Source organism: Rattus norvegicus, chromosome 1 (genome assembly GCF_021556685.1).
Source record: "Rattus norvegicus strain SHRSP/BbbUtx chromosome 1, alternate assembly SHRSP_T2T, whole genome shotgun sequence".
NCBI lineage: Eukaryota > Metazoa > Chordata > Mammalia > Rodentia > Muridae > Rattus > Rattus norvegicus.
The window spans coordinates 13,743,438-13,887,616 of record NC_141534.1 but is presented as its reverse complement, the minus strand read 5'-3'; the positions used below and the strand labels follow the sequence as shown (position 1 = coordinate 13,887,616).

General features: G+C 41.4%; 1 protein-coding gene and 1 long non-coding RNA gene across 4 annotated transcripts; both read left to right on the top strand.

Annotated features, from left to right (window-relative positions):
• The first annotated feature begins 25,024 nt into the window (after positions 1-25,024).
• On the top strand, positions 25,025-32,062 carry LOC148006845 (uncharacterized). Of its 3 annotated transcripts, none has more exons than XR_015649026.1 (4): positions 25,025-25,062; positions 27,542-28,217; positions 28,353-28,451; positions 30,172-32,062. It is a non-coding gene; the product is annotated as an uncharacterized LOC148006845 (long non-coding RNA). The 3 variants fall into 3 exon arrangements; XR_015649025.1 differs by lacking the exon at positions 25,025-25,062 and adding an exon at positions 26,137-26,213; XR_015649024.1 differs by lacking the exon at positions 25,025-25,062 and adding an exon at positions 26,204-26,356.
• A 44,267-nt stretch (positions 32,063-76,329) lies between these two features.
• Heca (HECA ribonucleoprotein granule regulator) lies at positions 76,330-126,198 on the top strand. Its single transcript, NM_001107514.3, is given in 4 exon segments — positions 76,330-76,856; positions 112,757-113,797; positions 120,117-120,271; positions 122,901-126,198. Coding segments are annotated over 4 exon segments (1,632 nt in total). The 5' UTR covers positions 76,330-76,585; the 3' UTR covers positions 123,066-126,198.
• The last annotated feature ends 17,981 nt before the right edge of the window (positions 126,199-144,179 follow it).

The following is a 144,179-nucleotide window of genomic DNA, read 5'->3' as shown; positions in this document are numbered from 1 at the left end:
AATTGTACCACTTACATCTAGATTTCCCTAGTGTCTAGAATATGCCCATGGCTCTAGACAACACTGTGGGAAAAGCGCCTGAGCTGACAAATTATTAAAGCATGATAATCTGGGTTATTGGGTTTAGTAGCATGGTCCTCTGTGTCTAGAGAAAGCCAAGAGAAACATACCATCTTTAATTTATCTATAGGTTTCCTTTTCCTTTAAAAAAATCAGTTATAAATAACTCTTAAGAGAAAATCAGTTTCTCAGGAGGCTTTGCTGGTGAGAAATAAAACACAAAAACAACAACAGCAGCAACAACAACAACAACAACAACAACAACAAAACAAGCCTGTTTTTCTGGAAGATGAGTCAGTGTGAAAACCCCATCTCCTGCAGGCTCTCTTGCTGGTAGCCTCAACAAAATTTCTTTTAAAAATTCTGTTTTTCTACATGTCCCCTTTGAGTTACCGTTTATTTACATACTTTCCTCGAGATGGAATGGAAATCCACTTAGCTATGTAAAGGGGTTGTAACTCTCAGGGTTGACATGGGACATTTAGGAAGACAGAGGATCTCATGAAATTCATGAAAGAACCATGGCCCAGAAGCTTGAGATGAAGACTCCCTACCAGAGGTTATCTGAATGGCTTTTGTAGCGCCCCCATTTTGTAGCTTTTCAATACCTAAGGACTCTGGTGATCTGATTCTGTCAGTCCGGATGCAGCCCAAGCACGTGGGTGTCCTTTTATGGCACTGGGGCTGCCATGTTGGTACCTCCTTGCCATTTTCATCTTTTCTCTAACTCAGTTGTAAAAGTAGGAGCTCTTTTTGTATGTCTGCTCTTGCTCCAAATAATGATTCGGAGATTTTTATATTTATTAAAAGCTTTGGGCACTACAGCTGGGCAAATTCTGAACTAGTCTAACCAGACAATGCTGGCTTAGCTTACTTCCCAGCCACGTGACCCATTACCTGCTATCCTAGTCTCTCCCGGCACCTCCTTTTTCATCCATGTCTCAACAGCAACTCCTCTGGTCCCCACCCGAGACCCTCTCCCTCTCTCTCCACAGAAGTCCTCGTCTTTTGCTCTCCTGCCCAGCTCTAGGCTGTTCAGTTCTTTTTTAACCAACCAGAAGGTGATGGAGAAACATGTTTTACAAAATACTGAGTCATACCAAAGTCTGGAGTGCAACCAGATCTCCGGGTACAGAAATTAGCTTTGAATACACAGTGCACAAAAACACCCTCCGACAGTCAGCTTAGTCCTTGCCGATGATTACTGTTTCCTGTGGTGTTGGTCTCTACATCTGAGCTCAAATGCCTGAGAAAAGTATTGGGTAACAGTACAGTGTTGCCATTAGATGGGAACGGTAATTTCTAACGTTCCTGCTGTACAGTGGGCGACAGTAATTAACGATCACATTAAGTACTTGAAAATAATGAGAAGAGAGGATTTTTTTTTTAAAAAATGTTTTCACCACAAAGAAATGAGAAGTGGCTGAAGTACTAATCATCTTGATTTAATAATTACACAATGCGTGTATTAAAGTATCGCAGTGTACCGTATAAATGTGCGGTGTGATCATTTGTTCATTAGAGTCAAACCAAAACGGATGCTCAGTAGAAGTCCAAGAGGCTCGGTTTGTTCATAACTGACAACTTTATCTGCCAAGCCACTTGTGGGTCAGGGCCAGCCAAAGCTTGGGCCAGTTGGCTACCCTTGTTCTAATTAGTTATGGCTGTAGCTGTGGTGAGGTTAGGCATGTAGTTCAGAGTGTGGTTAGGGATACTAGAGATCTAAAGTTTCTACACAGGGTCTCAGTGCTGAGATATTCAAAAGGCCTGTAGATTGGGCAAGGCAAAGTGACCGTATTCTAATAGGCCTTTCTTATAAAATCTTTGTGATGTTAGATAGTAACTTGACTTTAAGGACATGGTCACTCCTGTTAAGGAAAAAAAAAAAGCTCCCAGTGGCTGCTATATTTTTCTGTATCTAAGATTAAGACACTATACAACATATAGAATATAAAATTTCAATGCCTAGATTCAGCAGAGATTTCAAATGGGTTTACATCTTAGTCACAAATAATTATTTTAAATTTTTATTTATTTATTATATGTATGTGAGTACGCTGTCATCAGACACACCAGAAGAGGGCATCGGATCTCAATACAGATGGTTGTGAGCCACCATGTGGTTGCTGGGAATTGAACTCAGGACCTTGGCAAGAACAATCAGTGCTCATAACCATTGAGCCATCTCTCCAGCCCCATAAAGAATTTTTGTCTTAAAGATAAAAAGTGTATAAAAGTCATCTATTTCTTCAGTATGTAGAAAAATGCAGGGTACGCGTAGTTTCCTAGATCCCTTAAAGTGTCCATTCACTGTAGTGTGGTTCCTTATGGGTGCTCTCAGCCTACAGGTCAGGAACAAATTTGTGGTGTAATAGCACATTCCTGGAGTGGCAGATGTGGGGAAGCCTGCATTTGGGTCTGAGGGCTTGCTCAGTGGCCTTACTTCTTGGAGGTGTTCCAGCATATCTTCTATTTGAACCTGGGTGGGTCTACTGGCTAGCTTTATACCAACATGACAAAGCTAAAGTCATCTAAACGAAGGGAACCTCAGTTGAGAGAATGCCTCCATAAGACCTGACTGCAAGGCATCTTAATTAGTGATCGGTGGGAGAAATGCTCATCCCACTGTGTGGTAGGCTGGTGGTCCTGGGCTCTATCAGAAAGCAGGCTGGGCAAATCATGAGGAGCAAACCAGTAAGTAACACCCCTCTATGGCCTCTGCATCAGCTCCTGCCTCTCTCGAGTTCCTGTCTTGACTTCCTTTGAGGATGAACAGTGCTGCAGAAGTGTAAGCCAAAGAAACCCTTTCCTCCCCTGTTTGCTTTTCAGACATGGTGTTTCACTGCGGTAATAGAAGCCATAACTAAGACAGCAGGCTTAAACTACTCCAAAAGAAAAGGCTAGAATGTCCAGTGATTTTTGAGGCTAATTCATAAATGGCCATGGAGTAGCAACGAGGCACGATGAATGGAACGTGGGAAGGGAGGGAGATCTATGGGGATGGTTTGTTTCAGAGATCATGTCATTGAAAGGCTTTCTCCCTTTCTCCTCTTTTGTTTCTCCTTTGCTTGCTTTTTGTCTGAGACAGGGTTTCACCCTATATCCCACTCTGGCCTCACAGCTGCAGTGAGCCTCTCGTCCTGTCCTCTTCAGTTTTGCGATTACGGGCATGATCCACCATGCCCAGCTTCTCTCTTTTCTTCTCATCTCCTGCAATGTCAGTTTCATTTATTTCTGAATATGGTTTTCTTTCTGGATATATATATATATATGTATATATATATGTGTGTGTGTGTGTGTGTGTGTGTGTGTGTGTGTGTGTGTGTGTTGCCAACAACATTTAGGGTAATATGACTGTAGAAAGAATCTCTTACAAGTATCGCCTGTCAATAAAAAGTTTATGGCCAATGAGTTGAGGCAGGAAACAGGAGGTGGGACATCCAGGAGGGACAGAGAATTGCCAGTCAGACTCGGAGGAAGTAGCAGGCCAGGAATGTGGAGGAGATGGACTTTAACCAGCAGCTGAATTCAGGCTAGAATAAAGGGAAGCTTTGCCTCAGGAACTCCGAGGAGATGGATGTAAGAAGACAAGGAGAGGAAACCAGCCACATAGCTGAACCCAGGTTAGAACAAAAGGGATAATAGGAGTGACTCAGAGAACAAGCCGGAGCTTATGACCTAGGCATTTATTAATTAATAATTAGTCTCAGAGTTGTCATTCTGGAGCAGGGGCTGGGAGGAAGAACTTGGTTTGTTTGTTTATTTATTTATTTATTTATTTATTTATTTTTTACATATGACTCCTTGCATAGAAATGAAGGAGAGAAAAAAAAGAAGAGGGAGATGAATGGAGAGAGAGGGAGAGAACTATGTATATGATTATGTTGTAAGGCTCGAAGTGAATCTTAACTACCGGGAGACCTCCCTAGTGAGACATAAGGACCGAGTTAGATGCAAACCCAAGAGGTTTATTTTTCCAGCATGTCGGGGTTGACCGTCAATCACCTCTCATGTCGAGTGACCCCAAATAGCTATAACAAACAGTTTTTATACTTTCTAGGGGTACAGGGTACAGGTTACATTAGCAAGGTTACAGTTTAAACTTACTGGCTAAACGTATTGACCTTTGAATCTATTGGCTAGCAAGCATATGATGTGAATTTGAACTCTGTCTGGGACCAGAGGGTCAGGTGACTGTCAATATATTCTGTGGTTTTTCAGGAATGTCCCTACTCCTCCTGAGAACTGTGGGCGGAGAATGAATTTGGCCTAGCCTTGACCCGAGGCGGGAAGCTGGTACTTGGCCTAATCTTGACCTGAGGTGGTGGGTGTAAGGCTGGCAAAAGCCCCCAGGGTCCTTCAATGTGTGTTCATGTATGTGTGGGTACACATGAGTGTAAGTATAAAGGCTAGAAGTCAACATCAGGTGTAGTCCTAATTTGCTGCCTACCTTCTATTTTGAGATAGGGTCTCTCTTGGCACCTGAAACTTCACCAACTGGGGCAAGCTCTAAGGATCCACCCACCTGTCTTCATTTCTTTAGTTTTGGGATTGCAAACATGCTCTGTTGCCAAGGGCCAGCCTCAGTTTGGAGAGGCATTCTGGGAAATAGGTGTCTGGGAGCTGAGAAAAGAAAGACTCAAAGTCCAATTGGGAGTCCAAGCCGACGGCCTGTGTCTGCTTTATACTTTTCCAGTCTGCTTCTGTGTTCCGTGTTCTCTCTGGTGAGCTCTCTGTGTATATTCTGCTTGTTGCTCACTTGCTATTCTGAGAGTTTTCTGTGTCCATGCCATGCTTGCTTGTGTCACTTCTCCAAGCAGTTTTTATCTCTTATTACCCTAAAAAATTCTCTGGCTATCCCATCTCCTGCAGAACCCAGGTCCAGTCTTTTATTTTACATATCAATCCAGTCATTTACTCCAGGTTTCCTTTTGCTTATCTTATCAATCAGTATTCTGTGACCCCCAGCCCTTTGATTCTTGGGAAACAGCAAGCATACATTTTTTTAACATAGCAAAATAACTCAAAGATCTGTCTGCCTCTCTTATGCACAGATGATAGGCTATTTGGGTGGGACCCTGACCTGAAATTTCCATTTTTCACCAGACCACAGGGTAACTTTGCTCTGTCCTAGGCTGATCCTGAACTCAAGAACCTGTTTGCTTTTGTAGGCATAAACAAAAAACTCAGCTGGGTGAGATCTCCTGCGATCACCACTCCCTAAATTGTCCTCAGTAATGTTCTGACAAGTTGGCTCACAGGGTAGCTGCTTTTGTTCCTTTAGATTAGGGAGGCCCCTCATATAACTCATATTGCATCCTTATTTTTTGCATAGTTGAGAAATTATATATTTTCAAACTCATGTATTTAGAGCTCTTTCCCAGCACTTACCATTTTGCTGAGACATAGCCACACCCTCGATTCCTGGATTTGTGCTGTTTCTCATTATCATGGAGTTGTTAACGTTAACAGGGAGGACCCTCCTTGGAAGGAAAGAGTCCTTCGCTGCTAGTACTGGTTCCAGAAAATATATCCACTATTACACAAACAAGCCTTATGCCACCCCCAGCAGCCATTTTTTTGTGTGTGTGGTGCTGAGGAGATGAACCCAGGTCCTCACTGTTTGTGTGGCAAACACTTTTAACCAACTCAGACACTTCTCTGAACCCTTGAGTTTTAGTATAGGGTAATCAGATAGCATGTACGTTTTCACTGCGAGAATCTTGAGTAGTAAAAATGTCCCTCTCCCATGCTTCCCTGAAGCCATTTGATTTCTCCAGGAAAGAATTCAGCCATTGTTGACTTTATCTCACAGGCACTTAGATTCTGGAAGCAATTACCGAAACGACTGGAGCAGGAGACTTTCCTCTTTTGTGTTTGACTCTGCTCATCACACTTGTCTGGTGTGCTTTGAGTTCTCCAGTAAGGAACTACTTCCTCTCCAGGTTCTCAGAGACCTTGGTTGCCGGTGTGTAGTACAGAGGAGGAGTCCTTACCTAGACTCGTCCTCAGCGCTGTGGACAGATGACTAACCAACTCTTCTTAGTTCCATCAATACCCTTTTGCTGTCTTAGAGAAATGGCCGTGTCTGGCTGAGCCCCTCCCAGGCCTTGTAATTAGAGGTGAACTCCAGCTTGCTGGTGTTCTTATGTGCAGGTCTGCAGGGGCAAGCATTCTCAGCTGCCGTTTCTCTGCTCTGCTCGCCTGTCTCCGCCAGGTGATTCATATCGCTCCTCTGCTATTAGTGTCTCCTTTCACACTCTTTGTGCTTGTGAATTCCTGACTTTGTTGACTGCAGTTGAGAATGGGTTCAAGAATAAGAATATTTTAAAGTTGATTGTTTCACCATATTTGACTGGGAACCCTCCCACTGTCTCTAATATATATATTGATATATTGTATTATATAATATATACACATACACAATATACATATGCAAATACAAATATGCAAATATATACATATTATATGTGTACATATTATGTATATATATGTATTGTGTATTTATATATTGCTATATTTGGGGTTTTTTTTCCTCTAAGACTCTCAAATTGCAAACGCAGGACATCCAGAGCTCACGTTCATCTCCACTGTGCCATCACCTATGGTGGAGAGGCCTGTTGATTGATGCCTCAGCATATTTGAAACCTGTAATCTTTTCAAAGCCAGGTTTGCTTGACTTGTGTTATCTCTCACCAGCCTCCAGGCAGAGATAAGGATCAGGGAAGATGAACACCAGGAAAAGCCCAGAAAGGTCTGGGCTCTGAGGAATATGGGACTCAGGCCCAGGGAAAACACAGTCTAGGGTCGTAATTGATTTCACTTGGGTTCTGAAGAAACTGAAGTGTGAGAAGCAAAAGAGAAAGAGCTGCATGCCTGCAGTCAAGGATAGATCTTGCAAAATAAAAATAACACAGCCCAGGAAACAATGTGGGGGCTGGTAACAGATTTATTGGTACAACTTTATCTAATTGCTCGGCAATTTAGTGACAATTATGTGCCATCTGAAATAGGTACCAAATTAACTTTTTAAATGCACTGTTTGATTAGAATGGCAAACAGTTCATACATGTACTCAATATTTGTTTGTTGATATTCTAATCAGAGGAAAGAAGCTTACTAATAGCTTCCTACAAGAAGAGAAAAGGGCAATCTATGAAGCATCCACAATAAAGGTAAGGTGCTTTGGATATGGGCTCAACCACAAATCTACAGTGACTACAGTAGCACCAGCAGCATATTAGTAGAGGCTTAATAACTGTTGGATAGATGGATGGATGGATGAATGGATGGATGGATGGATGGATGGATGGGGGATGAATGGATGGATGGATGGGGGATGAATGGGGGATGGGTGGATGGATGGGGGATAGGTGGATGGATGGGGGATGAATGGATGGATGGGTTGATAGTTTCATGTCTGGACTTTCAGATTATGTTATATATTTAGAAAGCAAAACAAGCCTTGACAATGTCATTCTGAAAGTGGAATATTACGGATGAAGCTAGTGCCATCTAGTCCCAGGTGGTATGTAATCAGGGTCCCCTCTCTCCCTCACCCTACGGGAAGTGTGTTACAGGAGAGAGGACAGTAGGTATTTCCAGAGGGCTCTACTATGGTCCAGTCCTGTCTGAAGTTTGCTATTGAGTAGAATGTTCCCATGTACTTGGAGAACAAGAACAATGAAGGCAGGTTTGGATGAAGGTGAAGTTTGGAGAGGGCATTGAGAGGCAGGTAATGACAAAGAACTAGAAAGTAGGATACAGAATGGGAGTAGAAAAGTAGGGTGGAGGCAGAGAGAGCAGTCAAGTGGGAGGAAGGCAGCAGATGACCCTACAAAACAATTTGTCTGACTGTTCTGGACCTATATAATGGTTTTCAAAATGGAGGTCCATGAATATTTTCTCTTTGAGATCCAATATGGATGTAAGAAGCAAGGTGTCGAGCCCACTGGGTGAGAATGAGACCACTTTCATAAGTTTTGAGCCACGTTTGAAGCAAGCTTGGTTAGGTACCTGCTAGGATGATGGACACTGACCAGGTCCATCCCCGGGAGTCCGGGAGAAGGGCTGCGAATTACGTTAGTGCTTATAAAAGCAAACTCAGAAGGCTATGCACTTCCACCGTCCTTCAACTGGGGGCAAGCATACACCCTGAAGTATTTCCTACACCAGTGCCTCCCACCTACCTCTTGTGCAGTTGGGGCAACCAACCTTGTTTACAAAAGTGAAAACATGTGACTTGCTGTCCTTTGTGAACAGTAGCCCCCAGCATTCCAGGAGCTTATCTGTTCTTGGGCAAGTGGGGCTTGTAGGTTAGAGGCATTTTTTTTTAATATATATAGATCTCTTAGGCACAGTGATTAAAACCTGAAACATAACTTTAGCCTTCGCAGTGTTTATTATTTTTGAGTGTGTATGTGAATGGTAGGGTGTGTGTATAATATATACTTATACACATACATAGGCTTGGTACACACTTCATTACATATGCTTGCAAACACCAGAGGAGGATATTGGGTATCCAGCTTCATTGCTCTCTACCCTATTCCTTGGCACAGGGTCTCTCACTGAGCCTAGAACTTTCTTGCTTGCTCGTATTTCGTCCTTCCTTCCTTCCTTCCTCCCTCCCTCCCTCCCTCCCTCCCTCCCTCCCTCCCTCCCTCCCTCTCTCTCTCTCTCTCTCTCTCTCTCTCTCTCTCTCTCTTTCTTTCTTTCTTTCTTTCTTTCTTTCTTTCTTTCTTTCACTAGACTGGCAGCCAGCAAGTCTCAGAGATCCATCTGTCTCTGCCCCCAAGCCTTTTGCACTTGCTGCTAGATATTTGAATACAATTCTTCACCTGCAAGCACTCTTATTCACTGAAGTCAGATATTTCATCACTGATTTCCATTTACACAGGGAGGGCTAAGAGGTGCTTTACTAGTGACCTACTCAGAAAGCTGAGCGTTGCCAACTATAAACTGAATTCAACAATTACAGTTGATGAAAAGCCCAGTTCATCTGACAAGTGATTCTTAACGTAATGTTTGTACGTTGTAGGCTGGCATTATGTAGCACGTGCTGATGCTTGAATTCCCACACATGTTTTTAAGGAATTCTGTCAATGGAATCAGTGTCTTTATGAATGGTCTATGACTTTCAGTTGCTATGATTCTAGTTATTTAAAAATTGTACGTTTAGCTTCATTAATCAAAGTTTGTTGATTGTGTATTTAGTATATTTGCAAGTGTGACACACACACTTGCAGCAGTGGCATGTGTGATCTGTAGTCTGATCAAATTAAACTTTTACAAATAATTCAGTCTATCACTACACAATTGGCATAAAATATATAGTGTTTAGTCGAGGTGATATATACCTATTAATCACAGTGCTCTGAAGGTTGTAAAAGGAGGATTACCAGGATTGCCAGTTCTAGGCAAGCTTAGGCTAGATCGTAAATTCTAGATCAGCCTAAACTACAGGGCAAAACAGTCTCAAAAACCTCAACCAACTAACCAACCAACCAAGCAACCATCCAACCAACTAACCAACCAACCAAGTAACCATCCAACCAACTAACCAACCAACCGAGTAACCATCCAACCAACTAACCAACCAACCGAGTAACCATCCAACCAACTAACCAACCAACCGAGTAACCATCCAACTAAGGAGCTATAGTTTATCACTTAATTTTTCTCCTACTGGAAAATAAAATCTGGAAGTACTTGGTATGTGGTGTGTGTGTGTGTGTGTGTGTGTGTGTAGGGCAGGCATTTTCCATATTTACATGGGCAATGATCCAAAAAGTTTGAGTTACAATATTCAAGCAATGGGCTGGTGACATTAAGGAAAATGTCCTGGAGAGCCAAAATTTACTTAAATTATTATGTTACGGCAAGAATAGTAACTTCTGTTTTAGAATCAAATACTTGAAAGCAGAGAGAGGTATTGCGAAAGGGGAAGAGCTGGTTACACATGCTGACAGACCCAGGCGGTGGTGGTAGTGGCGGTGGTGGTGATGGTGGGGTGTGAGAGGGCCAGGACACAAACAATGAGGCGATAAGCCAGTGGCTTGGGAGGTACACATTTCTATCACTCCAGTTTTCTCAGAGGTTGTCAGGGTATCTAGCTAGATGGAAAAGCTGACATAATCCATACAATTCAGAGAGGTTGACCCTGAGGGAATATTAATCTAAATTCCTAGACCTTGAATGAGGCAAAGGCATAGGTAGCCCAAGATCATTTACATTCCTGGTCTGACTGTTCCCTGTTGGGCTAGAAGTCTTTAGGGCGCCCCCATCCCAAATCTAAAGGGACAGCAATAGAAGAGATAGACAAGTGAATGAAAGTCTAAGGCTGGGAGTTGTTTCCCAATGTGTTGGGTGCTTTGATGTGCTAGTTTTGTTTTCTTTGTTTTGTTTTTAATGAAAATGTATAGAGGAGAAAGGAAAAAAGGAGATACTAAAAAAGGATTTCACCCTCCACCTCCCACCCCAACAACCTCCTACCCTGGATCTTTAGATTTTGCTGAAATCCAGTATGATTCAAATCTTAAGTTTTGGGCTAGACTCTAGGTTGATTTCCAGCATAATAAGACAGATTCTGAAAGACAGGAGAAGAGCTGTTAATGGGTTCCCCTCTTTCTTTCTTTTATAAGTTAAATTCCAAATATCTAAGCATTGGCCATAGGGATTTCTACCCTCTACCAAAGTGGACAACATTGCCAAGTTTGTGTCCTGGGGGAGGTGCAGCTCATTAAAAAGTGAGTGAATGGGCTGGAGAGATGGCTCAGCAGGTTAGAGCTCTGGCTGTGCTCTCGCAGAGGTCCTGAGTTCAAATCCCAGCAACCACATGGTGGCTCACAACCATTTGTAATGGGTTCTGTTGCCCTATGCTGGTGTGTCTGAAGACAGCTACAGTGTACTCATATACATAAAATAATTTTTTTTTTGGTTCTTTTTTTCGGAGCTGGGGACTGAACCCAGTGCCTTGCGCTTCCTAGGTAAGCGCTCTACCACTGAGCTAAATCCCCAGCCCCAAAATAAATATTTTTAAAAAGGGAGTGAACACAGTAGTTTTTCCAACTTCAGCTGAGACTGGAGGATTCTCATCTCTGTTATTACAGATTTTCAATTACGCTTGCTTTGTCTTCCCTGGAGCAGAGGTCATTGCATCTGTATTTTTAAACATCTAAAGTAAAGAAAAACAACAAGTGGAGATATTCCTTCCCTATTATTTATAGAGTCACAAATACCAAAAGAACAGGGATTTCTTTAAAGCATTGTTACACTTGATCTTAGCCAAAAGGCCAAGAAGCGATCTTTAAAGCATTGTTAAGCAGGCGCCACATTTGCTTTTCTTTCATCGGTGCAACCTCGCTCTAGAGAGGTTGGGAAAGGTTCCTGGCACACTTCTTTCACTAACATGCTCACAGTCCATCTGTGAGGAAGAACTCAGAGAGCCACACTGTGGGTCACACACAGATAACCCTGGAATCAGCCAGGTTCTCTCCCAGGACTCTCGTGTTCTTTCCTGAAGGGTCTGAGCTCTCTCTCTCTCCTACAGGAGCCCAGGAAGAGTCAATCTGCTTTAGGAAGATAAAGCAGGTGAATGCGAAGCAGTCCTGACTGCTGCGTGTATCACAACTTTGTCCGTTCAGGAACCACCCGAGAGTCTTGCTAAAATGCAGACTCTGGAGTGAACCACAAGACAGAGCAGGTGTAATAAACCTATGGGTGATGTCACTATGGTTGGTCCCCAGACCAACCCTACAGATGCACTAGCCTACTTTCCCTTTCCCATGGTCCCAAATCATGAGTAGAGAAAGAATAGCAGCCTGTCTTCTCTTTCCCCAATCCCATGACCAGCACAGCTGTATCTTTGTCATGAGTAAGAAAGTAGATGCAAGTAGTTGGTGTAATAAAAGTTATATTTTCATGTGTTCTGTGCATCTAGGGTAATTCAAGCATTTGGGTTAATATCCACTTATCAATGAGTGCATACCATGTGTGTTTTTCTGTGATTGGGTTACCAAAATGCAGATGCTTCACTCCTTCTTTAAAAGGGGAACAAGAATACCCTTGGGAGGGAGTAGGGAGGCAAAGTTTAAAACAGAGGCAGAAGGAACACCTATTCAGAGCCTGCCTCACATGTGGCCCATACATATACAGCCACCAAACTAGATAAGATGGATGAAGTAAAGAAGTGCAGGCAGACAGGAACTGGATGTAGATCTCTCCTGAGAGACACAGCCAGAATACAGCAAATACAGAGGTGAATGCCAGCAGCAAACCACTGAACTGAGAACGGGACCCCCGTTGAAGGAATCAGAGAAAGGACTGGAAGAGCTTGAAGGGGCTCGAGACCCCATATGTACAACAATGCCAAGCAACCAGAGCTTCCAGGGACTAAGCCACTACCTAAAGACTATACATGGACTGACCCTGGACTCTGACCTCATAGGTAGCAATGAATATCCTAGTAGGAGCACCAGTGGAAGGGGAAGCTCTGGGTCCTGCCAAGACTGAACCCCCAGTGAATGAGATTGTTGTGGGGAGGGTGGTAATGGGGGGAGGATGGGGAGGGGAACACACACAGAGAAGGGGAGGGGGCTGGGGGATGTTGGCCTGGAAACTGGGAAAGGGAATAACAATTGAAATGTAAATAAGAAATACCCAATTTAATAAAGATGGAGGAAAAACGTTATATTTTTATTACACTGAGGTTAATCACACAAAAATCTCACTCTACGTTCCTAACTATGGCTCCAAGTCTGTCTCCCTGAGGTTGCTCTCATGTGTGCTATATCTAAGCTGGAGGTCAGGTCCTTCTCACAGTAGTCTCCTGTTTAGGGGACAGTCTGTGAGGAGACTCTCCAGTCACAGAGCAGGTTGAGGTGGTGCCTTTGTGGAGTTCTAGCCATGTGTCTGGTTATCCCGAGTGAACGATATCACTAGGTTCTGCCTATCCAGTGCAACATTGGGCCTACGAGGGTTCCTGACTAAAAGGCATTTTTTCCCCTTTGTTATGCTCATCGCAATTCTCTACAGCTTGTGAGCTAACTCACGTTCCTGGCCATTACAATCTCCATGGAGCCTAGGATGGGGTATGTTTTGGAGGATGCTAAGGACTGAAAGTAGAGCCTTTTATATATTTTGTAGGTGCTCTGCTTCTGAGCTACACCCCAAGCCCCACAAGAGTTACTCTTAATTTAGGAATTTTGCTAAAGTAGTTCACTTTAAAAGAATGACAATACATTTATCTTAAATATTGATTTTTTTCTAGAATGTACATTTCAAACTCCATAGATTCTCCCATCGGCATAAGCATGTGTAGGCACACATTTGCATACAACCACCCACACACCGTATCTACTCTGCGTCGCAAGACAAGACATAAACTGTTTTGTGAGCCAGGTATAGTGGGACCTGTGATCCCAACTCTCAGGAGGCGGATCCCGGAGTCTGAGGATAGCATGGGTAACATTGCGAGATCTCATCTGGAGAATTTTCTTTTTCCATGGCTGCAGAATGTTTCCTCACAGCCCTTCCCTGTGAATATCACCCCTCTAAGTCGCCACCGTGCTGCTACCTGCCACCCGCATTTTAGTTTTGCCTCTTACAATTCCTATAAGCAGAATTTTACATCACAGGTTCCTTTCCGTATCCCCCGTTTGCCTGAGATGGTAATCTACGTTGTTATGTACATCGGCAGTAATCTGTTCTTTTTTTTATTAGCATGTATAATTCCATTCTAATAATATTCTGCAATTTATTTATGCATTTTATGACTTATCCAATGTTAGGATGCTTGCAATTTAACAATTGTTACTAAAACGTGCTTGTGGGTGCTGTGTGGTGAGTATTTATTTACTCAGAAGTACATTGCTGGATCCTATGGTAGGAGTGTTTACCCTTGGACTAGGTTTTTATAAAGGAACTTCTATTGCAGACTTTTGATATGCTGGTTATTTTTCCTGATACGTGTTAAAATTAAAACAAAAACTTCTTTACCATGTTATGCCCTAAGCAATTTCATGTACTACTTCAGGAGTAATCAGAATATACAGAAAAGACGTGAGCTTTGGAGTGGGACTGACTTAATGCTAGTTTGAGATCGCTGAGTCTCAGATTAATGAACTGAAATTTTATGTTAACAACGTATCTTACCTGTGTATGTATCTTACAGAGATAGAGGCTGAGGGAAAGAAACTGGATTCCAGCGTGCACGCTGTACAATTTCTTTGCACCTGGACTCTCAGGCTTGCAGTTGCCTTTCCGAAAATGAAATGAGTCTACCGGCTACACCTCCTTAAACACACTCGGTCTTGGAACACTGGACTAGCTAGAGTCGGGAGAGTCTTCTGGGATGCTGGAAATATGTATGTACACGTATAATATACAGGTTATGTGCCATATCACGATGTCTCTATCAAGAAGGACTGCATGTACAACCTCATTCATGTAAGATGATGCTGTCTAGTTGGGGATCTAGCTCAGTGGTAGAGCGCTTGCTTAGCAAGTGGAAAGCCCTGGGTTTGGTCCTCAGTTCTGTCCGGAAAAAAAAAAAAAAAAGAAAAAGAAAAAGAAAAAAAAAGATGATGCTGTCTAATAATATCATAGCTTAGTTTGTATATCTGTGATGTTCACATGATGAAATCATGTTAATGACATGTTTCTTAGATATCCTCCTTGCTAAGCAGGACATGACTACATGTACATTCACACACATACACTTGTGCAGGTGTAAATTACAGCATGATGCTTGGGGATAATTTTTTAGGGTGTTAATCGTGTTTCTTGATTCAGGCGCTAAACTACACAAATGTGCCTGGGTTGTAAAATTTCGTCATGCTATATGTACATGATAGATTGTGAGAGCTTCTGGGGCTGCTTCTAGAAACTTGGCAGGAATTTGACATTGAGCCAGGACAAGGAAGTAGGCTTCAGGCAGGAATCTGATTTTGGGCTAGAGCAAAGAAGTAGGCTTCAGACAAGAGTTTGACTTTGGGCTAGGACAGGGAAGAAGGCTCAGGTACCTTGGTCATCCTGATAAGCCCTTAGAAACAGTGAACATGGGACTTTGTTTGTTGTCTTGCTTGTTCTTTAACCTTACTTGCATGTAATTAAAATGGTAAAAAAGCAGACTAGGAAAAAAAAAAAAACTGCCTCAGCCTCAGAACTGACTGGGGTCATGCTACAATGTTACCTTATTGTCTTTTTCTTTTCAAATCTCGCTCCCTTCCTGGAGAACCCATTGACTGACTGAGCTGGCTTGAGGTTGGGCTCCAGTAAGCAGGATACAGTGAAGGACACTGTGGGAATTGGAATCGTGTGCAAAGGAAAGTAAAGAAGATTTGAATCTGCGGTGAATAAACCTTGTAAAAAGGGACAAGGTAATGGTCGAGTGCTTTTTGTGTATGTTTTTAAGAGTTATGCTAAAATGTAGAGAAGCGAAGATACTTCTCATAGATACTTTTAGTCTTTGGGCCCTGACTAGACATGAGAGGGAATGAGTTTAAGAAAAGCAGTCGTCCTCCACTCTCCTGGGACGGTGGAAAAAGAACGTCAGCTGTTCCATAGATCTCTTAGGGACAGGAGGAGGTCGGGAGATGTCCTGCCTCCTCTCTGGCTACCACTGGGGAAATGCTTAGTTCTGGTTCTGGGTCCCTTAGGTAGGATATCTGGGTCCCTTTGGTGGCTCATTTAGTTCTCTTCCTTTTCTGTCTATTGTCTGTCCTCGGTGCACCAATCCGTCCATGTCTGTAAGTTTATGCCTGCGTTTTCGTTTGATTGCTTGAATGTTGTTCTGTGTTTCATGTCCAAAAGAAAAAAATGGTCAAAACTTTATCTGCTAGTCGTTCACCCCTTGATTTAGTTTTAACGCATTAAAAAAAAAAAAAAAAAAAAAAAAAAGAAGCAGTCTCAGTTGGCGTTTGGAGCCCTGCACCTGTCTCAATTGGCGTTTGGAGCCCTGCATCTGTAGCATGGAGTCCAGCACAGCGGGAGAGGCCCTGCCAGAGGCGAATTGTCAGCTTCTATGGTAAGGGAGTGGATGGCTGTTTTTCCTAGAAACATTTCAGTGACTGTGTTTATTGGGTTAAGCAGGTCACAAGGTGCTCCTCTCTTGAAATTACAGCCAGAAAAAGTAAGAATTTTTGTCTGGTTTAAATAATGAAATGCGTGGCCACTTTATTTTTGTCTCTGGCTTAAAAATGTATAAATATGCTTTGCATGTTTTGGTTATAGATTATTGGATTATAGATATTGTGTATGATTAAAAATTTTTTTTAACACTGGTAACAGAAAGTTGGCTTAAAGCTGGTAACTCAGGGTTGGAGTCATCCCGAACAACACGTGGCATGAGCCAGCCCAGGGGAACAGGTCTCTAAAGACATCTCTAAATTGGGATAATATTTAATGTAATTCTTATCCTAGAAACCAGACTTATAAAGAAGGATAGGACAGTGAGGTATTGGGAGGCTGCGCCATCTTGCATTCGTGTGCAGGAACTGGCAGCCTTTTGTAACATGGGAGTGATACCCTTGGCGCAGATTTTGGAGAGACCGGGTTGTTTGTTGGAGGTTGGGTTTTGCCTTTCAAACTTGTGGTTGTGCTCTGGTGTTGCAAGGGAAACGTGAAGACTGTGGTTGAAGGACCAGTGTTCCATTGGCTACATTTCACAGTGTGGTCACAGGCTCAGGATTCTAACTTACACGTATTTCTCATCAGGAGGAGGGGTTGGGCAGGTGGAGACTGTTACATTGTTTGCGAAGGGTTGGTGAAGCTAGGGAACTTGGGGGGGCATTGCAGCCTGGCTTGCCTACTCCAGCTGCCCTCCTAGGAAATGCATATAGAACTATTATGGATTTGGAGTATTGTTTTTGCGCTGTTCCTTTGCACGCCGCTGACTGTGGGAGATTTGCATTTAGTGAGCTGGCTTGTAGTTTTAAGGAACCCGTGAAGCGATGTCATTAGAAGGTTTTGCCTCAAGGAATGGATAGTAGCCCTACTTCATGTCAAAAAAAAAAATGTTGCTGTTTAAATACAAGAGGTTAGGACTTTGAATCCTTCTGTGCATTACACATTATATGGATGGTATTTTATTAGCTGACCCCTCTGAAGGAGTTTTCCTACAAGCCTTTGCTCTTATACAACAAGCTTTAAAATCTTGGGGATCAGTTGTTGCTCCAGAAAAGATTCAAAGGCAATATATTTTTCAATATGTGGGACATCAGTTATATCATAAACAAATTGCGGCACAGAGAATTCAAAGCAAACCCTGAAAATGGCCAGCTCCCTGTAGAAGGGTAGTGTTAATGCTAGCAAATGAGAGGAGAGAGCAGAGGAGAGGAGAGGAGAGGAGGGGAGGGGAGGGGAGGGGAGGGGAGGGGAGGGGAGGGGAGGGGAGGGGAGGGGAGGGGAGGGGAGGAGTCTGAGACTGCCAGAACCAAACCTCTAATCCCTGCCTTCTTGTGTCTCCTCTCAAGTTGCTTTTGGAAAGCAAAGAAACAAATGTTGATTGTTCTACAGAGTCCTACATATCTGTTACACGTAGGCAGTTTGACAAAGAAAGGTTGGTGATGCAGGGAGGGGAGCGAATATGTTAGTCCCTCATTTAGATATAGATGATGTTTCTTACCCCACCCCCTCTTCTTTTTTTTTTTCTACCCCCAAATATATACAAAAAAAAAGAAAAGAAAAGAAAAGAAAAGATAGTTTATTTTTAATGATTTTCAAAAGTTGTTAGGAGGTGTTAATTGGCTAAGACCTCATCTTAAGCTTACCACAGAACTTAAACCTCTGTTTGATATTCTCTAGGGGAATGCAAGTCCTAATTCCCCTTGACAATTAGCTGGTGAGGGATGAGTAGCTTTGCAGAAAGTAGAGGAAGCTACTAGCCAACAACAGATACACTCTATAGAGTATGACCAATTGTTGGCTGTTTGTGTTCTTGCTATCTCTCATGTACCCACAGTATTCCTTTGGCCAAAGGGACCATTAATGTGGATTAATCTTTCTTCCTCTCCAAGTAAAGTTTTAACACCCTATTATGAAGCTGTTGCTGTGTTAATACAGAATTATAGGATAGAATCCTGAAAGTATTTTGGGAAAGAACCTGACAAAATAAATATTTATTCCTTATTCCAAGCAGCAACTAAATTGGTTATTGCAGAATACTGATATTTGGCCTATTGTGTGTGCAAACTTTTCAGGCAAAATTGATAATCATTATCCAAAAGACATGTTGTTACAATTTGCCTTTATGCATGCTTTCCTGTAAATTTACATACACGCCTATAGGGAACATGCTTGCTGTATTTACAGATGGCTCATCTAATGGGAAGGCAGCATATGCAATTGGATCACATGTTCATTCTCTTGAGTTTCCCCCTGCCTCTGCATAAATGATTGAACTAGGTGCTGTAGCTGCTGTGTTTGAAATGCTGAAAAATCAAGCTTTTAATTTGTATTCTGATAGGCAATATATAGCTCATGGCTTAGAGTTGCTTGAAACTGTTCCTTTTTTTAGATTCCGCTAATTCTCAAAATTTGCAATTATTTATGCAAGTACAACTCAACTTAAGAGAATGTACTGTTCCTTATTCTATAGAACATTTAAGAGCTCATGCTGGATTGCCTGGACTCATTAGTGAGGGCAATGCCACAGTAGATTTGTATTCTGGGCAGATTATAGGCCTTACACAGGAACAAATTAGCACCCTACGACTAGGCATATTTATGTCTACGTGAAATGGTAGGATCCACTTAGTGACATATGGCATGACCCCGATCAGGTATTTAATATGGGGAAGACAGCATGTTTGTGTTTTATTCCCCCTCAGGATGCTGCAGAAGCATGGTGGCTTCCAGAATGATTGGTGTGACATCCTGATGTGACAAAGAATGATGCTGACCATGAGCTTGCTGAGTGCCCTGACAATGGCGACAGGGAAGCTGTATTGGATGTATGTTCCTCACTTACCTTTGCTTGCCTATATCCCAGACTGGATAAGCTACCTTGCCTCAAGCTTCTTGTTGTGGTAAAAATAAAAAAAGGCAGCAGAATGGTTCCCGTGTGTACCCTGGTCTTGCTCCCTTGCTAGTTCTGGCTCCAGTGGGCCGCTGGAACTATGGCTAATTCATCTCAGATTAGTATCTTTCCCATTGCTACCCGAAAACTCTCTGGTTCCAGCCGCCCGGTAAAATCAAGACCCAACAAACTGCAACCCAAAAATCAGATTTACATGTTAAATTCTCAATCCATAATACATGCACACAACAATCTTACAACCAATTGATAAGGATACAAACCGCCCACCTAGATAAGATATAATTTGCCCACCTAGATGCACAAAATCCTGTGCACGTCCATCCCTTAAGAATAGTCATAACAACCTGTAATATGTGTCTAGAGGAATCTTAACATCCGCTGCCATGTTCTATCAGCTCCCGCCTCCTTGCTCTCGCCTCCTCTGCCTCTCTAAAACTTTTCTCCTGCTCGTCCTTCCTTCTCGTCCAATGACAGGCCTTGTTCTATCCTGTACCTGCCTTCATCTGTATAATGACATCGACCTACACTTTTAGGCCTTGTGGGACAGAGAACATGGAGACTGAGAAAACTGCCTTAGAAAATTAATCAAATAGAGAAGTTGTTATAATGTTTCCTTTAATGTGACCAGTTATTCTGACTCAATCATGGACTGGTCTAGAAATCAATCCAATATCGGAAATAACAGTCTTCACTTGGAAGGCTGGTTCTGGACATTTTCAGAGACATTTTTGGAAGTTAGCTGCAGTTCTTTATGAAGAGCTGTTAGCAATAGACAAAGTTGGGACAGGATCTGGCCTTGGAACAAGTGTTAGAGCATGTATTAAGGCTCCTAATCTTTTATTAATTGGCTGTGTGAAAATTACTTTTGTTTCTTCTACAGTATTTATCGTAAGTTGTATTGATTGTACACTTTCTAATTGTGTTAGTGCGTTGAAACCTGGCATGTCTGTTATGGTGGTCTATCAACCAGCTTTTGCTTTATTGCCTGTGAGTATTATAGGACTTTGGTATTCTAAAAAAAGCTTCAAGTACTGGAAGAATTGAGTCAGGCTTTACACAGGGCTTGTTTATTGCTGGCATAGCAGCTTTAATTACATTAGTAGCTAGCATTAATAGTAATAACTTCTGCAATTGCTTTGACACAAGAAGTTAAGACAGCTACTTTAGTAACTAATTTCTAAGTATTCAAGAAGATTTAGACAGGCATTTGGAACAATGGATTGATGTTCTTTATGATACAATTCAAGTTACTGGAGAGGAGGTTCAGGGTTTAAGAGTAGGAAGCTATCTTGCGTGTCATGCTAATTACCAGTGGATTTGTGTTACTTCTAAAGTTTACAATGACAGTCACTATAATTGGGAGAAAGTTCAAAGATGCTTGCAGGGTATTTGGCACAATCCTAACACCCCTCTGGATGTTTCAACTTTGCATACCGAGATTATGAATTTAAAGAACGCTACTCTTCTGAGCTTTGATGCTGCAAATATTGATGATGAAATTATTCATGGCCTGAGGTCAGTATTCCTATCTTGGTCAAGCTTCAAAAATGGCATATACAGATAGCTTGATCATGCTGGCCCTTCGTGTTTTGAGAATACTTTTATTCCTTCCCATTGTGATAAAGCTTGCCTTTAACAACATCAACATGTTGGCGGCCAGAATACATGGCTTGAACCCCAGACAGAGTTATTAATTTAACAGGCTGGCAACCAATGATGGGTAAGATTCTGCACAAAGCCTTACCAACCTAAGACAGAAGTGCATTGCTTTTGATAATGCATAGTCCATGATGGGCAATTAAGGCATCCTAAGATTGACGCAGTCTGGTTTATGAAGTAAAAAAGGGTGAGATGTGGAGAGATTTTAGGGCTGCTTCTAGCAACTTGTCAGGAATTTGACATTGGTCCAGGACAAGGAAGTAAGCTCAGGCAGGAATCTGATTTTGGGCTAGAACAAGGAAGTAGGCTTCAGACAAGAGTTTGACTTTGGGCTAGGACAGAGAAGTAGGCTCAGATAGCTTGGTCATCCTGATAAGTCCTTAGGAACAGTGATCACAGGACTTTATTGCCGTGCTTGTTCCTTGACTATTTGTGTTTTATTGTCTTGCTTGTTCCTTAGCCTAGAATTGCCCTTATTACTTGCATGTAATTAAAATGGTATAAAATTAGATTGGGAAAAAAAATAAACCCACCTCGGCACCTCAGAACTGGCTGGGGTCATGCTATAGTGTTGTGTAATTGTCTTTTTCTTTTTAATCCTTGTTCCCTCCTTGGGGAACCTGTAGACTGACTGAGCTGACTCCGTCAATAGATGAACTAGAAATGTGTGCTTTTGTAAAAATGTATATGGTAATGAGCATAATGCCTGCTTCCAGGTTTGTTTCTTGAAGTATAAAAAGGGTTACTAATGTAACAATTTCTTGTGGTGGACACAACGTCTATGTAACTCTTCCTAAGGGCCCAGTGACAAGCTAAAGCTGGATTCCACCATCCTGGGGATCCAGTGAGTATTGAGCTGTCTCCTAGGTTAGGGGTTACTGGCAGGAGAGTGGGTGACCCCACTTTCTAGCAACTGCATTGGAAAGTCTTCATCCCGCATAGGTGATAGCTTCCTATAGCCACACAGACTGAGCTTGTCAGTTAAGCTTTCCTGTCTATCTATGGAAGAAGCTAGCCTCTCCAGAGAACACCAGGAAGCAACATGGAACATGCAATTAGGGCAGAATTACATACAAATGGTTGGGAGTCTCATCCTTTGGAAGGAACATCAACAGTCTACAGGCCTGCTCTTGATGGCCTCCTGGGGGTTAGGCACAGCTGATCTGATGGAGGTGGCCTCTACTTTGCTCAGAGGAATGTGGTCTACAGTAGTTGTTGAGTCCTCTTTCTCTGAGACACAGTCCATGGTAGACTTAGAACTTGTAATATGAAATTTAGCTACACTATGAAGCCTTGGCTCCATCATGTTCGCATTTTATCAGAGGAGAGCCTTACAGTAAAGACACAGTGCTTCAGAGCAGAACTAATGAGTAGCTGGGAGATACTGCTGACTGGGAGAGGAGTACTTTCCAGACTTGTACATACCTTATTTGTGTTTGTGTTGCACGAGTGTGTGTTTTGCACACGTGTGTGTACAGTGTATACAAGACCAGAGGACATTGGTATCCTGCTTTGCCCTTCTCTGTCTTGTTCCCTTGAGACAGTCTGTTACTGAACCTGGATAGGCTGGTGACCACCAAGCCCCAGCAATCTTTCTGTCTCTTCCTGTCCACAGAGCCAGGAATATAAATGCACAAGGGATTTGAATTCAACCCTAATGCTTGTAAAGCAAGTGCTCTTCCCCGCTGACCCACGCCCTCCATTATATCTTCATTTAAATAAACCAAACACGCAGACCAGAAATTCAGGCAGAATTCTAACAAGTCTTAAGACAAAATTTCTTCCTCATTTCTCACTCTTAAGCCCTTCAATGACTGGATGAGAACCACACACATTATGAAAGGTAATTTTCTTTACTTAAAACTGAATGAGTGTGAGTCACACCGAAACACCTTCATAGCTGCCTCTAAACTAACGTTTACGCTATAGCATAATCAAGTTGAGCATAAATTAGACATCATATCATCTAAAACTAGATTTATGCTTGGCTAAAAGGGCACTGATTACATATTCACTGAAAGCCCATTAATCTTTAAAAGGTGTTTTTATTCTGTTTCAAGTGATGTATGATCTTGGGGTTTCGTGTCACATAGGGCACAGACAGTGCTACTAATGTTGGCTGAAGATTCTCAGTTGTAACAAGAGATTAGATATCTATGTCGTATCAGGAGAGTCAGCTAGATAAGCCTTTGGGGAGTCTCCAAAATCTCATTAAATCATATCCCAAAGAAAAATCTCTCCTATGAAAATACCAGATGAGGTGGTTTACTTCAACCAGTGAGGGCTTGAATGTTGTTGTTATTGAAGTTCGTGATGTGTTTCCAACAAATAATGTTATAAATGGCGGGTGTCCAGAAACCCTTGCTATTATCCGTGTTTGCACCTTTTACTGGTTTAACCATTTGTATCATGTTGAACTATTTCATAAGATGATTTCATAAGTAACCTCTTGATTGCCCCTTCTACTTTCCTATGCCTCCCAGAATCCTAGAGCTGAGTGAGCAGGTCTTTTTTGTTATGGGTAAGTGGCCATGAATGAAAACTAACTGGAAGATGTACCCTTAGATTACGATCGATTTACTGAAGTACTTCATTTTGATCCATGTTTAAACTACAATATTTTAAAACCGTGTTTAATGATAGTGTTAACGTTGAGATATTTCCTTTCAAAATATAAGAGTATGTTACTCCTTTGTGTATTGTGTTGGGTGTCCCTGGGCAGGAGACACCCTTCTTTACCTCTTCCTCTCTCTGACTTACTTTGTCTTTATCATCCTCAGTCTGCCCCCAGCGTTGTTTCCTCTTCAGAGCTGCCTGGCCTGGGGTTCTATCTCAGTACCTTCCTTGGGATCTATTCCTGTTTTCCCTGTCAAGGTTTGTCTATTATGCCAACACCTTCAGTTCTTGCCCATTGTCTTCTGTCCAGAATAAGGCCGTAGCCATGTTCAATGATATCTTGGCCTCATCTATTACTACCGTCATCGTCCTTCTCCCTCTGGGCCCCAACTGCCAGACTTCACTTCGCTGTGGGGAAAAGGGTCCTCTGAAAGAGTCCCTTCAACGCCTGTATTTAAAGGTTCCCGAGGTGCTTGCCACTTCCTCAGTAAAATTCTGAGTTCTTTAATTTCCAATCGAGTTTTGTCTCCTCTCAGCCTCTAAGTGGCAGGCAGGACCCAATCCGTATGGTCTAGCTTGAGTCACCAGAGTCTATGCTAGCACAATCTGCCAGAGTTCTAGGACCTCTGCTGCACCCCTCACCACCTCACATGCTTCCTCTGTGTGCGCTTCATTTCGTCTTTATGGTTTCTGAAGCAATTCAGATTCGTAGTTTACTTCCTAAAACAAAGATAAAAATTGAAGTGGCAAAACTTAAAAAAAAAAAAATTTCTAGGCCAGCAGTGGTGATGACTGCCTTCAATCCCAGCACTAGAGAAGCAGAGGCAGGTGGATCTCTGTAAATTTGAGGCCAGCATGATTTATGGAGAATGTTCCAAGACAGTCATGGTTGAGAGAAACCCTTTCTTGAAAACAACAACCAACCAACCAACCAACCAACCAACCAACCAACCAACCAAACAAACAAATGAAAGATATCTAGAGTTTCTTAAAATATAAACTGACCAGAGATCTGGTAATGGTACTTCGTTTCTTCCTTCTTCCTGTTTCCACTTTTTATTTCCCTCCTTCTCTTCCTTTGCTTTCCCTTCCCATTCCTTGCCTCTCCTTGTCCTACCCCACCTCTTTCTCCCCTCTCTCTCCTTTCCTCGTTTTCTCCGTTTCCTGCCTCCTTCCTGTCATCCCGGGCTTCAGGTCTGTCTCACCGGCAAGGCAGAGAGAGCAGGTCTTCTCAGCCTCCCTACTCCTAGAAGAAGTGAAGCTGGGCTGGGCCAGTATGGTGCTGGCTGGAAGATGGGGTGGAGGGGACAAAAACCACCCCCTCCTATTCTATCATCCCCCCTCACTCTTCCAGATCTCCTCTCTTCACAGAGATGGTTAACTGGGAGGAATATTTGGCATGAGCACTGTTCTCTCTTTTCTCCTTCTTGCTCCTTCCAGCTTCCTAGAGCAGTTCACTGTAGTTCTTCCTCCCACTGTTTTCCTGCCTTCCAGTCACCTCACCTTTCTTGTTCCCAGAGAGGGCCTCGCAGGGATTGAAAGCAGGGGCAGTGCTAATGGGGAGCATGCGCTGTAGATGGCGCTGGATGGCAGGGGGTTAGTAAAGTTACACCTGACTGAAGGGGAAGTCCTTTCTGACCCAACCTAACCAGACGCGGGTTCGCGCTGTTTGTGCTGAGAGTGTGAAGGTAAATGCTTTCAGTTTCTTTCCACCCCATTCCGGGTACAGCGTACATTTTCACAGGTACATTCTGATTAAGTAATCTACGTGCTAGTTAAAAGGAAATTCCCAACCAAATTAAGGAAGGAGATTCTCAAGATTAGTCCTCTTTAAATTAGTTCACATGCCAGGGTTTTTAGAAATTAAACAAAGAACCTTAAAACAGATCCTCGGGTATCGCACCTTCTTAATAAGGTCGTGTTCTACCATGTCCAAACAGCTTTCCTGAGCTCAGTGCCAGATAGAGCACTCCCTTTTCTTAGTGGGGCTTCCTCTTTTCCACCTGACCTGGGGAGCCCAACCCACCTTTACCTGAGCAATGTCACATAATCCCTGGTGAAATTACGGTTTCCACTTCCTGGAATACCTCTCCAAGCAAAGGTAATCCTAGCCTCAGCCAATGACACCTCGAGCTAGGAAGAACCTTTCTCAATCTCCAAGGTTCATATATACATAGTCCTGGGTCACCCTGAATAAAGTAAACGCAGAAGCTAAGGTCACCTTTGAGAACTGTTTCATCTTAGATCGTCTGAGAAGGTCTTTGGTCTTCGTCTAAAAGAGGCAGCTTTAACACTGAGACCCTTGGAGAGCCCCGCCTCCCTGCACTCACTCCCAACGGACTCGCTGAGCCCACCCATTCTGAACCCCTTGTAATCCTTCCATCCTGGTGTCTGGACACCCTGAGAGGGAGGAAATGGAGGAACCACAGCTGGACCCCGACACACATACCACGCTGAGGCTGGCAAGGTAGCTCAGCAGGTAAAGGTGCTCGTCCCAAAAGCGGGCAACCAGAGTTAGATCCCAGGACCCATGTGGTGGGTGGATGGAGAGAACGGACTCCTGAAGGCTGTCATCTGACCTTCATGTGTGAGCTGCAGGATGTATACACGTACACACATGCACACACACACATATCAAAAGCAAAAGTTGGGAGAGGACACTGTTCTACGGTGGGGCACTTATGTAACACACTCAAAACACTGGGTCTCTCTAGCGCTGAGGAGAGGGAGGAGTTAAATACAAAGGAAGCCACATCCCTGACATATCCTAAGGCCGTTCACAGGCCACATACCCCAAAACTCAAGACATCCTGCTTTCCCTCCAATACAATCTCTATCCGTGAGTAAAACGTGAAGGAGACGGTCTGTGTCCTTGTCAGAATGATTTTAAAAAATTAAACCGAAAGGGTTGAAGGCAAACCGGCTTTAACAAGTCAGCTTCCGTTGAAGAGTTTTCATTTGCAAGAACCAATCAAGAAAAAGGTCAAACTGTTTCCTTCATTTATAAACAGTGTGGTGATGTTGTGAACCAGGTTCCAACTGTTTTGGTTTGAGGTTTCCTATTTTGCAGGCTATCTCTCTCTCTCTCTCTCTCTCTCTCTCTCTCTCTCTCTCTCTCTAGATTAAATTTGTACAATTTTAAATTGTGATGTGGTTTTATTTTGGGGGTCAACAAAGCTACAGAATCCACTCGTAATTGTATCAACTATGAAACTACAGTTTGGGTTACAATTAATATATATGGTGTGATGTAAACTGATAAAATTAATTCATTCATTCATAATGTTCACGTGTTACACGGTTTATATCAAGAATAAAGTGTAATGTGAAATTCAGGTAGTTAAAGGTTTGCCTTCTCCTGTAAGGTGGAAGACGGACTTTTCAGAAAGTGGATGTCAGATGTGGATATTCTATAAATATGCTGGCTGCTTGCCAGGCAGACCGGTGTGTACGGGATTTGGGGACTGAGAAACGAGTTTCCTTAGAGAGTGTTAGGAACCCCAGAGTATACAAGTTTGATGATTACTGCTACTGAGAACCAGTTAACTTCCTAACCACGAAGGAAGAAGAAACAGTGACAGTTCTGAGGAGACATACTGCAGCTTTTTACCGAGATATGTATGCACATGTGCATGAAGAATGATCTTTCTATATCCAGGCACATCCATTTTAACAGCTACTTCTTGGAAACAAAAATGTTCAAGTCCACTCACTAGCTACTTTTGCTTATGTGTTTAGTTGAAGGAGGGGGAGGATCAGGATAGCCTGCAAGGATTAGAATCTGGAAACTGGCTGCGACAGCCACAGTTGCATTCCCACGTCTCGGGGGTTAAGGCAGGAGAAGAGCGAGATACAGGTAAGTTCAGGCTACATAACAAGACCCTGCATCCAAAACAAATAAAATAAAACGTGAACAAACAGCAAAGCTGGGCCAGGTGGCGCAGGCCTGTAATCCCAGGTACCGGGAAGACACATGTCTTGTATGTTTTATTATATTTTAAAAGATACAATGTACTTGCACTTGCATGCATTTTTTCCCCTTTTAAAAAATTGAAAACAGATTTTTTTCATGCAATGTATTATGATCTTGTTTCTTTTTTCCCAACTTCTCCCAGATCCTCCCCACCCACTTAAATTCATGTCCTTTCTTTCTCTCTCTCTCATTAGGAAACATACAGACAACAACAACAACAACAACAACAACAATAGAATAGGACAAAACAACCAAGCAACGGGAAAAAAGGAGCCACAAAAAGTGCAAGCAATATTTAAAGACACAGACACACATCTTTGCATACACAGGAATTCCATAAAAGCACAAAATCAGAAAACATAGTCTATAAGCAAAAGACCTGTAAGGTTAAAAGAAATGCCCAGTATAACTTTAGTTTTTTTCAAACCTTATTTTAAGTGATAGTTCTTAAATGTTTTAACCTTCCTTCAAGCCCACCACTCAGCAGAGGTAGTGGGGGAAAAAAGGATACCATGGAAGTGGACCTGTTTAGAAATGATTCTTTGGAGCAAATCCTATCTGTGTTGTCAGGAAATTAGCAGTGTAGTTCACAGGTCAGCAGCAGCAGCTCAGTCTACTCGCAAACACTTTATGGCTACACCAGCCGTCCAGTTTGGAAGAGTCAGGATAGCAAACGTGAATCAGCGGCGGTGGCATTACCTAGCAAAGAGACAGCCAGGCCTCAGCCTTGGCATAAGTCAGAAGGCAGGATCAGGAAGAACACCAGGAGTTCTCAGCTGTGCCTCTCTCAGGGAAGACCATCAAAGGTTCAAGACCAACAAGCATTACACAGCCAGCTTTATAAACAAGCCAAGCTCAAACTTCATCACGGTCTGTCGAGTCCTCTTTATACTCCCTCCAAACATCACCTGTCCTCCACAGGTCTTTCTTAGTATGTGTCTTGCTTCAGCACTTGTCTTGCCTTAGCATGTGTGTCTCAGCTGACACCACTCTGCCCCTCACTAGAGTCCCTGGGAGTGGCAAGGAGGTGCAGCACATTACCGGAAGCTTCTCGGTGTGTTTCTCTCTACGGAGTCCTGACAAGAGCAGCTCAACTACGTTAAGGTAAGGCAGACCAATACATGCATGCCATTAGTGATGAACCCTTTATCATGTGTCCTTTCATGCGCTTGCTTTCTCTTGTGTCTGTTTCGTGAAAGATTTCTTCATGAGTCTGCCTTATCCTGTCACCGGTGCCCTCATTGGGAAAATACTCGTTCATATGTTTGCCCCAGGAAAACATCATCCAACACAAATGACTTTCCAAAGAACCGCTAAGTTTCCATTTCAGCACTACGAGACAAAAGACCTCCAAGAGTACCATTGGGTTTGTTTGTGTTGACCATCTACTGCTGGGCATGGGGTCTGCCCTTAAGTCTGGTTTGTACACCCAGTGAGAATTCATTGGAGAAACGAGTTTTCCTTTGTGAGGGGTTGTCAATTAGAGATGACATCTGGATTAGGAGATGGGCTTGTGTCTACTTCCCCGTCTCAGTTCTGGGAACCTGTTTGGCTTAGACCTGTGGAGGTCCTATGCCACAGCGTCTGTGAGTTCATAGGTGCATCAGTCCTGTTACGTCCAGAAGGCTTCCATCTCCTCTTCTCCTGGGTTCCCTGAGCCCCAAGAGAGAGGGATTGATAAAGACATCCCATTTATGACCAAGGGTTGTAAGGGCTTTCACTCTTTGAATATCATACAGTTGGAGGTATCTAATATTTGTTCCCATCTACTTCAGGAGGAATCTTCCTTCTCGGATGGTGGCTGAACAAGACAGTGATCGATTATATATCAGAATTTTTTGTTAGGACTCATTTTATTGCTTTATTTCTCCAGCAGATCAGAGATATTGCTTTTACCCTAGGTCCGTGGCTTGTGTTGTCTTGGATTATAGGTCACCTGAACAGTATCATGCATGGATTCCATCTCATGGGGTGGGCCTTCAAGCCAACCAGAGAGTGATTGGTTATTCCCTCAACTTTTGCACCGCCATTGTAGCGGCATATCCTGCAGGCGGGGCACCACCGTGTTGATGATTTTGTAGCTGGGCTGGTATTTACTTTTCTCCTCTGGTAGAATGCAGAGTCCCCTCCAGTACTGTGAACACAAGTCAGTAGCGGGGAAAGCTCTGGGTAGGTCACTTGATTCCTCTGTGTTCAGTGAGTCGCGTGGTTGTTATAGTTAGCAACAGTACATGGCCATCAGTTTGTGGAGAGCAACCTATAGCACTGACAATATCCTGTGTTGTTTGGGGGTTTCCATGGGACTCCTAGGGCTGACAACTCAATTAGTTGTAACCCCTTCCCGGCACTGGAGGTTCCATTTGGTGGTAAGAGATGGCTAGTTGGGCTTTATCTCCCTCATTATTTGGTGGTTTTATTTAGACTTCTTACATATATGTATATAGTTTAAGAAGCTTTTACTGTTGTAGGTTTACACGTGACCCCTCAAATGACCTTTAGTGGTAGCCGTCCTTTTCTGTAATCTCTCCTTTAACTCCTTCTTCCCTCCTCCCCTGCTTTAACCCTCCTGTAACTGTCCTCTTCACCCCACTCACCCATAACAATATAGTATATATCCCCTTCCTCAAGAGGTTCCCCTCATCCCTTATTGTATACCTAGCCTCTATGTTTATATGTATGGTAGCGTGCTTATAGAACACCTAACTGCTTAACACTAACATCCACATATAAGGTAATATATACCATATTTGTCTTGTTCGGGGTGATTTTCTTTTCTAGTTCTATTCATTAACCTGTGAATTTCTGTATATTTTTTTATTAACAGCTGAACAGTATTCCATTGTGCAAATGCGGCATGTCTATTCACCCACGGATGGACGTCTAGGCTGCTTTGAATTTCTGACTGTTATGCACAGAGCAGTGCTGAACATGGATGAACAAGTGTCTCTGCGGAAGGATCTAGAGTCCTTTGGGTAGATGCTTACGAGTTAGTATAGCTGGATTTTAAGGTAGATCTAGTCTCATATTCCTGAGCAACTGCCACATGGATTTTCATAATGGCTGTACAAGTTTGCACTCCCATCAGCAATGAATTAATGGTCCTCTTACTCCACATCCTTGCTGGCATGAGCTGTCATTTTGTTTTATTGATCTTGTCCATTCTGACTGGTGCAAGATGACATTTCAGAGTAGTTTTGATTTGCATTTCCCTGATGACTAAAGCTGTTGAACATTTCTTTAAGTGCTTCTCAGCCATTCGTGTATGTTTTGGAAACTCCTCTTTTTTTTTTTTTTTTTTTGTCAATTGGACATAGAGGTGTTTTTTTCCCCCATACAATATGTTTTGATTATGGTTTTCCCCTTTCTCAACTCCTCCAAGATTCTTCCCACTTCCCCTCCCACCTTATTCTACCCCCTTTTGTTTCTCATTTAAAACAAACAAGCAGGCATCTAAGGAATAGTAAAATAAATTAAGATAAAACAGAAGCAAGCAGCCCAGATGTGGAGTCGCTTCCCTTTCTGTAGTCTGACACTTTATCCACATGAAGATATCCCTTGCCATATAAAAGCTTTTCAGTTTCAGGAGGTCCCATTTATTTCATATTGATTTTAGTGGCTGTGCTATCAGTGTTCTCTAGTCTTTTCCTAGTCCAATGAGTTCAAGGTTATGTCTTACTTTCTCTCCTATCAGGTTTAGTCTATCTGTTTTTGTGTTGATTCTTTCAATACATTTGGAGCTGAATTTGTTTGGGGTGATAAGTATGGCTATATTCAGATGCATCTACATGCAGCCATCTGCTTGACCAGCATCATTTTTTTGAAGATGCTATACTTTTTCCAGAAAAAAAAATGAGAGGTGTGGAGTGTGAACTCATGTCTTGTCTTCAATTTGATTCCATTGATGTGTATTGTGATATGTTTGGTTCCATAATCACGTCTTGTTTTGTGCCAATACTGTTTCTGTTTTGTTACTCTGTCTAGTACAATTTGAGATCAGGTATGTTTTTTTAATTATTATTATCCAGCAGGATTTTATTATCCAGCATTTCTTTTATTATTCAGGATTGGTTTAACAATCCTGGGCTTTTTTGTGTTTCCATCTGAAGCAGAAAATTGTCCTTTCGAGATCTGTAGAGAAGTGTGTTGGAACGTTGATGGGAATTGTACTGAATCTGTAGATTACTTTTGGTAGGATGGCCAGTTTCACTGTATTAATCCTACCAATCCATGAGCATGGGGGATCTTTCCATCGGCTACTCCTTCGACTTTGTCGTTTTGTTTTCCAAGACATGGTCTATCTGCGTAGCACTGGCTGTTCTGGAACAAAGCTGGCCTCAGATTCACAGAGACCCACCTGCCCCTGACTTCTGAGTGCCAAATTAAAGGCAAGCACCACGATACTCACGTTTAATTCCTTTCTTTAATGTCTTAACGTTTTTATTATAGAAGTATTTTACTTGCTTGGTTAGAGATATCCCAAATATATTTTATTTATTTCGAGGATATTGTGAAAGTTATTGTTTTCCTGACTCCTTTCCTGGCCTGTTTGTTAATCACATACTAGAAGGCTACTGAGTTTGCTGAGTGGACTTTGTATCCAACCACGTTGTTGAGTGTATTTATTAGATTGAAATTTCTTGGTAGAACTTCTAGGAACAGTTACATGTAAAGTCATATCATATAGAATAAAGATACTTTGAGTTCTTTCTTTCTTTTTTTTTTTTGGTTCTTTTTTTCGGAGCTGAGGACCGAACCCAGGGTCCCCAGCTAGGCAAGCACTCTACCACTGAGCTAAATCTCCAACCCCTCCTATCTTTATCCCCTTAGAATTCAGTTGTCTTATTGTTCTAGCTAAGACTTCAAGGAATATATTGAATAGGTATGGAGAGAATGGGCAACATTTTCTTGTTTCTGACTTTAGTGGAATTGCCTTGAATCTCTTTCCATTTAATTTGATGTTGGCTGTGGGTTTGCTTTGAATTGCCTTTGTGTGTTGAAGTTTGTTCCTTTTATGCTTAGTCTCTCTGGGACTTTTATCAGGAAGGAGTGTTGGGTTTCATCAACAGTTTTTTTTTAATGCACCTAATGAGATGATTTTTGGCAGTGTATAGGAGTTTTTAAGCTGTGTAGATTGTGTCTCTGAACTAAACAGTGGTTTGGTTCGTGACGAATGGTTATTTATAGAAAAAGAAAGGCTTTCTACAGGTGGGTGATAAGGTGAATCTAGTTTTATACTCTGGTGTAAGGAATGCAGGCTGAGTAGCAGGGCTCAGTGGAAAGACAGTGAACTCAGGAGTTGTGTTGAGGGTGATTAGGTCATTCAGCTGAAGCTCAAGAAGCAAGGCTGGTGACTTCAGTCCTGCTCATCACAGTGTGTGTGTCTCTCAATTAAGGGTCTAAGCAAGTTAGTTACTTGTTTCATAGGAGCAGTGACCTTCAAACCAGACTATATCTGCAGGTGTAGGAGCACGTTATAAGGGCCACATTTTGTTGGAATCAATTCCTCAGCTTTCAAATCCCATACATAATGGTTCACCCAACACTCTGCCAGCATGCTCATAAAGGTCCCTCATTTCGACATCTAGTTTCTAAGTCTGTCTCCGATTTAAAGGTGACTCAGCCAGAATTTCGAGCTACAATATATAATTATCAATTTGATTTTTAAAAACAGTCGTGTTTTCTATTATTATTTATTATGGAAATGGGAAAACTAATTATATAGTACTTCTTGACTTTGGTTCTTCCAGATATCTGTCTCACAGGATGTGCTTCATATTTTATATTTCAATGTTTTTTCAAAATATTCCTTAAAATGCACGTGAATTTATTTACTTGAATCAGAAATTAAAGGAAGAGGTTTTTTTTTTGTTTGTTTGTTTTTTTCCAAGAAGGCAAGCCTGCTATGACTGCCTTTGCGACTTATGTGAGATGACAAACATTTATGGATTCAGTGAGTTGAATTTGTTGCCTAATCCCATTGATTAAAAAAAAAAAACACTGAAAACAATGTGATAATAAAATGTGTTAGGAATGGGCTAGGTGTGGTGACATACATGTGCGATCCCATCGTTAAGATTCTAAGACAGTAGGACATTAGTCCCAGGCCAACATGAACTACCTAGTAAGACATTTTACACACACACACACACACACACACACACACACACACACACACACACACACACACATACGCAGTGAGACAGAAAAACTGTGAAGAATTTGAGGCCAGCCTTTACCACACAGTGAATTCCAGGCCGGCCATGACTATGCAGAGACTGGTCTTACCTCCTCCAGTCGAAACATCTAATTAGTAGTCAACTGACAAATCTTATGTAGTTTCTTAGAAAAAGTCATAATAGTGGATAAGAAGATTCTCTTGGGAGTCAGATAGCTTCCCATTCTTTTCTTTCAACAAAGCGGAAGACGTGCCTAATAAAATTGTCATTTGATACAATATGAAAATAGTGTTGTGGCCAACCAGTAGGTGATTTATGATACAAAATTTAGAAGGAACTCAAGGAATTCTGTGACTTTCTTTTAGCAAAACTTTCTCTATACCTTTATACTTATTTCATACAAATATTTCTTAGTCTGTATGTTATAAAATTAAAAAATAGGGGGAAATTAAGTCAAACTTCTTCTGATAAGTAGCATTCATGGGTTTTTGTTTGAACTAATTTTGAGAATGAAGTATTATTCCTCTCGTTGATAACTGCACTTTCCATGAAAATTCTATTTGTATTTAATATCATTCAGAAGTGTTAGCGGAAGGATATTAGAGAGTACTGGGGGATGAATATATCATGGCACTTTGTATATATGTATGAAGCTACATAAAATTTTAAAAACTTAAAAGGTGTTAGCAGTACTGACCTTTAGACCAACAGTGTACTTGAAATGACTGGAAACACTAGCAATTAGGGCATTAAAAATTCATTAGAAATATATAATTGTGTTGGGTATACTCCATTTAAATGACTGCTCAGATATTACACTTCTTAACCATTCAAACATAGAAAGCTAAATTTGAACATACTAGCATCGTGACATTCACATTGAATTAGCAAGGGGGAAAGTAAAATGTCTGACTTATAAAAATAATTTTTGGTCAGGTCTTTAAAACACAGACATTTACAGTCACCAAACTTCTAAGATTATGTAGGTACCATAAGCTAGTTAAACAAACACATAAATGATGCCAGTCTTAATAGATGGATCTTAATAGGTGTGGGAAATGTATGCCAAATACAAGTATCTTTAACTTACAATAAGCGCAGTTCTATGAAGTCGCGGGGTAGAGAGTAGGTTGAAGATTGCTACCATACCTCACTGTCGTTCATGGAAGCTGGTACCTTCATAATCCTGGGCGCCAGGCCCACAGTCAGCTGGGCATAGTCCACACACGGTGCTTCTGTGCCCAGCTCATGCAGAGGTGGGGTGAGTGCCAGGCTCCCCGCTTTCCTAGCAGGGGAGCGGAATTGTTAATAGGCTTCCTGGGGTATGTGAATATTTATGTGGTCTGATTCAGAGGCTCCATACAGAACACAGAAAGGAAAACCACTCTTCTATCCGACTCAGAAACACCTGAGATTAGGCCCATGGATGTGCGCAGTTGAACAGCTCTAAGGCTGAACTCAAAGGAACTGATCGTTAGCGACATCAGATTAGACAGATGGCTTTCAAAAAGTTAGTAAATCCATCTGGAAGGAATGTCTCTTACGTGGAAATTAGCGATGATCCTGGTGCATACCTGTCTTAGGGTTTTACGGCTGTGAGCAGACACCATGACCAAAGCAACTCTTAGAAGGACAACATTTAATTGGGACTGGCTTACAGGTTCAGAAGTTCAGTCATTATCATCAAGGTGGGAACATGGCAGCATCCAGGCAGGCAAGGTGCAGGAGGAGCTGAGTTCTACATCTTCATCTGAAGGCTGCCAGTGGAAGATTGACTTTCAAGTAGCTAAGATGAGGGTCTTATGCCCACACCTACAGTGAAACACCTACTTCAACAAGGCCACATCTCCTGATATAGTGCCACACCCTGGGCCAAGCATATACAAACTATTACAATACCTCACATCATATAAAATGCCCACGAAAATCTTGGGCATAAGGAAAGTGTTAAACACAAGTAATTCACCATCTGTTCCTGTGGCTTCAGAGAGGGGAACAATGGATATCTACAGAGTGAGAGAAGGTAGATGCAAGTAAAGATACCACAGAAATGCAAGGGTCCAAGCTAGGGAAGATATCGAGTATAGCGTTTGAACCCATGTGAAAACGCCAGGTGTGGTGGCACACGACTGTGGAGAACTGGAGACACGAGGATCTATGGAGCCCATTAGCCAGCCAATCTAGCTTTGTTGCTGATCTCCAGGCCAATGAGAGATCTCGTCTCAAAACAATGGATGGCTATCCCGAGGGTGACACCCAAGGTTATTGTTTGGCATTTGTCTGCTTGCAGGCACACACACACACACACACACACACACACACACACACACACACACACACACATACACACACCTAAAAACACACATTAAAACAGAAAAGAAATGCAGAGTTCCAGGGATTGTAATGGTTACAAATGGGAATTACGTGTCTACTTTTATTGTAGTTAGATTTTGCCCTCAGCTTCCTGGTCATGAGCTTTTAATTTGTTTATGTATTATCGTAACAAACACAAGTATTAGAGTTCAAGGAAAGCTTTTTGTAGCAAAGCCATCCATCGAGGTATACAACAAGTCAACTAAGGTAGCAATATAGTTCTGTTCAGGATCAGTCAAAGCCAGTGACTGTCATCTCTTTCCCAAAGCTCCTACCCGACACACAGCAAAGAGGGAAACAGCATACGTACATTCATTGTGGAGGTTACCACTCTGGAAAGACAGAATCACTTCTAGTCACATGTATCCCGTGGGCTAAAAGCTAGTAACGTAGCATTAATTGTGAGGGTGTTGAGAAATACATCTGATACTTTGGCAGCCATATGCTCCAGATAGCGTGGGAGTTCAAATTCTGTCATTAAAGAAAATAGTGGATTTTAGCGGACTAAAGTTAGACTCTGTTAAAACCCTCCCCTCTGGGTTTCTGAATATAGTCACCCCCTTTCCTACAAATCCCTCCCATTTACTTCTTCCCTGAAGGATACAGTTCAAGCACATTACGTGTTACTATGGTCAGTTCAAAGTCCAGCACTTCTATGTGATGCACAATGCTCCTTATCAGCAGGATTGTGAATCATTCGCATTGTCGGGCCATCCGTGAAAAGTATTATGGTCTGCGTCCCATGCTCAAAATAACTACAGCAAAAATAGGGTCACCTCAATACCCTGCTTTGTTACAAAGAGGACTGAAATGTGTGGCAGTCATAAGATAATGTGAATTAATTTCTTCCAGGCAGAAGCAGTGAAATCCTGGGTTCTGATGATGGAGAAACCAAGGTCACAGTTAGACCTGGATCTGCTCTCTGGAAGGAACCTTGCTGTTTGCCTCTCTCTTTGGCTCCTGCCTTTGCTTTTGGGATCTATTAGCTTCAGAGTTTGCATCTGAGGTGGGTCCTGGAGAGTGTCCTGCCTGAGGAAGACATTTTACACAGATGGTTTGAAAACCCAACTTGCTTCAGGAATCTAAGAACAATATGGGTTTCACACTCTGATCAGCTCTCTCCCTGAGATGCTTTCCTGTACAGTGTTGTAGTCATCTAGAAGATGAACTCAAGCAAGACTCTTGCTCTTTCAAATGCCCTTAACTTCTAGGAAGCTCTGAACAGATTCAGGGACATTGCGACAGGAAAGAAATCATCAAAAGTATTGGCAGAGGCATGGCCTCTAGCTCATTTCTGCTCTCTCTTTCAGGTGACATTGTGTGCGCACGGCAGATGAGCTCACAGGGAGAATCCCAGCTGTCAAGCGGACTTGGCAAAGTCATTGTTAGAGTTCCAAGCAGTAGAAGGATGGGTTTGTGTGTTGAGTTCGCCAGTTCAGAATGCCCACCACAAGGTGTACAGCAGAGCATATCACTTAGATTAGAAAGCCCACTATCTTGAGTGCTGGGCTGTTTTAAAATCCCAGCCTGGGATTTCTACCCTACCTTTGACCATTTAATTCCTGGATAACACACACACACACACACACACACACACACACACACACACACACACACACCCTTTATATTTACAATAAGCCTTAAACAGCACGAGAGCTGGGCAGATACTGTCCCTCTATGATATTAGTTACTTTTCCTATAGTTAACCCCGAATTATTACTTACTGTTTACTAGGTTTCATCTGGGCTGCTCTTAACTCTAGTTGGCCAGCCTTCAGGGCCATGTTTTTATGGCTCACCTAACCCATGACGGTTTGATTTCCTTCTCCATCTTTTCCTCCTTGTGCTTCTCCTCAGACCCCAAGCCCAAGCAACCTAAAGCCCACCCCTGTCTCTTCTGCCCAAGTATTGCCCATTGGCATTTTTATTTACCAGCCAGAAATAACTTGGGGACAGGGTTACCACATCTGCAGGCAGACTCTAAGTCTTGGGGTCCCACACTTAGCATTACAATAGACAGCAAACCAAACCTCCACACTGGGAATGGCTCTGTCTCTAACATCTTTGTATCATAGGCATGAGGACTTGAGTTCATTTCTCAGAACCCATATTAGAACAAAACCAAACCACTGGATGGATGGTTCTTGTCATCTCAGCACTAGGTAGGCAGAGACAGGCAGACCCTGGAGCTTGTTGGCCAGTCAGCCTAGTCTATTTGGAAAACTCCAGGCTGAAGAGAGGCTGCATTTAAAAAAAACGAAGTGAGGGTTAGGGCTCTTGCTGTAGTAGAGCTCTTGTTGGCATGCGTGACTCTAGGTTCAATTCTCAGCACTGCAAAGGCAAAAACAAAATAAAAAACAATACCAAAAAAGTGCAAGGTGGCTGTCTCATGAGGAATGATATAAGTTGTCTTCTGATACACACACACATGCGCAACACACACACACACACACACACACACACACAAGAAAGTTTTGCTATTTTAGTGATACTGATTACTGATTTAGCAGATCTTGGTGTGCTGTATTAGCACACCAAGTCCTATATACCAGTGTGTGTGTGTGTGTGTGTGTGTGTGTGTGTGTGTGTGTGTGTGTGTGAGAGAGAGAGAGAGAGAGAGAGAGAGAGAGAGAGAGAGAGAGAGAGAGAGATCCCTTCTGCATTCTCGAAGGGAATTTTTGTGAGTGTCAGCATGTCTTTAAGACCTCTTAGCAAGGTGGTGGGTGCAATCCTAAAACATCAATATGAACCAAAGTCATAAAATGAGAAAGGGATTAGTTAGACCCTATCCTTACCATCAGGTCTAAGGAAAATGAAGGCCTCCTGAATCTTCCTACTCATCCTGAGCAGCAGTTGTTACCTTTTAGATAAGCCATAAGACTATGAGATGAGTGTGCTGTGGCCTGGTTCTGTCGCCCTAACATCCTCTCTACATTCTATGACTGCCAACATTGCTGCTTCTGCAGGAGTGACTCACTACCGAGGCTGACGTTAACACCCTACTCCACTTCAAAATGCGATCTAGGGCAGGAGAGGTGGCTCAGCGGTTAAGAGCACTGACTGCTCCTCCAGAGGTCCCGAGTTCAATTCCCAGCAACCATACGATGGCTCACAACCATCTGATGCCCTCTTCTGGCATGCATGCATATATGTAGGCAGAACACTGTGTTTAATTAATTAATTAATTAATTAATTAAAAAGATTCACGTAGAAGTGTTACCTATTTGTCGCTTTAAAGTTACAATATACTAACAGGCAGCTTTGAAAGATGGAAACCTTAATTTGACTTCCTGGACACCCTGCTGTTAACACACAATTTAGGCTTAAGTATCTGACTCATTGGCTCTTGGCTTCTCATGGGCCAACATTGACATAGCCAAAACCTAGCTGATGGTTTAGTACTATGTCTTGAGAACTTTTCTAGTAACCATGTGAAAATATATAAATGATAGGTTATGAATAACGAAAATACCGGCATATTTTTAAGATGGCTACATGTATTTTGAACCCAGAATGAGTGTTCCTTCCCTACCAACTACTCTGGTGACATTTTGCAGTTTGTTATTATGTGTGTCTGACCTGCCCCCAACCTTGTACCCATATACACACTTTTTTTTTTTTTTGGTCCTTTTTTAGTTTTGAGAGGCAATATGACTCCATGGCTAATGTTAGAAGTTTGAACCAAACACCACAGTGACATAGCTGGGTCTCCGAAATTATTTGGCTTCTCTGCACTTCGCTAGCTCATTGGCAATTACTGTTAAATATTAGCCATTTAGGCCATTAAGGAACTATATGTAAGATAATGTTCTCAAAGTGCTTAACATAGATCATGGTACATAGCAACTGTTCATTAAATTCCTTGTATTCTTAGCCACGTCATGCAATTTTAATGAACCCACCTTGTGTTTAAACATTTAAAGAGTTTATTTTGGGAAAAAAGGACATTCCATAGGCACATGCCAGTATATTACTATTAAATCACTTATAAATATCTCATGACGAAATAAGGGGAAAACAGTGTTTACTATTAGCCCCAAAGCTCAAGCCTACATTTTATTATTTATCTTAGACCCTTAAAGGGCAGAATGAGCTCTTTTGGTACAGTGTAAGTGCATTAAGTCTATCAAAAGTTATACGATAGAGTCGATGACACGGTGGGGATAAATATGCACAGCCTACATGCAAGGGGACAAAACATGACAAAGTAGAAAAGGTTTTAGGGATGGGAAGGGGTTTCTGCAGGAAAAATAGTTAGAAGTCTGTTTGAAAGGTCTATATATTAATTATAGATCTTTATGACTGTTTCCATAAAGAAAAAAAAAAAAAGAAAAAGCAAAGAGACCCTTTGAAAGAGGACCGAGGGAGCAACAACAGAAAGAGGACATACCCATTCCCAAGGAACTTGATCCTCCCTAGAAAAAATCATTGGGATGATAGAAAAAAGGTTCTTTCCATGGTAAATCCACTTATTTGTTTGAGAATACTTGGAGTTGTGTCTCTGTTCTTCCTTACCTACATAAGGCATTCTCTGATTGACTTTAATAAAAATCTGATGGCTAATTAGCTGGGCAGGAAGTGGAAGGCAGGACTTCCTGGTAGGGAGAGAGGAACTCTGGCAAGAAAAGAGGGTTTGTTTGTTTTTTTGTTGTTGTTTGTTTGTTTTTGTTTTTGTTTTTTCTGCCAGGAGACATGACAGAAGACGGTTGTGACCATGTGCCTGGAGATATAATTAGCCACATGACCAGATGGGGCTATGTGGTCAGGTTCTCTTAGATGAGTTCGTTAAGAGTCTGCACAGCTAAGGCCTAAGCTCTGAAATATTAAAAGGTCTCTGTGTGTGGTTATTTGGGGAACTAGCTGGCCGAGGAACAACTGCCACCGTATTAATTCTCACCATTGATTAATACATAAAGAATATTAATAATATTTTACATGGAATAAATGCTGATCCTATAGTGCTTGCAATACACAGGGCTATGTTTTGTTTTTAATAAAGAACTTGACATTTTCCAAAACCCCATAAAATGAAACTCCAGAACCAGTAGAAGAAGCTGTGGATGTAGTGGTGACTTCTGGGAAATACTGCTGCCAAAGAGGGTTTCGGTTGAGGAAGAAAGTGCAAGGAGGCTTGTCAAGGCAAAACCAGTAACGCCTGTCACCAACTGTCTTGCGTAGGCAGACTAGCATCCACATCTCTTAATCCCTTACCCATGCACTTTTAAAATGTGACCACATTTGAAGATGGAGTCTGTACAGAGACTGTGGAGTTAACGTAAGATCATTAGAATGGGTCACAGTCCAACTTGACTGATATCTTTATTCAAAGGTGAAATTTAGAGGCAATTCAGTAATAAAGTTTGGATCCCAACATCCACATGACAAGCTGGGTAAGTGCCCTGAAGACACCTGTGACTGGGGCGCACAGGGGTTCAATCCTTCCTCCTATCACAAATAATTTTAGGGTACAATTTGGGTACAACTGTCACCCAGAGAAAATGCCAAGAAAACATAAAAATGGCCATCTATAAACCAGAGAGAAGGGCCTAGAATAGCTCTTCCCTTCATAGCCCTCAGGAGAAACAAAGAAAAACAAAAACAAAACAAAAAAACACACAAAAAAACAATTGATTTTAATTTCATAAAGACCAGAGACATTCTTTAACAAGACCAAAGGAAATTATTTTGGTTATTCTTGGCTGTTTTGTACATTGATTTTTTTTTTCATGGTGTGGTTTTGTGTGTGTGTGTGTGTGTGTGTGTGTGTGTGTGAACCTAAATATATTCAATATATTTTCAAGAGTCAACAAGTCTAGATTCTTCATATGACTTTATTTTCATTTTTTCCATCTTTATTAAATTAGGTATTTCTTATTTACATTTCAAATGTTATTCCCTTTCCCAGTTTCAGGCCAACATCCCCCTAGCCCCTCCCCCTCCCCTTCTATGTGGGTGTTCCCCTCCCAATTCTTCCCCCATTACCGCCCTCTCCCCAAGAAACCTGTTCACTGGGGGTCCAGCCTTCCCAGGACCAAGGTTTATTTTCATTTTTAAAAGCCCTAATCTCACTCATTTCTTTCTCCAGTTAAAATCTGAAATCATTTGAAGATTTTTCACAACTTTACATTCCGGTGGTGATGAGGAGTATAACAAATCTATAAGTTAATATCCAATATTGCCATCTTTGTTCTGTGATTCTAGAGAACCCTGAATAATACAGGCTCCTTCTCTATTTTATATGATGTATGTGTCCCTTCTGGTTGTTTCTGTTTTTGACCCAAGCTTGGGGTACACCAACATGAGGCTGCCCTCTTATTTCCTTTGCTTCGAATCACCATCATCTCTGAGACGGTCCACCTGTGACCATAGAGACCCATGCTGATCTGAAAAGAAACGGATAATCAGGGCAGCTGTGCTTTTCCTAGGTCCCAGTCATTGCTTTTATTCTACTGTAGAGACCCAAGCATCCATAGTTCTGAATACCTCTTATGTGCACTTCAGAACTTTTTAGTCTTAGTATCTCCAAGACTTTGTCCAAGTATTAGTTTGTCCAACAGGTAGGTCTGGGTGGGCTTCAATGTTACATAAGCACAGCCAGACAGGTCCCTACTGCCTGCTCCTGTTTGATTCTCCTCTTCCTCTTCTTACCTCCTTCCTGGGGGCTTCATTTTTGAACTTGAATCCTGAGAGGTTTTGATACGTGTGGCACCATTTATGACGATCCATAATAGTAGTACCCAGAAGTACCCAGAAGTCAACTCTCTTGGGTGAAGCTATTTTCCAATGGTGTTAGAAGGTGCTGAATATGGTCCTAATAGTCACTCACATAGTCCCTAGAGAACAGATACATTACCAGCCACATACTGCTCTACTCTTCTAGTTGGTCATTTTAGAAACCAAATGAGCACTGGCTTTGTAATGTATTGCTGTCTTGTCTCTCCCTTCTTTCCTTTTGTCCCATAGCCACCTGGACTTGTATGCTCTAATTAAATAGTAGTATATACTTTTCTGTTGTAGACTTTGGTTTCTTGTGATCCAGTCTAATATTTTGTAAACAGCTTTGCATCTTTGTAACGATTTACCATTGTCTCCAAGACACTTCACATTATTTGCAAACAAAATGTATTTAATATCATCATCATCATCGGGTTTCTTTTTTTTTTTTTTGATACAAAGTTTCTCTGTGTAGCCCAGGCTGTCCTGGAAATCTTCTGTAGACCAGGCTGGCCTTGAACTCAAGAAATCTGCCTGCCTCTGCCTCCAGAGTGCTGGAAGTAAAGGAATGTGCCACCATTGCCTGGCTCCCTCACATGATTTTATTCCTAAATGAAATAGTTAAGAATTTATTCCTGGAATTAAAGAGACTGCTTAGTGGTGAAGAGCACATATTGTGTTTTCAAAGGACCCGAGTTCAGTTCCCTGCATCAATGTTGGTGGTTAATAACTACCTATAACTTCAACTCCAGGGAATCCAATGTTCTTTTCTGGCCTCTGCAGGCACCTTTAGATACCCATGCACATATATAAACGTACTGAAAAATAAAAATAAAATCTATAAAGATTTTTTTCTGAAAGTTTTGTCTAAGTTTTTTTATTTCATGAACAATAATTTTTCTCCTTTAGTTCACATAAAGGCAGAACTATATTACGTTTAAAAATCTGGATGCCAATATGATTTTCATTCTCCTGTTTTTAAATCCGTTTAAAATATTAACTCTAGGTCACAGATTTCATCCTCACATGTGTGCCAAGGGTATCTCCTGGGAAGCTGAAATTAGAAAGGTATTTTGAATATTGCTGTATTTTGTATCTTGAATGCCCATAAAGTCCATGTGTTGGATCCCAGAGTAGTGTTATTCTGATGACAGAATATTTGACAGGGGGACCCTTCTAAGAAGTTCTTGTATCCTTGGGAGCATGCCTTGGGAGTTGTTATAGGGGGCAGTTCTGATGCTAAGGTCCTGTTCCACAATTGGTTCTTGATCTGTCAGTAAAGAAAGTCATAGGCCAATTTCTGGGTGAAAGGTACAGGAGGGACTTCTGGGTCCCTGGAGGAGGAGAGGAGACACAAGGAAGGAGAACAGGGTTTGCCATGCTTTGGAAAGAGAACTGGGCAACCATGTGAGATCTCAAAAACAGAGTGGCCACGGAGTGGCAGATGGTCAGGGGATTTTATCAACTGAAGTTTAGGGCAGGTGGGAGAGATGGAAATAAAGTGGTAAGAGTGAGCTCTCCAGGCAAGAGACAGTTGCACCCAATAATTGTGCCTGAAAGCAAGTTGTAATCAAGCAACTGTGTGTCTGTGTCTTTTGTCAGAGGATTCAAGGGAAGCCAGGTTGGGGACATGCAACAGGTTGTAATGCTGGCTTCTGATATAAGCAGTTTTCTCTCCTATGCTCCATCAGGATGTACTGCCTCACTGTAGCCCCCGAGCAACAAGGCTGTCCATGGACTGGACACACTACACACTGGGAGCCAAAATAAAACTTCTCTATACATTTGCTATCTTAGATATTTTGTTATAATGATGACAAATCAACTAATATGGGAATAAAAGATTTATTTGAGTGTAATACTTGGGAAAGATAAAATGAGGAGTAAATGAGTTGGTAATGCAAAGCATTCAGACGATGAGACAGATCTGATGCTTGTAAAACTGCAGAGAAAGGAAACAAGTTAGATAGGGAGTGCTCCGTATTGTGTTGTCTTGTCCAACCCAACAGAGTGCCCTGAAACAAGTTGCCCTTTACAGCAGTCTCATGTTGGGCAGAAATGAACAGCCCTGTGGTGAACTTAGTCCTTGGCAAGGGCTCTGCTCAACATATGAGGTAGAGCCTGAAGGTGCCAGTTGGAGGCTGTCAGCTGCTTATATTCTATGCAGATTAATAATAAGATCGATCCTTCCTTCTCTTCATTTTTGATTGTTCGAGTCTGTATGATACAATTAAAAATGTTCTTTTTCGGGGTTGGGGATTTAGCTCAGTGGTAGAGCGCTTGCCTAGGAAGCGCAAGGCCCTGGGTTCGATCCTCAGCTCCGAAAAAACAAAAAAAAAAATGTTCTTTTTCTTTTTCTGAAACAAACTCTTTTAAAATTACTCATCTATTTGTTTATTGCATTTAGATTTTTTATTTAATTTTTTCTAAATGTATTTTGATACTATTCTTTTCCTCCCCAACTCCTCCCAGATCTTTCATGCTTCCCTACCTACCTAACATCATGTTCTTTTTCTCTCTTTTGTAGAAAAAATACAAATGAACAAAACCAAGAATCAAAACAAACTAAAATGAAAATAGGTACCCAAACCAAAAAGCACACAAGGAAACACGAAGTACATTTTGTGTTGGCAAACCACTGTTGTTGAGAAGGACTGGCGTCCCAAAAATTAAATTAAACTAGCATAACTTATCACATATGTTAGGAATTTAAAAATTCCTAACAGAACACTGTGAAGGAGTATATGCTGCAGTTATGAAAACAGATTAAATGTCAATTTTCTGGAAAAAAAAACATATTGTACCGAAAGTAGTTTTAAAAAGAAATAGAATACCTAGAACATTAAAAGGAAGAACCTACCCATTCATGGTATGAGAACTTTGGGATTTTGGTTCTAAACAGTGGCCAAGAACAGATAATTAATGGATAATTTCACCCAGGGACATAGGCACAAGTGCAATTGGAGATATGATTTGAACTCAGCATTTCTAGCAGAGCACACACAGGAGAATAGCTGTCTTTCTTTTAGTTTTTAGAGTGTGTGAGTGTTGTGCCTACTAGATCAAGTTCTGGTCCAGAACCACTGAGTCTCTCAGGGTATGGATGGGAACGTTGACATTTATTATGGACTCAGTTACCCCCTATACCTCCCCAAATATGCTGAAATCCTAACCTCTATATCTGTGAATGAAGCCTTGTCTGGGAATAGATGATCAACTTAGAGTGAGGTCATTAGAGTTGTCGTTGAATCAGTATGACTTACGTTCTTGTTAAAAAGGACTACGTGGGCACAAACACAGTCACGTAGGAAGATGCTATGTGAAGAGGTAGGATTGAATTGGCAGAGGTAGATGCTATGCTTCCGACAATCACGAAACTGGGTAGAGTGCAGGGAGGAGATTCTCCTTTACAGCCTGGAGAAAGAAACAACTCCCTAAGCTTTGAGTTTAGAAATATGATTTCTAGAATTGTGAGATGACGCATATGCTTCTGCTATTCTTCATATGTGCTTCTTGATTATGGCAGTTATAGAAAACCAATAGCAAAGACAATGGTCTTTGTTCTGAGGAGAGATGAGATTCCTTTAGGTTTTCCGTAGGGCCGTGGCTCTAAGGCCAAACTGGTTGAAGGTGAGCTCTTGCTGATTTTCTTCTCTGTTAAGCTAAGCACTTTCCTAGAGCTCTAGGCCTGGGGGGAAGAATTGTCCAGACTATTGTTACTCTACTGCATGAGCTTCATTCAGTAGAGATCACGGTGAAGGCAATAAATGTCTCCACCCAGTGTCAGGCCTTAGTGGATGGAGGTCTCACCTTGGACTAATAGGCTTGGCTTGTGCCTAAACCTATCGTTTCCCCTCCTATATAAATCTGTGAAGCCAGAACAGTGACTCTCGGCTGTGATATGTGAAAGAGGAATATCCTCAGATTACAAACACCAAGGCTGCAGAAATCCCAGGATGGACTTCAGTATATATTAGCAAATTATATTAAGCACTTTAATTGCTTTAGCCATAGTCTCTTATATTCCAGGTTGTCCTCAAACTGGTGATGTAGCTGAGGATGAACCTGAGCTTCTGATTTGCAACCTTCAAATCCTGAGGGCTGAGAAGACAGTCATATACCACCATGCCTGGCTTTAGTGAACCCCGAGGTTCATGCATGATAGGAAAGTACATTGCCAGTAGAGCTACATTTAAGCCTTAAACTTTACACTTGCTATTAGCCAAAAGTTTGAGAAGCAATAAAAAGGCACTCTACACTTTAAACTTTTTTTAATTGTTTATTTTTAATTTTTTAAAAAATTAAAAATTTTTTTGTTGGATATTTTTTATTTACATTTCAAATGTTATTCCCTTTCCCGGTTTCCCAGACATAAGCCTCCTATCCCCTTCACCTCCCCTTCTTCTATAAGGGTGTTCCCCCTCCCCAACCATCCCCCCTTCCCGCCTCCCCACCCTGACATTCCCCTACACTGGGGGGGTCCAACCTTGGCAGGACCAAGGGCTTCTTCTCCCATTGGTGCTCAACAAGGCCTTCTTCTGCTACATATGCAGCTGGAGCCATGGGTCTGTCCATGTGTACTCTTTGGGTAGTGTTTAGTCCTTGGGAGCTCTGGTTGGTTGGTATTGTTGTTCTTATGGGGTTGCAAGCCCCTTCAGCTCTTTCAATCCTTTCTCTAATTCCTCCAATGGGGACCCCGTTCTCAGTTCAATGGTTTGCTGCTAGCATTCACCTCTGTATTTGCCACACTCTGGCTGAGCCTCTCAGGTGACAGCTATATCAGGATCCTGTCAGCAAGCACTTCTTGGCTTCATTAATATTATCTAGTTTTGGTATATATATCATCCAATATTCTGGAACTGTAGTTATAAATTGTTGTTAACTACTATGTGGTTTAGAAATACAGTTCTGGAAGAGTAGCCAGTGCCCTTAACCACTGAGTCATCTCTACAGTCCTGGTAACTTTTTATTTTAAAATAATTATTCATGCGTAGGAAATTGCTTTTCCATTTGTTCTGAAACTTCAAATAAAGTAGTTGGAGTTTGTGTTTGTTTACTTAGGCTCTCCTAACAACGTAGCACGAACTGCAGCTAAGACAACAGGAATGTGTTGTCTTAAAACTTAAAAATGTGTTTGCAGGCTAGAAGTCCAAGCTTGAGGCAGGAGCCAGCATTATTCTTTTGGAGGAAGAATTTGTTGTCTGGGTTCTTGTGGTTTGCTAGTTTTGACCATTTCCTATTGAAGAGAGGTTTAGGCTACTGGGACACAATCTTCAAGAATAATCTATATTGATTTTGTTTAAAAATTAAGTTCATAGCTGCAGGAGAAAAAAGTTCTTGAAAAATACTTTATTGAAAAGTGTAAATTATGATGGATATGCCCTCCCCTCAAAACACAGATATACACTTGCCTGAACCTACTCACATGAGTTTTATACAAGGCAGGGCTCAGTCTGCTCAGGAGCTAGGTAAAGCACAGGCTCAAGGGCTATGGAAAAGGTGTTCTTGGTCCCCATCTGTTGTGGTAAAATTAAAAAGGCACACGACCTGGTCCCCAGAGTTCCCACTCCCTGCGAATCTGTACGCTCTAGCTGTTTCTCTGTTACCGCTTTCACGCACTGTCCCCTTGGTGGTTGTTACCATGCCTGAGACTCACATCAAGTTCTGCCGGCCGTGCTAGCTCGGCCCCACGACACGCTAGCCCCAAGCATTCTATAGCCCAGCACGGCTTCCTGTCACAAACTCTGTTCACATTCCCAACACCCAGTGACATCATTACTCAGCAAACTGGAACCCACCAACCAGATTTATGTGTTAAATGCTCAATGTACATCCACACAATCAACTTACAACCACTTGATAAGATACAATTGCCCACCTAGATAAGATAGTTTGCTCATCTAGACACACAAAATCCTGTCCACATCCATCCCTTAAGAATATTAATAACAACCTGTAACTATGTAAGGATGCATGTCTGTTCCTATGTTGCCTCTCCTTCTGCTGCTCTCCTCGCTCTGCTCTACTGCTGCTCTCCTCGCTCCGCTCAGGCCTCCTCTCCTCTCTAAAACTTTTCTCCCGCCCATCCTCCCTTCTTGTCCAATAACAGGCCTCGTTCTGTCATGTTCCAGCCTTTATTTGCATAATGACATCAACCTACACCCGTCTTCTTGCATTTGAAAGCTGATGATAAGGCTGAATAGAAAAGATGTCCTGTACAACCTTGTTGTGACTTCCCATACTCTCTCGCCTGCCTTTGAACCTTCTGCGTATAGTACAGTCAGTTCTTAGGATTTGCCTGCCTCCGTCCAGCAATGCTGGGCCATGACAGTTTTTATGAAGGGACTGGGGAATCAAACTCAGTTCATCAAGTTTGTTGAGTGAGTGCTCTTGGAGTTAGTTGGCTCCCTAGTCCCTTCATGGAACTCTTAAGACCCCTATGTTAGGGTGGTTTTATAAAAATCTCGATTACTTCTTAAATTACATTTTCACCTATGCGTTTGGTGTGCATGCACTTGAATGGAGGTCAGAGGACAACCTGTGGGAGCCAATTCTTGCCTTCCACCCTGTGGAAGATCAAACTCAGGTCGTCAGGATTGGTGGTGGGCAATTTTATCCACGGAGCCATTCTACCAGCCCCTTCAAAGTTACCTTTTAACGCGTGGGGTTACGGTAACATGCAGTCTACTTAGAATAAGAAGCACAAGTTGCTAATAGCATTCTACTCTTAAGCTCCTGGAAAGATGGTTGTAGGAGAAAAGATTTGACAGAATATTCTCTGGGGCTCAATGTCTCTCAGTGCGGAGAGAGGATCAGGAGTAATTAAACAGACCCAGTGATAAGTACAATGATCTGAGCTACTTAACATTTCTCGATTACGATTATTCCACCTCGATTACAATGCAATTTAATTATTACTAATCAAGTGTCTAAAGGAGACCAAGTATGGATCATGGGCTTCTTCATATTTTTAAATTATTCTTGCCCTGTTTCAGTTCCAAACATAATCCTTTTTCCTACTTCTCACTTCTTGACCTAATCTTGTCTCTTTACTTACATAATTAAACTGTACTCTACTGCTTTGTAAAACCTTCACAGAGCTGCCCTAGTATCTGTAATTGATCCAAGTCAGTAGTTTTTCACTTTTGTCACAGGGAAGAATTCCCTGGGGGGAGCGCTCTCTCTCTCTCTCTCTCACTCTCTCTCTCTCTCTCTCATTCCCCTTTCCTTTTTCCCCTTTCCCTCTCTGTCTTTCTCAGAAATGCAAATATATAATATTTATAACATAAATATTATAAACAGAGAAAAATAAATGCAGATTAAAATATTCATAGACTATATATGCTGGGCAGGCCTCCAGTACTAAACTGCAATTCTACTTCTAAGAAGTTATTTTGAAAACGCTGAAGACCAAGTCATTTTCAAGGTTAACTAAATTACCAACTGTGAAGATGAGGGTCAGTTTGTTCTTTTACAAAATTCTTACTATGTGTATATTTAAGAATATTGTTTCTCTCTCAGTTATGATTGTACTCTTCATATTTTCTGTTATCAATGGTCAATCTTGGTCTGAAAATATAGTATGATACAATATAATAAGGTGGGAGAAAGGTGGGAGGGGAGAGGGGGGAAAACAAAGAGGCTCACATAACTTTAATTAAAATACACTGTTATAATGTTATGTTTCATCCTTAGTTGTTAATTTTACTATGTCTACTTTATAAATTAAACTCAAGGCCAGTCTATGTAGGTATGAATACTATACATGGTTTTAAGCAGTCAATGGGGGCTTGAAATATACACATTTTTCTCTCTCTCTCTCTTTTTATTTTTGATAGGTGAGAGCTCACAGAACCATAGCTGTATTAGTCAAGTTTCTCCAGAGAAACAGAGTTACTAGGACACATGTACCCTGTGCATCTATAAAGGGCATTGCTTTGTGTGGTCATAGAGAGAAGTCTCATAACCTGAAGGAAAATTGGAAAATGATTCCATCAGCCTGATGGCCAGAAAAGGATATATTATTAGTGATATGACTCTGAGTCCCCAACACCCAAATCAGATGTACTAATTTTCACCAGTAGAAGACAGATGTTCCCAATCAAGTACAGAGCAAATCTAATCCTCCTCTGCCTTTTAAACCCAGTTCGGGGCCTCCAAATCGGTGAGGACAGCCACATTAGTAAGGCTGATCTGTTTCACTCGGTTGGCAGGTTTCGATGCTAATCCTGCTAGAGAGACTCTGGTAGACCAGAAACAATATTTTACCATCTATCTGAGCAGCTCCAAACCCAATCGAGTTGACATCATAACATTTACTGTCCAAGGAGCTGAAACATGACGACCATTTCTTCTCATTTGTTTGTGTAAATTGGCTGCAAGGGATTGGACTCACCCAGCCCACAAGGCTGAGAACCATTAAGAAAATGTCTACTTACTAACCTCAAGATGTTTGGAATATTCTAGAAAATAAATGAAAGGCCCTCTTCCTTTTATTTTGAATGGCATAACAGAGCAAGCCCACGGATCATTAAAACAGCCACAATCTAGTGGGTGTGCTTCTGCTCCGAAGTCACGAAGTCAAGGTTAACTCCTGTGGTGGTCCTTAAATTGGTTAAATATTTATGCAAGCACGTGAAACGTAATTAGTTTAACTTTCACAAAAGTCAAATTGTTAGAACTGTTGTTCTCTGACTTGAAGAAGTAAAGAGAAAAGCATTATTTTACACTTAAGTGTATTCTTCTTCAGGTCTGATGATTTTTGTTAATTATTTTTATTGTGCATGTGGCTGTATGATGAGTACGTGAATATGTGGGACACAGCCTGCTTGTGGACATCAGAGGGCGACTTTTGCTTCTCTCTTTCCACAGGTTCGAGCTCAGACGGCCAGGTTTGCAAAGCAAACATTTTTATTACTGAGCTATGCTGTTAATTACATTTAGTTATCATTTCCCATCGTAAGGGGCGATGAACTTGGCCATTTAAAGTAACAAATAGTTCTCAAGTGCTTTCTAGCACCGTTGCTCATTCTATTACAGCTTTTGAGCAATGGGGGAAAAATGCAACTCTACTGTTATCCCAAAAGAAGTCATCACGTTAGTAAATTATGAACTAATTTCCTAATTCGAACAATCTATCTCACACATTTGTGTTTAGAAAGACCCAAAGCAGGAAGAGAATCTGGTGGTTTTATGAACACAGAGGGAGAGGAGAGTTAGAAATACAATGTCCACAGAAGCTTCAAAGGCACCAGAAAGACTGGGGTGTGAGTGAGTGAGTGAGTGAGTGTGTTTGTGTGTGTGTGTGTGTGTGTGTGTATGTGTTTGTGTGTGTTTGTGTGTTGTGTGTTTGTGTGTATGTGTTTGTGTGTATGTGTTTGTGTGTGTGTTTGTGTGTTTGTGTGTGTGTTTGTGTGTTTGTGTGTGTTTGTGTGTTTGTGTGTCTGTGTGTGTCTGTGTGTGTGTGTCTGTGTGTGTGTGTTTGTATGTGTGTGTGTTTGTGTGTGTGTGTGTGTGTGTGTTTGTGTGTGTGTCTGTGTGTGTTTTCCTGCTGCTTTATCCATGGGAGCCAGGAAAGAGGTATTTATCAACCATTTTTCTATTCTCTAAGGAGAAGTGCTGGGACAGCCTATCAGAGGTAGAAAAACAAGAGAAGATAAGATCTTAACTGTGGTCACGAGAGCAGACACTTGCTCCTAACCTCAAAAGCAGGGGAAGTGGCATAGCTTCAGTGTTGCTCTTAAAAGTTGAAGTTTTACCCAAGGCTGGGACAATGTACACGTCTCGCAAGACCTTTGATTATAAGCGACAATTTTGACCAGAAGTGTATTGGACTAAAAATAAGCCCCATCCTCTAATACTTTCAAAAACCTGTTGAGAAGAAAATTTCCCCAAGTCTTGAACTTCAAAGCTCTCTGCTTCCAGTCTGGCTGGGGAGGCTGTAGGGATGAAGGCAGCACAGGAAAGCAAGCGGTAATGGGTACATATGGTTTGAAAAAAATACCACAGTTTCATACCTTCTGCATATACTGATGAGATGCACAAATCTCGCCAATGCTGGAAAGGAAATGTGCATTTGTGTCAGCTTTTCCACCACACCTTATAAGGAAAGAAAAGATTATTTGCTTCCAGTCCTGGAGGCTTCGGTCCGTGATTTGCTTCGCTCCATTGTTTTGGGATTATAGCAAGGCATTATGTCATGGTGGTCATGTATGGCCCAGCAAAAATCCTGTTGCTTCAGGGCCAGGAAGTGAACAAGATTAAGGAGAAGAGGCTGGGTTCCTATGACCTGTTTTGAAGCACAGCCCCAAGGCCTGGAGACCTTCTACTGGGTTCCACTTCCAAAAGTTCTACCACCTTCTAAAGTTGGAAGTGGCTTTTAACACAAGGACCTCTGGTCTGGGGGACATTTAGATCCAAACAAGAGCAGAATCATATTACACCTCTCTCAATTCCCTACTTTTGGGATCTAGGGTATGTAAATCATCATTATATATCTAAAACTTTCTCTGCAAATTATAGCATCTTCCAGAAAGCAAAACTAGGATCAACAGGTACAAATTATAAGGATGTAAGATTACTTTTGCCATACACCGAAACTTTTTTGTGTCTGAGGAGGTGGCTCAGTGGTTAGAGCACTTGCTTCTGTTGCAGAGGACCCAGATTTCCCGACACACACACAGGAGTTCATGATTATCTAAAAGTCCAGTTTTGGGGGGATCCAATGCTGTCTTCTGGCTCCTGAGGGAATCAGACATGCATGTAGCACACATACATACATACGTACATACATACAAGCAAAAAGACTTATACACATAAAAAGTAAAAGTAAATTTAAAAATATTTGTAAAGAAACTTTCTTAGATCCCAAGGCACCCTATAATTTAGTAGACTGCCTCCCAGGGTTAGGTCTAGATAATAAGACATGGATAAGTTTAAAGTCAAACCAAGACTTAGTGATAATCTGGTGAGGATGTCTCTAGAACATTATGGGACTACAGAAACGAATAAAAAACAGCAGCGGGTGATCACGTTAGAGCACGGACTTTCAAGTGAGAGAATAGAGTTTGAGTGATTTGTAAACTGGAGGGCCCATCATGCTGTTCGGCAGGGTTTTCTTAAGGACTCTATTAGTGCTTTTGAAAACGGAGGCTGGGGCTGTCGCTCAGTGATCACTGTTAACCTGGAATTCCTAAAGCCTTGGATTCCATCCTCGCACTACAACAAAAACAAACAAACAAACAAACAAACAAACCGATTCCATGTATCGCCCAGTTTGTATTCTTATATTTCTTTCCATATGTTCACACAGTGCTCTTTACTTCAAACCAGCCAATGTGCTCTGGCTAGTTATCACGTCACTTGTACCAGACTGCAAGGTGTTTCCATGGTAGACTGACTTCCTCTGCAGACCTGACTGAAAGCTCATATGTCATTTCACCCACGAACCTTTCATTCTCTGTTCTTGAATGACTTAATGCATTGCATAAAACGCAACACATTTCGTTTAACTCATTAAGAGTTATTTAAAAACCAAGAACAAAGTTTATTCCTTAACAAAACAGAGGATGCTGCAGGTAAACTGGAGCTTTCCTTCTCAAAGCTGAGGGTGGTTCACGTTAGAGTAACGGGGGAGCGGAAGAAGTTCTTGTCAGGCCCTTTTGAGTCATTAAGATGGGAAACTGATCATTTCAGACAGATGACATACTCATCTTGCACACTTGCTCCTTGCCTGATGCTGAGGCCCCTCGTGACTTAGCTCCGAGGCCACACCGCAGCTGGCTCCACTCTCATCCTGCCCATTCCTACGACTGGCTCTGCTAAGCTACCCAACAACTGTCTCTCCGGAGAACAACTGGAGCTACTGCGCATGCTCCGACAACCTCCCCAGCGCCTACTTTCTCCTCCCACCTGAGTCCTTGTGGATGGAAAACACCAGACAGCCTTAATGTTTTAAAACTAGCCAGATATCACAACTTGCTGGGCAAAGAATATCCTGCCCCATCCTCCTTAGCCTCCGCAGGCTACAAACTTTCAGTCCTATTTGCTCCACTGCTGGGTCTGAGACCCCAATCCTCTCTGTGTCCCCTTCTCTTCCTGTCTGGCCCGGAAATCCTGCCTTATCCTTCGACCAGCGGTTAACTTCGGCCATCTTTATTGACCCAATCAAGAAACAATTAGGGAACTGGATTTTAGTTATCAGCTCCTCCCCCTACACATCTTCATGAATTGTTCTAGATGTTCAGAAAGCACAACTCATATAAACAGGAAAATAAACGTATGCTAAACGGTCTTCCAGCAACTTAGTCCGTGTTGGTGTCAGATTGGTTGGTATTGATACCACCACGTTGGTATCAATAACAGAGACAAAACGGTGATTATGAGGGAAATAAAAGATATTTAAGGGGAAAACCATGGGCTGTAACATTCGAGTTTGGAGCTTGGGTGATGGTTTGGTTGGTAAAGTTCATGTTAGGCAATCACGAGGACCTACATTTTGAACTCAGCAACCTTGTAAAACTTGACTGGTGCAGCATGTCTATAAATCTAGGGCTGGGAGGCAGAGACAAATGATTCTCAGTCAGCCTACTCAATCAGTGGGTTCCGACTTCAGTATGAGATCCCGTTTCAAAAATAGAATGTGGAGAATGACTTAGAAAGACATCAATGCAGACACCCCTGGCGTCCGCTGGCACATGTTTGCACACATCTATGTAAACACTTACACAAACCAACCCTATACACATGCACACCCAGAACACTGATATTTGAATATGTATACATTCTGTGTGTATACATAAGTTCTTAACATGTATGGCAGATACTAATTTCAAATGAAATAAGGACTTAGTTATGAAAGGGTATAGAAGACTTGCTTTGAAAGGAAATGAAGTTGTCCTTTGGGCCTGTTTTATTATCTACATTTAAAGAGGCTACAGAATTTCTTTTAGTCCCTCCTCTTTTTTTCTCCCTTTCTTTCTACTCCTTTATGTGCCTGTTGAGACCCTGTTTTCCCTTTCTTTCAGTTGCTTTCATATAAACACACAAAGATGTCCGAGTACTGGGCAAGTCTACAGAAGAAAGAAGTATAGCTCAGAAATACATTTTTACAAGTGATTAAAAGATGGCAGAGGAAGTAGGTCTCTCTCTCTCTCTCTCTCTCTCTCTCTCTCTCTGTCTCTCTCTCTCTGCGTGTGTATGTGTGTGTGTGTGTGTGTATAGAAGGCCTGTGGAGGCATAATCACAAGATCTGAAAATGCAGTGGACAAGTGAGTCAAGAATGAGGTGAAGGCAAAGAAGCCTACAGCCTTTCAGTCATCTTGATAGTTTGTCAATTAAAGTCCTCCTGCCCCTCAATGTCCTCACGCCTTTCTGTGTTTCCCTTATCCATTAGGCTTTATCGAGGTTTACCTTTTAATTATTTGTAAAGAGTAAAAGCAATGACCCAGCACACAGAATTAAACACTACTATTGATCCTCTAATAAAATATGCCCTGTGCCAATGTCTAAAGGTTGTCATTTTACCTGTGATTCTCTGTGTGTATTTGGAGCCTGGTGGGTGGGAGGCGTTACAGATGTTTCACTGTGTGAGACTCATCTCTTCATTCAAAGCTGCTTCCTTCTTCCTGTTCCCACTCCCAACATGAAAGCCCAGTTTCCTTCCCTTCCTGGTTTCCCCACCCATACCTACCTCTGCACTTTTTTTAAACTACTAAAACACCTCTCCCCTATCCCTTTTTCACTTGTCACATATACTGTCTTCAAGTGGTTGTAGCACTGAAGATGACATCTGCCTTTAGCAAAGAAAAGAAATCTTTTATGAAAAGATCCACTCTTTCTAGATGAATTTTAAGTATTTGGTTTTCGTTACTGGGAAATACCACATGTTGGCCTTAGAGCTAATGCCCTCCCTGTTGGTTAGAGATTTTAAGCATGGTTCTATAATCTAAGCATATATTTCCTTATCGCTCCCCAAAAGAAATGTGGATGTCAATGTTTTTGAAGACTGCATGAGCATCTAGGTGAGATTTGAGATGGCTCCTCCCTCCCTGCCTATCACCCCATGCTTTGTATTTCATCTGTGGAAACCTGACATTATCCTTGGCTGTCAAGTGTCAGGCCCAATCACAGCACTTCTGAGATTCCTTCTGTCAGGCACCCATCCAGGACTCGAAAGCTAGATTATTATTCATGATAAGAAAGCTAGTAATGGTCTGAAGAATCTAAGAAGGATCCCCCTTCCCCTGTCTCTTTTGCTGCCAAACTGAATCCTGATGAAAATACTAGCTTCATAAATTCAGCACCAGAAATATGCTATATTTCACTTCTCTTTAAATCAAACTTTGCCATCTTCCCCATTCACTGAATAATTTAGAAATCTATGACCTTTTATTGGACATTAGATGTGTGAGTATTTTATAATCAGGATATTCTTTTATGTTTTGCTCACAGTTTTTCTATTACTAGGCTAAAAGTAATATCCTTGAATGTGTAATTTCTTTTAAAAATATAAATTATATAGAATCAGAATTAATATTCAAAGAATAACTTTTGCTTTGTGCCGTTGGACTTCTGGGGAGATTCACTTGAAACTCTCATTCATTCTTAGCACAGCTGCCCCTTGTGTGGTGATTTGAATAGGAATGGCTACCACGGACTCATGTGTGTGAATGTCTGGCCCACAGGGAACAGCACTGTGAGAAGGTGTGGCCTAATTGAAGTAGGTGTGGCCTTGTTGGAGGAAGTATGTCATTGTGGAGGCAGACTCTGTGGTCTCATAAGCCTAAGCTATGCACAGTGTAACACGTGTCTTTCAGTTCCCTGCGCATCAAGATGTAAGACTCTCAGTTCCTTCTCCAACACCATATCTACCTGCATGCCACTACGTTTCCTGCCATGATGATAATGGACTAAACCTCTGAACCTATAAACCAACCCCAATTAAATGTTTTCCTTTTTAAGAGTTGCTGATCCCCCTTCCCCTCAGCTCCATTCTCTTTCCCTTCCTAGAAGGCTAGCCTGGCCCCAGGAAAATCTAGGTTAGACCCTGCCCTGCCTATCCCCTGCCTGTCTGATCCACCTGGGGCATATCCAGCAGAGGGGAGCTACCCTATGTCCCATAAGCTCCATTGTAAGTTCCACCATTCTGCATCCCTTCCCTAGGAGGCCTGCAGGATCCCAGAGACACTCAATTCCACCTGGGACACAGCCAGAAGAAGGGAGAAGCTTGCTGTTCCCTGAGCTCCATTGTTAGGCCCAAGGTTCTGCTTGATTCCCTGAGGAGTCCCGTCAGCATCAGGAATATTCAGGCAGTACCAGGCACAGTCAGATAGCCAAAGGCCAACGCAAGAACATGACCAACAAGAGTCAGGGCACTATGGCAACACTAGAGCTCAGCTATTCTATCAGAGCAAACCCTGCATATCCTAACACAGCCAAAGCACAAGAAGATGACCTTAAATCCAATCTTATACAGATGATATAGGTCTTTAAAGGGAAAATGAATAAATCGCTTAAAGAAATGTAGGAAAATACAATCAGGTGAAAGAAATAAATAAAGCTGTTTAAGACCTGAAAATGGAAATAGAAACAACAAAGAAAACACAAACTGGGGCAATCCTGAAGATGGAAAACCTAGGGAAGAGAACAGGAACTACAGACGCAGGCATCACCAACAGAATACAAAAGATGGAAGAGAGAACTTTAGGCAATAGGAGATATGGTTGAACAAATTAATACATACTCAAAGGAAATGTTAAGTCTAAAAACTGTCTGACATAGAACATGTAAGAAATATGAAACATGATGAAAAGACTAAAACTAAAGAATAATAGCAATAGAAGAAGGAGAAGACTTTCAGCCCAGAATATATTTTTAAAAAAACTATAGAAGAAAATTTCCCCAACTAAAAGAAAAAGATGTCTGTAAAGATATAAGAAGCTTATGGAATGCCAAATAGATTGGACCAGAATAATTAAAGCACTAAATATATGGGAAAAAATAATATTCAAAGCTACAAAGGAAAATGGCCAAGAAACATATAAAGACAGACCTTTCAAAATTACACCTGACTTCTCAACAGAGACTCTAAAAGCCAGAAGGGCCTGGGCAGATATCTTGCAGGCCTGAAGAGACCAAGTATGTCAGCTTATACTACTAGACCCAGCAAAACTTTTAACAATCAAAGATAGAGAAATCAAGATATTCAAAGTCAAAAGCAAATTAAAAAATATCTATCTACAAGTCCAACCCTACAGAAAAATAATAGAAGGAAAATTCCAACACAAGGAGGTTAACTATACCCAAGAAATCATAGAATATAAATAATCACACACCAGCAAAAACAAAGTAAGAGAAGTGCAAGCGTGTGCGCGCGCGCGCACACACACACACACACACACACACACACACACACACACTCTCACTCACTAACACTATAAGAATTAACAGTCATTGGTCATTAATACCTCGCAACATCAATGGACTCAATTCCCCAATAAAAAGACACAGGCTAATAGACTGGATACATAAATAGGATCCACCATTCTATTGCATACAAGAAACACACCTCAGCAACAAAGATAGAAACTACTCAGAGTAAAGGCCTGGAAAAAGATTTTCCAAGCCAACAGACCCAAGAAGCAAGATGAAATAGCCATTTTTATATCTAAAATAATAGATTTTCAGCCAAAAGTAACCAAAAGAGATGGTGGAGGACACTTCATATTTATCAAAGAAAAAAAAATCCATCAAGATGACATCTCAGTTCTGAACATCTATGCCTCAAATGCAAAGGCACCCACATTTGTAAAAGAAACATTGCTAAAGCTAAATCACACACTGAGCTCCATACATTAATAGTGGGAAATGTCAACACCCTTCTCTTACCAATGGGCAGATCATCAAGTCAGAAACTAAACAGAGGAATAATGAAACAAACAGATGTAGTGAATCAAATAGACCTAACGAATATCTATAGAACATTTCACCCAAACACAAAAATGTCCTCTTCTTAGCATCTCACAGAACCTTCTCCCAAACTGACCATGTACAAAGTAAGCCTCAACAGATACAAGAAAATTGAAACAATCCCCTGTATCTTATCAGACCACCATGGATGAAAGCTGGACCTCAGCATCAACAAAACAAAAGAAAGTCTACAAACTCATGGAAACTGATCAACTCTCGACTGAATGACAACTGGGTCATGAAAGAAATAAACAAGTTGAAGACTTTCTAGAATTCAGTGAAAATGAAGTTGCAACATATCCAAAGTTATGCGACACAATGAAAGCAGTGCTAAGAAAAAAGTTCATTGCACTAGGTGCCTTCATAAGCAATGAGAGAGTTCTCATACCAGCAATTTTAAAGTATACCTAAAAGCTCTACAAAAAATAGAAGCAATCATACCCAAGAGGAATAGACAGCAGGAAATAATCAAACCCAGGGTTGAAATAAGTTAGAAACAAAGAGAGTGACACAAAGAATCAATGAAACCAAGAGCTGGTTCTTTGCAAAAATCAACAGGATAGATAAACTCTTAGTCAACTTAACTAAAAGGCAGAGAAACAGTATCCAAATTAACAAAATCAGAAATGAAAGGGGGAGCACATAATAGACACTGAAGAAATTCAAAGGATCATTAGGCCTTACTTCAAAAGGCTGTACTCCACAAAATTGGAAAAATCTAAACGAAATGGACAATGTTCTAATAGATTCCTCTTACCAAGTTAAATCGAGGTTAGGTAAACAAACTAAATATTCCTATAACCCCTAAGACAATAGAACCAGTCATCAAAAGTCTCCCAACTGGGGCTGGTGGGGGGAAGCCCAGGGCTAGATGCACAGAATATTATGAGACTTTCAAAGAATAGCTAATACCAATACTCTTCAAATTATTCCACAAATTAGAAACAGAAGGAATGTTGTCAAACTCATTCTATGAGGCCAGAGTCACCCTGATGCATAAAACACATAAAGACTCGACCAAGAGAGTTTCAGACTAATTCTCCTTATAAACATTTAAGCAAAAATACTCAATAAAATACTTGCAAACTGAATCCAAAAACACATGAAAAAGATCATCCATCAAGTTGGCTTCATCTCAGAGATACAAGGATAGTCCAATGTGTAAAATTCTGTCATTGTAACCCACTATGTAAACAAACAGAAAGAAAAAAACACCACACAATCATCTCATTAGACACTGAGAAAAACCTTTGACAAAAGTCCACACCCTGATAAAAGTCTTGGGGAGATTAGGGATACAAGTCTCTAACCACAATAAAGATAATACACAGCTAGCAGATAGCCAACACCAAATTAAACAGAGAGAAACTTAAAGCAATTCCACTAAAATCATGGACAAGACAAGGATGTCCACTCTCTCCACAGTCACATACTATAGTACTTGAAGTTCTAGATAGTACAGTAAAACAACTAAAGGAGATCAAGGGGATACAAGTTGGAAAGGAAGAAGTCAAAGTATTGGTGTTCTCAGATGATATAAGTGATAATTGGCCACTAAAATTCTGCCAGAGAACTCCTACAGGACACAACTTCTTAAACTAAATACTGCTAGTTCAGGCACTAATATCAACAAAGTAGCTGGATACAAAACCAACTAGAAATAATCAGTAGCCCTTCTTTATATGAACGATAAATGGGTTGGGAAAGAAATTAGGGAAACAACACCTTTCATACTATCCACAGAAAATATTAAATATATTGGTGTAACTCTAAGCAAGTGAAAGACCTGTATGACAAGAACTTCAAGTCTCTGAAGAAGAAACTGAAAAAGATATCTGAAGATGGAAAGATCTCCCATTCTCATGGATCCGTAGGATTCACATAGTGAAAAAGTGGCTGTCTTACCAAAAGCAATCTATAGAATCAATGCAATTCCCACCAAAATTTGAACACATTATTTTACAGACCTTGAAAGAGCAACTCTCAACTTCATATGAAAAAGCAAAAAAACCCAGGATAGCTGAAACAATCCTGAACAATAAAAGAACTTCTGGAGGAATCACCATCCCTGATCTCAAGCTGTACTATAGAGAAATAGTAATAAAAACTGCAGGTTGGCGACATAAAAACAGACACATTGATCTCTAGGATAGAATCAAAGTTCCTGAGATAAACCCACACACCTGTGGACAGTTGATTTTTGACAAAGAAGTCAAAACCATAAAATGGGGAAAAAAGAAAGCATCTTCAACCAATAGCACTGATCTCACTGGATGTCTGCATGTAGAAGAATGCAAATAGGCCCATATCTATCACCCTGCACAAAACTCAAGTCCAACTGGATCAAAGTCCTCAATATAGGACTAAATCTAATAGAAGAGAACCTGAGGAATAGCCTTGAACTCGTTGGTACAGGACAAACTTCTTAAACCAAATACTGCTAGTTCAGGCACTAATATCAACAATTAATAAATGGGACCTCATGGAATTGAAAAACCTGTGTAAGGCAAAGGACACTACCAATAGGACAAAACAGTGGCCTATAGAATAGGAAAAGCTCTTCACTAAATTGTACATCTGAGAAAGGGCTAATATACAAACTATGTATAAATTACTCAAGAAATTAAGCCCCATCAACCCAAACAACCCAAATGAAAAATGGGATACAGAGTTAAACAGGGAATTCTCAACAGAGCAATCTCAGATGGCCAGGGAGCACCTAAGGAAATGTTCCACATCTTTAGTCACCAGGGATATACAAATCAAAACTCTGAGATACCAATCAGAATGGCTAAGATAAAAAACTCAAGTGACATTCTGGCAAGGATATGGAGCAAGGGGAACACGCCTCCATTGCTGATGGGAGTGCAAACTGGTACAGCCACATTGGAAATCAATTTAGCGGCTTCTCAGAAAATTGGGGATAGTTCTACCTCAAGACCCAGCTTTATCACTCCTAGGCATATACCCAAAAGAGGCTCCACCATCCCACCAGGACACTTTCTCAGTTTTCTTCATAGCAGCTTTCGTCATAATAGCGAGAAACTAGAAACAACCCAAACGTTCCTCAACTGAAGAATGGGTAGAGAACAATGTGGTAAATGCATACAATGGAATACTACTCGGTTATTAAAAAGAAGGGCATCGTGAAATTTGCAGGCAAGTGGATGGAACTATAATATATCATCCTGAATGAGGTAATACAGACGCAGAAAAAAAAACACATTGTATGTAGTCCCTTTTGTGTGGATATTAGCGGTAAAGTACAAGATAACCGCGCTACAATCCACAGAAGCTATGTAACAGGGAGGGTCCGTGGGAGTATGCTTCAGTTTCACTCAGAAGGGAAATAAAATAGACATAGGAACTGGATGTAGAGAGGGAATGGAATGGGAGAGGGGAACAGGGTGTGAATCAGGTGTGGGGAGAATGGGTGTCAGGGGTAAGAGAACTGAGAGAGAGAAGGGAAGTCAGTGGGGGGGGCATATGGGGGTTTGAATATGATTGGCTTAGTGAGTGGCACTATTTGGAGGTGTGGCCTTGTTGGAGGAAGTGTGTCACTGTGGGCGTGGCTTTAAGACTCTCGTCCTAGCTACCTGGAAGCCAGTCTTCTAGCTGCCTTTGGAACAAGAGGTGGAACTCCTGGCAACAATGTCTTCCATATCCCTACTAAGATAGCCCCTTAATCCCCACTTAAAGCATTCCACTGCTTTCCAAATTCAAAGTCCCAAAATCTACAATCTTTTAAACAAAAGCAAGGTCAGGCCTATCACAGCAATACCCTAGTCTGTCTTAGTTAGGGTTTTACTGCTGTGAACAGACACCATGACCAAGGCAACTCTTATAAGGATGACATTTAACTGGGCTGGCTTACAGGTTCAGGGTTTCAGTCCATTATCATGGAGGCAGGAGCATGGCAGCATCCAGGTAGAGGTGATCCTGGAGGAGCTGAGAGTTCTACCTCTTGTTCTAAAGGCAGCTAGGAAAAGACTGGCTTCTAACAGCTAAAGACAAGGGTCTTAAAGTCCATGCCCACAGTGACAAATTCCTCCAACAAGGCCGCACTTCCAAATAGTGTCTCTCCTTGGGCAAAGCATATACAAACCACCACAGGGAACATCTCTGAGACAAGCCAGAGATCTGGTACAGGGAGGCTCCTGGGGAGCTATGGGGAAGACCCTATCTGAGACTCCTAGCAGTGGGAGAGATGGTGCCTCAAGTGGTCACCTCCAGTAGCCAGACAGGACTTCCAGTGGAGGGAGGTGGACACCGACCCACCCAGATTTGCCCTATATTTAAGCTGTGCAGAAATAAAGATAGAGCAGAGATTGAGGGACTGTCCAACTAATGACTGGCCCAAATTGAGACCTATCCCATGGGAGAGAGCCAACCCGACACTATTAATGATCCTGTGCTATGGTTGCAGACCGGAGCCTAGCACAGCTCTCATCTGAGAGGCTTCATCTAGCAGCTGGTGGGAACAGATACAGAGACTCACAGACAAACGTTAGGTGGAGCTCAGGGAGTCTTGTGGAAGAGTCTAGGGAGGGATTGAAGGAGGTGGAGGGGTCAAAGAAAACATAGGAAGACTTAACGGAGCCAAGCAACCTGGGCCCATGGGTTACGGAACCATCAACTAATGAGCTTACAGGGGCTGGACCTAGGACCCCTACACAGTTGTAGCAGATGTGTGGCTTGATCTTCGTGTGGAGGCAGGGGAATTGCCATGACTAGCCTCAGTGGAAGAGGATGCACTTAGTTCTGATGTAATCCGAGCTACCAGGGAAGGTTGGTACAGGGGTGCGGCTCCCCTTCTCAGAGGAGGAGGGGAGGGGAATGGGGTTAGGGAGAGAAGGTGGGATTGAGAGGAGAGGAGGGAGGGGGCCTTCTATCAGCATGTAAGGGGAATACATTAATTAATAGACAAATAAGAGAATTGCCAAGGCACTGGTGTCTCTTCACAGTAATAGAAACCCTAAATAAGACACTTTGATGGACAGTCAAAGTCCTTAATTTATTATAGTTTATTCAGTATATTAAATATTAAGGGTGGGCTGAGATACATGAGATATATGCCTTTGCCTTGAAAAATATGGCTTACCATTGAAGGCCTACTTTGATTTTTTTTTTTAACGTTGATACTACTTTTCAAATTGCTTCCGTCTCTAATAAATATCTGTATCCAAGAGAGTGAGGCTAAACCCACATATTTCCTCTGGAAACTAAATGCAAATTCTCAGAGCTTCTCCTCAGCGCCGGGCTCTGTCTGTTCCTGCTTTGAACGATAAAACTGAAGCTCGATCCCATCTGTTGCCAGAGAACTGCGAACACATTTTTAGGTTACACTTGCAGCACCCTTACTGAGTCCTGTGTGGTGAGTGCAGCCCTGTAAACTTAGGTCACTGCACTGGCGCTGGTGATAATCCCTGCAACCTCTACTGAGGTTCCCCTTAAGTAGCCTCACTCAACCTACGGTTAGGATACTGTAAAGGGAGTTTTTCAGTTCTCCGATAGTGTTTTTGTTTGTACAGGGGTTTTGTCTGTTCGGTTCTGTATCTGGAATACAGGGGGTCTTTTCCCCGCCCTGAGCAATGAGCCAGCTTCCCCCCCCCCCCCCGGAGTTGGGGACCGAACCCAGAGCCTTTCTACCACTGAGCTAAATCCCCAACCCCTAGTAAGCGCTCTACCACTGAGCTAAATCCCCAACCCCAGTGAGCCAGCTTTTATTTGATAGAAATTGCGAGTTGTTTCGTTAATGACAGTTCTCCCATATCTGACAAAAGCCTGAGAATTAATTCCCGTAGATACGTGCTTCATCCGTATCCTTTTCTCTTATCGTTACCGAATTGTATGGTCCTATGATCATAGGACCATACCTTTCCTTTCTAACTTGCTCCCAGTGGGCTTCATTTCTCCCGTCGTACGTCTTTCTTTTCATTTCCGTCTGAAAGTCCTTCTAAATAAAGTCCTGAGTATAAAGATATTCACTTCCTCCTCTCGGCTAGGAGGTCCCTGGGAGTAAAGTGGCGTTGCTTCTTTATCCATTCGCACTTAGATCTGGCAAGGATTCCACTAGAGGCTTGATAAATATTGCTTAAAGTGAACTAGTGGCTCACTATTATATAATTGAAAGGAACCATGTGGTGATTTGAGCAACGCTATTTTTCTCTTCCATGGTAAGGTGAAAGGAAAGAGTGTCAAGCCAGGCGTCATCTACAGACAAGAGGGGGGATGATGCTTCTTATGTGAACTAAGGACACGATGAACTCAACCAAGTTTCTTATTTTTAAACCCACTGATGTTGACTACAGTGTTTTCAGTATATATTGTGTGTGTGTGCATATATATATATATATATATATATACACACACACACAGTTAAGTCTGCCTTTCCGGGTACTACATCGAGAAACAGTGATTTGGAATGTTTGCAATGGAAGGTCTGATGCTTCTGTTTTTCTCAGTCTGAACATTAAAAACATGGCCACTGAATTAATTCACAATGGCCCCCTGACACCAAAGTGATCTGGGACATCTGGCAGGGAATACTAGACCTTCTTTTCTCTCAGAAATGTGAAAACGTGTCAGGAAGCCATTGAACTTAAGACTGTTGACTTAAGCAAGAGTGGTTAAAAGAAATCTAATTACATGAGCAGTGTCTTTCCATGACTATTACTCTAGTACTTCCAGGTCTTGATTCACGATCGATATCATGATGACAAACAAGCCACCATGGGAACTCCTTTTTCACCCTCATGGGATTTACTAGAATACAAAATGCCACCAAGGTATTTGTGGGTATTGCAATTTAGGATAAGATATAAATAAAATAAGATTTTGATAGGATGGCCTTTTAATGACCAGTTTTTTTCCATTTGATCCAGTCTGTAATTTCTTCCTTCACAATGTCTTCCACACTTCTAACCTTGTAGGAATAAATCCTCATGACCTCATCCAGCAACATAACGGATCTACGGCCTGCCTCTTGTTCCCGCCATTTGGATCGAGTTGATTCTGTTAGAGTGTTTCCATCATATCAGTCCTTACTTTAAAGAGGGAATTTAGAGACTCAGACTAACTTCTCATAGCTGAGTAAATTACCTGCAAACTTGGCTTCTCATAATCTCCTCCCTCCTGCCTCCGAGCCTGATATATCAGAGTACCCAATGTTGCAAAATTGGTATTTACCACCAGTGTTAGTTTTGATTGTCCTGTTAAGGTATCTGAACTTGCATGTAACAGGACATGAGGTATAGTTTGCGTTTGATAAAACTAAAACTATTTCTGTTGTATGCTGAAAACAGTTGAACCTTGACCCACCACCAGTGCTGCCTTTGTTTGTCCCTTTTTAGAGAAAGGTGACTGTTTATAGTTAAAAAGAGGGAAGCAAGACAGACAAATAGCAACTGGTGGTAAAAATAGACTTCAAATACTCCTGGATATAATAACTATTAATATTTTAGAGCTTAGTATATGCTAGCCCTATAGACATGTATCTTATTTGATACCTAGAATGGTAGCTCAGGACTATAATTCTACTACTGCAGAAGCTGAGGCAGCAGAATTGTGAGTTAAAGCCTGAGAATCTGTCTCAAAACACACACACACACACACACACACACACACACACACACACACACACACGTCATCATCAATAACAGAGGAACCCATTAATTATCAACTCTAGAACAGATATTATTTTTCCCATTTTGTAAGTACTTTGTCCAAGATCATATTAGGAAATCTGGCTGATGCATGAGTTTTTAACCAAAGAACTAGTAATTTGAGATGGAACCTAAAATCAGTGTTCAGTCTGAGACCTAGAAATGTTACTGCTAGGATAGCTATCAGTTCTCAACCCGTGGGTCCTGGTCCCTTGGGAGTTGTGTGGCCTTTTTCACAGGGGTCACATATCAGATCTCCTCCATATTAGATATTTACATTGTATTAATATAGGTATTAATATCAATAGCAAAATTACAGGTGAGAAGTAGTCATGAAATAATATTATGGCCGGATTTCATTTTCATTTCATGCTGAATTTTATTTCAGCACGCTATGAGGAGCTGTATTAAAGGGATGCAGCATTAGGAAGGCTGAGAACTACTGCTCTAGAAAATAACCAAGACTGTACCAGATTTAAGTACAAGAAAGAATGCCCTCTAATTAGAAGGGAGTTTTTTTTTTTAATCTAAAAAACTGATGCTTTAAACTAGCTAGCTCCCTCTTACTCCACTCTACAAAGAAAACCTACAGGTTAACAGGGCAACACTTTATCTTAAGGCAGATGGTTCATTCTATCAATATACGTTTCAAAGAATTAGTGAGGGGTGGAGTTCTTGCTATGGTTCTCTTGGGAATGTCTTACATAAACCAAACTTGAAAATATTAATGGTAAAACATAACAGCCCAAGCCGGGAAGACCATAAAAACAATCAATGTCTCAGCACTAAAAGTGAAGCTTCCAGTAGAAATGCTACCACAGCAGATAAGTAAAGATGTAGTCATAATTTTTCTCAACTTACTTTAATGAGGGCTCAACCTCCTCTCTAGCCCACCACCCACCAGAGGCGGTGGAAAAGAACAGTTGTTAGGACACGGGGGAAGTAAACCTGTTTAGAAATAGTTCTTGGGGGGGCAATTCCAATCATCGTTGTCAGGATATCAACAGTCCAGTCCACTAGCAGACACCAAATGTGAATCAGCAGCTTCAGCCCAGTCCACTCCACAGTCACTACACATGAACCAGCAAGGGCGGTTCAATCCAGAAGACACCGCAAGGTTTGCCAACCGGGTGAGGCTTCGGAAGTGGCAAGAAACTGCAGGAACCTTAACGGCAGTTCTTTGATGAGTTTCTTTCTATGGCACCACCACAAGGGGAGCTCAGCAGTGCAATGAAAGGTGAACCAATCATGAGGTGAAGCCAAGCAAACCAATGCTTGAGCTCTCATGGTCTGTGTGGTCATATTTATATTCCTTCTGAACATCATGCCTTCTTTCCCCTGTGTTCTCCAGCAAAACATCATTTGACATAACTGGCTTTCCAAGAAACCAGAAATTTCCACTTCATAGAGAACTGACCAGAAGCGCAACAGAACACTGAAAATACCCATGTCTAGTGTTTCAAATGTAAGGTAACAATATATCTGAGTTGTCCCCACAAGCTCATGAGAGCCAATAGTAAAACCCGTGTCTTACCTGGATCCTAAGCTCGTATTAGCCATGATAAGAATTCATACCATGGCTACTAGGGAATGCTATTAATCAGGGGCCCTGATTACTATACTAGTATGTGTTGTGACTCTTAAAGTATACAGTGCTTTTAGATACAGTTAGGCACATTAAGAGAGGCATCTCTGCCCCAACATGTAACAAGGACACATGTTCCACTATGTTCATAGCAGCCTTATTTATAATAGCCAGAAGCTGGAAAGAACACAGATGCCCTTCAACAGGTGACTACATATAGAAAATGTGGTATATCTACACACTGGAGTACCATTCAGCTATTAAAAACAATGACTTCATGAAATTCTTAAGACAAATGGTTGGAACTAGAAAATATCATCCTGAGTGAGGTAATTCAATCCCAAAAGAACACACATGGTATGCACTCACTGATAAAGTGTATATTAGCCCAAAAGCTCAGATAACCCAAGAAACAACTTACAGACCACATGAAGCTCGAGAAGAAGGAAGATCAAAGTGTGGATGCTTCAGCCCTTCTTAGAAGGGGGAACAAAATATTCACAGGGGAAAATATGGAGACAAAATGTGGAGCAGAGACTGAGGAAAGGCCATCCAGAGACTGCCCCACCTGGGGATCTAGCCCATATACAGACACCAAACCCAGACATTATTGCTGATGCCAAGAGTTGCATGCTGACAGGAGCCTGATAGAGCTGTCACCTGAGAGGCTCTGCCAGAGCATGACAAATACAGAGGCAGATGCTTGCAGCCAACCATTGGACTGAGACAGGGTCCCCAATGGAGGAGTTAAAGAAAGGACTGAAGGAGCTGAAGGGATTTGCAACCCCATAGGAACAACAACAATATCAACCAACCAGCCACCCCAGAGCTCCCAGGAACTGAACCACCAACAAAAGAGTACCCATGGAGTGACTGATGGCTATACCCACTTATGTAGCATAGGACGGCCTTGTAAGGCATCAAAGGGAGGAGACGCCCTTGGTCCTGTGAAGGCTGGATGCCCCATGTAGGGGAATGCCAGGGAGGGGAGGAGGAAGGGAGTAGGTGGATGGGTGGGGTAGCATCCTCATAGAAGCAGGGGGAGGAATATGGGATGGGAGTTTCCAGAGGGAGAACTGAGAAAGGGGATAACATTTGAAATGTAAATGAAGAAAATAGCCAATAAAAGAGAAAAAAATCACAAAGAAAGGAGAGAGGCATCTCCTCCAAACGGAAAAAAAGAAGGAAAAGTGTTCTTGGCAACTAATTCTACTCATGTCAATCAAATGTATTCCAGAACCGAGTACTGCAACACCCTGGGCACTTAAATAATGGGTATCCTTGGAGCAGACCCAGGCTTTAGAACACTGTGGTTATTCTAAAAGCCAACAGTGCTTCCAATACATAGGTTTAAAATACCTCAGGCAAAGGTTTTTTTTTTTTTTAAACAGTTAACAGTTGTTTAGATTTAATTATCTCAAATCATCAATGGTTACCTGAAGCAACACTTTCAAAAGAAAGAACCAGAATAACTCCTTGCCATTTTCCTCTCCAAACCAAGCCTAAGTCTTTGGGAATTGGTGTATTATTCACTCAGCTTTCATGATGAAAAACAGTCGAGAAAGTCAACTTAAAAGGAAGAAACATTTATTTTGCCTCACAGTTGCAAAGGCAACAATGTATCCTATCACTTTACTTTGTTGATTTTGGGTGTGTGGTTAGGTAGCACTTCACTGTAGGGAGAGTGTGTTGGGGCACGCTGTTCATCTTGTGGGGCCAGGAAGAAAAGAATGAGGGAGAAAGAGAGAGGGCGGGTGATTTCTCCTTCAGGGGGACACTACCACTAACCTCCTTCAGTCAGTTAGACTCCATACCCTGATGTTTGACCACCTCCAGGGCCACGTGTTCTTGACCTAGATTTTAGTATGAGCCACTGGGAGGCATTTAAGATCTGAATGTTAAAAGGTACAATTGTACAGTTTGAGATTATAGGCAGTATATTTGCATATTTATGGTAGATTGCTCCTACGATGAGGTTTAATGGTCTACATGTCCTAGTGCTCATGTCGGTCTGTAATGTGCCTTTGAACTTGGGCTAAACCTAATCACTTGTTTTGGAAAAGTAAACTAATGAAAAAAACAGTGGATGCTTCTTCCGCTGTCATAAAAGATTGACTCCCAGGCCAGTGGGACAGTTCAGCGGGTAAAGTTGCTAGCCACCAAGCCTGAAGACCCAAGTTTGATTAATTCCCAGGACGCATAGTGCAAGGATAGAACGACTCCCATAAGTTGTCCTCTGCGATACCACACTCGGACTGTACCCTGCATACAATACCCCCCCCCCAATAAGTATTATTTAAAAATATACTGTTTTATAAGGACTAGCTTTTGGCTAATTTGTCCTTGCTCTCTTGCTTGCTGCTTCCTTGTTATGCATTCCAGGTCAGGTGACAAGGAACTGAGGGGATCTGAACCTGGTCTGAACCTCTTGAGGGCTTAATGTAGGGGGAGGAGCTGATACTAAAATCTGGCTCCCTGATTGTTTCTTGATTGTGTCAATAAAGACTGCAGAAGCCAATTGCTGGGCGAAAAGAAAAGGGGGGACTTCCGGGTCCCAGGGGGAAGAGGAGAGAAAGAGAAAGAGAGGCTTTTCAGTCAGACTTTGGAGGGAGATGTAAAGCCTGGGGACAACTGAAATGGTGGCCGCTCCTCTACTGGAGGAATCTGACGTAGAATAGCTGATAAGTTTAGGGCTATAGATTCTGGGCCCAGCAGTTGTGTCATCTGGCTGGTTTTAAAGTATTAAGGCTGTCTGGTGTTTTCCATCCGCGGCGACGAAGGTGGACAAGAGAAAGAGCATAGGTTGTTAGAGGATTGGCAGCGCTAGCCACTGCCCGGTGGTTGGTTGGTGTAGAGCGATCGCAGCTCGTGGCGTTCATTGGAAGAGTATGAGCTGGCGGGTTTGGCAGAGCTGAGTGAGATTGGAGCAGCTTGGTGAGTTAGCTGTGGGTGAGGCGGCCATTGGTGGCATTGATCTCCAAGCGTGCTGCCGCCACTGAGCACCGAGCGAGAGTGCATTTAAAATTACACGCAACAGGTTGAATGCTCAGTTTCTAGAATGAGTATTGTTTTCATCTAGCGATTACTGAGGTCTCAGACAATACTGAAGCCGACGTGAGAACAAAGGTGGCTGAGAAGTTAGAGGGAAAAAAAAAATCAAGTTTAGAGATTATGAAGAATAAAATTCTGAGCTTGCAGTAAAATCATGGACATAATATTTTTTACTATGTCTGTAACTGTAACTTGACTGAAGAGATTTTGAAGCAAATATATGAGAACAATATTAGTATTACTAATTGAGAACAGATTTGTCATTTAGTAGTCAATGTGGTGTTTGCATTACTAATTCACTAATATTTTCAAGGGTCTGCAGAGATGGATCAGCCATTAAAAGCACTTGCTTCTCTTCCAGAGGACGAGAGTACATTTCCCAGCACCCATAACTACCTGTAATTCTAGCTTCAGAGGATCAGATACTCTCTTTTTGCTTTCTTGTGCTTGCACCTATGTGCACACACACACAGAATATATTCACACAGCTCTACACATATTAATGTACACATACACAAAAAATAGTACAAACAAATCTTAAATGAAGAAACAAACCCACAGTAGTCAATGTTCTTCAACATAAACCTGCGGGCATAGAGGATGGTTTTTCTAGAAGACACTGATCACATTAATTGTGATTCAAGACATATTCATTTGAAGTAACTTTTAGCAGATCACCATAGTGCCTTGGTGTTTGTGTACATTACCACATGATCTCTAGAATTCTTTGAGTCATTCTACAACCTTTTAGACCAAGCTGTTTTTTCTTAAATACTTAGCTTTTTTAAAAGCTTATTCTTTTTAAAAAAATATTTATCTTATGCATTCTGTATACTATATATTGTAGCTGTCTTCAGACACACCAGGAGAGAGCATCATATGTCATTATAGATGGTCGTGAGCCACCATGTGGTTGCTGGGAATTGAACTCAGGACCTCTGGAAGAGCAGTCAGTGCTCTTAACCTCTGAGCCATCTCTCCAGTCCCCATACTCAGCTTCTTCATTTTTTGCTCTATTTAAAAGTAAAGATAATGCACCTTTCTATAGTCAAACCTTAACCCAGGTTTGACTGCCATCAAGAGCTCAAAATGCAGTCCCCAAAGGTCAAATCAACAAAATTACAACACGGAAACAATGGTCTTTTTCTTTCCAACCTAGTCCAGAAGACTTGTTCATTCTTTTTCTCAAAGGTATAAATTGCTCATCTTCAAAGGCCTTGGTTTATTACTGTTTTAAAAAACTTGTAGAGGACTGTATGACAGAGCCCATGATAGTCAAAGGGAAAGAGAACTGAGTAGAATAGAGTGGTGCTTTTTTTTTTTTTTTTTTTGGTTCTTTTTTTTGGAGCTGGGGACCGAACCCAGGGCCTTGCGCTTCCTAGGTAAGCGCTCTACCACTGAGCTAAATCCCCAGCCCCAGAGTGGTGCTTTTTTGAAGTGAATTTCAGAGCACATACATGAGTTGATAGGGGGAGTTCAAGACCAAGAAGGCACATGAGAGGTATACAGCAGAGCAACCTCCGTAGCTCTCAGTCTCAGTTTCTTTTCCTGGAAGTATCTAAGGGGAGGCATCTACCTCATTCTTTCTCTCTCTGTACGCAACCCTCACTCCTAGGCATGGTGGGAAAAAAGGGAAAAGGTTGGGATGTCAGGATTTTGGTGAAATTCCAGAGTATAGAAAGTGGGAATGAGGGCTCTTTAGTTTGTTTCTAACATCTTAATTTTTGTATTTTTGTATCCTGCCTTTGTACCAATTTGACTAGGTCTAAAATTAGATATGAAGGCCGCACATGGAAATGGTCCAGCTTCTTCTTCCCTTTTCATTTCGCTGCAGTTTGAATGAGAAGGTGACTCGCACAGTTAACTAGAACTGCAAGTGCCTGTGCGCTTGGAGCCAACTCTGTTTCTGTGGGAAGGTTTGTTGAGGTGGTAGGCAGCTGGTACAGATGCCTGTCTGCAGGGCTTGTGTGTGCTACCTCTGATCAACATTGCATGAGCAGAGGGCTTACTCAGAGAAAATAATTATCTCAATTTCTTTGTACCTCATAATCACCAATTGAAAAAAACAAAACAAAACAAAACTAAATCCAGGCCAAAGGTAATGTAGAAACGTGTTTTGAACTCTTCTACCTCTCATGCGATGTAACAGTAATGAAGCTAACGACGTTGTAAGTGGACCATATTTACCCGTTACCTTCATCCACAGTCACACTCTCCTGCTGATGCCTTCTCACTGTCATAGTTCTTTCAGCTGTCACACCAGCTTGACTGGGGTCCTTAATTCCCAATTTTAAGTGGCCACCGAATCTTCCCGCATATGCCTCCAGTTCACCTGTCCTTTCCTTCCTTCATTTTTCTTGTAACATACGTGATGTCTTACTGTATAAAATCCACTGTGGTAAGCACAGTGTGAATAGTAAGACAGACGCAGTTGTTGCCATTACGGTGAGCTCCAAACAAGACAAGCGAGTGAGTAAACAATTTCATACTGAGTGTGTAAGCCTTTCTGGCGAAAACGGTATAGGGGATTCGTGGAGACAAGTCTAACTTTGGGTTACCAGAGAAGACTTAGTAGGTTATTAATGGCTTAGTGATGATATTAAGGTTCAGAAAAAAATACAGGCAGAAGAGTCCTTTAGGCCTATTTCACACATTTGAAAATCTTGTATTTAATATGCATATCAAATACAAATATTAAGTATATTAAATAACACACACATATGAGGAATAAAGGAAGGCACCTGATATTAATCTCCTGCACTCACCTCTCTCCCCCATCTCTCCTTCCCTATCTATCTTAGGGCCTTCTAAAGGATTACTTTCCTTGGACATAGAGGGTATTGAGGGCTAAGAAGGGCTATAATCTTTCCACCGAAAAAGTTCCAACTACTAGCAGTTGCTCTCAAGTATACAGTGCTATCCCAGTTGCTCCAGGCTCTACCTGTCAGACTCTCAGCTAGGAACTCATGCAGATGGCTCTTGTCTGAGCAGTTCCTTGGCCATCTTTCTAGACTTTTCAGCAGAGCCATAGTGCTTTGACTCAAGAGCCGAGGCGATTAAAGATCACACTCTAGGAAGAAGTCACTGAAAAGTGAGTTCAGTCTTTTTCTGTAGTCATGGATCAAGACCCTTTTATTTATACGTTCACCAAGTTCATTTCAGTTGTTTCTTACAGCACCCAAGACAAAAATAGGGCTGTTTCATGTGAGGGGAAAGAGGGGAAATATTTAAGCGTACATATTACCAACATAATCAGAGGTAGACGGGACAAGTAAAAGGTGATACTCTGACAGCTTTTCTGGGAAGGTATGGGCTCATTCTGAAGAAAGTGAGTTGAGACCAGAAGGATGGAAAGAAGCTCGTCTTTGAAAGGGGCAGAATAGAGTGCACAAAAGGAGACCACATCAAGCTCTTCCCAGGAGCCCCGTGCCCTCATCTCCTTTTCTTTCTTTCCAGTTTTCTTCTATTAAAAATAGATTTTTATGCACTATATCCCACTATCCTTTCCACTTCTCCGGCTCCTCCAAGATCCTCACCACTTCCCTTCCCAGCCGAATCCACAGCTTTTCTGCCTCTCCTTAGAACACAAATATGCATCTAAATAATAATAAAATAGTAAGGTAAAATGAAAAGAAACACACGATATAGGACAAAACAAAAGAAAAAGCAGGAGAAACACATACAGATGCAGAAAAACACTCATTCGTTCAGTGAGGAATTCCAGAAAAACAGAAAACCTGAAGCCATAAGGTATATACAAAGGACCTGTAATATTAAAAAAAAAAAAAAAAAAGGCCCTGACAAAACATTCTGAGACAGAAACCTCTGAAGATTCCATTGAGTTTCTTTTGTGTTGGCCATCGATCGCTGAGCATGGCTGTGCCTTCAGGTCTTCACAGCCCGGCCATTCTCTCCAGACAACTCAGTCTTCTTAGTGCAGCCTGTTTCAGGCTGGCTCTGCTCCTGGCAGAGCCCTTGGGTCTCTGGTTGGCAAGTGTGGGTTAAATAAGCTGTCCAGCACAAGACTGAAGAATTCCCATGCAGGAGCTCGACTGCTCTCTCCAGGAACGCCTATATCCGAAACCCTTCGTTTTGCTTTCCTGTTTTAGTCACCTGTTTATTTTTCCAGACCATGTTGTAAGCTTTAGCTCCAGTAAGGTCAGAAGGTCAGTTAACAACTTCACTAACACTCTACCTGGCTCTCAGACATGGCTGTCTGCATGCCAGGGAAGCCCGGGAGGAGCCTCCCTCTCCCGAGAAGGGGCCTGGATGACGTCACCAGGGCGGAGGGCTGAGTGCCGAGCGTGACGTCACGAGGGCGGGTCGACCTGTCGTGAGGTCACCGGGTGGGCGGTACCAGGCTCGAGCCCCAGTGTCGTCACGGGCGGGGGCGGGCCTCGAGCGTGTCAGCGCAGCCGAATCAAAACAAGCCCGAGACCCGCCTTTTCCCTCAGGCTCCTCAGCTTCTCGCTCCGCTCGCGGGCCCGTTGCGCCCGCGCGGCTGCGAGCCTCGGGTGGCCGCGCGTGGCCGCGCCGGCTTCTGCCGGGGAGGGCGCGGCGGCCGGAATGGCGCGGCGCGGGCCGCGCGGCGGGGCGGGCGCCTGAGGAGAGCGGCCGGCCCGCGCTCTCCGTGGCCGCCGAGGCGCCGCCGCGGGGAGCCACCTTCGTGGGCGCCGGACACCGGGACACCCGCGAGCGGGTCGGGGAGATGCCCAACCCCAAGAACAGCAAAGGCGGCCGCAAAAACAAGCGCGCCAACAGCAGCGGGGACGAGCAGGAAAATGGAGCCGGGGTCTTGGCGGCGGCGGGTGCGACAGGCGCGGCGGCCGGAGGGGCCCTGGCGGCGGCGGCGGGCTGCGGGGCGGTGTCGCTCGGCGCGGTGGGCACCGGCGGCGCGGCGGGCCCGGGAGGTGCGGGCACGGGCGCCGCCAACGCCACCATCGCTGCGGGGGCTGCAGCCGCGGGGGACGCCAAGAATGGTAAGACGACAGCGGCGGGGCGAGCGCCAACTTCCTCCCCGACGGGCGGGCGCGGTGGCGGGGCCCTGGGTGGCGCGGGCGGCGCGTGGACAATGCGAGTCAGGAAGTGCTCGCCCCGCCCCTCCGCCCCGCGGTGGCTTTCCCTTCGTGGTCCCCACGCGGAGCAGCGTGGACAGCGGCTGCGGGCCCCGCGGCGGCGCTCCGGTTCGGTGCCTACTCCCCGTGGTGCCCGCGCGGGCTGAGAGTGAAGTGTTACTGGGTTAGGGGAGCGAGCCAGCCAGCAAGCAAGGAAAGGTGCCCAAGTTAGAGTGATCCGAATGAAAACTTACCCGATCCACCCACCCACCTTTGCCCCCAAAGAAGAAAAACCTTAATTCGCAGCAGATCTCTCTCTCTCTCTCTCTCTCTCTCTCTCTCTCTCTCTCTCTCTCTCTCTCTCTCTCTCTCTCTCTCTCTCTCTCTCTCTCTCGTCTGTCTCTCCTGTCTCTCTCTGTCTCTCTCTGTCTCTCTAATCTCTGTCTGTCTGTCTGTGTCTCTCTGTCTCTCTGTCTCTCTGTCTCTCTGTCTCTCTGTCTCTCTCTCTCTCGTCTGTCTCTCCTGTCTCTCTCTGTCTCTCTCTCTGTCTCTCTAATCTCTCTCTCTCTCTGTCTCTCTCTCTCTCTCTCTCTCTCTCTCTCTCTCTCTCTCTCTCTCTCTCTCTCTCTCTCTCTCTCGCTGTGTTGCCTGAAAACCTTAATTCCCAGCAGATGTGTGTGTGTGTGTGTGTGTGTGTGTGTGTGTGTGTGTGTGTAGTCCTGATTGCCACAGGTGGAGAGGCCAGAGATTGAGAGGGTGTGTGTGTGTGTGTGTGTGTGTGTGTGTGTGTGTGTGTGTGTGTGTTGGGGGGGTATTCATTTAATTCTCCTGTCTCGCTTGAGGAAGGAAGAGAATCTGAACTTGACTTCCGTTCCCAGCCTAGAGGTTTTTGTTTTTGTTTTTTGTTTTTTGTTTTTTTTTAGGTCCCTTGTCTAATTGTTTCACGTTTGTTTTTCTAAAGAAGCCCGATAATTTCACGAGCACTTAAACGATCCTTTAGAAGGGAAGAATGTAGGTAATAGCTAAGGTGTGACAGGATTTTTCTCTTCTTACTCTGGAGACACTGTTTTTTGTGACCGGATGCTTGACATTTTATTTGGGCGGTTTTTAAACTTTTTCTTGTCAGGTGGTTAGTTTTTCAGAGGAAAGAATGTATATTTTCATGAGAGTCGATGAGAATCTTTATAATAGTTATCTTTGCTTTTTAACAGTGTTCAGTTTCCTAGGCCATTCTCTATGTAGATGAAAAAGGGTACTTAAAAGAACACCACAGTGGTTCCCATAGGAGATAGACTACAGGCTGTTGGATATGGGCCCCACTGGTTGAGCCCCTGCAGTTTTGAAATAGGAAGATTTGTTTATTTATTACCAGGAGCAAACTTACACGTTTGTAGGTGTTTGATAATACTTTTGGCTAGCCTGTGCACATTCTCGCTTTCTTATCTCTAACCTTCCTTTTGATGTGACTGAGAAGATACTTAGACTCTGCACAATACCAACTCAGCCTTAGTCATTTAGGGCTTTGATATCTGGAGAAAGGCCAGTTTTTCTGAACCTCAATTCCTCATGTACAAACTTGATGGGAGTGGGGGTAGAACTGGGGGGTTACACTGGTCTTTTAGAGGTTTCTTGTGAGGGAGGCTCAGAGCGACACTTTTCTATTAGGTTCCCATTTCTTGTTACTTTAAAGGTTTATCATGTAAGGTCAATAAAAGTTCGTTGCAGATAATGGTTGATGAATAACAGCTATTAGTTACTCGTTTAAAATATTTAAGATAATTATTAGATTATTATTTTAAATGAACAGCTATTTAATTTGCAGTGTTAATAGTACTGTGCACTTGAGAGGGACGAGGCTAATGGCTATACTCTAGTATATCCTCGGGTCTCACAAAGACCTTTGTTTCTGCCCTGCTCTACCACACTGAAGGATTTGAGTCTCACCAAGCAGTTGAGGAAGTGTTTCTTTGGTAGGTGGTTCCTCCTAGGTTGAAAACATTAAGCCAGTTATGTTATAAAGTAGTAAACTGGTAGACTTGGCAATACTGTGTCTATCTGTGTAAGGCTGTGTATTTCTTACTAGGTCTTTATTTTATTAGACATGGAAAAAGAAGCAGTGGGCCCCCAAATTGCCATAACCGGCATCTCAGAAGCTGCATATTCAAGAGCAGTGAGCTGAGTTTTATGGTGCCCATTGTTGGTGTCGCCTTGGCGAATAGTTTGAGGTGACTGGAAGGATCATCTCTCTGTTTCCGAAGACAATTTTAACAGGTTCTAAAGCCTACACAAAAATGATAGGGAAATTGTAAGAGATATATGTGTATATGTGTGTGTATACACATATTTGTGTATATATATATATATATATAGTATAGATATAGGGGTGAGTTGATACTGGTGAATTTTTATAGGAAGGGGCTATAAACATGTTAACAAAGGTTCATTTTTTTAAAGTGTGTGTGTGTGTGTGCACGCGCGCGTGTGCACGCGCAAATAGCATCATTTTTGAGGTCAGAAGACAACTTTCAGGAGTTCTCTCCTTTTACCATGTAGATTTTGGGTATTGAACTCCAGTTGTAAGTGCTTTTTCCCACTAAGCCATCTTGTTGGTTCAAGACTCAATTATTTTTACATTTTAAAATTACACTAGTTGGACTCCTTTATGATTTCTAAGTATATTTCAAGTTTTTGCTTGTGATACTAGCTTTTATTATGAAATTTTCAAAAGAATTCCTAAATATTACAGCCTTTTGTTGGTGGTGGGACAATGCCTTAGTTATATAGCTCTCAGGCTGCCCTTGACCATGTTTCATACCTATTAAGATTTTCAGTGGTTTGTTCTGATCAAGTCAGTTTTTAATCTATGCTTGCATGTAAACATATTGACTAGTAGTAGTTGTTTCAGATTTATAGAATGGTTTTGTGTTCTGGAAGTGCAGGGGCATTGTAGTTACAAAGCAAGGTCGTATTAGCCCTTAGCTGTTCATTGTAAGTATAAATAACGCCTCACTCTATAACGAAGATTGTTAGCCAGGGGAAGCTTGAGGAAACTAGTATGGTTGGAGTTGAGGCAGTTGAACTGGTTGCTATTACGCACTTGAATAAGAATTCAAAGGATGTTGTACTTCTATTTTTTAGATACTAATTTATGAAGCCTTCTTCAGGGAGTAGAGGAAACAAGTGTGGGGAAGTGCCATCGTTTCCTATACAGTACACATCTGTGTGCACATACTGGAGCAGTGTGATTGTAGGTGGACGAGATTTGTCATTCATTATTTTTAGACTCTAGTAATCAGGCAGTAGATACAACTGGTTTCATTCTGAAAGTCTGACTACATTAGGCCTCTGGCTTTTTCTCTTCAGCTCTAACACACGTGCAATTTTGACTGTGGTATATTTGGTTTTCAGTAGACCTGGTTTGCACATACTTTTATAAATATGTTTTGTGGCCGAGCAAGGTTCACTGCACCTTCATTGCCAGCACAGCCTTTGAACTAATTCTGCCTTAAGTCATTCGCCAGCTTGGTGTAGATGTAGTTAGTGTTTCCCTTGCATTTTAGGACCCATTTTAAATTAGTACCTCCGATTTCCTTGGGTAAGTTATTTAAATTCTGAGCCTGATTTCTGCATATATCAAATGAGATCATAGTACCTCCCTAAATATGAAGCAAGATAGCTAGTGTATATTAAAGAGAGTGTATTAGAACAGTTCCAAAGGAGTTTATAGTGTAAGTTATTTCAATCCTCCGAAGAAATCTCTTGAAAGAGGAAAGAGATTTATAGGCAGGAGGCTTATTGTGGAGTTCTCTTCGTTAGTGGGAGAGAAAAGGAGGCAGGACTGGACAGAGGGAGACATGTATTATAGGCACACCAGAGATATGCTGCTTTTTGGTGCATTTGAACCTTGAGATAGGTATTTAAACCTGTAAGTCTAAGAATATAAAACCTTGAAATGTGCTCCCCTAGAAAATAGTAGACCTTGGGGTTGTCTTTCTGCTGATGAGTTTACGTGGAGAGGGACTCTTGTTTTCCCGACATTTACTGGCTTCCTTTAGACGTACCCCGACATTTACATTTACTGGCTTCCTTTAGACGTACCAGGGGCATCACAGACACCAGTATGGGATAAATAAATATATCTTATTAACTGCTATATAGGTTTTATGGGACAGATTTAGGGATAACCACTGTATAACATTATTTTGATGAAGAGATATGTTCTGAATCATGTATCAGTTTCTAATTTTTTGAGTACTACCTGAGTACTATTTGAACAGGATTTATAATTTGCTTTATGTTTTGATCAGTAAGTAAACACTTTATAACTAGATTTGTAGTATACCTTAAATGGATTGTCCTTTTTTAGACATTTACTTTATTCATACATGTATAAATTACCTATATGAATCAGAAGTAAAATAGTGTTTGCCTGCTTTTCCTTCCTTCCTCCCCCCCCCCCCCCCCCCGCCAAGGCTTTTTTCAATTGTTATTTCCTTGCTTCTGCCTCCTGAGTGCTTCAGTAATAGACATGTATCACAGCACCTGACTGGGCATTTTTTTTTCCTTTTGAGATAGGGTTTCTTTGTACAGTCATGGTTGTCCTGGAACTAGCTCTGTAGACCATGCTGACCTCTAATTTACAAAGATCTTCCTGCCTCTGCTCCCAGGAGTGGTGGGTTTAAAGGTGTGCACCACCACTGTATGGGTGGACATTGCCTTTTGAAGTTCATCTTTGGTAGAAACACTACTTCTTAGATCAGATGCTCCTCTCTTTGCTTGTTACAGGATTAGTTATTAAATTTAGAAATTAGACTTTCAGTGTCAGATTTCCTATGTCTAAGAATGTAAAATATTCCTCAGAGAACTGAAGACAGATGATAAGATATGTACATGCTAGTAATCCTAGCTAGAAGAATGGAGAATTCCAGGCCAGCCTGAACTATGTAAGAGTCTGCCTCAAAGCCATACACCAAAGCAAAAATCAGGAGACAAAACTGGCAGTTAATCTTGTAGCTTAGTCTTTTTATGAGTTTACTTCAAGCGTTTAGCTGTGCTAAATTTTAATTAATTTGGTTAATGAACTTGAAGGTAACTGAAGGACTATGTTAAGGGAGGGGGACTATGTCCTGAGGATATCGGTGATCACTCTTATACATTCTGAAGAGATTTATTTAAAACAGCGGCTCTCACCCTTCCTAACACTGCCTTTAATACAGTACCTTGTGGTGACCCCAGCCATAAAGTTATTTGCATTGCTACTTCATAACTGTAATTTTGCTGCTGTTAGGAATCATAAATATCTGATGAAGGATATCTGATATTCAACCGGTGTGAAGGGGTCTTCAACCCCTAGAAGGGTCCAGAACCACAGGTTGAAAATATTATGTTGCTTGGAGATGTAGCTCCTTGCCTGCCCTGTGTATGTGAAGTGCTGGCTTCATTTCTCAGCCCTGGTGTAGGAGTAGGGGAGAAAGAACAAAAAGAGGGCCTGGAGAGATGGTTCAGTGGTTAAGAGCTTTGTTGCTCTTGCAAAGGATCTGGGTTTGGCTCTTAGCACTCACATGGTGGCCCACAGCCATCTGGATTTGGTTCTCAGTACCCACATGGTGATTTACAGCAGTCAGTAACTTCACGTCCAGAGGATCTGACACCCTCCTATGGTCTCTGTGGACACTTGTAGACATAGGAGTGAGCGAGACACCCATACACATAAACTAAAAATACATAGGTCTAAAGAAATTTTAAGAAAGAAAAAAGTTATGATATGCCAAATTCTTTTCATATTTATAGTAAAAATATATAATCCCACCACTGAGAGATAACAAATATTAAAATATTAATATTTTATATTTTTACATACCTTCTTTCAGTCTGACATTTATTTTTCCCACCAGGAAGAGCTTCCCTAGGAAGCATTCTCTAAAGATTGTTCAAAAGAATTTTTTTGTTTCTCTGTGTATGAGGCAAGGTTTCTCTGTGTAGCCCTGAAACTTGCTCTATAGACCAGTCTATTGGATCCCCAGAAACTGGAATTATGGATAGTTGTGAGCTGTCATGTCATGCCATCAAATATTGGTCCTCTGGAAAAGCAGCTGATGTAAACTGTTGACCCATAGTATCAGCCCCACAATTCTTTTTTTAAATTTATTTATGAAGAAAAATATGTTTATGATTGCATGAAATGTTTACTCATAAAAAATCTATTACAGGATTAAGAACTATTAATGAATAATTGATAAAGGTCATTAAGTATCTAACACTATTGCTCAACTGCTATTCTGTTTTCTTCTTTCATTTTCCCAAGGAAAATATTAAATTGTACCTTAAGCAGAGTAATCAAGTAGGAGTCAGTGATAGAGGTTATACAGTGGCCTTATTGAGTTAGGAAGCACTGATCCTTTGCCTTTCCATCCTTAAAACTTCTTATATTGAGATCAAACGATAATTACATCAATTTCTTTCCTTGCTCCAAAACCTCCTATATACCCTTCTGTGCTCTTTTTCAATTTCATGGCCTCTTTTCAGTTGTTGCAGGTATATATGTGTATGTATAAGCATATATAAATGTAACCTGCTCAGTCAATATAATGTTACTTGTAAGTATATTTTTAGGACTCACGTTTTGGAATTGGATAACCAGTTGGCGTGCTCTTCCCTATGAAAAACTCTGTCTCCCAATTTCAGCTCTCCTTAGCTCTTTATGTAGGGTGAGGCCTTGTGCTCCCCGACCCCCATCCCTGCGCAGTTTAGCTTTTCTCTTGTTGACTTTGTCTGCTCATGTTGGTGAGACTGTCTGGATGTAGTTTCTGACATTACTAGGCTATGCAACCTTAGAGCACAGTTTCTGATCCTCTGTCTCTTACAGTCGTAATAGGTCCCTCGGCCTTAGCAGTGGAATTTGTTTTGTCGGCCTCTCCATTGTGACTGGGCTCCACAACTGCATTTTGATTGGCTATGGTCTTCTATAATGGTTTGCATCTATTGCAAAGAGAGATGTCCTTCATGAACAGTTAACACAGCGCTTTACCTGGGTAAAGTGATTGATTTTGAAGTCCTGAGTAGTTGGCTAGGGTTCTAGTACCAACCATGACCTCCCTCCTGTTGAACAAGTCTTAAATCAGTCAGAGAGCTTTGTTAGCTGCCGGGCGACAAGCGCCACTACCACACCCTTAGGTTCTCCTGCCACCTTGGTTGTTGATGTGGCTCAGAGGAGCCATGGTGGGCAGGATTGTTGGTTGCTTCATTCCTTTGGAAGCTTTCGTGGTGACTCCTGGTACTATGAAAACTAGTCCTCAGGGAGGAGACATTCAGGTTGGTTTCAGCTCAGGAGCCCCTGGGCCCTGTGTCTGAAGTGCATGAAATCTTCCTCACCTGGCAATAGCAATAGTTTGTAATGTTTGGGGCGCCTCTTGGACACTTCCTGATCAACTAGATGTCTTCAAAAGAAGGTTCTTAAAGGGAGTATTTTCAGCTCAAAGAGCTTATGTGTGTTATAGTTTCTTTTTTATTTTATTTTTTTTTACTTATTCACTTTACATCTCATTCACTGTCCCTATTCCGATCACCCCCTCCCATAATCCTTTCCCCATCTTCCCTCCCCTGCTCCTCGAAGCAGCTGGAGGATCCCTGGGTATCCCCCAACCCTGACACTTCAGGTCTTTATGAGACCAGACAAGGTAGCCCAGCTAGTAGAACATATCCCACATACAGGCAACAGCTTTTGGGACAGCCTCCATTCCAGTTGTTCAGGACCCAAGATGTGAAGGTCAATCTTCACATCTGCTACGTATGAGTGGGTCTTTGGTTGGTGGTTCAGGCTGCAAGCCCCAAGGGTCCAGGCTAGTTAATGCTGTTGGTCTTCCTGTCTCCTTCAGGGCCCACAATCCTTCCTCCTATTCTTCCATAAGAGTCCCCAAGCTCCATCCACTGTTTGGCTGTGGGTGTCTCTATCTGTCTGAGTCAGCTGCTGGGTGGAGCCTCTCAGTGGACAGCCATGCTAGACTCCTCTGCAAGCACAGCAGAGTATCACTAATAGTGTCAGGGATTGGTGCGTGCCCATGGGATGGTTTATTGGTTGGCCGTTCCCTCAGTCCCTGCTCCCTCCCCTGTGCCTGCATTACTTGTAGACAGGATAAGAAAACATTCAACCCAAAATTTATCCTGCATTATAGTTCCTTTAGGTAGGTAGTTATAGTATGATTCCTTAGGAGATTTTCAGACATTCTTAATGTTATTTTACTGTCTTTCTTCTATATTTATCTTCTTCCTGTGTCCCTAAATAGAGTCCTTCCTTCTCTTTCTTATCCCTTCCCCTATCGTATCACTTATACCCTGCTAGTCCCCTCAGTATTGTTCTCCCATCACCCTTTTTTCTTTTCTGGATTCTGTATTTAATCCGGAATATATACTCAACCTGAAGATTTGGAGTTAGGAGCCTCTGATAAAACAAAACAAAACATGTGATGTTTGTATTCTTGGGTCTCGTTACCTTGTTCACTATAATCTCTTCTAGTTCTGTTTGTTTACCTGGAGAGTTCATGATTTGGTTTTTCTTTGCAGCTGAATAGTATTCCGTAGTTTATATATACACCACATTTTCATTTGATTCATTGATTGAAGGACAATGAATTCATATTTAGAGTGGTCTTACCACTTAGATTAACTCAATTTAGAAATTTACAGAGTTTTGTGTCTTAGGTGATTCTGGATTCTATCAAGTTGACAGTATTAATCATTGCAGATAGCTCAGTATAAAAGATTTATCATGAAGGATGATGGGAAGATCTGACCATATTTGCTGATAGAGAGAAAGGAACCAATGGAAGGGGAAAGATGAAAGATGGATTCAAAGGAAGGTATATGCAACACTTAAAGTTACACACACACAAAAATGCAGGAAACAAATGCATGCAACAGAAAAGCTGGGCCTTGAAAGGAAGAAGGAGTCCTAAGGAAAGTGATGAAGGAGTTTAAGTATCCTATATAGACAAAAGCACATACACAGTTTTAAAAAAAATAAAGGCCATATAGTCACATTTTATAATCTGATTTTTATACTTAATATTTTATGGAAATTTTAATAGAGTACTAAGTATTTAGGTATCATCATTTTAAAAGAATATATAATATACCATCATGTTTCTGCATCTTAGAGAGTTTAATTCTTCTATGTGACTCCTATCCATACATATATAATTTATCCAGTTATTTCTAAGTCAATTCCTGTTGCTATATCTGTAAATGAGTTGTATTGAAACCACTGAACTAGACCATTTGTGGAGAAAAGGTTTATTGGGCTATCTTAAGGCATGGGTTGGGGGCAAAATGGCACAACAAGAAGTAGATTTGATATGTGGTCAAGAGGATGAGTCTTTGAGCTGATATAGCTGTTGCAATTTGACAGGACCGATGCTTTTGCCCAAAGTAGTTGACCTTAGTGGCATGGTAGGGGCAGATTAAGGGAGGTTCTTGGAAAACAGAAACCCACCTATAGGCTTCTGTTGCCTTCCAGGGTTCTTATCTTTAGGACATTGTCATCAGCATCAGACTGTCATTGGAACAGGCAGGCTTTAGATCTAACAATCAAAATACCACAGCTTGGACATTTTAAAATCATAGAAATAAATTTTTCACAGTTCTGAAAGTTGGGAAGTAAAAGATCAGGGGATAGATTTGGTATTTGGTCAGGGTCTGCTGTATGGATTATGTTATTTTATCACAACATCCTTAAAGGGCAAAACATATAGAAAGGATGCACTTAGTCTAAATCACTCTTCTAGGGTTATTAATCCCTTTTGGTCTCTTTCTGGTCTCTGGTTCTTAGTTTTACAAGCATGCTAGAGAAGTTTTGGTACCCATGAAGGTCCCAGCAGCAGGAGAGTGCTGTTTTGACTCAGTGCTTAGAGCAGATGCTATTGTGCTTAGGGGAGGTTAGTGGTTTGGTAGCTCACAGAGATTCAACAAATTGTGCAGAGAGTGGGTTAGTAGCAGGTGGTGGTGAATGTTCAAGCACAGATGAGGAAATTCTGTCTTGCACCATTCTAATGTTAATGTTGAAGATGATTGGTATTATATGGATTTTTATTTAAGCAATGCTTTGACTATAAATAATCTTTTCTTCTACCATCATTTCTCTTCAGTTTAATTGGAAACAATTTGGATGATTTAGAAAGAAAATAAGGTATGAAACAGGTCTTCCTTATAAAAATTAAACACAAGTATGTTACTGCATGTACTATAGAGGAGCTGTGAAGTGAAAGCAGGAACGTGTGTAGTAAAGAATTGCTTTAGCTATAGGGACTGGAGGTAAAGATTGAGAGGTGAAAGGACCATGGGGGTTGATTTGTTTAGGCAACAATAAGAGTTCATTCCATCAGTGTATTCGCTGTTTTGTTTTGTGCCCTTCTCTATCTACTAGACACTTATTATGTGCTTATTGTCTTCTAAGACAGGAAGCATAATCTTAAACTATACATGGGAGCAGCAGTCTACACTTTTAAAGATGTTTCAAGTAGGAGGACGTAAGAAAGGCTCTGCGTTTTGGTTGCTGTCTACTTGATGCGACTGATGGGGCTGAGTAGAGATTGTGGTTGTATGGTAGCTGCTGAACCACCCGTCACCGAGCAAAGAGTGACCAAGACAGCTGTAGGAGCCACGGGCCGTCGTTAAGCTTGTCAAGTAATTGTTTATTTTAACAAGATGATTCTTTAGAGCTCTTTTAAACTGGTGAAAATAAGTAGTTTTTATAGTACATAAATTATAAATTATGTTGTAATTTATGATATGTGGAAAGGGGAAGCAAATAATTTGTACTGTTATACTTAGGACAATAAAGAAACTTGAGAACAATCTAAGAAAAATATATTAAGAGATCTTTAAGAAAGATGACTTAATGAGAAAGTGTGAAATGTTAGTTATCTAAACAGCTTAGAGTGCATTGGGTAAGTGAGCATGGCTCTCAGATGCACTGTACAGGGCAGTTCCTGGTGAAATGTTAGGAGGACAAGCATTTCCTCTTCCCTCATAGGTTCAGGCTTTGAGGAACTGCAGAGTAGATTGTAACAGAAGTATGGGAAACAGTCCTGGATAGAATTTCTTCAAGTTATGGGAAGGGGCACTTCTGGGGAACATCAACTTTGGAAGGTCAAATGGGCCCTTAGAATAAATGGAAGAGTCCAACCATTTGTGATGGTGTTTCTTTTGGTGGTACGGAGACTTCTCACTTCTGGTAAAAGAAGCAGTCTCAGTAAGGTGATTTTTGGTAATTGAGTTCTTGGTGGGAAGAGGGAGACTGCTCTACTTTTAGTCAGATAAGAGATTTTCCAAAAGTGAAAACTCTCAACTCAAAATACTTTTGTAAAGAATTCTTTTTTAAATATAATGACATATTCAAGACTCCTAAAGTATTTGGCACTCAAATTCTATCATCCTCCAAGAGCAACTGAAGATAGTCAAGGATTACCCACATGCCGTAACTCAGGATTTTGTTCATTTCATTCTGTTGACAGTTGGCTTGGGGTAGAATGCTGTAAGGTATAAGCCCGTATAAGACTAATCAAGAGGATGAATTGTAGCAAAAGTTCAGATTACTATTGCAAATTAGGAAGATCATACTTTAATGTATATTTTCTCTTATGGGCAAGTGTAGGTTTGGTTATATTTTAGATCATATCCTTCAAGTTTTAAAAACACGTCAGAAGAGCCTTTCGGGTGTTGGGTGACATCACAAGCTCTGATTGATGTTACTTTGTGAGCATTTCTGAGTGTGAAGATGATTTCAACATGGTATTTCATAGAATTCTATTATAAAAGCTTACTACTACTTGTTATGACTAACACAGTGTCTGGACAGAAATGGAAACTGGGCAATGTACAGAATTAAGTTCTAGCTGTTTTTTATTGGCAGCAGATGCGTCCTGTAACCTGAGAGACTGAGCCTGGGATAGTTGGCAGCCGCTGTTAATGAACAAATATGGTGTGTCTAGAGCAGTGACACCCGAAGTCATGGAGAGAACTTGGCAATGAGAAGGGAAAGTGTCCTTCAGCGGTTGGAGAAGAAATGTGCATGTCTAACACATGGGCAGCTCAGAGACTTCTTCTGAAGGCTTTAGCTCCATGTGTATTCTTACCCTGTGGTGCCTGTAGTAAAGTAGCAGCAAAGGCTCATAAGGGAGAGCTTCTGTCAGCCTCTTGCCTTCTCCCTTTATTCTACTCTTCTCTCCTCCTCCCTTGCTGGGGAGTGAACCTAATACCTTCTCATTACTTGCAAGAAAAATATACTACCTCTAAGCTGTACCCTAGCCTGTGGAATGCTTATTTCTTCATATTCTCTGATGTAAATTTTGAACATCATTTTTATTTTTGGCAGTCACATAAATGAAAAATATACAAATTGTTTGCATTTGAAAGATTGTCAGTGAGTCATTTTTACTTTTCCTGTTTTTTTTTTTATCTTTTATTTACAAGCTTTTGTGTTCTATTGATTTACACAGTCTTTGTTTATTCAGGACTTTTTGCATCTGTTGTATTTTGCTATTTGTCTGTCAGCTTTAGGTTAGTCTATGCTAGCTAGAAATGTTTTGTATGATCATATGCTATCTACATAGAGACAGAGTCTCTGGAAAAGCAGAAGTTTGGGAAGTTTGTGCATAGCATAGTTATTGACACTTGCGTCCTTTGAATCCCATTTGCACAGTAATGCTGTTAAGTTATGGACTCTACTGATCTGACTGCAGTTTCTGCTGTCCTCTGACTCTTTATCCATGGCCACTACATTCTAGCAGACAGCTGAGCTCAGTGCTCAACACCTGACTCAGATTCTTTGCACTTTTTATTCCATTTAAGTAGCATGTTGCAGCCGGCTGATAAAGGCTCCTGTTTCCTCTTCTCATGAACCAGTTTGCAAACTGAGGAGGCCTCTTAAAGGCCAAATTGCCTATTCTTGGTTATGATAGCAAACTTAAATTCAGTCAGAAGAAAGGTTTCATTTTTTCATTCAGGCACTCGAACTGAAATGGCATGTGTATGTTAATAAAATTAGAACATGTGCTCAGTTGAATCAAAAGTTTATTCATGCACCGTGCATGATGCTGGTTCAGGCAGGTGCACATCTTCTTAGATATCAGTGATTTGGAAAAGGCTCCCAAACTCACTAATTATGCTAAAGAATGAAATTGAGAGGCACAGGTTAGAGTTGTACATTGGTTGCCATTTTGCAAGATTACTGAACCTTTCTAAGCCTAATTTATTAAAAGTTGTGTGCATGTACATGTTTGTGTGCATGCCTGTGTGTATGGATTTTCTGATGTGGTATAGTGTGGTTGCATTGTGCCATAGTACACATGTGGAGGTCAGAGAACAACTTTGTGAAGTGAGTTCTGTTCTTTCGTTTTCCTGTGGGTTCCTGGGATCAAACTCAGGTTGTCAGGCTCGTGTCATTGGGTGGCAATCGCCATTACCCATTGAGCCATTTCACTTCCCTAAGCCTCAGTTTTATCTCGAGAAAGTGAGGGTAACATGATATTGCTTGTGATGAACCCTCTGTAAACCGTAAAGGTGATTGGAAAAGCAATTCGTTGTGCCATGATCTAGGGGTTTTAGTGCTTTCTAGATGCGTTTTTGCTTCTCAGTTTGTGAAGGAGGGTGGGTGGCTGCGCTCCGACTAGTGATGAATGCATACTCTGATTTGTCGGAAGGATCCAGGACAGACCTTGGCCTTCCTCCAAGGAGCTCACAGTGAATGCTAATCTTCCAAAACTCATGCATTGCTTTTTGTATGGGGAGGGGCTTTTGTTTCTCTACAGATTTGGATATGAGAGCTTTACTGTGTACATTTCCCTAGAGAACCTTCCCGCTGGCTTCAGGGAAAACCAGTTATTTGACTTAGTCTTTCTAGAATCCCTGCAAAAGGCTTTATAATACAATTTAATTTCCAGATTTTTTTGTTCATCAGTTTATAAAGGATACTTTCCTTTTTTCTTTTCAGTTTTGAAATGAATAATTTTGAATCTTGGAGTACAAAACTTTATCTGTGTTCACAAAAGGTAAAAAAAGAATGTTTAGTTTTGGGGCATCCCTAGCGTGAACAGTCGTTGGGAGTCTGTAAGTTGGCACTCATTAGTCTCCCTTAGAACATTTTATGAACTACTCTTCAAGGGTTGTGTCATAATGGGCTGTGCTAAGTGTACATGCATGAGGTAAACTTTTAGGCCAAGAGGACGTAGTCGTGACTGATTCTTGGGTTCTCTTCATTTGCACAAAAGTATGTATAGGACTTAGACATGCCCTCTCCTTCTACAAACCTTTCCTTGTTGTAACAGGTTCTTTGTTACTCGCTGCCTGCTAATAGAGCATTCGAGAAGTGCTCTGTTCAGTTTGGCTGTAGGCAAAAGGCTTGTCCCCCTAAGTCCCAATAGAATGACTGCTTGGGTGATAACAAGAAAGCATTTTACCAGGTTATTTTGAAGGGAAAACATGATTAGAAAATACCTTATTTTGGAGATTTCAGCTCAGCAAATTAAATAAGTAAATAAAATTGTTTATTTAAGGATATGGGTAGAGGGAGGACATTAACTGTATTGTGATAAGATTTTATTGGTTTAAACGCAAAGCACACATGTTCGTGTGTTAACCCAGCAGGGTACACCTGAAAGAGGCTAACCTTGGTCTCTGTGCCTGTGTTTCTTCTGTCTAATTTAATATTCTTCATACCAACAGAGTGTCTCTTGACTTCCTTTCAAGGAAAACTGGTCTTTTGTTTGTAATTTTCCTCTTTTCTTTTGAACTTAGCAGCTCTATTAGATGGAGAAGATTTACCTCCTTGTCTTTTTGTGACAGGAAAGGGTCAGGAAGTTTTTGTGCTGTAGTTGAGTTTAAATATTTCTTTAAAGTAGTTTAGCTTAGAAGCTAAGTAAGTATGAGTGTTAAGTGTAAGTGCTGACTATTTTGAATAGACTGTTCTTGGTTATAGAACTTTATGTGTCATAGTCTATCTGGTTATTCAAAATTATCGGTCACTATCTCTGTGTTCTTTTTTCTTCTTCTTCTTTCTTTTTTGATTTTTAGAGGAAGGGTTTCTCTGTGTAACAGAGCCCTGGTTGCCCTGGACTCTCTTAGAAGACCACACTAGCCTTGAACTTACAGAGATCTGCCTACCTCTGCCTTGAGTACTGGACTTAAAATTGTACATGGCTATGGTGATGCCCAGCTTCTCTGCTCTTTTTAAAGTGCTGCTGGGAATCAAACCAGGCCCATCAGCGTGATGGGCAAATATTTTACCATTAACCCACATCTCTAGCCCAGCTCTTTACTCTGTGTGTGCTGATGGCTGGGGATAGAAGAAGGAAGGCCACCAAAAAGCTAATGGTTCTTGAGTATATGACTGAAGAGTCCTCTGTGTGTTCAGGAAGCATTTGTAGACTCTGTATGAAGGGATCTCCCTTATTTCTATTCTGTGGAACTATGGTATTTTTAAAGAAACATTCAGAAAGAAGCATGGATCATTTTCTCTGTATAGCAATAAGCAACCATGACAAGTCTTGGAAGAAAAGGAAATCAACATTTTAGTTGTTATCTAGTATTAGGCACCCAGGTTTTAATAAAAACAAAAATACAAGGCAAACAAAAATGGGGGGAAGATAGGACTTGCTTTTATTTCCCTCATGTCTAACCCCTGAAACAAACTCTGCACCAGGCATATAACAGTTATTGAAGATATTTCTGAATTGTCCTATATCTTCAGCAGCTGATGGGAATTAGAGCATTTTCTTCTACAGTTTGGTAGTCGGTCTTTTTTGTCCCTGTAACAAATGTTTAAACTAATTGGTTTATAAAGGAGAGGTTGCTGAATGGGTAGTGCATGATTTTACTCTCAGCACTGAGGTGAGGCGGCTAAATCTCTGAACTCAAGGCCAGCTTGGTCTGCAGAGTGAGTTCCAGGCTACACAGAGAGACCAATCTCAGAAAAAGAAAGGAAAGTTTGTTTTGGCAAATTATTTTAGAAGTTTCAGTTAATTGGCCCATTGCTTTTTGACTGTAGAGGTGCAAATCCACTCAAATAATGACTGGAAAGTCAGAAAGAGAGGAAACAATTGGTATCTCACAATCCTGGCACTTCTCCCAATGACTTGAAAGCCTTTCATTAGGCCCCCACTTCTCAAGGTTCATCACATCCTGTTAACCAAGCTGAGGATCAGGCCTTTAACACAGAGAGTTCCTTGGATTCCAGATCAAAAACACAGCACACACTGCATTATTTGATACTAAAATGAACCAGGTGATTTTATTTTATCTTTTAGAAGGGAGTCCTTTTTAAGCGTTGTTTATCCAAAACAAATCCCATACATCTGTCCATTACTATCCATGTTCACGTGGTAGTTAGTTTTAATTGTCAGTTTGACAATCTAGAACCACCTGGAAAAGGTAGCTCATTGGGATTAACTTAGCTTGTGGCCATGTCTGTGGGGGATTATCTTGATTTATAGGAAGACTTCATAGGAAGACTTTTTTTTTTTTTTTGAGTGACAACAGGAAACAAAACTAAGACAGTCAGTATCCTGTAAGATAGGAAGACACTTTGTGTTCACAATTATCTATGATAAACTTTCTCAGACAACTGACTTAGTCATATTTCTATGAAGTGATTAAAGTTTATAGTTTATTAAAGCACTTTGGGAGTTTATTATGTTTTTCTGTATATGTCCTTGTATTAGTTACTTTTCTGGATACTACAGCCAGATACTTGACAACATACTGCTTATCTGTTTATTATAGTTCACAGGGCAGAGGGGTGTAGTTCTCATGGTGGGGAATGCATGGCAGTGAAGGCATGTAGCTGGTCTATAGAGAAAGGGGACTATCATTGTTTCTCTAGCTGAACCTAAGGCCATGAGAATGGTGCCCCTTACGTTTAGAGTGGGTTGTCTTTCTCTGGCAAGCCTCTGTGTAAACACTCTGTAAGCCCGCCTGAAGGTCTGCTTTAATGCTGAGGTATTCATTAACCCAATCAAGTGGCTGTCACACTCCTTGTCTGCAGTGTGCTCCGCTGCCAGTCGGCACTTGGGTTATCCTCTATTTTACTTTCTGTTTTTCATTTTCTTTTTCTCGTTTTCTTCTTTCCCTCTCCCTTCTTCCTGTCTTTTTGTTTACTTTTTTGCTGAGGAAACCCAGGGCATGTCACAGCCAGGTGTAATCTCTACCACTGAAATTCCACCTCTACCTGCTTTTGAGGGAAAGGAGAGAAGGGGAAGGCAGTTTGCGATGGTGTCTGACTATGTATTTAGTGCACTGTGGCCTTGAACTCACAATCCTTGATCCTCCTGCCATAGCCTCCTAAGTGCTGGGATTACAACCTGTGCCACCATGCTTGGTTCCCTCTTTATTGTAGATAGACTAAAGGCAAATGCAGTAACTTGATGTTGACTGTACTTACTAGCATATACCAATTAAAAAGAAATCTGACCTCATCCATAATATTTGTAAGTGATTAAATATAGCCATGATCAGTTATGATGGGTAAGATTCAGGTTGTCATTTACTTTAGAAGTAGAAAAGGGGAAGTACTGATATCAGTATATTGGCACACAACCTTATTATCAGTATTTCCAATAGTCATTTGTATTTATTTTTCTGTCTTTCATACTATTCTCTTGTTTCAATACAAAAAAGAGAAATTACTAGGCTGGCAGGGTATGAAGTCACGTGTCACTGCAAAGGAAAAAGGAAGGTTGCTCACTGAATTTGCATTGAGGCCAGCCAAGCAGCACCCTTCTCTGGCTGGCTTTGCAAAATGAGGATTGGAACTTTAGTGCCTATCAAGTACAGACTTGTACTTAAAATTCATATTTGAGGGGCTGGGGATTTAGCTCAGTGGTAGAGCGCTTACCTAGGAAGCCCAAGGCCCTGGGTTCGGTCCCCAGCTCCGGAAAAAAAAAAAAGAACCAAAAAAAAAATTCATATTTGATAAAAGTAAATTGTAAGTTAAGAAAGCATGTGAAGAGACTTTTGTTTTAGTTATGCACTTTTTTTCTACAATTAAACTGTTTTTATCCTAAGATAGTGTTTATCCTAAGACATTAGAAGAGGTCGAGAGGCAAACATAGTAGTGGTGTGCACTAGTCTTTATTAGATTAAATAACAAAAGCCGGTCACTTAACTATCAGGCACTGTAAACAGTAAGTGTTAAGGACAATTTTTTTTTTTATAAATAAGCCATATTTAGTTTGTCTGCTGTCATTTTTAAAAGCAGTTTGTCCCCAAGAACGAAACTGACTCAGTAGCCAGCTCTCAGCCATCTGACGTGAGAAGTCTTATCTTATTTTGCATAGGAGTCCTACACTTTATTGTCCCCAGTGTTTACAGCCTTGTAACAAAAGCCCAGGAATGATTTAAGATGTCATACTGTAGGACAGACGGACAGCCTATTGGAGAAGTTTGAGGGCTCTTTATGCATATATCTGTGATAACTTACTTAAGAACATGTAGGAAAACTTAGATCTGGTTTTATGTGGAGGTCTTTGATCCACTTCGACTTGAACTTTGTACAAGAAGATAAGAACGGATGGATTTGCATTCTTCTACATGCTGACTGCCAGTTGAACTGGCACCATTTGTTGAAAGTGCTATCTTATTGCCACTGGATGGTTTTAGCTCCTTTGTCAAAGATCAAGTGACCATAGGTGTGTGGGTTCATTTCTGGGTCCTCAATTCTATTCCACTGGTCTACCTGCCTGTCTCTGTACCAATACCATACAGTTATTATCACTATTGCTCTGTAATACTGCTTGAGGCCAGGGAGAGTGATTCCCCCAGAAGTTCTTTTCTTGTTGAGAATAATTTTCACTATCCTGGGTTTTTTGTTATTCCAAATGAATTTACAAATTGCTCTTTCTTACTTTATGAGCAGTTGATGGAGATTGCATTGAATCTGTAGTTTGCTTTTGGCAAAATGGCCATTTTTACTATATTAATCCTGCCAATCCATGAGCATGGGAGGTCTTTCCATTTTCTGAGATCTTCAATTTCTTTCTTCAGAAACTTGAAGTTTTTGTCATATAGATCATTCACTTGCTTGGTTAGAGTTACACAAGGTATTTTATATTATGTGTGATATTGTGAAGGGTGTTGTTTCCCTAATTTCTTTCTTAGCCTGTTTATCTTTTGAATAGAGGAAACCTACTGACTTGTTTGAGTTAATTTTATATCCAGACACTTTGCTGAAGTTGTTTATCAGGTTTAGGAGTTCTCTGGTGGAATTTTTGGTGTCATTTAAGTATACTATCGTATCATCTGCAAATAGTGATATTTTTTACTTCTTCCTTTCCAATATGTATCCCTTTAACCTCCTTTTGTTGTCTGATTGCTTTGACTAGGACTTCAAGTACTATATTGAAGAGAGGGAGAGAGTGGGCAGCCTTGTCTAGTCCTTGATTTTAATGAGATTGCTTCAAGTTTCTCTCCATTGAGTTTGATGTTAGCTACTGGTTTGCTGTATATGGCTTTTACTATGTTTAGGTATGGGCCTTGAATTCCTGATCTTTCCAAGACTTTTAACATGAAGGGGTATTGAATTTTGTCAAATGCTTTCTCATTGTCTAATAAGATGATCATGTGGTTTCTTTTTTCTTTGAGTTTGTTTATATAGTGGATTATTGTATATTGAACCATCCCTGCATCTCTGGGATGAAGCCTACTTGATCATGATAGATGATCGTTTTGCCGTGTTCTTGGATTCAGTTTGTGAAAATTTTATTGAGTATTTTTGCATTGACATTCGTAAGGAAAGTTGTCTGGAGTTCAGTTTCTTTATTTGGTCTTTGTGAGATTTAGGTATAAGTATAATTGTGGCTTCATAGAACAAATTGGGTAGTGCTCCTTCTGTTTCTATTTTGTGGAATACCATAAAAACCAGATACAATGAAACTAATACAAGAGAAAGTGGGGAAGAGCCTGGAACACATGGGTACAGGGGAAATTTTCCTGAACAGAACACTGATGGCTTATGCTTTAAGATCAAGAATGGACAAATGGGACCTCATAAAATTGCAAAGCTCTGTAAGGCAAAGGACACTGTCATTAGGACAAAATGACAACCAACAGATTGGGAAAAGATCTTTATCAACCGTACATCTGATAGAGGGCTGATACACACACACACACACATACACACACACACACACACACACACACCCCTCAAGAAGGTAGACTCTAGTTAACCAAATAACCTTATTAAAAAATGGGGTACAGAGCTAAGCAAAGAATTCTCATCTGAGGAATATTGAATGGCTAAAAAGCACATAAAGAAATGTTCAACATCCTTAGTCATCAGGGAAATGCAAATCAAAACAACCCTGAAATTCCACCTCACACCAGTCAGAATGGCTAAGATCAAAAACTCAGGTGACAGCAGATGTTGGCAAGGATGTGGAGAAAGAGGAGCACTCCTCCATTGTTGGTGGGATTGCAAGCTGGTACAACCACACTGGAAATCAGTCTGGAGGTTCCTCAGAATATTGGACATTCCACTACTGAGTACCCAGCTATACCTCTTCTGAGCATATACCCAAAAGATACTCCAACATACAACAAAAGTACATGCTCCACTATGTTCACAGCAGCTTTACTTATAATAGCCATAAGCTGGAAGGAACCCAGATGCCCTTAAACAGAAGAGTGGATATAGAAAATGTTGTATATCTATACAATGGAGTACTACTCAGCTATCAAAAACAATGACTTCATGAAATTCATAGGCAAATGAATGGAACTAGAAAATATCATTCTGAGTAAGGTAACCCAATCACAAAAAAAAAAAAAACCACTCATGGTATTCATTCACTGATTAGTGGATATTAGCCCAAAAGCTCAAATTACCCAAGATTCAATCCACAGACCACATGAAGTTCAAGAGGAAGGATAAGCAAAGTGTGGATGCTTCAATCCTTCTTAAAAGGGGGAACAAAAATATTCATAGGAGGGGATATGGAGGCAAAGTTTGGAGCAGAGACTGAAGGAATGGCCATTCAGAGCCTGCCCCACATGGGTACACAGACCATATATATACAGCCACCAAAACTAGATAAGATTGATGAAGCTAAGAAGTGCTTGCTGACAGGAGCCTGATATAGCTGTCTCCTGAGAAGCTCAGTCAGAGCCTGACAAATACAGAGGTGAATGCTAGCAGCAAACCATTGAACTGAGAACGGGACCCCCCCTTGGAGGAATTAGAGAAAGGATTGAAAGAGCTGAAGGGGCTTGCAACCCCATAAGAACAGCAATGCCAACCAACCAGAGCTTCCAGGGACTAAACCACTCCTCAAAGACTACACATGGACTGGCCCATGGCTCCAGCTGCATATGTAGTAGAGGATGGCCTTTTGGGCACCAATGGAAGGAGAAGCCCTTGGTCCTGCTAAGACTGGAGCCTCCAGTGTAGGGGAATGTCGTGGGGGGCAGGAAGAGGCAGTAGTCGGGGAGGGGAACACCCTTATAGCAGAAGGGATAGGGAGCTTATGTCCAGGAAAGGGACTACCATTTGAAATGTAAATTTAAAAAAAAAAGAAAAAAGAGAAAAAGAAAATGCCATCCTGAGTGAGGTAACTTAGTCACAAAAGAACACACATGATATGCACTCACTGATAAGTGGATATTAGCCAGAAAGCTTGGAATACCCATGATACAATTCACAGATCAGGAGGAAGGAGGAAGACCAAAGTGTGGATGCTTCATTCCTTTTTAGAATGGGCAACAAAATACTCACAGGAAGTAGAGGGTAGAAGGGACTTGGGAGGAAGAAAGTGGGGGAGATAGGATCAGGAGACTGGGATGATATACAGAGGGTTAGGAATTTGAACAGAGGTGTGTAGCAGTGGGGGATGAGGAACTGGGAGTAGCCACCAGCAAGTCCTAGATGCCAGGAAAGCAAGAGTCTCCCAGGACCGAACAGTGATGACATTGGCTGAAATACCCAACAAAGGGGAGGGAGAACCTGTAGAGACCATATCTAGAGGTTAGGCAAGGACCCTGGTTGGGGGATGGGACCACCCACTCATCTCCATATTTTTAACCCACAATTGCTCCTGTCTAAAGGAAATATGGAGACAAAGTGTGGGGCAGAGACTGAAGGAAAGGCCATCTAAAGACTGCCCCACGTGGGGATCCATCCCATATACAGACACCAAACCCAGATACTGTTGCGGTTGCCAAGAAGTATTTGCTGACAGGAGCCTGATATAGCTGCCTTCTGAGAGGCCTGCCTGAGCCTGACAAATACAGAGGGGGATGCTTGCAGCCAACCACTGGACTGAACACAGGGACCCCAATGGAAGAGTTGCAGGAAGGACTGAAGGAGGTGAAGGGATTTGCAACTCCATAGGAAGAACAACAACCACCCAGACCCCAAAGAGCTCCCAGGGACTAAACTACCAACCAAAGAGTACAAATGGAAGGACCCATGGCTGCAACTGCATATGTAGCAGAGAATGGCTTTGTTGGGCATCAATGGGAAGAGAGGCCCTTGGTCCTGTGAAGGCTTGCTTCCCCAGTGTAGGGGAATGCCAGGGCAGGGAGGCAGGAGTGGATGGGTGGGTGGGAGAGCATCCTCATAGAAGCAGGGGGTGGGGGATGGGATTGGGGGTTCTGAAGGGTAAACTGGAAAAGGGGGTAACATTTGAAATGTAAATAAATAAAATACCCAATTTAAAAAAAGAAAAGAAAACTTTGATCACTCTGAAATATTTCCTAAGTGAAGTCTACAGTTTGAATTTTAAAGCACTGTGCTGGCTAGTTTTTTGTGCTTGGCACAAGGTATAGAGTCATCTGAGGAGAGGGAACCTCCTTGAGAAATGCTTTCAACAGATTGACTTGTAGGCAAGCTGTGGGATGTTTTTTGGAGGGGGGTGTTAGTGATGATGTAGGAGGGTCTAGATCAGTGTAGATGATGTGGTCTCTGGGCAGAGGTTCCTAGGTTGCATAAGAAAGCAGGCTGTGCAGGCACTGAGTGAATAAGCCAGTAAGCCGTGTTTCTCTATGACCTCTGCTTCAGTTCCTGCCTACAGGTTCCTGCTTTAAGTTCTTGCCCTGACTTCCTCAGGGGTGATATATGACCTCAAAGTTGTAGGCTGAAATAAAACTTTTCCTCCTCACGTTGCTTTTGGTTTTGCTGTTTTGTAATCGCAGCATTAGAAACCCTAACCAAGGCAAGTATTTGGGGAATATATTATGCTTTTTCCTTATGTCCTTATTTTGATTTCCATGCTTACCTATGCACTATGATTGAAACTTGCTTCTCAGTTGAGCTTTTAGAAGATACTGAATAGAAGCAAATATTTGTATTTTCTGACAGGAAGCTGGTATTTACTGTTCACACTGCCAGATAATCTGACAATCATGTTTTATCTGTTGGACAGCCTAAGGAAGAGAGAGGTTTTACTCTTTGCATCTTCAAGCCACTGGAATTCCAGAGGTGGGGGAGAACAGGGACTCTCTTATGGTCTTTACTCTTCAGACACCATTTGGAAACTCATAAGAGAGAAGTAGTGCGTTTTGAGGTCCTGAACTATAATTTATATGGTAATAGGAATCTATATAAGATAAAATAAGGCATTTAATGTTGGCCAAATCTTGACTATTTATTACTGACTACAGAGGATATTAGCAAAGATTATGAAAATGCAGCCTATTTTCTCATGAACAAAAAGGCTTTAAAACTGGAGTGCAGTGCTATAAAGTGACGTAAAGACTTTAAAAGCTGTCCAAAAATCTCTTTGCAGATATCCACGTCTATATGCATACATTTGCACATATAACTATTTTCATGATGTGATGCGATTTAGAGAACTGACCCTGCTTTTCCTTCAGAAGATTGCTAGTACTTTATTTACATGTTAAAATACCACGTTGTTGGGGCTGGGGATTTAGCTCAGTGGTAGAGCGCTTACCTAGGAAGCGCAAGGCCCTGGGTTCGGTCCCCAGCTCCGGAAAAAAAAAGAACCAAAAAAAAAAAAAAAATACCATGTTGTTTTCTATGTCCTTAAGCTCTAAATCGGAGCAAGAGTAAAAGCCTGCAAATTTGTTGTCTACGGCAGTGTGATTATATAACTCTATTTATCTATTATATAAATCTAACTATACAAATTTCAAATTGAATAATATTAACAAAAGATTTACATTATATGTATAGCTTTAGCAGATACATTCCTCCAAATTGTGCATTAAACCACTTTATTATATTTCCAAAGTAGCAGATCATTAAATTATAAAAATGCATTGTTACTCAGTGGTCCTATTTGTTTTAGAGCTACTTACTTTTGGCAGTGTGTCAGTGAATCCTTAACCTTAGTAGAACATCTGCAAGGATCTGGGTGACACTGTGATATTTTGACGTTCTCTGTTATAATTTAAAATTCTATACCCTTCAAAGTATTTGGGTGAATTGATACTAGTGTTTAAAAACATAGTGAAAATCAGTAACTTTGGAGGAGAAAGGAGATGGAATGAAAGACACTGAATGTCACATTGTTAATTTAGGAGGTAAATCGGATGTGGAAATAAAGCTGATACAATTTACAAGACACCCATTAAATTAACACAGCATAATGATTGCTTATTTGTGCCTTTTGAACATGTTTTTCCTGTACATGAATCACAGACGCAAGCTGATTGAGGTTTTTTTGTTTGTTTGTTTGTTTTGTCTTGTTTTGGGTTTTTTGTTTGTTTTTTGGTTGGGGCAGGTCTTTAGGACCAATTTCATAAATAAAATTCAATTTTGTGCTTTATCAATCCCTGTCACCCAATTTTGGAATAAAAGGGCTTAGGTTGGAGAAGATATAAAGTGCTTATTTCTGACATTGAGGGCATCTGTAAGATGTTAAAACAAGTCAGTTAGGAAATGTTTGTAGTAGGCCATCCTGCTCTGTTTATTATAGGGAAAAATACCCTACTACCTCTTTGTAGCTTAAAACACACAGGAGAAGTCATGATCAACAAGGAATTAGGTTGAAAGCAGTACAGGCAAGATAGTGGTAGCCTTTTGCATGAGAGTGTTTAATGTGGTGCTTGGAGATTCACTGTAAAGAGAGATGGTGTGAGTTGGAGTCAGGAGCATCTCTCTGGCCTAGGAGTCTGTGAAAGGGATTTGAAGCTAAGATAAAGAACCAGGTGAGGAAGAGGAGGGTGTGTGCTTGTGTGCAATAGAAGGGGAGAAGTAAGAAACGGCTAATAACGTATCTGTTTGAACTGCTGGTAAACAGTGTGTCCTCCTGTGTGTCTCAGCAGTCTGTGTATGTGAACAGAAGGTCTGTCACCTCTCTGGAGCTGTGTTGTGAACTCAGTCTCTTGATTTTTTTTTTATTTATTTATTTATTTATTTATTTATTTATTTATTACTTTTTTAGCATTATGTTGTTGCAAACTGATACAACTTTTTAGCAATAATTGCTTAAAGTTAAATGAATAGGTGTTAAGTTCTATTTGAACTACTTCAATAACTTTTATTACTCAAAGTGACCCTTTGATGTAGGCACTGTTATTTCTACCATTTTATAGGTTAAAAAAACAACAGTGGCATTAAATGTCCTGATGAAGGCCTGAAAACTAATGAATTGTGAGCTACACAGGCTGATTTCTGTGTCTGAAGCTAGAAAGTGAAGACAGTTATCAGGATTTCATTCTGGGAGGGAGACTACTTTGACATCGGTTGCTCAGAAATTCTGAAACTCATATCTGGTGTCCTGAGTACAGAAGGCTGGGGGCGTAGTTGTTGTTTGAGGAAGTGAGGTGACAAAAAAAGACTGGGTATATCTGTTCTCTCCTTCCCATCCCTGTTTACCAGCACTTCAGCTACTCCAGAGTATTACATCTGCTTGGTCCATTCCTTTCATCAACAAAACATTTATTACATACCTACTGCATTTTCCTAGTCACAAGTTTATAAGGTTAGGTCAGACCTCGTCTCCACTACAGACTTTCGAGGTCTAGAAAGCCTGTATAAATTCAGATGCTCTATCTTCCTGACCCAGCCCCACCTAATTCTCAGTATGTGTAGGATACTTGAAATTGTTTTAAGAGGGAAGGAGAGGACTCAGTGTTACAGTTAAAATCCTGAAAACAGAGTACCTTATAAATGAGCAGTAAATGACTATTCTATTGTTTTACATTTAAAATTTTTATTTTTTGAGAATTCATACAAGAATTCTGTATCAGTTTCTACCCCTGCCTCCCTCCCTCCAACTCCTTCTATGTGGCCCCTACTTCCTCTCCAGTTCATGAATACTACTTTAATTATTGTTACATCTTTGTTTATGTGTATATACATACACCTGCTGAGTCCATTTAGTGTTGCTCCTGTGTATATGTATTTAGGGCTTATTATTTAAATCTGTCAGGAGGCTTGTGCCTAGAGAAGACTGATTCTCTCCTAGCAGCCATTGATTGCCTACAGCCATTTATTCAAAGGTGGGGCCTTGTGAGATTTCCCACACCAATATTGGTGTGTCAGGTAGTATTGTCATTATATAGGTTTTGTTTTAGTGACCATATTGTGGAGATTTCATGGGTACAGCCCTCCTGTGAAGAATAGAAGACACTATCTGCAGCACATATCCTGTTCCATTGGCTCATCTGCCCCGTATTCTCCATGGTGCCCCCAACCCTTAGATGTCGGAGTTGTATTGTAGATGTATTGATTTGGGGTGAACAGCCAGCTGTTCTCTGCGTTTGCAGTTTACCAGACCCTTTAAAAAGCTGTAAGGCCTAAAGTAGAACCAGTGTATCAGATGAGGGGCTTGGAGAGAGATGACAGACTGCCACATAACCTTAGCCCTGTTACTGTGCGTAGAGACTTGAAACTTCTGAGTTTTGTCCAGAATGGGCAAGATTAAGTAAGAAAAAAATTCGCATATTTTCTCTTGAGTAGGGAGAAATAGAAGCTGTGCCCTGAATACTTGAGGATAAACATGTGAAAACTAGTCCTGGAAGGTTTATATACATGATTTTGGTGTATATATCTGGAGGGACAGGATATGAGTGATATGTGGGGTATACGTGGTACATTTGTATACATGTTTGTCTGTATGCTCCGGTGTGCATGTGAAAGCCAGAAATTGACTTTGGGAACCTCTACCAGTCTCCACTTTATTTTTTAAGATAGTGTTCCACTCTGATTGGCTGAATTAGCTAGCCAGCAAGCTCTAGCAGACTGTGTATCCCCACCCCAGTACTAGGCTTGCCGATGAGGGCGCTGCGCCTGGCGTTTATGGTGGTGCTGGAGATTCAAAATCATGCACTTGTAGAGGACAGTAAGCATCTTCCCAGCCGAGCTGTTTCTTTAACTCTGTAGATATTTTTTAAAAACACTGATGACTATGTACAAGGACATTTTCAGTATCACTTAATGTTCCAGGAGATGGTTGTGATGCATGCTTTTATTGAATGTACAGTTTCTCTTTACTATAAGTTTTTAGATGTGTGTGGTTAGTTCATCCCATTTATATCTTTGTGGGACCGCTATTCTCTTAAGAATCAGGGATTTCAGGTGACACATGCCTTTAACCACAGCATCTGCAAAGGCAGGCTGATCTATTGGTCTGTGTAGCAAGTTCAAGACAGCCGGGGCTACATAGAGACAACAGCACAACAAAAGAGTCAGTGATTTTACAACTGATTTATTGTAGATATGATTTGGAATCTGTTGGTGCTGTTTTCTTAGAATCACAGGATGTGTTTCTAGATGCTTGGTTAGAAGTGGAGAAGAGTGTAGCATCACTTAGTTACTTCATTTCTAAGCATTTATTGTATGGTATATATAAAACAGAAAAGTAGGACGTACACTGGGGCATTTAGTTTGCATTTAGTTGGAGAGTTAGCCACAAGGTATAATGCTATGGTAGGAGGAGTTGAAAGCAATACACAATATATTTGCAGTGGTTACATACAGCTGAGATGAGGAGGCAGGTGTTTGTATGCTCACAGATGATGAATGGCTCAGTGTAGGTCAGCAGCAGAATTAGCACATGCACTCTATCTTACTCATCTCTATTGTCTGTCCAGTGTGGTCAGGGGAAGGAGAGACTACAGGAGAGGATAGGGCATAAACAGAAATCTCTGTGTTGCTCCAGTGCACTCTTCTTTTATTATTTCTAATCATCCTGTTGCTTAATCTCCTGCCTTCCTCCCATCTTTCTTCTGGGGTTGGAGGTGTGTCACAGAGTGAGGTGTTTGCTGCATGTGTTACTCAGAATTAAGCAGGCACTTGGCTTTGCTTTTGTTTTTGCAGCTTAGCTACAGAGGCTGATGTGTAAACATGAAGGACTGGCTGGGTGGAGTGCTGACCTATATTTGTCAGCTTTTCATCGCTATAATGAAATACCTGAGGCAGGGTACTTAGGAAGAGTTTATTTAGCTCATAGGTTTGGAGGTTGCAGGGCATGGTGTATGCATGGGTCCAGTTCTGTGTGGGCTCTGTAAGGCAGTAGTACAGGAACAGGTCATCAGTCAGCCAGGTTACTGGGATTACATTTCAAAAGCTCCTAACTAACTGAAGACAAAAGCAAGAAAGAGCAACCAATGATCATACTCTTGCTCCAAGAGACTAAGAGAGTCCTTCCAAGGGCACAGTTCCCGTAAAGATCCATACCCTCTCACATTGCCCCAATGGAGACCAACACGTGAATATATGGGGAGTACCCAACTAGGTCCACACTGTAGCATGGCCTTTCCACATAGAAATTTGGAGGCAGAAAGCAGGTGAGACTTGTGGTGGTGAGTGACGGCGTTAAGGACACAGGTGAGTGTGGGCAGAGCTATCAGTTTCTAATGTCTCCTTCCATGCGTCTGTATTAGAGCTCTTGATAGAGTTTGCTGATTCATCCCGCTTCAGGTCTGTGTCTCACTCAGGGTTCCTATTCCTGCACAAAACAAAGCAAGCTGGGGAGGAAAGGGTTTATTCAGCTCACACTTCCACATTGCTGTTCATCACCAAGGGAAGTCAGGACTGAAACTCAAGCAGGTCAGGAAGCAGGAGCTGATGCAGAGGCCATGGAGGGTGTTACTTACTGGCTTGCTTCCCCTGGCTTGCTTCCCCTGCCTTGCTCAGCTTGCTCTCTTGTAGAACCCAAGACTACAGCCCAGGGACGGCACCACCCAGTGTGAGCCTCTCCCCCCTCCCCCCTTGATCACTAATTGAGAAAATGCCTTACAGCTGGATCTCAGGGAGGCCTTTTCTCAAGGAGGCTCCGTTCTCTGTGATAACTCTAGCTTGTGTCAAGTTGACACACAAATCAGCCAGCACAGTGTGTCAGGTAGGCGTTGCTTCATATTGAGATGTAAGTAGGCCTGCCGCACTTGGGAATGCGCTAATAGAACTCTTCTTACTGGTTTACCTTAGTCTTTTCCTAAGGCTTTACATATTCAGGATTACATTATGAGTATTGTGAATGAAGAGATCAGTAGCCACCTTAGTTAATTCTGTGTTCATATATCTTAGTTATTATTATCATTACATTTTCAAGATATGCTATTTAAGGCTGTTCCTCTGAAGAATTGAAAATTAAAAGCAATTGAACTTATTTGACTAACATTTTCAAGGACATAGTCCAAGAGATTGTAGTTACTCAGTATGAACCATTTGTACACCTTTTTCAGTGTGCTTTACTATATTTGGGTCTTTTCCATTTAGGATTACAGCTCTTTCTTCCTTCTGCTTTGTGTGAGTTTTACATGGCAGTGTTTTAATGCAACTTTATTCAGGTCCTGATTGTAAGAGGCCTGGGTCAGGTGGTCTAGTAGGTATACAAAGGTAGTTTTGAAGCAGTAGGCAGGAGGACCTAAGGTTTAAAAGCTGTCATACCCATTCTCTTCTAAGCACTATGTGTATATGTATGAATTTTTTATCATTAACAACTAAAATATTTTTATCTGTGTTTTCCACGACAAGAAAAGAAGTAATTTGTTCAAGGGTACTAGCTTGTAAATCTGTGGGTCACGACAACATTGGTGGCTGAACAACCTTTTCACAGGGATCACTTAAGACCATCAGAAAACACATATTTAAATTACAATTCATAACAGTAGCAAAACTACAATTATGAAGTAGCAATGAAAATAATTTTAAGGTTGGGGGTCACTACTTCATGAAGAAGTGAATTAAAGGGTTGTAGCATTAGGAAGGTTGAACACTGTAAATGGTGCTGGCATGCAGGCATTCTGAAGTGGAATTAATGCTGTGAATTACTTATTCTCCTATACTAAATGGGATTTGTACAAATGAGGATTAAGGATTTAGACTCCTAGGAGGGCAGTTGGAGAGCTCACGGTAGTCATTGAGGCTGTTTGGCTGAGGCCCTGGCATCTCACTCCGAAGGAGATAATTGGAATGCAGGAGTCATAGCTAGTGTTTGCACAGGCTTTGAAGAGGTATGTCCACCTGTGTGGTTAGAAGTGGTGGGAGGCTGTGTTATATTCATCGGGCTGTTGTGAGGCTGGGTCTCTAAGGAAGTTGATGATTTGTTCCCTTGTTACGTTTTCAAACTACTGAGTTGTCCTAAGTTTCTAGAAAAATGCTCTGATCTCAGCCTTGGCTGCTCTCTGTTCCATCCCCATTCTCCGTTCCTCCCTTTGTGTCTACACGACAGGTTTCCCAGAGAGTCGGAGACACACTGTTGTGTTTCATCTTTTTCACCATTGCCTCTGATGCATCCCTCACGCACCAGAACAGCCCTCACAGAGATGGCAGTGCTCGATTCAGTGCTCATTCTGTGAGCTTCTTGGCTTTTACTTACTAGTAGTTTTCAATCATTTTGCCCTACAAGGAATATCTGAAGACATTCTGGGCATTAAATTTGAGAGAAAGGATATTATTGGTAACCATTGGGTGGAAGGCAAGAATGTAGCTAAATATTTTGTAACGCACAGGATAACTCCCACCTCAGGAATTATCTAACCCCCAAATTGTCAGTAGTTCAAGGATATAACACTAACCTTCATTCTTAAACATTTCCCATTTGACATGATTTTCTCTTGACTTGTCTTCCAGTGACTTCTGTTTCTATCTTACTGTTCTCTATAGAGGACTCTCTTGTACTATTCTTGGTGTTAGTACTTTCTGCCCACGATTGTCTTCCCAATCTCTTGTTTATGTTCCGTGTTTCATATTCTCCTTAAATATCTCTTGGGTCCCAGGAATTAACCAGCATCTCTTGATATGTGATTCCATCTGTACTCTGTGTTAGACCTCTCGTAAGCTCTGGCCATATTCATCTTTCTCGTCACTCAGGTACTCCCTGTTCATCAGAAAGTTGGTCAGATCATTGTTCGTCACAGGAAGTTAAGGTGGTAGGGTTCTACAGGTCAGATGTTCAGGGTCTACTGATCCTGACTTCCTGTACTGCACTGGGCAGTCACGCTCCACAAAGAGTTGTCCAAATGCCAGAAGTGCCCTTGTAAGGAATAGCAAATTTTGCTTTTAGTTTCTAACTGGGGAAATGAAGAAAGAAATGCTGACCACTAGTTCCAGTTAGTAGTCATACGGAAGAATGGGGTGTAAAAGGGGAACAGCATAGGAGTGCAGAGTGGAATGTAATGAGTTATACTAAAAATTGTAGAAGTGCAAACCCGTTGCTAACATTAAACTAAATGGAGAGAAACTTGAAGCAATCCCACTAAAATCAGGGACTAGACAAGGCTGCCCACTCTCTCCCTACTTATTCAGTATAGTTCTTGAAGTTCTAGCCAGAGCAATCAGACAACAAAAGGAGATCAAGGGGATACAGATCGGAAAAGAAGAGGTCAAAATATCACTATTTGCAGATGACATGATAGTATATTTAAGTGATCCCAAAAGTTCCACCAGAGAACTACTAAAGCTGATAAACAACTTCAGCAAAGTGGCTGGGTATAAAATTAACTCAAATAAATCAGTTGCCTTCCTCTATACAAAAGAGAAACAAGCCGAGAAAGAAATTAGGGAAACGACACCCTTCATAATAGACCCAAATAATATAAAGTACCTCGGTGTGACTTTAACCAACCAAGTAAAAGATCTGTACAATAAGAACTTCAAGACTCTGAAGAAAGAAATTGAAGAAGGCCTCAGAAGATGGAAAGATCTCCCATGCTCATGGATTGGCAGGATTAATATAGTAAAAATGGCCATTTTACCAAAAGCGATCTACAGATTCAATGCAATCCCCATCAAAATACCAATCCAATTCTTCAAAGAGTTAGACAGAACAATTTGCAAGTTCATCTGGAATAACAAAAAAACCCAGGATAGCTAAAACTATCCTCAACAATAAAAGGACTTCAGGGGGAATCACTATCCCTGAACTCAAGCAGTATTACAGAGCAATAGTGATAAAAACTGCATGGTATTGGTACAGAGACAGACAGATAGACCAATGGAACAGAATTGGGTACAGAGACAGACAGATAGACCAATGGAACAGAATTGAAGACCCAGAAATGAACCCACACACCTATGGGCACTTGATTTCTGACAAAGGAGCCAAAACCATCAAATGGAAAAAAGATAGCATTTTCAGCAAATGGTGCTGGTTCAACTGGAGGTCAAAATGTAGAAGAATGCAGATCGATCCATGCTTATCACCCTGTACAAAGCTTAAGTCCAAGTGGATCAAGGACCTCCACATCAAACCAGATAGACTCAAACTAATAGAAGAAAAAGTGGGGAAGCATCTGAACACATGGGCACTGGAGAAAATTTCCTGAACAAAACACCAATGGCTTATGCTCTAAGATCAAGAATCGACAAATGGGATCTCATAAAACTGCAAAGCTTCTGTAAGGCAAAGGACACTGTGGTTAGGACAAAACGGCAACCAACAGATTGGGAAAAGATCTTTACCAATCCTACAACAGATAGAGGCCTTATATCCAAAATATACAAAGAACTCAAGAAGTTAGACCGCAGGGAGACAAATAACCCTATTAAAAAATGGGGTTCAGAGCTAAACAAAGAATTCACAGCTGAGGAATGCCGAATGGCTGAGAAACACCTAAAGAAATGTTCAACATCTTTAGTCATAAGGGAAATGCAAATCAAAACAATCCTGAGATTTCACCTCACACCAGTGAGAATGGCTAAGATCAAAAACTCAGGTGACAGCAGATGCTGGAGAGGATGCGGAGAAAGAGGAACACTCCTCCATTGTTGGTGGGATTGCAGACTGGTACAACCATTCTGGAAATCAGTCTGGAGGTTCCTCAGAAAATTGGACATTGAATTGCCTGAGGATCCAGCTATACCTCTCTTGGGCATATACCCAAAAGATGCCCCAACATATAAAAAGACACGTGCTCCACTATGTTCATCGCAGCCTTATTTATAATAGCCAGAAGCTGGAAAGAACCCAGATGCCCTTCAACAGAGGAATGGATACAGAAAATGTGATACATCTACACAATGGAATATTACTCAGCTATCAAAAACAGTGACTTTATGAAATTCGTAGGCAAATGGTTGGAACTGGAAAATATCATCCTGAGTGAGCTAACCCAATCACAGAAAGACACACATGGTATGCACTCATTGATAAGTGGCTATTAGCCCAAATGCTTGAATTACCCTAGATGCCTAGAACAAATGAAACTCAAGACGGATGATCAAAATGTGAATGCTTCACTCCTTTAAAAGGGGAACAAGAATACCCTTGGCAGGGAATAGAGAGGCAAAGATTAAAACAGACACAGAAGGAACACCCATTCAGAGCCTCCCCCACATGTGGCCCATACATATACAGCCATCCAATTAGACAAGATGAAGCAAAGAAGTGCAGGCCGACAGGAGCTAGATGTAGATCGCTCCTGAGAGACACAGCCAGAATACAGCAAACACAGAGCCGAATGCCAGCAGCAAACCACGGAACTGAGAATAGGACCCCCGTTGAAGGAATCAGAGAAAGAACTGGAAGAGCTTGAAGGGGCTCGAGACCCCAAAAGTACAACAATGCCAAGCAACCAGAGCTTCCAGGGACTAAGCCACTACCTAAAGACTATACATGGACTGACCCTGGACTCTGACCTCATAGGTAGCAATGAATATCCTAGTAAGATCACCAGTGGAAGGGGAAGCCCTGGGTCCTGCTAAGACTGAACCCCTAGTGAACGTGATTGTTGTGGGGAGGGCAGCAATGGGGGGAGGATGGGGAGGGGAACACCCCTAAGGAAGGGGAGGGGGGAGGGGGATGTTTGCCCGGAAACTGGGAAAGGGAATAACACTCGAAATGTATATAAGAAATACTGAAGTTAATAAAAAAAAATTGTAGAAGTGCAAAGAAAGCAATTGGGGGAACTGTTGGTTTGTTGTTCTGTGTCCTGGCCTTTTCTGGGCAGGAAGTCACACTTAGTCTCTGCCCACATAACTGGCAGCTGTTAGTTTGGGCCTGTGGTATTGAATGGCCAGAATTGTATCTATAAAAACAATATCAATAAGCCTTATATGCTAGGTGCTGAGAACTCCCTAAGTATATACTTCTAAGCATGTGTATATTTCTCACCAAAATTATAACCTGCCAATTATTTAAATACAATTATGTATGTATGTATGTATGTATGTATGTATGTATGTATGTATGTGTATATATATATTATACACATTTATAGAAATAAAATAACCAGCCTACTTCCTTGTATTTCTTGGAATTTAGACTTACCTATTCTTTCCTTCCCCACTTTAGAAAATAATATATTTTTTCAGACTGGGGAAAAAATGAAAATACAGTAAATGTGTATATAGTCTTATACTACCCCCAAATGGATCCTCTCAACCCACTGTCAGTAGGTTCTGTAAACTTAAGTTCTGAGCCTATGTTGGTACATAGTAGCACTCAATTCTATAGCTTACCTTTAGGGTTCACTGCTGGTGTTTCTGTGCTGTGGATTTTGACAAGTGTATATGTGTGATGATATGCAAATTCTGTCACAGTATCATACGGAGTATCTGTACTGTCCTCCTCCTCATCTCCACGTCCCTGGTAACTACCAATTTGTTTAGTGTCTTTCTCACAGGTTGGATTTACATTTTAAAACGTGTATTCTAAGCTCATGTACTAGATTGGTGTTGGAAAGCTATAAGAATCCAGTGCCCATCAGTCTCCATGCACACATTGACCTTTTCAGAATGGGCCTGCTTTGAGCTAGTGTGTCTTCTTCAATCATGGGAATCTGCTTAACTGTTTGGACCCTGTGTGGGTAACATTGTAAGACTTCAGAAACGCCTCTTTGTTGCTTCCTCTTCTGTATGCTTTAAGAAAATGGTTGTTTTCGTCCTGAACTGGAGTTCTGTGTAGGCCAACAGTCTGACCAAACATCCTGTACTTAGTATCTGGTGATTGCTAGAAGAAGAGTTGAACCGAGGCTGTCTGTTTTCTCAATACTGTCTGCTATTCAGGACAAATGCTATCTAAAACTCCTGGTGATAAAACATTTTGTGGGCCCTTTTGGAGATGCTGCCAGAACTGGTCAGTGTAGTAGCCTCATACTAGTTCCTGGTTGCCTTGCATTGACTCATTTATATACAACTCCGGTACTGGGTACTGTATGTTGTCACACCCACGTATTGAGAAAACTATACCACACTGTTATAAGGCTGGGCACACAATTGAACTATGAAGGATTTGGACTTCTTGAAACTTAATAATTAATAATAGAAAATAAATTTCTTTGGGACAGCATTATATCAGAAGGAAATAATGGATGTTTCTAAATCTGCCTGGTGTTTGTTCCAGGGGAGGTGTAGCTCACATGAATGGGCCAGCAGGGACAGACTGATGGAGTCTTCGTATCCTTGTGCTGAATCTCTCTTTTTATTCTTTCAGAAGCTCCTTGTGCCACGCCCCTGATCTGCAGCTTCGGGAGAGCAGTGGACCTGGAGAAGGATGACTACCAGAAGGTGGTGTGCAACAATGAGCACTGCCCCTACAGCACCTGGATGCATCTTCAGTGCTTCTACGAGTGGGAGAGCAGCATCTTGGTGCAGTTCAACTGCATTGGCAGGGCCCGCAGCTGGAATGAGAAGCAGTGCCGCCAGAACATGTGGACCAAGAAGGGCTATGACCTGGCTTTCCGCTTCTGCTCCTGCCGCTGCGGGCAGGGCCACCTAAAAAAGGACACAGACTGGTACCAGGTAAAGCGGATGCAAGATGAAAAAAAGAAGAAGTCTGGGTCAGAGAAGAACACGGCAAGGCCTCCAGGGGAGGCTGGGGAGGAGGCAAAAAAGTGCAGGCCCCTGAACAAGCCCCAGAAAGGCCTGAGCCACGACCTTCCTCGGCGGCATTCCATGGACAGGCAGAACTCCCAGGAAAAGACAGTCAGTTCTGCAGCCTATGGGGCCCGCTCCCCTTGTGGCTCCCCTGGCCAGTCCCCACCCACTGGCTACTCCATCCTTTCCCCGGCCCACTTCAGTGGTCCCCGATCCTCCAGATACCTTGGGGAATTCTTAAAGAATGCCATTCACCTTGAGCCTCACAAAAAGGCCATGCCAGGAGGCCACGTGTTCAGAAGTGCCCACTTTGATTACAGTTCGGCTGGTCTGTCCGTACACAGGGCAGGACACTTTGACACCCCTGTACAGTTCCTGCGGCGACTGGACCTCTCTGAACTTCTCACGCACATCCCCAGGCATAAGCTAAACACTTTCCATGTCCGGATGGAAGACGATGCCCAAGTGGGCCAAGGCGAAGATCTGCGGAAGTTCATTCTCGCAGCCCTTAGTGCCAGCCACAGAAACGTGGTAAACTGCGCTTTGTGCCACCGGGCGCTCCCAGTGTTTGAACAGTTCCCTCTGGTGGATGGAACTCTGTTCTTAAGCCCCTCCAGACACGATGAGATTGAATATGATGTTCCTTGTCACCTTCAAGGTATAGGTGTTGACTCACCTTGCCTATTTGTTAAAACCCAAAAAGCCAACAAGATGGAGCTGCATTTTTACTTACTTACTTGTAACTGACGTTTTTACTCTAGCTAGGGACTAACTAGGTAACTTGAGTGTTTCAGCTTCTCCTAGTGGCTGGTGGCTTTTGTACTCTGATTTCACTGTACTGGGTACAATTTTATGTCCTTATTCTGTGCTAATTTGATGGAAGGATAGGTAATGTTTAGCTTTTCACAACGGGATACAAATTTAGAGGAGGAATTAGATTTTTCTCTTTGCTGTGAAATAGTTTGAAACCTTTAATGTGCCCAGCAAGCTGTGATGCTTGTAAGTGGGGAAAGGAGGAAACAAGAGGACAGTATGGCTTCACAGCAGTTGAATTAATTTTAAAATTGTGCAAGAACATTGATAGCATCAAAAGGGCAGTGGGGGATGATTGAAGTCCGGGCGTGCCCTTGGTTGGGGGACAGTAGTGGTCAGCTTCTATGTGTGACAAAGACTTGGCACATTTTAGCTATAACTTAAATAGCAAGGAGTTGGGCAGTACAGGTGTGAGATTAAAACTTCTGAAGAAGACATGCTTGTATATCATAGTTAATAACTTTAACAGTAAGCTACAGGGCCAGATAAAAGTGACTCCTGTCCTCTTCCCACTAAACCCTGCTGTTTCCACCCCCAGAGCCAAACCCATTGAAATGCTAAGTGATTCTTCAAGGATTTTGACATCAGGATTTTGAATACAATTATCTTAATTCTCTGGTTTTAGGCGCTATATCTTTTGATAAGCCTGGCCTGTAAGATCTCTCCCCTTTGGAGATAATCCTATGTTTCTGCTGCGTGTTAATGCTGGTGACCAAGAGTGTGTACATATGGACATACTTCCCATTCTAGGAACAGTCTTGAAGGCATACTCCTCAAAACTAGGGTTCGTTTCTTCTGTTGCCATGTGTTTTGTTTTGGCTTTTGGAGGCAAAGATCTCAGTCTGTAGCCAGGCTTGCTGCAGAGCCACGGTCCTGTGACGACGTAGGTGTTATTGAGAGGCGACTGCTGGTGTAGCATCTGGAAGGCCAGGGCCCGAGAGTGGTGCATTCATTGTTTTAACTTTGGGTTAAAACATCCAGCAGCTCTGTAAGCCACCTTCCTAAGCATTTCTGCACACTTAGCGTTTTTGAAGGTCTTTCCTTCTGTAAACATCTCTTCTGAAGGCCTTCTTCTCCATGCTCTGTTCTGCCCTGAAGAACTCAGGACCTGTTGGACTTGAAGAAAAGCCTCTGGTATTTCTCATGCTTTGAGTCTCGTTCTCTAACCTATAGTTTCCTTTCTTTATTTTTCCCTCAGCACCCTCAGAAGCTGAGACACTGGAAGTTTGAGAATGCCTCTGTTCATTCTCAACACAGGCTTGTTACCTAGCTGGGTCATGTCGTCCTTTACAGAAAGTGTTTCTTCACTGTCTCCTATCATACCTTGTTACAACTGTCATGAAGTCTGATATTCTTAAACGTCCCCATGTCTCCAATCTCTGTCCTCTTTAAAGGATCCCTTACTGCGCCTCCTGTTGTGCAATCCTACCATACTGTGGTTTCTTATTTCCTCCACCTTCACATTCTATGGGCTGTCATGGATTATTGAGTATAACACAGATCCTCACTTTGGAGGAACTTTGCTTTCGTGTTACTACTTTGATAAATACCTCACCTTTCGCTTTCTGGAACTCCTGTTCATGTGATAGTATACCTCTTAGTTTGATATTTCTGACCCCCTTTTAATGGGAAAGAAAAATCCTGTGTTTGCCTGTTATGTGTAGACTCTGTTAAACCTTCTGGAAGTGGAACATTTCCTTGGATTGCTCTCCTAGTATTTTGAATATATGGATTCTTTTGTTTGTTTGCTTTTTTTTTTTTTTTGAGACACTGTATAGATCAGGCTGGCCTAGAAGAGATATTCCTGGCTCTGCCTCCCAAATGCTGGGATTAAAAGCATGTGCCACCAAAAGACCAGGAACATTCTTGTTTCTCAGACGCAATTTCCTTTATTCCTTTATTGTCTTTTAGAGTAAGAAAAAGTTGGCAGTTACAGGATAGCCTTGTTTGTGTGTTTGTGTGATTTTTCTGGGGGTCCTTCAGCTTTTGTTACAAGGTGGGATTCCCCAAAGCCGAGTGGCCTCAAGGAACTTTAGAGTACTGAAGATACCATTCCCTTCATATTTTCAATCTGTGTGATAAGAACATTCAAAATCCTACTTATTCTGAAAACTATGTAATGAGGTGTAGTCATTGCAGTGTAGTGGGACACTAGCACTTTTGCTCCTCCTAACAGTATGGTGCTTGCCCATTAACCAGCCTCTTCCCACCCACCCCAGCCTCTCTTCCTTCCCTAGCCCTGGGTAACCATTGTACCTATTCCGTACTTCTGCATCCCACAACTATGTGCATCACATGGTAGTAGTCTTGCTGTGCCTGGTTTATTTATTATTTAATATAACACCCTTTGGGTTTATCCATTTAATGGAAACATGATTAAATTTCTTTTGTGGCTAAATATGTGTATATAGGTATATACACAAAATATTTTCTCCATCTAGTCATCTTTTAATGGACTCTTAGTTTGATTCTGTAGCTTTTGTGAGTAATACTGCAGTGAATATGGGAGTACTTCTGACATACTGACTTGACTTCTGGATCATGTGGTAATTCTAATTATTATAATTACACAAGTCAAGACATGTTCTAGTGTTACTATTAGGTAATTCATAATTTTTATTTATATATTTATTTTTGAAACAGAGTCTTACAGTGTAGCCCTGGTTGGCCTGGAACTCGGTAGATAGATCAGGCTCAACCTCAGAGATCATTCAGTCTGGCTCTACCTCTAGAATGCCAGGATTAAAGGTGTGAGCTACCATCCCTGGCTTATTTTTCAGTCTGAGGGAACTGTATACGGTTTTCTCTAATGGCTTTACTACATCCCATTGGAAGCATGTGAAGATTCACATGAGCTTATTCAAATGCATGAAGCTGGAGGACATGAGTAAATGAAATAGGCCAAGTACAGAAAGACGAATGCCATCTGACCTTATTCAGCGGTAGAGTCAAACCACTGATCTCAGTGCAGAGAGGAACAGTGCTCAGCTGAAGCAGGGGAGGGTAGGTGGCACCGTTCCCAGGGTAGGAAAGAGAATGGCTAGTGACAGAAGTACAGTTAGATGGCAGTTAGGTTTCTTCCTGTCTTTCAGAGGTGGGAGTTTTTTGTTTTGTTTCTAATTTAGCATAGCTGCTAGTAATTTTAGAGGGAAATGGATAGAAACACCTTTATTTCTACACCTTAAAACTTGTACCATACTTTCTGGAAATGAATTAGGGTGTTTGTGGTGGACCCCCATCATTAGTCCATCCTCAGTCAGTCAAACTTTGCACACCTGCTCGGTGGGATCATCAGTGTATACCCTTAGTATGTAGAGTACTTGCTATATGCTGACTTATGTAACTTAACTGTACTCAGCCTGAGACTGTGAATAATAGCACCACATGTGCTATAACACATGCTATAACTCGTGCATATTGTGTATGTCCTGTACTCTGAGCACTCTGAGACTTCCAAAGAAGAAAGGGCCGGTTCTTGGTTTTGGTTCTTCAGGAGGCAGGATGGAGTAGGAGATATGGAGAGCAGGTCGGGGCAGGCAGTGTTTTCTTCACGCCTAGGAAGCCCTTTGCCAGGTTCTTACGGATTTGAATTTAGATGTTTTCAGCATTAAAAAAAAATAAACTGATATATAAAAAAAAGAGCTACTTGAAAAGGTCTCAACCTGGAGACAGAGTTGAAATTTTGGCACATCTGTATGCATGAAGATATGAACTGCTGTTTGTAGATAGTGGGAGCTCAAAGGAAAGGATATCTGCGGGAGATTGGAGGAAAATTACAGATTTGGAGAGGCTTTGACTATGAAAGTGAAGGGTCTAATGTAGTACAATTTGATTCTAGACCATATAAATGATATTTTCGCAGGCTGGGGTAGACAAGGTTGGGAAAAATACCCAATTTTGTGGGAAAAAAAGCTGAGGTCATTTGTATATTTGGTTAACTTTTTGTGAAGGTATCTAGCGAGACTTTAGAAAGAAGCGTTGCTGGTGAACATGTGGGATGTTATTTTTAACATCGGTAGCTACATCTTAGAAATGAAAAGAGAAGAGGAAGCAGTTGTGGTAGCGCTCAAGACTAAATCTCAGATCAGAGAGAGCATGGAAAAAGGCAAAAATTAGAGAGGCCTGAATTACTTGTATGCTTGCACACTCACTTGTATGTAAGTATTCACAGATAATGACTGTGCTCTGTACACTTTCTAGAGGTACCAAGAACTAACTGCTGGCTTTAGAATCTGGTCAAGAGGTTTAATGAATACTAGAAAAGGCACCAGTGCCACAGTAAGGCCTTAGTGATGGGTCAGTTTCTACTGCTGTACTCAGAAGTCTGGGTACCTTATTCATAGTAAGCACTAATGCTAACACACTTTTGAAGTATTTCCAATTCCAACAGGATGGCCACATTCTAGGCCATGGGATTCCACAGTTCACAGTTGATTATATGTTACTGAGATGTTTACTGTGCTCATTGGATTCTTACTCGCTTATTCTGCCCCTTAATCCTTCTGGCCTTCCCCAGCTTTGTCTCCAAACCCTGCTCTCTGATTCAGAAAATGGTTTTATTTGGTCTTTCTAAGAAACACTGGTCTAGGTAAGAGGGACTCTATGGCCTTCTTTACTACTGTGCATCATATGTGATTGTGCTTACGGAATCTTTCCTATGACTGAGAAATTCTCTTTATAGAATAGCATGGAATAGTAATGGGAAATAATTCCTGAAACTAAGTTTTGACTCAGGCTTCCCAAGACTTCGCCTGTAAGTTAAGCGTCAAGATAGACATGAACTGAGTCTCGTTTTGGCTCCTTGTTTTCTTTGTAAGCATTCATAAGCTGCCCAGGCTCTTTAAGCATCTGTCCCTCCTGTTTGAAATGGGAATAACAATCGCGATCCCTTTGTAGTGTTGCAGTGAGAGTTAAATGACAGGATGGATGGAACGCTCACAGCACAAGGCAGACCCTGGTGAGCCCAGTGAGCGTTCCTGTCTTCATCATCCATTACCTTCTGTGTCCGCTGTAAACTTCCATTAGCAGCCCTGATGTATCATTGAGCACTGTATTGAGTAGGACCAAGAAGGAATCTGGAAATGAAGTGTTCTAGTGGCTCATAGATAATGAAATTGACTTTTGGGTATGGTCCCAGGAACTCAGTGGGTATGGCATATGAGATCCTGTTTTCAGTGTTTTAGAACATGGGTGAATGGTATTGCAAAGAGCTCTTTCCAGTCTTCCTGGTTTATAAACCCCACAGTTTATAGTGTCTATGGCTGTTACCATTCTCTATCCATTCACTCAGGACACAGAGCTCTTCAGGCTGTGGACATTGTGCTGGATTCCAAATTGACAAGGATGAATGAGGTGTGGCTCCTGCCCTCCAGGAAGAAGTGGGTCATGTAAACAAATGCAATGAAAATGTTCCCTCCAAGGACCATTAGGTGTCTTTGCAGTGGAAAACCCCTAGTCTGAGTTAGGTAGCAGCATATTGTGAGTAAGAAGCCACCATGAGGTGTTCTGGAGTGCTCCCTGTTCTGAGCAGTACTGCTGTTCCATATTGCCCAGGAAGATCCTAGACATGCGTACTAACTATTTGAACCCTTACTCTTTCATATATTTGGATGACTTCTTTCCTTTATAAACATTAAGTCCTAGATAAACAGTAAAGGGATGAGGTTGTGACTTTTAAAAGCTCAGTAAATAATATGTTGAATTTCTAATGTATCACAAGTCATATATAATTCTAGTTCCTACATTATCTGTGGTGATAGCTGAGCAGCTTTGGGACTGAGGACTGTTAACATAGTAATTGTGGCTGTTGTAAAGTTCGGGGCTGTTGATACCAAGACAGACAGTTTTGGGTGAAATTTGTGGGTTTCAGCCCGTCAGACCAATGCTGCTGGTTCCTGTTGGTTCACTGCATGTATGTCACATGTAGGCTCCGGAGACTCGTCACGGTTGCAGTTTGGTCATGAGCATGTGGCTTTCTGTTTGGATCTGGATGAACAGACAATATTATCCTAACTAGAGGGATATTCTAATCAATCACTCTCTCTATCCATCCATCCATCCAATAAAATGTTTGCTTTTTGTTGACGATGGGGGCATTTTCTCACCACTGGAGATACAGTTGCTTTCCCCCTAGCCACCGTCATTCTTGTGTTTTCTGTGTGCAGGGAGACTCATGCATCTGTATGCAGTGTGTGTGGACTGCCTGGAAGGGGTTCACAAGATCATCTGCATCAAGTGCAAGTCACGATGGGATGGCAGCTGGCACCAGTTGGGCACCATGTACACCTACGACATCCTGGCCGCCTCTCCCTGCTGTCAGGTTGGTGTCAACTGAAGTAAGGGTGCAGTAGATAACTTTGGACTTTTGTTACCAAGTTAGCTTAGAGAGCTCAAGGCTGCTTTGTGGTTACTTTGAATGTGGAGTGTGAGTGCTTGGTCAGGGTGTACTTCTAAGAGTAAAGAATTCAGGTGAGGTAAAATACTGTTTAGTCAAAAGTATACACATATGCAGAGTAGGAGAGCTGAATTTATTTTCCATCTGTTAAGTGAAAAGAAAAAGCGAAACACCTCGCTTCCATTCGAGGCGCCATGGAAGTGCCATGCTGAGTAGCTACAGTTGTTTAGGTGGCCTGGGAGGTAGATTCTGTGTACGGTTTCTTTGGTTTTTGTTTTGTTTGATTGTAATTTTCTCATTTTGTGAGATTAATTTGTACTACAGATTTGTAACGGACGGTTTTAACTTAAACTGAAAAGGAAAATTTTTTTCTAGAACAGGAAAAAAAATTCACTTCTTGCATACTTTGTGCGAGATGTTTGCAAAACCCTAGTTCTCCCACTTAAGTTATGTGACGTTGACCAGAAAGCTTTACAATTCCTAAGGACCTAGAAGCAGCAATATTCTTTCCTGACTCGTAGGAGCACCTAAAATGTAGCTGTACAAAGGAAAGGAGGAGGTGCTGACACAATACCCCATTAAATAAGAAATAGAAACCAAAAGGATAAAAATCCTGAGGAACACCTGAATGTGTGATTACTCTGCGTGCTTGAGGAAGAACCTGATACATAATTCCCTGGTAGGTGATTCTGGGTAGCAGAGACGTTTTCTGCTGGCATTGTGTTAACCCATATCCTTTACAGATGATGAATATTACACTTTGGGTTACAACATGACTTTGTATCATTACCATTGTAACTTGATTTTTAAAAATATATTCTTCTAGTATCAGTTTGATTAGTAGATGACCTATTTCTGTTGTAGTCAAAGGTGGGCAGACAATAGTTCTTTTCTTTTTTGCATATTTGGGTGTTTTGTGTAAGAGAAATGTGCTTGTGAGTGAGGTGGGCAGCCTTATGTCTCTTTGTTCTTGTGGTGTTCTGACCACATTGCAGATTCAGGATTAGCCTTGAAATATGGTATCATAGTCTTCCAGTTTCTCGCTGTCGGGCTTTATGGTTACCACTGTACCTTTGTGTCCATCCCTAGGACAAGAGAAACCACAGGAAGTGGGGCCTTTCTGTGTACCTATGTGATGTAGCAGGAGTTAGCCCTTTAAGGACGTGAGGACATGAACAAAGGTTTGGGCCACAATAAAACTCATGGCACCTTAGCCTTGCATGGCACCTTGCAGAGCTCATTCAGCTTTCTGAGTGGATGCTTATAATGAATGACTCAAGTCCTTGAAGGTTTTCCCCAGGTCTACACAGATTGTGTCTCAGCTGTGACTAAATATGAGATTCCTATTCTGGTGTTCTTTCTATTTGTTGAACAGCCATGATGTTTCCCTATCTTCAGAGAGAAATTCAGAGAGAGTGGCGTCCTGCCCACCAGCCCTTTAGTCTACACTAGATGTTCATTCTTTAAACTGATATATGCCAAGGTTCTATTCTCTGGCCCTCAACTGAAACAGAAAACCTGTTTGATTACTATTTATTATTATTATTTAGCAATTGGAAAGATTCACTGTGAAGATACAGGTTGTAGACAGTTCTCAAGTATCCAGGAAAGTCTTCTAATAAATCTGAGTCAACAGTAAGTAGTAATTGGTTATCAGAAGGGAATGACAGGTTAAAGAGAACTCTACTCAGGACTCAGAGAGGTGAAGTAGTTAAAAGGGGGTTCATTCTAGGTTATGGGAGGTTGGCGTGTGTAGGTGAAGTGTGCACCTTGGAGCACATTTAGTTTAAAGTTCAACTGTCTGCTTCCTGTTTTCTTGGGCTTGGTATTTAGCACCGTGCCCCTTTCACTGTCTGAAATGCAGATTATGCTCCTTCACAAGAAGCCTTGAGGACAAATTTGTTAGCACATTTTTAGGAAGGATCTAAATTTAGACTGTTTGATCTGTAATTTCTGCCTATCCTCTTCACTCCCAGATCTATTGCTGAAGTCCCCAGGATTGAGCTGTTAGACACAGGCATGGGTGAGGGGTCAAGTGCTAGTGAGTTCCAGAGTCTCAGGATACACATGTCTCTCCTGCCTGGATTGCCCGTTTTGTCTCGATATTTTAGGGAAATTTTATTTTTATTTTATTTTTATCAAAGAAAACTGATATATAGAGACAAATGAAAGTGTAAATGAGGTTTTAAAGTAAACATGGACTCTTCAGGGAAGCTTTATGTAGATTCAGGTGGAGAGAGCCATTTCAGCCACTTGCTTAAAATCCGAGGGGTAACTGATTGCTGTTAGGTAACTGTTGGTGATGTTTAGGTAGTACCGGTTAGAGTTTTCCCATCGACAGACACCTCACATTAAGAGAGAAACTGGGAGACTGTAGTCTTTAGAAGGATGATGATGATGAATGCCAGTGTATGCATCTTAGATGTGCATACCTTGGTTCTGCCAATAACGGAGATGTTCCACTGAGTCTCGGTCAGCCCCCAACGGTGTGATTAGGTGGCTTGACTAGCACTGTGTCCGGTGCTGTTGTGGCTTACCATTCGTGTCTCCCCAGGCCCGTCTGAACTGCAAGCATTGTGGCAAGCCCGTGATCGACGTGCGGATCGGGATGCAGTACTTCTCCGAGTACAGCAACGTCCAGCAGTGTCCACACTGTGGGAACCTGGACTACCATTTCGTGAAGCCATTCTCCTCCTTCAAAGTTCTCGAAGCTTATTGATGAAAGCTTTGCTTTAGTAATAGCTATTTTATTGATATTATTACTTTACTACATATCTTTTATAGGGGAGCATTCTGTGACATTAATTTCTTTTCTAATTTGAAGCAGAGTTTACTTTGTATATTTGTGCCACTAAAATGAGGGCTGCCCCTTGCCCTTTCTTGGTTCCCAAATATGTGTGTGTGTGTGTGTGTGTGTGTGTGTGTTAGTTAGACTGGAGGCCAGATGGGAAATTGTGCAGAACTCATGCAGAACATCTGGTGGAGTTCTAAGGTAGTAGGAAGGAAGGATGCCATTTACGGATAGAAATCTGGCTAAGCTAGAGGTGTGGTAGGAGTTGGGAGGGGCTTTTACTAATACGTTAGCTTTCTTGAGATTCATTGTTAGTTCTCGGCCTTGGGAAAAATAAATGACAAGTGAATGTACATGTGAGCTGGACAGCCAGCACTGTACTGGGCTGTCTGGACTCTTCTTCAGCACAGGCTGAGGTGAGGTTTGCTCCACTGATGGGTGATTGAGGGTAGAAGTGAGTACTCTTCCTTTGACCATTTGTGTAATTAACAGTTCTCATACTGGAAGTAATATCCAAATTATGCGACATGTGAAAACTGTGGGTGTTTAGGTGAGCTGAGTCGGACAGGCCTGGGAAAGTGAGTTTGGCAATGATGCCCACTGAGTCAAGCGAGCAGAAAGATGGAACTAGGTTATTTGAACTCTATCTCCAGAGTTGGTCAGGAACCCACAGACGCTGATGCTGCGGTCCTGATGCATCCTTTGCAGATTGCATTGCTGAAATGCTGCCTGGTACCCACGTCTTCTCCCAGGTAACCTCTGTCTACTGCTGTGCTGCACAGCCAGCTGCACCACACTTCCCTTCCTGCCTCGCTAGTGCCACACATGCAGAACTGGTCTGAAGAAGGAAGGGGAAATTTGTTAGGATGACGAAGAATAGTTTTATTTTTTTAAAAGAATGTTCAGTTTTGGAAACAGTAATGCAAAAGAGCATATCTGAAAATAGATCCTGAAGATTCCCATGATCCCTTACTGTAGTTAAAAACCGTCACATGCAGAAAACCAAGTATTCCAAAACCAGCCTCTGTTCAGTAGAGTGTGGAAATATGCTAAAGACATGGCCTGTGCGATTAGAGTTAGAGAAGTACTTCTTAGGAAGGAGTTTGGTCATTCCAAGTAAGACACAGACGTACATATAAGAATACTAAACAATCATTTTATGACCAGGCAAGTTTGGAGTTCATGTAAATATTTTATATCACTTTCTTGGTTTATCCCCTACAAATACAGGGGGTGTTTCTCTTCAAAATTGTCTAAGCATTGTTACCAATGAGTTTTAAATTCTACTGCTTGGTGATTTGTTGGAAACCATAGCATTAAGGAACCCATTTACCAGCTAAGAGTCTTCACCTTTGGGTGGATATTCTCCATCAGTTGGTTCGTTACTTCTAGTTTGATGATCTGATGTTTCACATCTACAAAATATCACCATCCTAGGACAAGCAGAGATCATTATTGGTCAGATGGAGTTTAATGCAATTACATGAGGTCTTTATGACATAGCACTTGCAAAATTGTCTCTGATGCACAAAGCTGTAATTATGAATTAGCTGTTTCCCTATGAATCTGTTATATACTCAAGTTTAAAATTTTGGTAAGTTTCTATTTAGATTCATATTTGTCTTCATGTTTCTGATTTTTTAAAATAAATAAAATACTTGTACTGCTGTTCTCTAACCTGTTGACGTTTTCTAGTAAAATTTCGCTGTATTGTTGTTCCAAAGTCAATCTATTCATTGTACCCAGTGAGTTCTCTAGATTAAAAGACACTGTGGAGCTGTAAGCCACATTCTCTTCTCGCTCCTTAGATTGTTTTCTGACCCTAAAATGAAGAGGTTTTATTTCAATAGGATAACATTGGCATTTGATGATACGTTGAGGATAAAGCAGGGCTATAAATATGTATAGTCTTATAAAAAGAGAAGCATTCGCCCTGCACTCCAGTACTGCCTCCTGTTAGTGCATTAATTTCACTTGTGTTTGGAAGGAAAATTTGGCTGATATGAGAATAAAATACCGGCATTAATACTTGCTATAAGGGTAAATTTGACCTTGGAAATCTGCTGACCTTATTGTTTTCACCAATCTTTGCCTGAACACCTTGATTAGAACTGGATTATGTAAGAAGGATCAACATTTCTGTTGTAGCTGGGATAGTAAAGGTTATCAGTCAACTAGGAGATCTAACTTCTGTTTCTGATGAGTAGTGCTCAATAACCCATAATTTTCAGATTGACTAATAATTTAGTGTTTTTTACCGACCTTAACATTTTTAGTCATTTATTTTTAAAGTGTTCCATACTTTGAACAAGTTAAACTGCTCCAGTTTTGAGAGAGGCTAATTTCTTCAGACCGTCTCAGCTCTCTGCTGTCTCTGATCACCTGATCACATGGGAAGCACTTACACAGAGCCTTCTCTAGCATCCCTCAGTTTCCAATTTTTGTAAAAGGGATTAATTTTTCTAAGTAAGAGAAATTTCATACCTTTTTGGAAAAAACTAAATCTTGAAGAAAGAATATTATATGTTTAAATGCTAAAACTTAATGGATTGAGTGATAACTTGCTGGACAACCAAGACTGCCTGTCTGAGTTCTTCACATTGTCTTACCACACCAGTGCTGATTGTGCAGTCTGCTCTGTGCCTATTTTCTAACCTGTTTGATTTTCTGTTCAAATCCTTGAAGCAGTGGTTGAGTAATTTTAGTTGGGATATTGGGGAAGAGGTGAGGAGAAAGCACTTTTCTTTAGGTGTGATTCCCGTGACAGGACGCTGCCTAACCTTGTTCATCTTCATACCTTGTTGACTTCATTATTTTTCCAGATAATTGAAAGAGAATATAATGAATGGACACCATGAAAACCAGCTCAAAAATACGTTGTTGTCTATAAAGATTTCTTGTCGAGATGTCTTGGATTGCACTTTTGTTGAGGGAAGCCAATGTAAATACTTAAAGAATGTTGATTAAATTGAAGCATTTGGGTTATGGAGTCGTGTGATGATAGAGGGTTTCTGTATGTGAAAGGTGTGTATTAAGAATAATAAAATTTTAGAAACAAGTATTGGGCTTTGCTTTAATCTGTTACTAGATTTTGTTGGGGACTTTTGAGAAACAGGGTTGTTTGGTAAGAAAAGATAGTAGAGAAGTAGGGATATTCTCAGTTAAAAGAAAAATACAGACAGCCATTCAAAAGTGCTACTGCAACTAATCAAAACAAAACCCTTTAGCTCGTGAGGTAAAGGTTCCTGTTATCAAACTGAACAACTTGAGTTTGAGCCCCAGAACTCACATGGTAGGAGGGGAGTGACAACTCCAGAAAGTTGCTCTTTGACCAGAACGCGTGTGCTCTGGTGCATGCACATACATTATAGAAACATGTAAAAAAGGGGGAGGGGACCCACAATTACAAATTACTCACTGCTTACACATATGTATCACATATAAGCTGCTTTTGCAGTAAAATAATAACAAATCAGCCTTCCCCTTTTCATATGTATAGTATAAAATTATTGTTCTGGTTATAAAGAGTGTAGTTTTGAAACACCTCATCTCCACCTAGACATTGTCTTAGTTATTCTGTTATTGTGAAGAGACACCATGACCAAGGCAACTCTTATAAAGGAAAGCATTTAGTTTGGGACCTGAAAACAGTTTCAGAGGCTTAGTTCTGGTGGGGAGCATGGTTGCAATCCAAGCAGGCACTGGAGCAGTAGCTGAGAGCTTTACACCCTGATTTGCAGAGAGAGAGATTGGGCCTTACATGGGCCTTTGAAACCTCAAAGCTCACCCACAGTGATATACTTTCTCAAACAAGGCCACACCCAATCCTAATATTCAAACAGTTCCATAATTTTCAACTATAGGGAGCTATTTCTCCACTAATTATTAAGTTTGTATCCTGCTGGTAGCCCTCCCCACTCCTCCCATTCCCTCTCTATAGTTCCTTCCCCTGGCTACCCCTCCCTTCACCTCTGGGATGGAGAGGTCATCCCCCTTGGGTATCAATCATCCCTGACACCTCCTGTCACTGCAGGACTAGGCACATCCTTCCCATTGAGGCCAGATAAGGCAGCCCAGTTAGGGGAACAGAATTTGTAGGCAGGCAGGAAACAAGAGTCAGGGATACTCCCTGCTCCAGTTGTTAGGGAACCCACATGAAGATCAAGTTGCACATCTGCTACATATGTTCAGGGGGCCTAAAGACCACCTCCTGGTAAGTCCCACCTTTCAGTGTCTGACACATTGATTTGGGGTGATGTATTCACACAAAGTAATCACATTTTTAAAAAATCATTGCATTCATTTCCATCTCAATGATATCCCACTTCCCAATTACCCCTTCCACCAACCCCCCATCCCAGGATACCCCACCCCCCAGTTACTCCACCAGCACCCCATTCCACATCCCTCCTCCCCCCCCCGCCTGTATGAGAGTGCTCTCCCCCCCCCCCACACACACATACACATACTCTCCCGCTCCACCACTCCAGCATCCTCCTACTCTGGGGTATCAAGCATCCAAGGGACCAATGGCCTCCCCTCCAGTAGCTATCAGGCAAGGTCTTCCTCTGCTACATAAGTATCTGGAGCCATGGGTCCCTCTGGGTACACTCCTTGGTTGGTGGTCTAGACTCTGGGAGAACTGGGTAGTCAGGCCAGCCTATGTTGTTCTTCTAACGGAGTTGCAATCTCCCTCTTCTCCTCCAGTCCTTCTGCAAGTTCCACCACCAGGTTCCCTGAGCTCTGTCTGATGGTTGGCTTCAAGCATGCAAGTCTGCATTGGTCAGTTGCTGGCTGGATTTCCTCAGGACCCGCCACACTATGTTCCTGTCAGCAGGCGCCTTTAGACCATGGCAACAGCGTTGGGTTTGGTGTCTGCAGGCATGATGGATCCCCAGGTGGGGCCGTCCCTGGTTTGACCCTTCCTTCAGTCTCTGTTCCATTTTTATCCCTGTTCTTCCTTTGAACAGGAACACTTCTGGGTTAAATGTTTGAGATGAGTGGGTGTCTCCACCCCTTGACCGGCAGCCGTGTCTATCTGCTGGACGAGGTCTCAACAGATCTGTCTCCCCATTCTCTGCACATTTTGGCTAAAGTCATCCCTGTTGGGTCCTGGGAGCCTCACACTTCCCTGGTGTCTGGAACCCTCCAGTGGCTACCCCAGTTCCTCATCCTCCCTGCTACATATCTTTGTTCGATTTCCTGACCCTGTACCTTTCCAGCATCTCCTCCAGATCCTGATGCTGCCACCCTTATTTCCACCCCTTTCTTTCCCCCTCCCCAGTCCCCCTTTCCCTCCACTTCCCACGATGTTCCTGTTCCCCCCTCATTGCAGGACTGAAGCATCCATACCCTGGACTTACTTCCTTCTACACTCCTTATGGTCTATGGGCTGTATTATGGGCATCGTGGCCTTTTGGGCTAATACCCATTTATCAATGAGTATATACCATTGTTGGGAGCAGCCTCATGTTAGATCTAAGCAACCATACTTAAGCCTGCACCTGCAGCTCTGCTAGAATTTAATAGATATAAATCTTGTCATTCGGTCACTTAGCACTGGAGGTCAGGTCACTTAGCAACCCTCCCTGTACTGTTCCTCCTGCCAGCCGATTTACCCAGCCAACAGCCTGTTCATTGAGCCAAGCTCATTCCTTTGTGGTCACCTAACCCCACCCCACGTCCTGCTTCTACCAGGACTTCTGCCTGAGAGAAATTAAAAATTGTCAGCTTGATCAGACCAGAAAGTATTGCTGTCCGTTCTTTGCGTCTCTTGTACCCCATTCTCTCCTAGGCGGTCCCCAACCCCTGTCGACTGCCCTGCAGGACGGGGCATACCATGTGTGTTCTTTTGAGACTGGGTTACCTCACTCAGGATATTTTTTAGTTCCATCCATTTGCCTGCGAATTTCATGAAATCATTTTTAATTGCTGTGTAGAACTCCATTGTGTAGATGTACCACATTTTCTGTATCCATTCTTCTGTTGAGGGACATCTGGGTTCTTTCCAGCTTCTGGCTATTAGAAATAAGGCTGCTATGAACATAGTGGAGCATGTGTCTTTGTTATGTGTTGGAGCATCTTTTGGGTATACGCCTAAGAGTGGTGTAACAGGGTTCTCAGGTAGTACTATGTCCAATTTTCTGAGGAATCTCCAGAGTGGTTGTACCAGCTTGCAGTCCCAAAAGCAATGGAGGGTGTTCCTCTTTCTCCACATACTTACCAACATTTGCTGTCACCTGAGATTTTTATCTTAGCCATTCTGACTGGTGTGAGGTGGAATCTCAGAGTCATTTTGATTTGCATTTCCCTGTTGATAAGGATGTTGAATATTTCTTTAAGTGCTTTTCAGCTATTCAAGATTCTTCAGTTGAGAATTCTCTATTTAGCTCTGTATTCCTCTTTTCAATAGGGTTATTTGGTTCTCTGGACTACCTTCTTGAGTTCTTTGTATACATTGGGTGTATCCTATCAGATGTAGGGTTGGTAAATATCTTTTCCCAATCTGTTGGTTGCCGTTTTGTCCTATTGACAGTGTCCTTTGCTTTACAGAACCCTTTCAATTTTGAGGTCCCATTTGTCGATTGTTGCTCTTAAAGCCTAAGCCATTGGTGTTCTGTTAAGGAACACATCCTTTGTGCCCAAGTATTCAAAGCTCTTCCCCACTTTCTCTTCTATTAGACTCAGTGTATCTGGTTTTATGTGGGGTTCCTTGATCCACTTAGACTTGAGCTTTATATAGGGCGATAAGAATAGATCAATTTGCATTCTTCTACATGCAGACCACCAGTTGAACCAGCACCGTTTGTTGAAAATTTTATCTTTTTTCCACTGGATGGTTTTAGCTTCTTTGTCAAAGATCAAGTGACCATAGGTGTATGGATTCATTTCTGGGTCTTCAATTCTATTCCATTGATCTACCTACCTGTCTCTGTACCAGTACTGTGCAGATTTTTTTTTTCATCACTATTGATCTATAGTTTGGCTTGAAGAAGTTTTTTTTTTTTTTTTTTTTTTTTTTTTTTTTTTTTTTTTTTTTGGTTGGGAAACTTCTAATGACTTTTTCTATTACCTCGGGGGTTATGGGGCTGTTTAGTTGGTTTATCTGATCTTGATTTAACTTTGGTACCTGGTATCTGTCTAGAAAATTGTCCATTTCATCTAGGTTTTCCAGTTTTTTTGAGTATACACTTTTGTAGTAGGATCTGATGACTTTTTAAATTTCTTCAGATTCTGTTGTTATGCTTCCCTTTTCATTCCTGATTTTGTTAATTTGGATACTCTCTTTGCCCTCTGGTTAGTCTGGCTAAGGGTTTATCTATCTTGTTCATTTTCTCCAAGAACTAACTTTTGGTTCTGTTGATTCTTTGTATGGTTCTTCTTGTTTCTACTTGGTTGATTTCAGCTCTGAGTTTGGTTATTTCCTGTTGTCTACTCCTTTTTGGTCTATTTGCTTCTTTTTGTTCTAGAACTTTTAGGTGTCCTGTCAAGCTACTAGTGTATGCTCTCCAGTTTCTTTTTGGAGGCACTCAGAGCTTTGAGTTTTCCTCTTAGCATTGCTTTCATTGTGTCCTATAAGATTGAGTATGTTGGCCTTCATTTTCATTAAATTCTAAAAAGTCTTTAATTTCTTTATTTCTTCCTTGACCAAGTTATCATTGAGTAGAGCATTGTTAAGCTTCCATATGTATGTGCTCTTTCTGTCATTTTTGTTGTTATTGAATACCAGTCTTAGTCCTCAGTAATCTGATAGGATGCATCAGATTATTTCAATCTTCTTGTATCTGTTGAGGCCTGCTTTGTGGTCAAATTCGGAGAAAGTACCATGAGGTGCTAAGAAGAATGTATATTCCTTTGTTTTAGGATGAAATCTTTTATGGATATCTGTGGTTCATAACTTCTATTAGTTTCTCTATATCTCTGTTTAATTTCTGTTTCCATGATCTGTCCATTGATGAGAGTGGGGCGTTGAAGTCTCCCACTACTGTATGAGGTGCAGTGTGTGCTTTGAGCTTTAATAAGGTTTCTTTTATGAATGTAGGAGCCCTTGCATTTGGAGCATAGATAGATTCTGGATTGAGAGTTCATCCTTGTGGATTTTTCCTTTGATGAATATGAAGTGTCCTTCCTTATCTTTTTTGATAACTTTTGGTTGAAAGTCAGTTTTATTTGATATTAGAATGGCTACTCCAGCTTGTTTCTTGGGACCATTTGTTTGGAAAATTATTTTACTCTGAGGTAGTGTCTGTCTTTGTCACTGAAGTGTGTTTCCTGTATGCAGGAAAATGCTGGGTCCTCTTTATGCATCCAGTCTGTTAGTCTATCTTTTTATTGGGGAATTGAGTCCATTGATGTTAAGAGATATTAAGGAATAGTGATTGTTGTTTCCTGTTGTTTTTGTTTTTAGAGGTAGAATTATGTTTGTGTGGCTCTCTTCTTTTGTGTTTGTTGCAATAAGATTAATTTCTTGCTTTTTCTAGGGAGTAGTTTCCCTCCTATTATTCTCTGGCTTTGTGGAAAGATATTGTTTAAATTTGGTTTTGTCTTGGAATACTTTGGTTTCTGCATCTATGTTAGTTGAGAGTTTTGCTTGATATAGTAACCTGGGCTGGCATTTGTGTTCTCTTAGGGTCTGTATGACATCTGTCTAGGTTCTTCTGGCTTTTATAGTCTCTGTAGAGAAGTCAGGTGTCATTCTGATAGGTCTACCTTTATATGTTACTTGACCTTTTTCCTTTACCACTTTCAATATTCTTTCTTTGTTCTGTGCATTTGGTGTTTTAATTACTATGTGATGGGAGGAATTTCTATTCTGGTCCAATCTATTAGGAGTTTTATAGGTTTCTTGTATGTTTGTGGGCATTTCTTTCTTTAGGTTGGGGAATTTTTCTTGTATAATTATTGTTGAAGATGTTTGCTGGCCCTTTGAGTCAGGAATCTTCACTCTATTCTATACCTATTATTCTCAGGTTCGGTTTTTACATTGTTTCCTGTATTTCTTGAATGTTTTGAGATAGGAGCTTTTTGCTTTTCATATGTTCCTTGACTGCTGTGCTGATGTCTTCTATGGTATCTTTTACCACTGAGATTCTATCTTCTATCTCTTGCATTCTATTGGTGATGCTTGCCTCTGTGACTCCTGTTCTCTTTTGTATGTTTTCCATCTCTGTGACTGTCTTCCTTTGAGTTTTTATTAATAATTATATTTCCATTTTTAGATCCTGGACAGTTTTGTTCAATTTCTTCACCTGTTTGTATTCTCCTGTATTACTTTAAGGGATTTTTGTGTTCCCTCTTTAAGGGTTTCTACTTGTTTACTTGTGTTCTCCTGTATTTCTTCAAGTGAATCATTTATGTCTTTCTTCAAGTTATCTATCATCTTCACGAATCTTGCTTCATAGGTGTGTTGGGGAATCCAGGACTTGCTGTGGTGGGAGAACTAGGTTTTGATGTTGCCAAATCAAATTGATTTCTGTTGGTTATGTTCTTGTGTTTGCCTGTTGTTCTTGTGGTTATCTCTGTTCTTATCTGGCCTCTCTGTCTCGGAGTAGGACCTGTCTTTCCTGTGAGCCTGTGATCCTATGATGCTGGGTGTGTCAGAATACGTGGGGAGTCAAGCTGCAACTGGGGTGTGAAGTGTGCAGGATCACGTCCGGTGCTGGGAGTCTGTTCCTCAGCAGAGGTGGGAACTGGAAGGTGTTTGGGTCTATGGCCGGGTGGGAATCTGAGCAATCACATTTGAAAACATTCTCTAGGTAGTTTTTAGTGGGGAGGAAAAGGGAAAAGAACTTGAAATAATTGTGTCTTTTACCTATTTTTTTTCAAGCATTAATTTGTTGACATTTCTTCCCATTTGTTAAAATAGGTTACAGCTTGAGGAAAACTGAACAGAAGATTTTAACAATCTACTCTTAAAAACTCCCACTTTATTCACATTGGGATCTATTTTTGAATTTATATATGTCAAGCTTTCAGTTTTGATACCTTTGAGCAACTGATATACAATCTGGGCAGGGATTTGCCTTTTTAGCTTTTTTTTTTTTTTTTTTTTTTTTTTTTTTTTTTTTTTTTTTTTTTTTTTTTTTTTAAGATGGCCAGGCTTTTGTGGATCATCTACAAGGCTAATGGGGGGTGCTTCATCTTTTTTTTTTAATGTGGTCAATTTCTTTTTTTTTTTTTTTTTCTTTTTTTTTTTTTTAAATTTTTTTTTTTTATTTTTTATTTTTTTATTAACTTGAGTATTTCTTATATACATTTCAAGTGTTATTCCCTTTCCCGGTTTCCGGTCAAAATCCCCCTCCCCCCTCCCCTTCCTTATGGGTGTTCCCCTCCCAACCCTCCCCCCATTGCCGCCCTCCCCCCATAGTCTAGTTCACTGGGGGTTCAGTCTTAGCAGGACCCAGGGCTTCCCCTTCCACTGGTGCTCTTACTAGGATATTCATTGCTACCTATGGGGTCAGAGTCCAGGGTCAGTCCATATATAGTCTTTAGGTAGTGGCTTAGTCCCTGGAAGCTCTGGTTGCTTGACATTGTTGTACTTTTGGGGTCGCGAGCCCCTTCAAGCTCTTCCAGTTCTTTCTCTGATTCCTTCAACGGGGGACCTATTCTCAGCTCAGTGGTTTGCTGCTGGCATTCGCCTCTGTATTTGCTGTATTCTGGCTGTGTCTCTCAGGAGCGATCTACATCCGGCTCCTGTCGGTCTGCACTTCTTTGCTTCATCCATCTTGTCCAATTGGGTGGCTGTATATGTATGGGCCACCTGTGGGGCAGGCTCTGAATGGGTGTTCCTTCAGTCTCTGTTTTAATCTTTGCCTCTCCCTTCCCAGCCAAGGGTATTCTTTTTCCTCATTTAAAGAAGGAGTGAAGCATTCACATTTTGATCATCCGTCTTGAGTTTCGTTTGTTCTAGGGATCTAGGGTAATTCAAGCATTTGGGCTAATAGCCACTTATCAATGAGTGCATACCATGTATGTCTTTCTGTGATTGGGTTAGCTCACTCAGGATGATATTTTCCAGTTCCAACCATTTGCCTACGAATTTCATAGACTCGTTGTTTTTGATAGCTGAGTAATATTCCATTGTGTAGATGTACCACATTTTCTGTATCCATTCCTCTGTTGAAGGGCATCTCGGTTCTTTCCATTTTCTGGCTATTATAAATAAGGCTGCGATGAACATAGTGGAGCACGTGTCTCTTTTATATGTTGAGGCATCTTTTGGGTATATGCCCAAGAGAGGTATAGCTGGATCCTCAGGCAATTCAATGTCCAATTTTCTGAGGAACCTCCAGACTGATTTCCAGAATGGTTGTACCAGTCTGCAATCCCACCAACAATGGAGGAGTGTTCCTCTTTCTCCGCATCCTCTCCAGCATCTGCTTTTTAGCTTTTTTTAAAAGATATATTTCTTTACTTACATTTCAAATGTTAATCCTTTTCCAGGTTTCTTGTCCATAAACCCCCATCCCCTTCCCTCCCCCCATACAGGTATTCTCCCCATCCATCCCCCTTACTGCCTCCCCACCACATTCCCCTACACTGGGGGACCAACCTTTGCAGGACCAAGGGCTTCCCCTTCCACTGGTGCCCCAACAAGGCTATTCTCTGCTACATATGCAGTTGGAGCCCTGGTCAGTCCATGTATAGTCTTTGGGTAGCGGTTTAGTCCCGAAGCTCTGGTTGGTTGGCATTGTCGTTCTTATGGGGTTGTAAGCTCTTTCAACTCTTTCAATCCTTCCTCTAATTCCCCCCAAGTGGGTCCTGTTCTCAGTTCAGTGGTTTGCTGCTGTCCAATTGACCTCTGTATTGGACATGCTCTGGATGTGTCTCTCAGGACAGATCTATGTCTGGTCCCATTTAGCCTGCATTTTTTAGCTTCATCAATCATATCTAGTTTTGGTGGCTGTATATATATGGGCCACATGTGGGGCAGGCTCTGAATGGATGTTCCTTTAATTGCTGCTCTAAACTTTGCTTCCATATCCCCTCCTATGGATATTTTCCCCCTTTTAAGAAAGAGTGGGAGCATCTGTATTTCGGTCATCCTTCTTCTTGAGCTTCCTGTGGTCTATGGATTGCATCTTGAGTAATTCCAGCTTTTGGGCTAATATCCACTTATCAATGAGTGCATACCAAGTATGTTTTTCTGTGATTGGGTTACCTCACTCAGAATGATATTTTCTAGTTCATTCCATTTGCCTATGGATTTCATGAAGTTATTGTTTTTGATAGCTGAGTAGTGCTCCACTGTGTAGATGTACCACATTTTTAAAAATCCATTCCTCTGTTGAAGGGCATCTGGGTTCTTTCCAGCTTCTGACTATTATAAATAAGTCTGCTATGAACATAGTGGATCATGTGTCTTTGTTGTATGTTGGGTATATGCCTAGGAGAGGTATAGCTGGGTCCTCAGGTAGCTCAATGTCCAATTTTCTGAGGAACCTCCAGACTGATTTCCAGAGTGGTTGTACCAGTTTGCAATCCCACCAACAATGGAGGAGTGTTCTCTTTCTCCACATCCTCGCCAGCATCTGCTGTCACCTGAGTTTTTTATCTTAGCCATTCTGACTGGTGTGAGGTAGAATCTCAGGGTTGTTTTGATTTGCATTTCCCTAGTGATTAAGGATGTTGAACATTTCTTTAGGTGCTTTTTGGCCATTCAGTAACCCTCAGCTGAGAATGTTTTGTTTAGCTCTGTACCCCATTGTTTAATAGGGTGATTTGGCTCTCTGGAGTCTAACTTCTTGAGTTCTTTGTATATTTTGGATATTAGCCCTCTATCAGATGTAGGATTGGTAAAGATCTTTTCCTAATCTGTTGGTTTCTGTTTTGTCCTAATGACAGTGTTTTTTTGCCTTACAGAAACTTTGCAGTTTTATGAGGTCCCATTTGTCGATTCTTGATCTTAGCATAAGCCATGGTGTTCTGTTCAGTGCTCATGTGGGGGAAACTCTTCCCCACTTTTTCTTCTATTAGTTTGAGTGTATTTGGTTTGATGTAGAGGTCCTTGATCCACTTGGACTTAAGCTTTGTACATGGTGGTAAGAATGGGTCGATTTACATTCTTCTACATGCTGACCTCCAGTTGAACCAGCACTGTTTGTTGAAAATGCTCTCTTTCTTCCATTGGATGGTTTTAGCTCCTTTGTGAAAGATCAAGTGACCATAGATGTGTGGGTTCATTTCTGGGTCTTCAATTCTGTTCCATTGATCTACCTGCCTGTCTCTGTACCAATACCATACAGTTTTTATGACTGTTGCTTTGTAATACTGCTTGAAGTCAGGGATGATGATTCCTCCCAGAAGTTTTTTTATTGTTGAGTATAGTTGTCGCTATCCTGGGTTTTTTGTTACTCCAAATGAATTTGCAAATTGCTCTTTCTATCTCTATAAAGAATTGAGTAAGAATTTTGATGGGGATTGCATTGAATCTGTAGATTGCTTTTGGCAAAATGGCCGTCTTTACTATATTAATCCTGCCAATCCATGAGCATAGAAGATCTTTCCATCTTCTGAGATCTTTCTCAATTTCTTTCTTCAGAGAATTGATGTTCTTGTCATACAGATCTTTTACTTGCTTGGTTAAAGTCACACCAAGATATTTTATATTATTTGGGAGTATTGTGAAGGGTGTCGTTTCCCTAATTTCTTTCTTAGCCTGTTTATCCTTTGAGTAGAGGAAGGCTACTGATTTGTTTGAGTTAATTTTATACCCCGACACTTTGCTGAAGTTGTTTATCAGGTTCAGTAGTTCTTTGGTGGACTTTGGGCTCACTTATGTACTCTATCATATCATCTACAAATAGTGATATTTTGATTTCTTCCCTTCCAATTTGTATTCCTTTGACCTCCTTTCGCTATCTGATTGCTCTGGCTAGGACTTGGAGTACTATATTGAATAAGTAGGCAGAGAGTGGGCAGCCTTGTCTAGTCCCTGAATTTAATAGGATTGTTTCAAGTTTCTCTCAATTTAGTTTGATGTCAGCTACTGGTTCGCTGTATATTGTTTTTACTATGTTTAGATATGGTCCTTGAATTCCTGATCTTTCCAGAACTTTTATAATGAAGGAGTATTGAAATTTGTCAAATGCCTTCTCAGCATCTAGTGAAATGATCATGTAGTTCTTATCTTTGAGTTTGTTTATATAGTGGATTACATTGATGGATCTTTGTATCCATCCCTGCATCCCTGGGATGAAGCCTACTTGATCATGATGTATGATTGTTTTGATGTGTTCTTGGATTTGGTTTGCAAGAATTTTATTGAGTATTTTTGCCTCAATATTCATAAGGGAAATTGGTCTGAAGTTCTTTCTCTGTTGTGTCTTTGTGTGGTTTCAGTATACGAGTAATTGTGGCTTCATAGAAGGAATTTGATAGTGCTCCATCTGTTTCAATTTTGTGCAACAGTTTGGACAGTATTGGTATGAGGCCTTCTATGAAGGTCTGGTAGAATTCTGCACTAAACCCATCTGGACCTGGGCTCTTTTTGGTTGGGAGACTTTTAATAACTGCTTCTATTTCTTTAGGAGTTATGGGGTTGTTTAGATGGTTTATGTTACTGATTTAACTTTGGTACTTGGTATCTGTCTAGAAAAATTTCCATTTCCTCCAGATTTTCCAGTTTTGTTGAATATAGGCTTTTGTAGTAAGATCTGATGACTTCTTTAATTTCTTCAGATGCTGTTGTTATGTCTCCATTTTTGTTTCTGATTTTGTTAATTTGGATATACTTTCTGTGACCTCTGGTTAGTTTGGCTAAGGGTTTAATCTATCTTGTTGATTTTCTCAAAGAACCAGCTCCTGGTTTTGTAGATTCTTTGTATAGTCCTTTTTGTTTCTACTTGATTGATTTCAGCCCTGAGTTTGATTATTTCCTGCCCTCTACTCCTCTTGGGTTTATTTATTTATTTTTGTTCTAGAGCTTTTGGGTGTGCTGTCAATCTGCTGACATATGCTCTCTCCTGTTTCTTTTTGCAGACACTCAGAGCTATGAGTTTTCCTCTTAGTACCGCTTTCATTATGTTTCGTAAGTTAGGGAATGTTGTATCTTCATTTTCATTAAATTCTGAGAAGTCTTTAATTTCTTTCTTTATTTCTTCCTTGACCAAGTTGTTATTGAGTAGAGCATTGTTCAACTTCCATGTATACATGGGCTTTCTGTCATTATTGTTGTTATTGAAGACCAGTCTTAGTGCATGGTGATCTGATAGGATGCATGGGATTATTTCTATGTCCTGTATCTGATGAGGCCTGTTTTTTGGCCGATTAGATGGTCAATTTTGGAGAAGGTTCCATGAGGTGCTGAGAAGAAGGTATATTCTTTTGATTTAGGATGGAATGTTCTATAAATATCTGTTATGATATATCCATTTGGTTCATAACTTCTGTTAGTTTCTCTATGTCTCTGTTTAATTTCTGTTTCCATTATCTGTCCATTCATGAAAGTGAGGTGTTAAAATCTCCTATTATTATCATGTGACGTGCAATGTGTGCTTTGAGCTTTAGTAAGGTTTCTTTTATGTATGTAGGTGCCCTTGCATTTGGAGCATAGATATTTAGGATCGAGAGTTCATCTTGGTGGATTTTTCCTTTGATGAATATGAAGTGTCCTTCCTTATCTTTTTTAATGACTTTTGGTTGAAAGTCAATTTTATTTGATATTAGAATGGCAACTCCACCTTGTTTCTTCGGGCCATTTGCTTGGAAAATTGTTTTCTAGCCTTTTACTCTGAGGTAGTGTCTGTCTTTGTCTCTGAGGTGTGTTTCCTGCATGCAGCAAAATGCTGGATCCTCTTTATGTATCCAGTCTGTTAGTCTATGTCTTTTTATTGGGGAATTGAGTCCATTGATGTCGAGAGATATTAAAGAATAGTGATTGTCACTTCCTGTTATTTTCCTTGTTAGGGGTGGAATTATGTTTGTTTGTTTCTCTTTTGGTTTCATTGCAAGGAAATTATATTCTTGCTTTCTGTACGGTGTAGTTTCTCTCCTTGTGTTGGAGTTTTCCATCTATTATCCTTTGTAGGGTTGGATTCGTTGAAAGGTATTGTGTAAATTTGGCTTTGTCATGGAATATCTTGGTTTCTCCATCTATGTTAATTGAGAGTTTTGCTGGATACAGTAACTTGGGCTGGCATTTGTGTTCTCTTAGGGTCTGTATGACGTCTGTCCAGGATCTTCTGGCTTTCATAGTTTCTGGTGAGAAGTTTGGTGTAATTCTTATAGGTCTGCCTTTATATGTCACTTGACCTTTTCCCCTTACTGCTTTTAATATTCTTTCTTTGTTTTGTGCATTTGGTGTTTTAACTATTATGTGATGGGAGGAATTTCTTTTCTGGTCCAATCCATTTGGAGTTCTGTAGGCTTCTTGTATGTTTATGGGCATCTCTTTCTTTAGGTTAGGGAAGTTTTCTTCTATAATTTTGTTGAATATATTTACTGGCCCTTCAAGTTGGGAGTCTTCACTTTCTTCTATACCTATTATCCTTAGGTTTGATCTTCTCATTGTGTCCTGGACTTCCTGTATGTTTTGGGCTAGGAGCTTTTTGTGTTTTACATTATCTTTGACAGTTGTGTCAATATTTTCTATGGTATCTTCTGCCCCTGAGATTCTCTCTTCTATCTCTTGTATTCTATTGGTGATGCTTGTATCTATGGCTCCTTGTCTCTTCCTTTGGTTTTCTTTATCCAGGGTTGTCTCCCTTTGTGCTTTCTTTATTGCTTCTATTTCCATTTTTAATTCCTTCACCTGTTTGGGTGTGTTTTCTTGTAATTCTTTCAGGGATTTTTGTGTTTCCTCTCTAATGGCTTCTTCTTGTTTACTTGTGTTTTTCTGCATTTCTTTAAGGAAGTTCTTTATGTCTTTCTTAAATTCCTCCATCATTATCAAAAAATGTGATTTTAAATCTAAATCTTGCTTTTCTGTTGTGCTTGAATATCCAGTATTTTCTTTGGTGGGAGAACTGGGCTCTGATGATGCCAAGTAGTCTTGGTTTCTGTTGCTTAGGTTCCTGTGCTTGCCTCTAGCCATTGGGTTATCTCTGGTGTTTGCTTATCTTACTATTTCTAAGAGTGACTTGCCCCTGCTGTAGGCCTTGTGTCAGCACTCCTGTATAACTGTTTTTCCTGTTTTCTTTCAGCCTTTCCTGAGAACAGGTGCTCTGATTTCAGGTGTGTTGGTTCTCCTGGTGCTCGTCTTCCAGCTCTAGGCGAGAGCAGGAATCAAAGGGTCCTGCCCCTGATTGCTTGTATTAGGTATTTGCACCCTGCAGGCACAGTTGGCACTATGTGATTCCCTCGAGTCTGGACAGTGGGCAGAGGGTGGTAACCTCTGATTTCTCAGGAGTATCCACACTGCTGAGGGTCCAGCTCTCCTTCCCATGGGATTTGGGTGCAGGGAGCTGTTTGGCTGGTTCAGTTCGGTCCTAGGTGCAGACCAGAACCGCGGGTACCGGCGGCTGTCTGTTCCTATATCCCTGTGCCCAGAGGCACTGTGCAGTTTGCTCTTGGACCAGGGATGTGGGCAGAGGTATGCAGAGGTGGCATTCTGTCCTGCAGTCTCAGGATGTCTGGTTTTTGTGATCTCGTTGGAGAGAGATGTTGGTATCTCAGTTTGAGGGTCTCTGTACTTGATCACTGTATTTGAGTTTCTTACAGCCTTAGGAAAAAAGTAAACTGGTTACACATTTTTTTAACCAATATTTCCCATGCTTTGGGGCCTGTGTCATTGGTTCCTTTTCTGCTGCTGTAATTAAAATACCATGACTAAAAGAACTGAGGGGAAAAAGTTTATTTCTTGCTGAAGGCTCTGGAAGCCTAGCATCTCGGAAGGTGGGAAAGGTGTGGCGTGCTGATTGGCAGCATTTTGACACACAAACAGGAAGCAAAGAGTGATTAGGAAGTAGGGTAGGGGTATAAACCCTCGAAGTCTGTCCTTCCTGCAGGGATTTACTTCCACCACTGTAGCTACATCACTGAAAGTTTTCATAACTTGACCAAATAGTGCCGCCAGCTGGGAACCAATTATTCAAGTACATGCACAATGGGGACCGTTTCTCATTCAAACCACCACGGGTAATTAGTAACTGCAAAATCATGGGGTGGTGATCAATATTGTACGTCTTATTCCTCACATTAACTCTTCCAGTTTTTCTGAAGCTCTGATGTTAAAGCAGGTTGATTAGGAAGATAAAGACAGAGGAAGGCCCGAGACTAGTATTTAGATCCCCATGGTTCTAAAAAGAGTAATTTAGGTGGGAGTCCTTGAGATGACTTTGTAGACATCATAAGGTTACCCCTGCCCGCACAGGATGTCCTAAATGTCATCTAACTTTGTGCAAGGATTATAGCAATCATAGGTGTTCCACATCACACAGAAACACTAGCAGTAAGTATGTATTTTAATAGATAATAAATAAGAATATAGACTATTGATGATTGCTGATAGTTTTGTAGATGTCTCCTTTCAAAATATGAAAGTGTTAGGTTTTGTGAGAGGATAGTTTTGGTTGATAGAAGAGTTGATAAATGCCATTAAAATATCACTCGCTTGTCTAGTCCCTTTTACCATCTTTCTGTTTCCTGTTCATTCTCCTTCCTTTTTTGTTGTATCAGGTTTCCTAATCATCAGGATACAGTAAAAGCTCCCAGATAAGATAGATGTATTGCACTGTTCCTAGAGAGGCATGGATAAACAACTCATCACCCTAGGTAGGGAACCAGTGACAACCCAAAGTACAGATACCACCGAAAACCAACTTAGTGAGCCAATGAGTTTTATTGGAGTTACAGGAGCAGAAATAATACAAAGACACCTTATTACCAAAAACCCACCCAAGCATAAATAACAACTCACCAAATCTAGAAACCTGGAGAACATGGTACAACCTGCAGGGTTATAGAGTGTCCATTCCAAGTACTTCATTCAGTTTGGGACCCTTTAAAACAGGTCTCAGCTGGTCTCTTCTAGGCATCTTGCTTTTTTTGTGAGAATATCTCACAGTTGTCCTTACTTACATGTGATTGGGGTGGAGAAGGGTCTAGTGAATCTGGTCAGTTTCAGGAACTTCCTATAGCTTTTGAGTTGTTTAATGTCTGATCCTAAGGAGTTTCCCTGTAGGGTGGAATTTTTCTCCTCCCTTTAGAACAGTGTTGTTTTACATCCTTGTAAATATCTTAAGGAGCTTCTTCCTTAGAATATCTTGCTGTTTAGATATATACCCCATCTTTAAATTATTTGTGGTTTTTTTTTTTTTTTTTTGATATCTAGTGTCTTGAGTTCTTTATATACTTTAGATATCAGCCCTCTATCAGATGTGGGCTCGGTGAAGATCTTTTCCCATTCCCTAGGCTGCTGTTTTGTCCTATTTATGGTGTCCTTTGCCTTACAGAAGCTTTTAAGTTTCATGAGGTACTATTTTTTAAATTGTCAATCTTAGTGCCTGTGCTATTGCTGTTTTATTCAGGAAGTTGTCTCCTGTGCCAGGGCATTCAAGGCTACTCCCCACTTTCTCTTCTATCAGATTTAGTGTATCTGTTTTTATGTTGAAGTCTTTGATCCACTTGGATTTGAGTTTTATGCAGGATGAGAGATATGAATCTATTTGCATTCTTCTACATGCAGACATCCAGTTAGACCATCACCATTTGTTGAAGATGCTCTCCCTTTTCCATTGTATGGTTTTGGCTTTTTTGTTAAAAATCAAGTATCCATAGGCGTGTGGGTTTATTTCAGGGTCTTTGATTAGATTCCATTTATCACCCTGTCTGTTTCTGTACCAATGCCACACAGGCTTTATTCCTGTAGCTTCGTAGTACAGCTTGAGATCAGGGATGGTGGGATTCCTCTGCAAATTCTTTTATTGTACATAATTATTTTAGTTATCTTGAGAGTTTTCGTTCCTATGAAATTCAGTATTGTTTATTCAAAGTTGGTAAAGAATTATATTGGAATTTTTATGGTACCTGCATTGAATCTGTACATTGCTTTTGGTAAAATGGCTATTTTTTTTTTTACTATGTTAACTGTATGAATCCATGAACATGGGAGATCCTTCCATCTTCTGATATCTTCTTCAGCTTTTTCAAAGACTTGAAGTTCTTGTCATACCAATCTTTACTTGTTTGGTTAGAGTTGCACCAAGATATTTTATAATCTTTGTGACTATTGTAAACTGTGTTGTTCCTTTGATTTCTTTCTTAGCCTGTTTGTAGTTTGAATATAGGAGGGCTCCTTTTTTATTAGTCTTGTATTGAGCCACTTTGCTGAAGGTATTCATCAGCTATAGAATTTTTGTGGTCATTTACCTGTACTATTATATTATCTGGGAATAGCAAGACATTGACTTCAAGATTGTATCCCCTTTATCTCCTTTCATTGCTCTAGCTAGAACTTTAAGTACTATATTTGAATAGATATGGAGAGAGTGGACAGCCTTGCTTGTTCCTGATTTTACTGGAATTGCTTTTTTTCCCATTTAATTTGATGTTGACTATTGGCTTGCAATAAATTGCCTTTATTATGTACATTTAGGTATGCACCTTATATCCCTGATGTCTCCAAGACTTTTATCATAAAGGGGTGCTGGATTTTGACTTTTTTTTCAGTATCTAATGAAATTATCACATGGTATTTTTCTTTCAATTTACTTATATGGATTACAATGACAGATTTTTGTATGTTGAACTATCCCTGCATCTCTGGGATGAAGCCTATTTGGTCATGGTGGGTGATCTTTGTGATGTGTCTTTGAACTTGGTTTTTGAGTATTTTGTTGATTATTTTTGCATCAATGTTCATGAGGAAAATTGGTCTGACATTCTATTTCTTTGTTGAATCTTTATGTGGTTTGGGTATCAGAGTGACTGCGGCCTCATAAAATGATCTTGTGGAATAATTTCAGTAGTATTGGTATTACCTCTTCTTTGAAAGCCTGGTAAAATTCTGTGCTAAAACGTGTTTGGCCCTGAGCTGGTTTTGGTTGCAAGACTTTTAATGACTGCTTCTCTCTCTTTAGGAGTAATAGGTGTATTTGAATTGTT